The 131,451-nt window shown below is 44.8% G+C and overlaps 1 protein-coding gene and 1 pseudogene across 7 annotated transcripts; one reads left to right on the top strand and one right to left on the bottom strand.

Moving 5' to 3' along the window:
- The first annotated feature begins 19,069 nt into the window (after positions 1-19,069).
- SPSB4 (splA/ryanodine receptor domain and SOCS box containing 4) lies at positions 19,070-131,234 on the top strand. 7 transcript variants are annotated; one of them, XM_054700772.1, is made up of 6 exons: positions 19,070-19,219; positions 27,513-27,635; positions 47,348-47,427; positions 63,409-63,440; positions 65,684-66,530; positions 131,087-131,234. In XM_054700772.1, the coding sequence occupies exons 5-6, from the start codon at positions 65,837-65,839 to the stop codon at positions 131,212-131,214; spliced, it is 822 nt and encodes a 273-aa protein (XP_054556747.1). In that variant the 5' UTR covers positions 19,070-19,219; positions 27,513-27,635; positions 47,348-47,427; positions 63,409-63,440; positions 65,684-65,836; the 3' UTR covers positions 131,215-131,234. The 7 variants fall into 7 exon arrangements, with proteins under 7 accessions (XP_054556747.1, XP_054556746.1, XP_054556750.1 ...); XM_054700771.1 differs by lacking the exon at positions 63,409-63,440 and adding an exon at positions 41,792-41,841; XM_054700775.1 differs by lacking the exon at positions 63,409-63,440 and adding an exon at positions 130,374-130,469 and having other exon boundaries at positions 131,087-131,117.
- LOC119257718 (40S ribosomal protein S6-like) lies at positions 68,042-68,715 on the bottom strand (annotated as a pseudogene).
- Positions 131,235-131,451: the final 217 nt, after the last annotated feature.

Here is a 131,451-nt window from a genome sequence, read left to right as displayed (position 1 = left end):
AAAAGATGAACTTTTGAATTATTTCCAAAGATCTGTATAGATTGCCTTTATTTTCTAGAGGAAATGGTAATTTTCAGTTTGGCCTTTACACATTTTTTTAAGATGTATTAGAAATATCTGGAGCAGTTATAAACTTTGTAGAAGAGGGGCCCTAAGCTATCTGAACAGGTTGTGATCCTCATTGACTTAGGGCTTTATAAATGAATAAATTGCCTTTGACAAGAAATTTATTCTGTCCTAATTTCTTGAATGGTAGATCATAGGTTGACGTTGATTCAGATAAGTGTGCTAACAGGAGATCACTTTTACAATACGCTGTTGAGTTCAACTGCACCTTTTAATACTTTCAATGTATTATATGTATGGCCCTCATGAAGACGTTTGCTGTAATTCTGTTAAGAGACTTTTCCTTATGAATGTTGCTATACTGGTATATAAAACCTCTATAATTAAACTCCAGTGTGGTACTCATTTTGTATACATGAACTGCATATTTTGTGCAGTGGCTTTATCTTAATGACTCTTAGTGAATGCACTTTGTGGCCTTTTTTTAGGGGGAGGGAAGGGTGAGAGTAGGAGAGAATTTCATGTTAAGAATTTAAAAAAAAAAAATTGGTCATGTATTAGGCAGAAACAGTGTTCATGACATCTTTCTAGGCTTTAGGTATGTTTTGGAGATCTTCAGTATAAATGTTTCACGTGTTCTGTGTATACTGTCATGCCCCTAACATAGAAAATTGTGGAGTGTCATTTGGAAGCTTTCCTTATTGTCACCAATGAAACAGAGTCCTTTAAATTCTTCCGCCTTCTTAACTTCCTTGTAATCAACAGTAACTGGATGTTTTTGAGGTGCTTTGATTGGAATTAAATATATTCCAATCTGTTTGGAGACCAAAGGCAAATACAGTTCATTACCTTTGGGATTATTCAAACCCTCTGTGGTGAATTTCAGCTTTGACATTTATTTTGAGGAACATGCCAAAAAAAAAAAACCAGTAACGGGTTTTTAATTTAAATCTGTAGAGAAAGTCTCAAATCTATAGTGTTTACCTTTTCAGGTGCCACTTACACTGCCTAATACAGTGCCATTTGCCTTGTGATGATCTGTAAACACGAGTTGTATTGAATGAAGGACAGAGATTCTCCCTAATCCTAATGATCTCAGTGCCCCACATTGATTAAGAATGATTTGAAAACCAGCAGCTAAGGAACATCTTATGTTTAGTTGTCGCAAATTTCTAACAAGTGTCCTTCAAGGATGAACATGTATTCTGTTCCTGTATGTTAATTTTAGCAAGTAAAATTTCTGTTGACCTTTAGTGCATTATATTCAGCTTTTAAAAGTATGTACTGGAAGGAAAAAGATCTTAGGATCCTAGATTTTGTTTCTTTGTGCAACAACTGGAAAGGAACAAGTTGCTTTTTCCCCTCAAAGCAGTCTGTGATAGTTTACTTCAAGTGCGATATCAATAATTAAAACAACAACAAACTATATGTAAAAGTTGTATATAAAGTTTCTCCTTGAAATAGTTCTTTGGAGATTTTTTTTCAATTGACAGATGTTTTCAAAGAAAAACATACTCTTTAAAAAACATTACTCTTTAAAAAAATTTTTTTTAATCTGCTTTCTGTCAGGTAACTTTTTATTTCTAAAGTAAAGGTGGTCACTTTTCAGAAGGTTGTGTGTTTTTATTAGAAAATTTTCTCAGAAAATGGAAGTGAACTTATTCAGGTTAAAGCAGTACATATTGAAAGCGCGTGTGGTCATGGAGTAGCAGATAGCACTCTGGGACCTACAGCTCTGAGAAACAGTTTCCTTCATTTCAAAGTCCAAATTGTGATTTACCAACCCTCTGATTCTGGGGTACCATGCAGTGCTTTTAAATCTAGGGGAAAAAATTATCACCAAAGCTTTGTCTTAGTTTTCACCATGTATGTAACTTTGTGGAACCAACCTTACTAGATCTGGGGGCCATAATAATTGATTTGTAACTTTGAAACCAAGATAGAATATCATTAGGTTATTTAATCCAGCCTTTTATCTATTAAAACATAATGCCCATTGTGTGTAGCTTTATTATATTAGGACCAGCAGGCTTTGCATGGTTAGAAAAATGAGTGTTTACTCTTGTACTGCTGGAGTATGGTATTTCATCTTTTTTAGATTTGTTTGAAGTCACTAAAAAACTGATTTGAACCCAAAGGACTTAGAAGTTCACCTGTTATTTACTCTTAGAGCATTTTTCCTAAACATGTTTACATGCTCTTCTGCCCAAACTGTTAGTACTGGAGGGACCCCCTTGGGGCTGATAAATACAAATTCAGCCTTCCTTAATATTGATCATGACTTTAACATTCCTGAGAATATGCATATTTCTGGAAGATTTAAATTGGAAGAGATTTTAATTATGTAAAAGGACTTAACATACTTTCTGCCCAAATGTCTTTTCCATCATGCCCTTACAGTTCTTGCTAATCTAAACTGATTTTTATGCTCCTCCTAGAAACTGAAAGTTCTAGTTTCACTCAGCTTTTGTGTTGATAAATATTTTGAATGTGTACCCCTGTATATGTGAACATTTAATTATGACCTGTCAGTCATAGCTAAGTAATCAGCTTCAAAAGAGTTGATATCTTTTGAACATTTATGTGTTCAAAATAGGTTATGTGTTCAAAATAGGTTTGCTATTGCATTTCTGTACATGGCTGTAAATTATGTGCATTTACTCTGTATTTATGTTAACTAGCTGAATTTGAATTGTCAAAATTCAAAAAATTAAAATATGCTTATAAAAATATATGGTGGGTTTTTTCTATCATGTATCTCAATACTTTGGTATGATGAGAATGATAGCACACTTGGATTATATCTGTATAACAATGCATTTCCTCTTTCAAGTTAATTGTTAGGTTCATTGACTTATTTAGCAAAGCTTTTCTTGAACACATCTGCTAGAACTAATGATATCTCTAGGAATCAAGATCAAATAACATTCTGTAAGAAATTTGTGTTTTTCCATAGTTTGCACAGGTTTATTGATCTTTCATGTATCATTCATTTGCAGAGAACATCTGAAAAATTAGAGCCTGATTATTTGCTTCATGCCTTCCTAGGTTCTGTTTTTTTGTTTGAATTTTGTCAGGAGCTGTGCTAGAAAAAGGAATTTGTGAGTTTGATTTCTTGAGATTCAAATGTGACATCTATACAAATTAAAAAATTCAAGTAAGCAGTGTAGTTGAATTTCCTTTATTGCCTTTTTGTACTGCACTGTCAGTTGACTACCTTAATATATAATTTGAGTTCAATATAGTAATTTAAATTGTTAGCATGCTGTGTTTAAACAGTGATTTCTTGTGTTTTCCCAACAGCCTTTGTTTCACAAGTGGCATTTACAGGGATACTAGTCACAAGTGGGCTTTTTTCATTTGGGTGTTCTGAATCTTAGTCCTGTGTTTCTTTACTGCACTAAGTCATCAGCTATTGGGATGAAGCTGGAATAACTAAAGCAAAACTCTCAAAGGAAAGATCTGTGTGGCTCAGAATGAAACAATGGGGAATAATGAGAAATGGTGCTAAATATGTTAATTGGAAAAGTAGGAGCTGTCTTGTTCTCAGAGTGTAAAGTGACAGCAACTTTGAAATGATGGTTTCTGAGATTTTAACCTGTATTCACTCTACAAGTCATAATTACTGCGGTGCTCAAGAGAAAGTATCTAATTGCTCATGGCATCTCTAACAGTGGTCATCAAGAGCAGGTCTACTAGTATATTGATGTGGAGGAGTGCTACATGGCAAGCAAAATACCAACCATGAATTATGACACATGCAATAACATAGATGAGTATTAAATACACATTAGATGAGAGAAATCTGGCAAGAATAATACATACTCAATTCAGACAAAGCTAGTTAGTGTGACCAGTCAAATTAGTACTTATCTGGAGGTAGGGAAGAGTAAGGGACTAGTAAGGGACTTGTGTACTTATCTGGGATGGTGGAGATTTCCTACATATTGACACAGGTAATGGCTGAACCGGTGTATACAGTGTATGTAAATGTATTCACTGCACATTAACCATTTGTTCATTTTGTTTTTAAAAACCTAATGCAAAATGAAAACATACAGGAGGAAAAGAGTAAATTTGAATGAAAGCTACAAGGTGAGACAAAGATTTTGCATACTGAAATTATCATAGCATAGTTAATGAACTGTTTTAAGAAATAAAATGGAGAGTCTTTAAATAATTAATATCATGAATAATCAGGACCTCTGACAAACTCACCTGCTCCACCTCAGCTAGATCTCAGAATGTACATTTTGAAGTACTGCTCAAAGAACCCTAACCCTGATGACTCTTCTTTTTACCTTATCAAAACCTGAGCTGAAAACCAGCAGATGATGACAGCAGAGGTTGGCAGGGCTGAAGACCCAATATTCATTTCTCAGGCTATTAGAGCATAAAATGTGGCTCAAAAACTAAACTAGGGAGGTCAGGGATTTGCCAACATTTCCTAATGGCTTCTGGCCAAAGCAAGAAGTGTCATGGCAAGTGTTGCATGATGATGGTGCCCTTGAGAAGGAGGAGGAAGTAAGGCAATCCATGCCATAAAGTTGGGCAGAGGAGGGAAATTTCAGAGAAAGCCCCAAATTCCTCACCATTGCAGAGGGTTACATCTATGCTTTCACCAAATGGTGGTAGTGGAGAATGGGGAAATGACAGTGACTCAGAAGAGGGGACTCATTTAAAGACAAAGAAATTAGGGGGTGGAGACAAAAAGCACCCCCCAACACACAGCAGTAGTCCTACAAGCTGTGGCCTGAGACCTTCATGTCTACACTTAAGTCACCCCAAGCTGTTGCAAGGAGGGAGGGAAGCAGGGGGAAGAGAGGAGAGGGTAGAGACCACAGGCTGGGAAACAAGCAACAAAGAGGTTGTGTGATCTGTCTTCACAGTTGCCATCTTCATCCTTCCTCCATGTCCCCTAACTTTTCTTTCATATAGTCTTTCTGTCTTCTGGATAAATTTAGATGGAACTTTAAATTAAACTCACTTAAATCTAGTCCATTTTTTATTGCTTCTTTGAGTTCTTGGTCCCAGAAGCTCAATTATGTAGACAATGATTATAATTGATAGGATGAGTTGTTACTGCACAACTTAAATATTTCAAATATTTACAGTTTTTTTAAGATAAATTGCCTTTGAATGGAAGCTTCCTTTCCAGTACTTTGAGGCCCATAGACATATTTATGAAATGTACAACTGTGGAAAATGAAGTCTGCTTAAATCAAATGGGGAGAGGAGATGCTGTGGTTTTTCTTGGTGATTAATTGCTGTGACAATGTCCTTCAGGTGACTGAGGGGGGTTCATCATTAGGTGCTGAAGTTCTTATAGCACAAACTTGATGCTATATGAATTCTTCATTTTGTTAGCACTATGATGGCTTTTGGGTCCACCACTGCATTAGAACCTTTGACCCCATTCATACTAATTGTTGTTATGAAACTTACAAAGGGGCTGTTTTTTGGTTTTTAGGTTCACATTCTATTTTAAGAGTGTATATTCAGTTTTCATAAAATGTGTGAGCTCCTATAATGCTGACATCTTGCATTACTGTCTTAAACATCTGAAAAATACCAAAAGTTAAAACCTACGACATAATTAAGAACCTAGAAAGTTAAGTGAGCACTCCACGGCATTTAGATCCTACAACATTTGCTAATTAAACTATAATGATGGGGCCTCCCTGGTGGCACAGCAGTTGAGTGCTGTGCTGCGATGCTGCCCCCAGCCTCTGCAGCACCAGTTTGATCCCCCACTGCTGGCAAGGGTCCCACATGGTGCGCAGACCTCTCCTGCTGCGCCCTCTGCTCCTCTCAGCAGTGTACTTCGTTAGTCTGCCTGTTCTGCTCCCCACTCTGGCTCTGGTGAATTCTCTCACCCTCCCGCGCTTCTGACTATACCCAGTGCTTGTATAAACAAATAAATAAATAAATCTTAAAAAAAAAAAACTTACAGAAAAAAATAAAATAAACTATAATGACAGATTTTCAGGACAAGGGAGAACAAAGTCAATGACTAGACCACACATAGACTGAGGAATCTGGTAGACCCTTTCTAGTAAGTTTGGGTCCAGAAGTAAAGTTGAATTCTTTCTTCCACTCCCATGGGAGTAGAGAAACTTTCTTTGGTCCTGAGCAGAACAGAGGAGAAGAAAAAAAAATCAAAGAAAATGAACCCATTCCAGAGACTATATTAATCTTGATTTACCTGTCCTTGAGCAGAATTAAAGTCCAAATTTTCATTGCTAGAGCTGGGAGAGAGACCTTCGGTCATAAATTAAAGTTTCAGACATAGAATCTCAAGTGCACGATAGAAGCAAATCCCATTAGCTTATAGAGAAAGCAATCCTCATCCTCGGTTGTAGAAAACTCACATTAATTTTCAAGGACTGTGAGAAACACAGTCAATAATAAGCTCACAAAGAAACTGCTCCACTGGTGACAACTGTCAGAAATAAAAGCAGAAACAGCCCACTCTCAAAAATAACAGATTCTGGGACTATCACATATAGGTCATAAAATGCAAATTAGTACATTTTTTAAAATGTGGCATGCTTGTAAATAAGAGAATGGGACACTAAAAAAAGGTAGAGCAGATTTGGAAACCAAATATAACTTCTAGAAATGAAAAATGAAATTTTAAATGCAGTTGGATAAAGCTGAAGAAAATAATTTAACTGAAGATGGAGCAGAAGAAATGAAGAATACAGCACTGATTACCACATGAGAATAAGAAAAAAAGCTTTGTTTCACCAAAGAGATGATTTAACTTTTCCCACACCTAATAAAATTTCCTCTTGTATAGAGCCAAACTTGAAGAAACACAAGTACCAGACAAATCCACAATAGTGGGAGATTTTAGCAAACATCTCTTAAAAATAGAACAAGCAAATAAAAGTAGCAAATATTCAATATAGCAACAATATAGTCCACAACTGTGAAATGTATAGAACACAGTATTCAACATCTGTGGATTCAGTATGCTTTTTCAAGCACACAAAGAATATTTCTAAAAATTGACCTCAGAAACCAAATTAAATTTCAAAATATTGAAATCACTCAGATGCTATTCCCTGAGCAAAATACAGCTAAACTGGAAATCAACATGAAGGTACAGGTCATAAAATGCAAATTTGTACATTTTTAAAAATACGGCCTACTTATAAATAGCTAGGAGAATGGGACACTAAAAAAAGGTAGGGGTATTGGTCTGTAGTTTTCTTATGGTGTCCTTATCTGGGTTTGGTATCAGGGTAATGCTGGCCTTGAAAATGAGTTGGGAGTGTTTCCTCTTCTTAATTTTTTGGCAAATTTTGAGGAGAATTGGCATTAATTCTTCTTTAAGTGTTTGGTAGAATTAACCAGTGGAACCATCTGGTTCTGGTGTTTGTTGGGAGATTTTTAAAATAACTGATTTAACTCCTTTTTGGTTATTGGTCTGTTCAGATTTTCTATTTTTCATGAATCAGTCTTAGTAAGTGGCATGTTTCTAGGAATGCATCCATTTCTTCTAGGTGATACAGTCTGTTGGCATAAAATTGTTCATAGTAAGTATGGTCCTAGAATTTGCATTTCTGACAGGTTGCTAAGTGCTGCAGGTGCTGTTGTTCCAAGACCATATTGTGAGTACCACTGAACTCTGAGTTATCTGTATCCAAGTCGCCTGGATGAAAGAATGGGGTGTGAAAGAATACCCATGTCTGCTCTGAAGGGAGTCTGGGATACAGAGAGCAGTTGTTATTCCTGGAAGAAAAGGAAACATTTTTGTGAAGGGCTCTATAACAGTATATTTCACAATAAATTAGAAAAAGAATAGAATAAACCTACATGATTAAAGAATAAAATAATTAAGAATAGGACTTGATGTACTATAATTTTAACAGATAATAGAAAATCAACACAGCCAAATATTTGTTCTCTAGGAAGACTAATAACAATGATATTTTAGCACACTGTAAATCATAGCATAGTAGCTAAAAATAAATGAAACAAAGAGATATAGCTAATAACCCAGTGGTGTAGATAAAATGAAACACTAAAATACACTAAGTCCAAAGTAAGCTAGGAAAGAAGGGGCAAAAAATAGAACAAAAGAGAGAAACGGAAAACAAATAGCAGCATGAGATATATAAAACTAACCACAATAATAAGGACATTACATATCAGTGATCTGAACAATTGGTAAAAGAGATTGTTAGACTGGAAAACAATGAAAAAGGAACTATGTGTTTTCTGTTTTTAATTTTATTTTTTTAAATCTTTAAATTTTGAAATTAAAAATTCTCTAGGAAACATTGGTTCCTTTTACTGGGGGATTATGCTTATAAAAAGTTTGCAAAAATAAAATAGTTTCCATATACTTTCACCCATCATTTCCAAAAGTTAACATATTGTACAGATATTAAAACTGGGCAGTTAACATGAAACAACACTTTTAACTAATTTATAAACCCTGTTCAAGGTTTAGACATTATCCCACTGTTATTTTTCTGGCCCAATCTAGGAATCCACATTGCATTTAGGTACAATTAGTCTCAATTGCCGCCAGTTGGAGCTGGTCTTTAAGTCTTTCTTTTCATTCGTGACTTTGACTTTTTTTTTTTTAATTTATTTATTTATGCATACAAGAGCTGGGGTACAGGCCAGAGGTGTGGGGGGGTGAGAGGATTCACCAGAGATAGAGTGGGGAACAGAACAGGCAAATTGACTGAAATACACTGCTGAGAGGAGCAGCGGGCGAGTCAGGAGAGGTCTGCTGCGCCATGTGGGTTGCTCCCTGACCGGCCGGTTATCGAACTCGTGCTGCAGTGGCTGCGGATTGCTTCATAGGTTGTGTCTTAACCTCTTGCGCCACCAGGGAAACCTGACTTTGACGTTTTTAATGAGTTGTCCAGTCATTTTATAGACTGCCTCTAAGTTTTAGGCTTTTCCGATACTTCTTCACATTTGATTAGGTTTATATTTAATGTAATTAAGTGTATATTTAGTTACTTTTGATAAAAATAATGTTTTGTCTTTCTCAATTCTTCATTTCAGGACGTATTTAATGTCAATATGTTTCATTAACAGTGATATTAATGCTGACCACATGATTAGCTTGGTCTCCTACAGGATTTCTCCCTCTGTAATGAGTAAGTAAAGTCACTATTTTTTTTTTTTTTTTTTTTTTTTTTGCTTTTGAGGAGATACTTTGGGAGAAAGAGAATAATCCTTGTCACCACACTTGTGCCCACTCAGTATCCTTTAATGATTGTGGCACGAAACAATACTTTTCTGTGTTCCAAATGATGGCTATTTCCGTTATTTTGTCTACATTCATTCACTAAAATTCCACTGAAAAGAATAAGGAGTAATTGTGTCTTTGACCAATTCATTTATTCAGTTATTTATTTATATAGTGGTTATTTGCTTTATTTTATAGGCTAAAATCCATTAATCATACTTACTTCTTGCTTAAATTGTTCCAGATTTAACCACTGGGAGCTCTTCTGGTTTTGTTCTGTGTCCTCTTTACATGCCTCCATCTGTTTCTGCACTTTCTTACTTTCTGACGCCATGAGCTGCTTCACACTCATCTTGTACATTCCCCATTTCAGCCATGGACTCAGTCATTTCTCTAAGGAATTCTGGTTCCTTTACTGGGGGACACTATTTAGGAATAAGTTCTGGGCACCATATTCATTATTAATGGAATATTATGTCTTTTATGCCCTCCCGGCAATACAACTAGTATCTATATACACATACATGCACACATCAATTTCTATATCTCTATATCTCTGTTTACTATTTATCACCATTAGTTCATTAGTTTTATTCTAAACCAATATCTTAATGTACTTTCTAGTAGTCTCCTTTTCTTTATTTGTAACTCCTTTCTGACAGTGGGAAACCTGGTTTCATCACCCAAAATGAGTTCTAGAATACATAGAAACAAGTTTCAGAATTGTTAACTATACTCTCGTGAAAAACAAATGTACTAAGTAAAATACAGTTTATAGTCAAGATACTGTTTTCCAAAGTTAGGTTTGGCCTTCTTTTTCTATCCCTTTCAGCTTAGTTACATCAAGAAAATTCTTTTAAACATTAAGACATAAATAGATTAGAAATAAAAGGTGGGAAAAGCTATACTATGCAAACACTAATTATAAGAAAGCTAAGGGCCTCCCTGCCCAGAAAGCCCTCTCTGGTGGTGCAGGGGTTAAAGTCTCAGTGCTATCAAGCTATCACCAGCCTCTGCAGCAAGAGTTCCATCCCCTGCCAGGGAGCTAACCCACATGGCACAGTAGACCTTTTCTGTCTCACCCGCTGCTCCCCTCAGCAGTATATTTCAGTAGATCTGCCTGTGCTGCTCCCCACTTTCTCTGGTGAATCCTCTCACCGCTTGAATCTCTGGCCTACACCCCAGTTCTTGTATGCGTAAGTAAATAAAATAAATCTTTAAAAAAAAAAAAAGAAAGTTGAGTGTTTTTTTTTTTTAATATAACACAAATGGACACCTAATAATAGGAACAAGCCTGACAATAAAATATAGAAACAGACAAATCTATTGTTGGGGATTTCAACACACAACTGATTTTTTTTAAGTAGGCAGGAAAACTGTAAGGATGTAGAAATAGCAAAAAATATTTTTTAATGTGTGTAGTACACTCATCAAGACAGACCATATGTGCGGGGATAAAAGAATAAATGTAAAATAAATTTATAAGGATTTTAATTGTACAGCGTATGCTCTTTATCCAAAATGGAATTAAAATTTAAAAATAGCATAAAGATCCCTGGAATATTTCCCCATATGTCTGGAAATTCAACAACATACTTATAAATAGCCCATGAGTCATAGGAAAAACCAAAAGGTGTATCAAAATATTTTGAAATGAAAATATTTCACCATATTAGGAAAGATTTTAAACTAAATGGTAATGAAAACATCATAGCAAAATTTGTAGGCTACAGATCAAGATGTGCTTTAAAGGGAAATCAGTAGCTTCAATGATTAAAATAGAAAAGAAAGACACAAAATTAAAGATCTAAGCCTCTACCTTAAAAAACTAGAAAAAGAAGAGCAAATTAATTCCTCTGTTGAAGAAAGAAAATAGTAAAGAAATCAATGAACTAGAAAATGGGAAAATCAATGAAATAGAAAGTGAGTTCCATCCATGACAACAAAAGCTGTTTATTTGAAAGATCACAACAATACATAAAACTATCTAGACTATTAAAAAGAATGACACAGGGCCTCCCTGCTGGTACAAGGGGTTGAGTCTCAGCACTATGAAGCTATTCGCAGCCACTGCAGCACAAGTTAGATCCTTGGCCAGGTAGGTGACCCAGATGGCACAGCAGACCTCTCCTGACTCACCCTTCAGCAGTGTATTTCAGCAGATCTGCCTGTTCTGCTCCCCACTCTGTCTCTGGTGAATCCTCTCACCCCCTCCCTCCCAACACCTCTGGCCTACACCCGAGCTCTTGTGTGCATAAATAAATAAATCTTTTAAAAAAAAAACAAAACACAAAAACAGTATCAGAAATAAAGTAGAGATATCCTACAAGCGCAAAAGTTATTGAAAGCATAGGTAAGAAAATAAAAAAATTTATATGCCAATAAATGCAACAACTTCAATGAAATGAATAAATGCCTTGAAATGGGAACTTGCGTGTTACATTGCCCTGTCCATTACTCCACCACCACTCGGATCCACCTCTTTCTACCAGTTCTGAATGCAGCTCCAGAATTCCACTGGGCTGCTCTCCCTGGGGAAAATTTAAGAGAAAGGTTAGTGAGGTAAATTACAGACCCCCGCGCTGTGGTTGGTCTTGGAGCTGCTACTGATACTCATTGTTCCCCTGTTCCACTCTCCTGTCTAGATTTCCTTCACTCTCAATTTACGCTTACCTGGTCTCGGTAGCTCCATCTGGTGTCATGACCCAGACTCTCATCTCTGACAGGTGTGGTCACTACACCCCCTTTGGAACACGACTGGAGCACTTGTCCAGTTACCATCGAGATGGAGCAAGGGAGGGGTGCCTGGCCGCAGTTGAAAGCGCGTGTGGCTGTTTATTCCCCCTTGTCTTTGTCTTGTCCCAAGGGGAGTGGGTGCAGGGTGGGGTGTGAAGGACACGGTCCACAGTAGGGCATTAAGAGGACATGCTGGCTGTGATGTGCTAGTGCAGGCTGCCACTTGCAACTCACTTCTTCCCCAAATCAGCAATTTTATTTGATTTATAAGGAAATTAATTTGAATCTCTGTATAAAAACAATTAATGAAGAACTACTTCAATGTCCTCCATCTCAGTGCTCTGACAGAAAATCATAAAATTTATTGTTTCTATTGATTCGATGGATAGAACCTTTAACCTGCAGTTTAAGAAGTGTGAAGGAACATCTTGGTCCTTCAAAGAAAAGTAGTCATTGAAAATTGATTTTTTTTTTTTTGGACTTAGCATCTACAGAAATAATGAACCAAATAATTTCCTCTCAATCTATTTCTGACCTCAGCCAAGGACAGTTCTGGCAAAGTCGTATTTGTATGTAATCGAGGGTTCACGTTTCCAGAGATGTGGCTTTTGTTGGAGCAGCTGTGATATATGTGATACTGGCAAAAAACGCGGTGTGTTCACCCCGACATGTACTATGATAACATTTCTTAGATCAGCATCTGCGCCGGACTTAGGACCCATTTATGACTGTAGGTGGGCCTGTCCCTCAGCAACTAGCTTGTAATTGATTTCTCTCCTGCAATATAAGCACAAGGGCGTGGGTTCCAGCCCAGTAGAGTCTGGCTGAGGTGACCAATGACCAGGAGTTACTGGACCATTGGTTAAGATGTCTGCTGTTACTCAGGCACATAATTATATCTTTTTTAGATAATAATAAAAAATATATTATCTTTTTACTTGCCAAGGCAAATGCAAACAAGCTCTGTTCCATAGAGATTACATTCAACTTTTTTTTTTTTAAAGTTTTATTTTTTATTTTTTTTTAAGATTTATTTATTTATTTATACATGCACTGGGTACAGTCAGAAGCGCGGGAGGGTGAGAGAATTCACCAGAGCCAGAGCGGGGAGCAGAGCAGGCAGAAGGACCGAAGTACACTGCTGAGGGGAGCAGCGGGCGGCAGGAGAGGTCTGCGCGTCGTGTGGGACCCTCCTCCGGTGGCCGGGGAGCAGCCGGGGAGTGAACCCGCACTGCAGAGGCTGTGGGCAGCTTCGCAACCCAGCGCTCAACCGCTCTGCCACCGGGGAGGCCCAACATTCAACTTTTTATTGTCAATTGTTATTTCATCTTTTCTTTTCCACCACCATCCTTCATACCCCATTGGACCCTTCGCCCTTCTCCCTCCCTTTTCCTCAGAAGCTTCCTTCATTTATTAGCGTACTTACAAGTACTTTGCTTTGTCAAATTGTTATGTAAACGGCCAGTATTTGTCTTTGTCATTCCGACTTGCTTTACTACACATATTTCCTCTAACTCCTTCCATTCTTGGTAAATGACAACATTTTGTCTTTCCTTATGGCTGAGTAGTGTTTCATTGTGTAAAATATATTACATCTTCTTGATCCAATCCTCTATCAGTAGGCACTTGGCTTCCATGATTTGGCTATTGTAAATAATGCTGTAATAAATACTGTAGAAAACACTTTTTAAAAAGAGAGAGAGAAAGAGGGGCCTCTCTGGTGGCACAGGGGTATCAAGATAGTGCATAGCAGTACTATGAAGCTATGGCCAGCCACTGCAGAATGAATTTGATCCCTGGCCAGGGAGCTACCCACATGGTGCAGCAGACCTCTCGTCTCACCTGTTGCTCCCCTCGGCAGTGTATTTCAGTCAGTCTGCCTGTTCTGCTCCTCACTCTCTGTGGTGAATCCTTTCACCCCCCCACCCCTGCCCCTGCACCTCTGGCTTACACCCCAGTTCTTGTATGCATAAATAAATAAATCTTTTTTAAAAATGGGCTTTTTCTGTATATGGTGATAGAAATGTTTCTCCCTTTGGGAATCACAATCTCTAAATTTGTAGAGTCCAGAGTTATGAGATGATGAAACTCACTAGCTAAGAGTGATGTTAAGGGTGGTATGGCACAGCTATGACCCATGCCTTCAGCAGGCCACCATAATACTCTAGTAGGACAGAAGCATATGGTCCTGCATATGGTACAACCAGTAAATCCCACTATCATGAACCTACACCTCCTTCCCTGGTCTGACATAACCTGGGAATCCTGGTGAAGTTCTGGAGGTAAGAAAGGGAAATCATCCTCTGAAATATGTGTTTAGACCTGGCAGAAGAAATTGCTGGTGTTTCTAAATGCAACTATACTCAATTTTCCACTTAATGGCTGTGCGGTCCCCTCAGGGAATGTTACCAAGCTAGGTGCACAACAGTGTTCTCTGTTGCTAGAAGGTTGACATCTGGTGGCAGCAATACCTAGATCCACCTGGATAAGAGGGAGTCCAGTCAGAGCCTCCATTTCTGCCACTGTGGTTATTTTGCTATTGTGCCCTCTGCCGGCTTTAGAGTATGAATTTAAGGTCTTTTCGACCATGAACCCAGATAACCCTAATACATGTATCAAGATCTTGTTCTTTTCCATAGTCCTGACCTGAACATTGCAGATCTGCCTTGATTGGAGGTTTAATTTTGGGAGCTTGACTACTCTGATGAGTAAGAGTTCTTTGTGTGCTCCCAAGGAAGAACACTGGCTTTCAACTGCATGTTAATCATGCTCAGCCTTATATTAACTTATTTTTTTCAGGACTTGCAATAGAGTTGAGTAATAGCCATCCAACCTTTTTCTTTCTTGTGGTTAGTTGCCACATATTTTAAAAATGCATTGACATATTACACCACCAACTGCATGCACTTCCATAGTGCTGACAAAGGAATGGAAGCCTTGTAACAGGTGTCTGTCTCTGTATGTACCAGGTCTTATTCCATCAGCTTTATGTTCTCGCTTCCTCCTGCCTGAGATTAACTTATTTGTGACAAGGCCATTACAACCTAACAGTACATGACTAAGCAGAAAGGCAAAGGAACCTGGGTCCCAGATGGCAGCCAAAACACTTCGGCCAAGCAACCTTTGATTTTATAATCACACAAGAAAAACAAAACTTGTGTAAGTCACTAGATTTTGCATTTCTGTTACAGACAAATGCAATTCTTAACTGTATAATTAGAACTTATTATGCTAATGAATTTACAAATTTAGATGAAATGAGCATATTTAATAAACAGTGCTTACCAAAGCTATTAAAACTGAGTTATGAAAAGAAATTTATTCTGTAGTTTAAACATTTTTCACAGCACACATCACAAATCCTAGAAGATAATAACATTCAAATGTTATCAACCACTTAAGGAATAATTTCAAATTTTCCAGGGGAAAAAAAATAAAAGTATATGATTTTAATTTGGTTTTTGAGTTAGTGTAACTTGATTGCAAAAGCAGACAAGAATACAGCAGGAAAAATTGCAGGCCATGGATTTAATGAAATTCAAACTGAATTAATCAAAAGTATTTTTTAATAGTAGGTGAAGACCAAATTGAGCTAATCCCAAAAATACAAGATTAGTTTAATATTGAAAAATATATTAATGTATTACACTAGTAAATTAGTGAAGAAAAATCACATGATCATCACAGATGTGGAAAGACATCCTCAGAAATTTTAATATTCATTCATGATGAAAACTTATCACAAAGTAGGACTAGAAGGAGAATTCTTAACTTGTTAAAAAGTATCTTCAATAAACCTATAGTGAACATCATACCTAAAAGTGAAATGGTGCAGTAGTTCCTTTAAAATCAAGAACAAGGGGCCTCCCTGGTGGCGCAAGGGGTTAAGTGTCAGCACTATGAAGCTATCCACAGCCACTATAGCACGAGTTTGATCCCCAGCCAGGGAGGTGACCCATATGGTACAGCAGACCTCTCCTGTCTCACCCGCTGCTCCCCTCAGCAGTGTATTTCAATCAATTCGCCTGTTCTGCTCCCCACTTTGTCTCTGCTGAATCCTCTCACTCTCATGCCCCCACCTCTGGCCTGTATCCCAGTTCTTATACACATAAATAAATTTAAAAAATAAATAAAGTCAAGAATAAGAATGCCTACGATTAACACTTTTATTTAACACTGTACTTAAGATATGAGTCAGAAAATGACTAAAAGGGAAGAAATTAAACTCTTATGATCATCTATATAGAAAACTCAAAAGAACATGTAGATAAATTATTAGAGTAATAAATGCTGGATATATGTAAATCATTGTGTTTTACAGCCACAATAAGCAAGCACAACAAACGTTTTAAATAGTGCCATTTACAACAGAAACAGTGAAAAATGAGATAGCTGGACATAGAAGTCAGAAAATATTTGAAGAAAATGATAGAACTGTTCAGGAAAACTACTTAAAAATTCCCAGGTAATTGGAGAGATACAACATACCATGAGAAGAAAAACTCAGTATTAGAACAATAGCAATTGTCTCCAGTAGACCTACTGATTTTATCCAATTTAATCTCAATAACATTGTTCTTAGAATTTAATTAAATTATTGCAAAGTGTTCATAGTAAAACAAGGGACCAGAATAGCCTAGACACTTCTAAATAAGAAAGAGAAGGTAACGTTATTATTACAAAGTTAGGATAGTTAAGATGTACAGTGTTGATAACAAGTTTGTACAAGTAGAACAGTGGAAGAGAAGACAGTCCAGAAATAGACACATCACTTATAGAGAAACTTGATTGTGCTGACTCAGGTTTATCTATTATGAAATTCGTGAAAGAATCCATTTTAGATGTAATAGGTAAATTAGATGTAAATATGAACGACCAAACTTTTATAACTTTTAGAAGAAAATACAAAAGAAAGTCTTTACATACTGGTGGGGGTAAGCAAGATATAAAAAATACACATTACAGGGCCTCTCCGGTGATGCAGCGGTTGAGTGCTGGGTTGCGAAGCTGCCCGCAGCCTCTGTGGCGCCGGTTCGATCCCCGGCTGCTCCCCGGCCACCGGAGGAGGGTCCCACATGGCGCGCAGACCTCTTCTGCCGCCCGCTGCTCCCCTCAGCAGTGTACTTCGGTCCTTCTGCCTGCTCTGCTCCCCGCTCTGGCTCTGGTGAATTCTCTCACCCTCCAGCGCTTCTGACTGTACCCAGTGCTTGTATAAATAAATAAATAAATAAATCTTTAAAAAAATTATATTAAAAAATGCACATTACAAGGGAAGTGATTAATAAATTAGGCTACATTACTTATAACTTCTTTTCCTAAAAACACTTCAAAAAGAATAAAAAGATAATCTAAAAACTATAGTATTTGCAACACAGAACTGACAATGTGTACATTCAGTAAATAAAGAACATTGTATACAGTCAGAAAATAAATAAATAAATAAATAAGGAACTCCTGTAAATTAGTCAAGGCAAACTAATGAAAATCTGGACAAAAATCATGGATAAGCATTCCAAGGAGAATAAAACCTTTCATATGTAATTAACATATGAAAAATGTTCATCTTAGTAGTAATTAGGGAACTGCAAATTAAAATCATGAGATGTCATTTTACAATCATCAAAAAGGCAAAAATGAATAAATCAAACACTCTCAAACAGATTTAGAACAAAGGCATTCTTGTGCCTCCAGTTGGGAGTGTAAAGTGGATAATCATTTTGTAAAAAAAATGTGCATTATAATTATACAGTTGAAGATGCTTATACCATCCAAGCTGGCACTTCCACTCACGGGTGTATGCCCCAGAGAAGGCCTGGCTCACATATCCTAGAAGTCATGCACAAGAATGTTCATAGCAGCCGCCGTTGCAATAGCAAAATACTGAAAACATTCTAAGTGTCCAAGGACAGAAGAATGGAGAAATTCACATCAGTGAAAATGAATGAACCACATGATCTACATGGTTCAATCTCTTGCTTAATTTTGAATAAGAAAAGCAAAACACAGGAGCATATATGTAGTGCAATTCTGGTTATATGTAGTTCAAAAACGTGCAAATAGCAACAATGTTTTGTTTAGGCAAGCATTCATGTGTGTTTAAAAGATAAAGAAAGGCAATGGAATGACAAACACAAAATTCTGAACGATGGTTACCTGTGGCAGAGAAAGGGGCTAGGGAGGGATGGAGAAAAGGCACACGAGGCTTTGAAGGAGCCAGTGCTCTATTTCTTTAAGCAGCTGGTGGTCAAGCGGTATTTTAAAATTTTTCTTATCTACCACTGCTTAACAAATTACCCCAAAACCTAATAACAAATATGTCATCAACAAATATGTATTATTTCACAATTTCTGCGGATCTAAGTCTTCCATCTCAGGAACTTTCAGTGGTTGCAAGGTGTCAGCTGGAGCTGGAACCACCTCAAGGCTTCACTGGGGAAGGACCTGCTTCCATGTTCTCTCATATGATTGTTTGCAGGATTCAATTCCTCAGAATTGGACAGAGGATTTCAGATCCGTGGCCAAAGACTGCCCCTAGCTCCTTGACACGCGGGTCTCTGCATAAGGTGCTTCTCTGTGTCAGGTTAATTTTACTGCATGCAAATCCCATGTAAGCAGTTTTGCTGCAAACATTTTCTCTGAATAATTAATTTGGAGAAATTAATTAATTATTTGTCCATAAGGAAATTTTGCATGAAAGGGTAATAACCAAAAAATAATAGAGCGACATTCAAAAGGATGTAAGGAAATGGCTTTTATCATGTGTGATTCATATCAGTACTGTACAAAGAACAAAGAACTGATTTTCTTTTACAGACTGTACCCAAGCGGTATCTTCCAAGTCTTTCATTCATTCATAGTATACTTTTCATGGCATTTTTTGGTGATCAAACCTAGCGGACGTGTGAAATCAGAGTGGAAAGCCAGATCTTCAACACCAAAAATGACAATACATCATTTGGCGAAGAGTTGGTTCCTTATTTCATCAATGGAGAGATGAAACAGAAACTAATTTAGTTTTTTTTCTCTTTTGCAGCAAAATTGCCTTACAGCCAATTGGTTAAGCCACCCAGTGTTTATGGCGAAACTGCTTGTAGCGAATATACTTGCTGGGAAGAAGCTTGTGGTGCAACTACCTCGAAGTCCAGTTCTCAACATGGCGGCTGGCTTCGTTGGCGTGAGTGACTGGACGCAAAAGAGGTGAGAAAAGGGAAGCCAGAGTCTTTATAGATTAATCTCGAAAGTGACAGCCCATTGCTTTTACTATACTTTATTTATTTGAAGATTTATTTATTTATACAAGAACTGGGGTACAGGTCAGAGGCACGGGAGGGTGAGAGATCACCAGAGAGAGAGAGGGGAGCAGAACAGGGAGACCGGACCAAAGACACTGCTGAGGGGAGCAGCGAGCAAGGCAGGAGAGGTCTGCCACCCTAACCCCCTGTGCCACCGGGGAGGCCCGCATTTACCATACTTTATTACTTAGAAGCAATTCACAGGGGTCTTTCCATGCCCAAAGGAAGGAGGGTACGGCCATTTTAAAAAATGCCTATCACCAGGGAGGGGTGGAGGAGGGGAGTTTCTCTATAAAATACTCCATAATAAATCCTCCCTGTGGGGGCTTTCAGGAACTTCAGGATCATAATTCCCTTACAGAGTGATCCCATGCGAAAAAACCCTTCTCTCTCCTTCCAACCTCCCATCCCTCCCCTCAGAATGATTGAATAGAGTTTCTCCAATGGCTCCCAGCAATCCAGCCACCAAACATTTCCCCACACTGTTCCACAGTCTGTCCTCTCCCCATTGATCTCCATTCCCTGTTAACATGCATTACCTTTCACCAAAGCAGCTCTCTGTCCTCATTCCTTACTCTCAGCGTGGTTGGTTCTGCTGGTATCACAGCAGTTTGGGCCTTTGCTTCACTTGACTCTGGGTTCCCTGAGGTAGATTCCTGCCTCCAAGGATTTAGTCCAGAGCCTATCATATAAGGCCATAGCAGGTGAAACTGCACACAAAGTGAAGGGACTCTGGTGGTCAACAAGGGTAAATAGGCCTGGGAAGAACCTCCTAACAGTTTTAGTGGGACTTTGTTGCCAGAGGAATTATGAAAAATTCAATTTTCAGCATATCTGATGTTCAGATAAGAGATTGTGGATTTGTGGTTGCTTGAAATATCCAACATATAGCAAGGTGTGTGTTTTTTAATTCAGTTTTTTGTTTTGAAAAAATTTCAGACCCACAAAAAGTTGCAAGAAAACTATTATAGTTAGCTTACATATACTCTTCATTAATTGTTAACCGATTACCATCTAAACCCATTTGCTTTCCTTCTCTCATTTTGTGTATATGTGCATGTGTGTCAGAATAATGGCCCCCAAAGATGTTTGCATTCAAATTCTCTGGAGCTTGTGAAAATATTGTTACAGGGCAAAGGAGAATTGAAGTTGCAGGTGAAATTAGGCTGCAAATCAACTACTTTTACGTAAAGATATTATCAGATCATCCATGTGTTCCACTGTAGTTAGAAGAGTCTTTATAAATGGGGGAGGGGATGACAGAAGAGTTAAAACTGGAGGAATAGATTCCTGACACACTTAGCTAGCCATCCTGGGCTTCAAAGATGGAAATGTTACTGGGAATAGGCCTGGGTTCTGCTGCCTGTCACTACCAAAAAGCCAATAAGCAGAGACAGGAATTAAATCTATAAGTGATTTTATTTTTCAGATCACTGACTGTTGATCTGAGAGAACGGAGGTCATAGCACCATGAAGAGATCATTCTACCATAGGTCTGAGAGATTGGAGAGACTGTTTTCCCATCTCATCTTGAGCTGACCTTTTTATAATGAGTTAAACATAAACAGTTAGTCAGAAGCAAACAGCTTATGACTTTTCATCACATTTAGCCCCCAGAGTTTGTTATGGGCCTCCCAGTTACCTTGACCTTGGTACATCCTGGCCCACTTGGTTATTTTCTGATGGCATCATTTGGTATCCTCAGGGCAGGAATCTCAGTTCAAAGCAGGAGTTTTAAAGAAAGTGGATTATTAGTCATATAGTGCATACGTGCAGCCCATGCTAGGTGTGTGCAGATTCCTTAACTAGATATAGTACCCTCCTCTTTCCCCCTACCCGCTATCAGAAGGTCACCAGGAGCCAAGAAATGTGTGAGATATTCCCCCCTAGGTCTTCCAGGTAGGAATGCAGCCCTGAAGATACTTTGATTTTAGCACAGTAAGACCCATGTCCAGACTTCTGACTTCCAGAACTATAAGATACTAAGTTTGTGTTGTTTAAAGCCATTAAGCTTGTGCTGATTTGTTAAAGCAATAATAGGAAACTAATACAATGTGCATCTCATGTACACATTCTCATTCAACTTTTTTTCAGCTCTTTTCAGTTAAGAGTATGTTTCAGACATCAAAGACCTCCTTTTGTATAACTGTAGTATAATTATCAAATTCATGAGAATTAATAGTATTATTATATAATATACTGTTATCTAATATGTGAATATACAATGCATATTCACATATTGCTAGTAAAAAAAAATCCAGAGCATAATCACACATTGCATTTAGTTGTCATACCTCTTTAGTCTCCTTCATTCTGGAGCAATTCTCAGCTTTTCATTTTCATAAACTGTTGTTTTTCAAAGTACAAACCAATTCCTTTGCAGAATGTTTGGCAATTTGGGTTTGTCTTATTTTATCCTTACAATTAGACTGAGGATATGTGTTTCAGGAAGGAAGACCACAAGAGTGGCACTGCTGTTGCAAGGTGCTTAAAGAGATGTTCATTCTATGCAAGAAACAACTAGAAAATGATTACCAATGCAACCCAATTTTCAACTTACATGAAAAAGTTTAGAAAAAATTCCATCCTAGCATTTTTTTGAATCCTAACATGTCCTAATTGGAAAGACTTCGGGATAGACTAAGCTTAAGATCTAAATAGAAGTAAGGTGTCTTGTTCCTTCAGAAGCCCTAGAGGGCGCCAGGCAGCTGCTGTAGGGCTTGCAGTCAATTTGGTCTCAGAGTTCTGCAGCTGGATCTTCCCCTCTGAGCCTAGGAGCTGTCATTAGAACCCTCAGCACCTGATAACAGTATCTATCTACAGAGGAAGATCCCCCAGAGTTCATTATATTAACATTTTAGGAAAATTTGTGAGATGCTAAAGGGCCTGATAAATTGCAGACATTAAAAATGGAGAGTTATAAAGAATGATTTCATAGTCTTTTGTGATGATAGAGAGTAAATTAAATGTAATCTGAATAAATATATTCATCATTAGATACCTGTCCTTTAAGATACTATTTGGTACTGCTGCATATGTCCAAATGTGGGCTACTTATTAATAACCTTATGATTTAATGGTGTAATTTAACTAGAATGAAATTATGAAGTTGAAAACAGTAGCGGGCTACTTACAGATGCCCCAACCCATAGGGGAACAATCTGCAAAATATTAACATTGTATCTTTAAAACAATTTGATTCTGATTATAACTGAAGTAGTGATAAATGTCCTCTTTTTAATCTCCCTCTAGCCTTGCTACTTTTGGGGGGATAGGATTTCATGCTGACTGGAGTGGGCATTTGAGTAAATACTTTGCTGTGTTATACAGGAAATCGAGGATTTAAAGTAGTATTGTGTTTATTGGTGCAATTTCCTCTTTGTTCCCAAAAGGTTTCACTTTAAAGCAGGTGGGAAGAGGAGAAGAGCCAATGACTGCAGTAGGCCTGTTCCAGTCGCTCCCTCAGCCCTCATCACTGGGAATGTATGCTCAGTCTATGGAAGCTCAGAATACATTCATCAGTTTTCTTGTTTATTCGTTTATTCATATTCAGCAAATGTTTACTGAGTTATAGAGATCCTGGCAGAGCTCGCTGGAATTTAAAACTTCCTTCAATAGTTTTTCATTGTTTATAGTGAAAGACCAACATAATTGTACTCAGTTATATTTGTGAGAGAGACAGACTTGACGGAAAGAGAACTGCTTTCCAAAGGAGTGAGGAGGTAAAATTTGCATTTACAATTGGGCCCCCCACGGCAGTTTTTAGATTTGGGGATTGAGACAGATTCCAAGGCAAGAAGGGCCAGCTTACTGTGCCACAGTGGTACCAGTGGCAGTGAGCATCCTGACCCATATAAGGGGGAGAGGAGGGTATATGTGTGCAAACGGGTGTGATAAAATCACCACAGTTTCCTAGTTCACACAGATCTGGGTTTGAATCTTGAGTGTGGCACCTGCTCTGGGAACTTGAACAAGTCATCCGTTCTTTTTTTTCCCCATCTATAATTCCCATCTATAATTATACCTACTCTAACAAGGCTGCTTTGCACGTTAAACTTGGTAAACATCTGTGAGAGGCCTGCTACATGAAAGGTCAATGTGTGCAGTATCCTTTGGGGCTGTCCCTTTGGCCCAGTCAGAGGAAAAAACTAACTGCATTTTTTAAAAAGGGTTTATTTATTTATGCATACAAGAACTGGGGTACAGGGCAGAGGTATGGGGTGGGGTAAGAGGATTCACCAGAGCCAGAGTGGGGAACAGAACAGGCAGATTGACTGAAATACACTGCTGAGGGGAGCAGTGGGCGAGTCAGGAGAGGTCTGCTGTGCCATGTGGGTAGCTCCCTGGCCGGGGATCGAACTCGGACTGCAGTGGCTGTGGACAGCTTCACAGCTTCATAGGTTGTGTCTTAACCCCTTGCGCCACCAGGGAGGCCCCGCTAACTGCATTTTTGTTAAAACTCTTTACCTAACCTATGCTGAGAGAAACTTCTGCCAGCATCAGTCTTTGTTGCCTCATGAAAAAGGCTGTCAATGACTTAAATTCCAAATTCTGTAAGAGATCTACTAAAGAATAAGAAGTATAGCCATAACACAACTGTTTTATATAGAAACACCTACCTAATCGTGCTCATTTTTTTGGCAACCCACAAGTTAACTTGGGTTGGCTGATTAATTCTGGGATGAGATGAACTGATAATCAACAAATATAAACAAACAAGCAAAATGTTTTGCCTGCACCATATGGATAGAGCGAAAGGCCTTTGTGGCAGAATTCTGCTAACAGCCACTAACCCTGAAATACGACATGGATGAGCAAGGACTCTGTTTAGACGCAGCTCCACAGCAAGCCGGTGGCAGATTCTCAGCTGTGGAAAGAACTTATTATGGGAGTTCCTAACAGTGGCATGAGAGCAATCAATATGAAATGCTCAAAATTTCATATTTCTTCTACCAAAAAACCCCCAAAAGCCTGATCAACTTTTTCATCGTTCACTACCAAGTTGGCTTTGCAGAATGCCGGGCATGGTCAGCTTACATTGTGATTTCTTTTTTTCCTATATAGACACTGGATAAACACACAAATAACTGACATGGCCCTCATAGTTTTCATATATATTTTTCATTTTAAAATGAAAATGTTGGTGTCCGCCTGTTCCCCATATTGTATCTAGTGTTCTAAACCAATGTTACCACAATAACAAAAAAATAAAATGCTCCCTTTACCCAGTTCTTTCTTTTGGAACACATTTTGGCCTTTTTTGTGAAAAAAAAAAAAAAAATGTTTACAAATTGCTTTTTTTCCCATTACCTTTTTTAGTATTACATTTTCAGGAAGAGGTTGATAGTTGCCAAACTAGGATCTCACCAAAGATCCAGAATTCTGCACTGCTGCTTTTTTTTTTTTTTTTTTACTGGGATAATTTTATTTATTTATTTTTTGATGATTTTTTTTATTTAAATATTTTATTTTATATAATTCTTACATCTTTTTTCATCTTTGCACAATGTATGCATTTTCATTTTGGTTATATTCCCCATACAATTGCACCTCCCCCCTTATTTTGACTCTAGTCCTTCCTTTCCCCGCCCCTCCCCCCCCCAAGTGTGTCTCTGGTTTATAGTTGCTTGTTGATTTTGATTTTTACTTTGTATTGATTAGTCTTTTTACTGGTCTCTTATTTAGGTTTTCTAAATTCCTGCTATGAGTGAGACCATCCAGTATTTTTATTTTTCTTTCTGGCTTATTTCACTGAGCATGATCCCTTCCAGCGCCATCCATGTTGCTGCAAACTGCATGTGTTCATCTTTTTTGATTGCTGAGTAATATTCCATGATGTATATGTACCACATCTTCTTGATCCAGTCATCTATTTTTGGGCATTTGGGTTGCTTCCATAGCTTAGCTATTGTAAATAGTGCTGCTATAAATATAGGGGTGCAGGTGCCCTTTGGAATTACTGTTTCTGTGTCATTTGGGTAAATACCTAGGAGTGGAATTGCTGGATCATATGGAAGCTCTATGTTTAGTAGTTCAAGAAATCTCCACACAGCTCTCTATAGTGGTTGGATCAGTTTGCACTCCCACCAGCTGCACTGCTGCTTTTTAATGTTGTTTACCTCTGTTTGGATTAGGCTTATCTTCTCAAAATACCCCAATAAAAGGCTTAGCTAAAACAGAGGTCTGTCTCTGTCCCAAAAATGAAATCCAAAGGTAGGTTTTAAGGAAAAAAAAAATCATGACACTTGTTAATGGTGATTATTTATTTTCATTATTACGTAATTAAGGGGGGGCTATTACAGTGGGATTTTCCACTAGAGGAGATATCAGGCTCAACTCTGAAAACAATAAAGACAAGTGAGAGTTGATATGCAAGGAGCAGGTTGAGAGTGAGTGGATGGAAACTTAAGAGCAAAAATCAGGGGTAAGGGAAGATTCCTAATGGGAATCTTCCTGAAGGGAAGATCCTGACCTAACAGGATCCTTGCTGAAGGCAGGCCAGTGTGATCAGACATCACCTGGAGGATAGTGGAGGGTGAGGAAGCTGATCAGATTTCAGTGGTGATCAGATATAGAGGGGAGTGGTCTCACCGAAAGTGCTTAACAGGACTCAGCTAAAATTGAACAAGGCAGATCTCAAGTGCAGAAGCTTTAAAGTCAGACCTAGTTGAAAAAAGAGTTCAGGGGAACCTGATTTAGAGTTTGACAAAGGAAAGAATCTTTGTCATAGGCAGTCCACAATTTCTCCCTCAGAGATCCAAGGCCAATTTATCTTTGTGTTCCCAATCCTTAATGCCAGGCTTCCACTTTCAAAGTTGTTTTATGATCCAGGATAACATTGGAGTTCTAGCCATTTGGCTGTAATGTAAATAGGAAGCTAGGGATGAGAAAAGGGCACTGGGGAACTCTGTGGCTGGCAGTCTTATAAAAATAATATACCCAGAAATCTCTTCCATTAACTTCTGTTTAAGTCTTAATGGCTGCCACTAACTGCCAGGGAGACTGAGAGATGTAGTTTTTCAGTTGTGTATGTTCTCCCGAATAAAATCAGAATTTTGATGATAAGAAAGAAAGGGAGACTGGCTTTTGGGGCGGTATTCAGTAATTCCATTTGCTGCTGCTACCCATGTTTTTAATATTGGAAGTGTACCTCCCTCCTCAGGAGTTCATTATAATGAAATCCAGGAGACTATCAGATTGTTGCCGGCCGCTTACTTTGTGGTGACCTTAGTCAAATGATTAAACTTATCTGAGCCTCATTTTCCTCATCTGTACAGTGGAAATAAAAAAAGGTATTTAAATCCTAAGTAGTTGTGACGTTTAAATAGTACCTCCTTAGGTGGTTCTGAGGTTTAAATTCTTTGTAAAGGCCCTACCAAATCACTTAGAACATTCTTTTCTTTTCCTCTCCCACTCACAACTACACACATAGCATTAGCACCGCTGGGTCTGCTGTGAGGAAGCCTGGCACAGGCTTCAGATATCAGCTTGGTGAGCAGGGGAAGCAGGTCTCCAGGAAAACACCCGCTTCACACCTGTCAGCTCTTGGCCAGTTGCTCTGCGGGAAGGATGCAAAGACAGCTGGGTTTGGTTTTTCTGGGCTTTTCTCCATGGTCCTTTCCGGCAGGGGCAGCCAGAGGCCAAAATTGTGAATGCGGTGAGGTTCCTTTGCAGCATCTGTCTCCCCTGGCCGCACCAGAAAAGATCTGATCAGGGTTGTGGAAAATGCTTGTCTGTTTCACTTCCACCCGGGAAGAGTTCTTAAAATGGTTGTGTTCTTTTAAGCACCATTTACCACCAAAAAGAACCAGGACTCCTTGGAGAAATTACTGACTCCAGGACTGGGACAGGAAATGTACAAAATAAGCATGGAACATCTTGTATCAGAAAGCAAGGAAACTAGCAGGAGTACCTGGTCCTGGGAAAAGACATCTAGGGCTCTCAGGGGTCAAAGATGAACAGTTTGAGTATCCAGGGAATTAGGATTATAATTCATTGAAACATCGTAAGTATTTTAAATCTTCTTTAGATACTCATTAAAATTTTACGGCTTTTTTTTTTTAGGTTTAGTAGATTATAATAATTTACTCTGGAAACAGAGCAACAGAAGAAAGAAACAAGCATTTATACTCTTTTTACTGGGTGGACTGTATTTTAGAGTAACCAGATAGTTGATGGGGAGAAATTTATCTTTACAGAAGAATCCTGGCTAATAAAAGCAAGAAACCTGATTGAATTAGAAGACCACCCTTTTGCAACTCTTATGGAATTAATGGATCCAGACCACAATCATCAGTGCTGCTGAAACCACTATGTGGAAGGTGAGGGCACTTTATGATGGATATGTCAGGTGGATACATGAACCCCAGATCAATTTTAATATTGCCTGAAGTGCAGCACCCAGCAGTGATGTGCCTCTTGGTATGACACCATAGAAAATACATAGCACAATAGCAAGAATTCTCCCCTCCCCCCAACAAATTGAACTGAAACTACCTACTCCTATACTATTTTTCAGAAAATACAAGGGGGGCCTCCCTGGTGGCGCAAGGGGTTAAGACCCAGCACTATGACTATATCTGCAGCCATTGCAGCATGAGTTCAATCCCCAGCCAGGCAGGTGACCCACTTGGTGCAACAGACCTCTCGTGTCTCGCCCACTGCTCCCCTCAGCAGTGTATTTCAGTTAGTCTGCCTGTTCTGTTCCCCACTCTGTCTCTGGTGAATCCTCTCAAATACCCCCCTCCCCGCACCTCTGGCCTGTACCCCAGTTGTAAATAAATCTTTAAAAAAAAACAGAAGATACAAGGGATGGAGGACAATATTAAGAAACTGTGATGATACTATCTACCAAGACCAGAATGTCCAAATTTCTACAATATAAATGTTTGTCCAATAAATTATGTGGCATAAACAATGAACGTGGGTAATGTTTGTGGATTAAAATGATCTTAAAAGATGTTAAGGCACATAGCTATATATAAAAGGAACATAATTGGATTCTGATTTGTCCAAATCAACTACAAAAGACATTTTAAGACAACTGGGGAGATACAAACATGGATTGGATATTGTGATTTAAGAATTTACTATAACTTTTTTTGGGTGTGATAAAATAAGATGTCAGGGTTTACTTTAGAATGATCCAGAGGAAAAAAGGTGAAGGGAGCACAGATGGAACAGATGAGAGGAGAATGGCTAGACCTCTACTTACAGCAAGGGAGTCTTCCTATGTGCCCATCCTCTGCCTCCAAAGGCCTTCCAGTGACAAAGAATAGTGGGTCATGACTGTGGGATGTGATTAACCTCATCATTTGCGCTATGGAATTAAAGGAAACTCAGTGGAAAAAGAAAACCAATTTTCCTGCCATTCCAGTGGAGACAGGACTTCTCCCTCCCAGAGTTCAGCAGAAGCCCTAAGACTGAATCGCCTTTGCTGACTTGAGTCCCCTGCATACCTCACATCTATCACTGCGTAGCAGTGGTGGTAAGGGACCTGGCTGAGTCAGGAGCCCATCCTGGGAGGCAGGTAGTCTCTCCTGAATCACAGCAGACCATGAAAGGGGCAAAGGGAAATTGGCTTGCTGGTGCCGGAAGGGAGACTCAATCTTTGACAGAGAAGACACAGAGATATCCCTTTGTGACTTATCTCTAGACTCCACTTCCTCACTTGTAAAATGATGCAACCTACTTGAGTCAGTGAGCTCTGTCAGATCCTGGCACTCAGTAGAATGACAAAGGTCACTGTCCTTACCTCCACTCTCCCTGATGGCACTTGTGCTACAGGCGTACCTTGAGCAAAGTGGCACTAAGCAGCCCTGGAACTGGCAAAACTCCTGGTGGGGAGGGCTACATGGCAATGGGTTAGGCCACCTCTTGATGTTTGCAAAATGTGTTTAGTGGAGCCAGCCAGCCAGCGGTGGTTCAGATTGGTTATGCTTCAGCACAACTGTGTGTGGTCAGAAACTCCTTTTTTAAAGAATTATTTTAAACATCTGAAAATACATTTTATTGTGATATGAGTATCTCTAGCCAAGAAACTTGGCAACTTGATTCATTTGTCCCCATTGAGAATTCGGATATTTCCTGGCTTTTAATAATACAGGTTGAGGCATTTTTAGTGTTTTGTCATTCTGGACTTGGATAGAAGTCATGTAGAAGAGGCCAAAACGTCAGTATTTACCATATAGAAAGAATTGGTAAAGTAGATAGAGGCTTTAGACACAGTCTACATGGTTTAAATCCTTATGTCTGATCTTGGATAAAGCATTTCTTAGACCCAGTTTCCTTCTCTAAAACAGAAGTTAGAATTTACTGTGAAGTTTAAATGCCTATCCCGCCTCACAGTAGGCAATGCAAGTGGTCACTCTCTTTTCTCCTCTGCTACACTTGTCTGCGTTGCTTTGTGCATTTGAGGCAGCAGGTCCGGGCTGACCTGGTACCTTTGCCCCCTTTGTTCGCCATCTGTCTGGCCCCGGATGCCACCTGCCAGCTGAGTCCAGCCTGCTTCCCTCCCCCAGCCTCAGGGCTGCCCGGGGTCTCCTCAAAACAATGCAGGGATGCCTTCTGGGGCCTGGGTTAGTTCTTTGCTTTGTGTCTGCCCCAGGGCCTCTCTCCTTACAGCCAAGCCCAGATGGGCCTGAAGGTCCTTGTGGAGGATGTTGAAAGGGTAGCTTTGTGGGCAAGAATGCAGGGAACAGAAGGACAGGGATGGGTACGGGGAAGTGCAGCCTCCCTCTCTCTCACTGTCCATCCCAGACCTTGAGACACTCACTTCAACAGGGATGCTTTTTATTTACGTGGAGACTGATGAGGCCTGTGAACAAAACAAGTGGATTTATGAGAACTTAGGGAAGTTAATTCTGTCTCCTGAGAACATTCTTCTTCCTCTTTTTTGGATATCAGCCCACACCGTGTGTTAAGGTGGCATTCATTAAGGAAGTCCTTTCCTTCATATAATTTTCTTGCAATGACTTCAGATTTTTGTCCTTTTTTAAAGCTTTATTGAGATATTATTGACGTACAACATGCATGTTAAGGTGTCCAATGCAGTGATTTCATGCACATACATATTTCAAAATGATTACCGCAATGAAGTTGGTGATACCTCCCTCACCTTACACAATCACCTTCATGTGTGTGTGGTGATAACATTTAAGATCTACTCTCTTAACGACTGTCAAGTATATAATACAGTATTGTAATGCTGTACATTTGATCCCCAGAACTTACTCTTCTTATAACTGGGATTTTTTATCCTTGAATCAATATTTCCCCACCTCCCAGTTTGTGGCAACTACCATTCTACTCCCTATTCCTGTGAGTACAGATTTTTAAGATTTTACAAATAGTTAAAAACTTTGTCTTTTTCTGTGTTAAGCCCTCACCGTCTGTGTTGTTGCAAAAGGCAAGATTTTCTTCATTTTTATGACTGAGTAGTGTTCCATATACACATATATAGGCACGCATCTGTATGTATACCATGTCTTATCTGTCCACCCATCTATGGACGCAGGTTATTTCCAAATCTTAGCTAAATAATGCTGTCATGAACCTGGGGGATAGGTATTTCTTCAAGATAGTGGTTGTGTTTCCTTCGGATGTATTTCCAGAAGTGGGATTCCTGGGCCATGTGGTAATTCTATTTTTAATTTTTTAAGGAACCTCCGTCTTGTACCCATAGTGGTTACGCCACTTTACATTCCCACCAATAGTGTGCAAGGGTTCCCTTCTCTTCTGTGGGTTTTTTCAGTTGGACTCAAGCACAGGAAGAACTCATAGAATGAGGGTGTGTGATTATGTGTGTAGAACCAGGAGGAGGGAATAGAGGAAGGGAAGCAGGAAAAATGGAGACTTTAAAGAAAAGCTTCAAATAATTGAGGGAAAATTGTCCATTTTTATTTATATATTTAACATGAGGCTTCAAATATTTAGGTTCTTATATTTTAAAATAAAATGAATTAGGAAAGACAAAGAAAAATCACAAGCAGATTTTTCTTCACAGAGAAAGAAATCAAATGAGTTCCTTATAGAAGAATTTTACCTTTACTGTGCATTTGATCATCACTAGTAACCTTGGGAGGCAGGTAGTATTAACTCATAGTGAAGCACAGGAATTAGAACCTCACAGAAGTTAAGTGACTTGCCTGTGGTAACACAGCTGTCAAATGACAGAGGCCCACTCAGACCAGGGTTTCTTGAATCCAATGTCTGCAACACCTTTCAGGAGTTTTTCTGTTAAGTTTCATGCTTTTATGTCTCCTACATTAACTCTGATACATTTTGCATTAATTTCTGTATATGGTGCAAGTTAAAGATCAGGGTGGTTTTGGGGTGGATGGGGAAGACTTTTCTCTATTGAAAGACCTTAACCCCTTTGTTGAAAAAAGGACAGTTTGAGACATTTCCCTTTGTTCCCTTCTTTTCAATTGCTGAGTTTTTTTTTTTTAATTTTATTATTATTTTTAATATATATAATTTACATCATTCTCCCTTTTTGTACATTGCATGCTTTCTCCTCTAAGGTGTAGTCACCGCAAAATTCCTACCACCAATACACCCATGCACCATCACCATAGTCCCTTGTGTAAGAACATATTCCTCCCCTTGTTTTGACCCCTCTCCTTTCCCCTTCCCTGTAGAGTGTCTCTGATTAACAGTTGCCTTTGTTTTTAAATGTATTATAGTTTTTTTTTTTTCCTAATCCCTTATTTGGTTCCCCTACATTCCTCCTATAAATGAAACCACCCGATCTTTTTCTTTGTCTTTCTGGCTTATTTCACTGAGCATAATCCCTTCCAACTCCATCCATGTTGCTGTGAATGGCATGAGTTTATTTTTTTTGATTGCTGAGTAATATTCCATGGTGTATATGTACCACATCTTCTTGATCCAGTCATCTATTTTTGGGCATTTGGATTGTTTCCATATCTGACCTATTGTAAATAGTGCTGCAGTAAACATAAGCATGCAGCTATCCTTTTGAATTAATGTTTTTGTGTCCTTTGGGTAGATTCCTAGGAGGGGAATTGCTGGGTCTTATGGTAGCTCCATTTTTAGTAGTTTGAGGACCCTCCACACAGCTTTCCACAGTGGTTAGACCAGTTTGCATTCCGCCTGCAGTGTACGAGAGTTTCTTTTTTTCCACATCCTCATCAACATTTGTTGTTTCCTGCTTTTTTAAATATATGCCATTCTCACTGGTGTAAGGTGGTATCTTATTGTGGGTTTGATTTGCATTTCCTGGATAACAAGTGATGTTGAACATTTTTTTCATATACCTGTTGGCAATTTGCAAAATTGGACTGCTGCATGCAAAAAAATTAAGCTAGACTACTACCTCACCTCATGCACAAAAAACAACTCAAAATGGGTAAAAGACTTGGACATAAGACCTGAAACTGTAAAATATATAGAAGAAAATATAGGCAAAACACTATATGACATACATCTTGGTAACATCTTTTAAAGACACATCCCCCAAAGCAAAGAAAGTGAAGGAGAAGATGAACAGATAGGACTACATCAAATTAAAAAGCTTCTGTGCAGCAAAAGAGACATTAACCAAAACAAAGAGACGCCCTACTGATGGGGAAAAAAATTTGCACACAATGCTACTGATAAGGGTACTCAACAGAAACAAAAATAAACAATCCAGTCAAAAAATGGGCAGATTAACTAAAAAGACACTTCTCCAAAGGAAAATTCTGAGAGTTTTTATCATAAATGAGAATTTTGTTAAGAGTGTTTTTGGCATCTGTTTAGATGATTGCATAGTTTTCTTTTTCAGTCTCTTGATATTGTGAATTATATTGATTGATTTTTAAATGTTGAAATAATACTGAATTCCTGGGATAAACTCTACTTGGTCATGAGTATTATATTGCTTAACATATTGTTGGATTAGACTTTCCATATTTTTTCCTAAGATTTATTTTTATTCATTTATGCATACAAGAACTGGGATGTAAGCCAGAGGTGTGGGGGGCGAGAGGATTCACCAGCAACAGTGGGGAACAGAACAGGCAGAGCTACTGAAATACACTGCTGAGGGGAGCAGTGAGCCAGACAGGAGAGGTTTGCTGTGCCATGTGGGTCACCTCCTTGGCTGAGGATTGAACTCATGCTGCAGTGGCTGGCAATAGCTTGATCACGCTATGCCTTTAACCCCTGTGCCACAAGAGAGGTCCTAGATTTTCTATATTTTTAAAGGAGTGTTTTCATCTATGTTCATATTGGTCTGTGGTTTTCTTTTCTTGTCATGCCTTTGACCTTGGCATCAGGGTAATGCTGGCTTTGCAGAATAAATTGTGACATCTTTTCTTCATCTATTATAATTTGTGTAGAATTATAATATAAAATTATATTAGCGGTCTTAAAATCCTTGTGTGGTCATTTGAATATCTAAGAAGTTATTTCAAGATTGGTCTGTATTTATTTCCTTTTTTATTTTTTGATAATGAATGAAATTTTCCTGATCTTCAATGTCAAATATTTTTGGATTGTATCCCCAACTTTGTGACTATTATGTGGTAGAGACTTGAGATTCTGCTAAGAAGCAGACAATTCCTTTGTTGAATTCCAACTGAAAATTCTATCTCATGGTTGACAGGTCAAATCTCAGTTCACTTTTTTCCTCTTATAGTCTGCCCCAGGCAGGCATGGTTCAGTGGTTACACAAGATTTGAGTAGAGATTTTGCACAGGATTTAGAACTTTTCTCTGGCTTTCTCCTTAATGTGATCCCGTTCACATTTCAGTGGCTATAATTGCCCTGAACTCTGTCCTGTACTTTTTAAGGCCAGAAAGTACAGGATTTCTAGCAGAGGCTGAGCTGATCTGTGTGATGCTGACTTATGTTCAGCTGAAGGCTAAAAGCCTGAATTATGAGTAACTCACTATGTGCCATTCATTTTTCCACGTCTAGACTCCTATCTAGAACCTGTGTGCTTGTGTTCATTCTTGTGTCTTCAGGTTGGTTGGTTGTTTATTCTGGTAAGTGTATCCAAAACTTACATTGTTTTCTCTGTGAGAGTCACATGCGCTGACCATGTTAGCAGTGATTCTTCTTTTACCTTTGTTTGTCTCTATAATTGCTGTTTTAAAATGTATGTTAGATCTGTTTGGCATATGTGTGACAAAATATTGTCTAACACAAAATGGACCTTTATTTTTTGACTTCTAGCAACCACAGCATGAACAGATATCTAAGATTATTAAGTGAGCCTATTGACAACACTTTTAGTTCTCTGTGAAAAGATGTTATTTTAAGTGCCCTAACAGCTCTTTGCAAGAGTACTTCTCCATGGTAAAAGCAAAGTCACTACCACATGTTATCTGGCAGTTTAGTGGGAAGAACTTGAAAGGGGCCATGCTGGACAAACAGCATCCTGCCCTTCCATGATCAGAGACTTCTCTGCTTCTTTACTAGGTGGTGTGTTTACTAATTAAATATTTACTGAGCACCTACTATGTGTCAGACAAGGTGCTGGATGGCTGGCATAGGATTATCAACAATTTACTAAGGAACCAAACTTGAAACAACACCCCACAGGTATACTATTAAACTGATTATTGCTGAGCATTAATCACAAAGATGTCATGAGAGAGCGTTATGGGGAACTTGAGCCAGTCTGAGAGAACAGGGAAGGGGCCAGAAATCATCTGTTAGAAGCAAAAGTTAACTGCAGGTGTGCTAGTGGGATGAGCCCTGGGAAAAGCATATGCGAGACACACGGAGGGAGAATTAAAAATTTGAAGAACTGAGAGCACACCATTGAGGTCAGGCATGGAGAACAGTGAAGCACTTAGCACAAGACATGAGCAGTGTCCTGATCATGCAGATTTTGCAGTCCAGTTTAGGAATTTGCATCTCCTTCCCCTGCCCTCTGCCCATCCCCCCCTCTTCATCTCCCTTTGTTAAATTTCATGAAAACAACTCATGAATTAATTTTTAAGATTTTATACAAGTGCTGGGGTAAAGGCCAGAGGCACGGGAGGGTGAGAGGATTCACCAGAGACAGAGCGGGAAACAGAACAGGCAGACTGACTGAAATACACTGCTGAGGGGAGCAGCAGGTCAGACAGGAGAGGTCTGCTGTGCCATGTGGGTAGCTCCCTGGCTGGCCGGGAATCAAACCCGTGCTGCAGAGGCTGTGGATAGCTTCACAGCACTGTGCTCAACCCGCTGTGCCACCAGGGAGGCCCCCAACTCATGAATTTTATTCAAAGAAAACTCCTTGTCCTCCCCTATTCCTGTCCCACTCTGTAGAGATAACCTCCATCAAGGTTTCTCTTATAAACTTCCAAAACTATTTTACAAAAACACATATGAAAGAATATAAAGAATATATAGCTTCTAAAAAAAGACTAGTGTGTGAAAGAAGGAGGTTGGGGTTCTGTAATGATGGTTTGCATGTTCATTTCACTTGACAATATACATGGAGACGTTGTGACATGAGCACTTGCTGTTGGACCTCAGCAGGTTTTTCAAGCTTTCACAGCACTCCAGGAGTGTGTACATGTGCCATGACATAGCTACTCGACCCCTGCTTGGTGGGTATTTTAAGTTCCTTCGATTCTTTGTTGTTACAAACAGTATGGCCACAAATACTCTTGTAAAGACATATTTGGGCACATACGTGAATAAATGTGTAGGTTAAATTCACGTCAGTGGAATTTCTTGAAAAGAAATACGCATGATTTTGCCTAATGGTCCTCCAGAGAGGTTGGTCGCGGACTCTTTCAGCATTAAAATGCTCTGTGAACATAGCTTCTCTTCAGGGGTCTAGGAAAATGTTTGGGCACTGAACAGTATGTGTTATGTTCCTGACACAAAGGGGAACTGCAAATTCTACGTCAATAAATATTTAATTAAATATTTCTACAATGTATTATTCCTAATGTTACTATTCATAAAAAGTTCATTATATTTTAAAACAATTTGCAGGTTATATCTTTTGCTCATTTTGCAAACGTGTATAATGACTGCTAAGAAATAAGACTATTGTAAATTAAATAGCCTATCATAAGAATTACTTACAGCCAAGTAATTTTGGAAGCAAAATTATAAAAACCCTTCAATATTTCAGTATCAGCAAAATGATGCTTACTATAGGCTGCATGTGACTTTTTATATATATGTTTAATATATTTCGTATGATGTAGGAAATGGCTCCAAAAGTAAGAGTGCCTAAGAGCTGTAAAGGTCTTAAAATTTTAATGACCTTATTCTACAAACCCTGTACATGACCGTATCCTTTAACATTATCAACATTGTAGAGTTCTAAAACTTTTAATCTATGCCAACAAGCAGGCAGCTTTTTTGTTTCTTAGTTTTCATATTGATTAGGAACAGTGGAGCACCTTTTTGGTATGTATTTATATTCCATTTCCCTTTTATTGAACACTGAATTTTTGTGTCCTCTGTTTTGCCATTGATGTTGATCATTTTCTTGTTGATTTGTTAGATCTTTTTATATAAATGAGGACTATAACTCTGTCACTCACGTGATGCTGCAAATATTTCCCTGTCGTTTATTTGTAGGCAGCTTGTTTTATGGTAATTTATATGTATTCTTTGTTGCCTCGGAGTGTTACATGTATTTTTCTTCATCAAATTTACATTTTTTTCTTTATGGCTTCCTGAAGGAAGTCTACGAACCAAAAGAAACCTTCAGTGGTTTTCAGCATGGAATATTTGATTTATGTTGTAAAGGTGGCTGCAGTGTGGAGAACTAGAGGCAGAGTCTCAGGAGGACAAGATTAAACACAGGGAGAGCAGTTAGAAGGTGAGAGGAGCTGGGACCAGTGGCAGAGAGGTCAGGAAGCAAAATCAGTAGAGCTGGTAGAGCTGGTGATGAAGAAGAAGACTTCCAGATTCTCTGATTTTGATAAAATGTAACAAAGTAGCCAGTCTCTGATGTGGCAAACATTGGAGGAGGACTAGGGTATTTATAATGTTTGTTTGTATGGTGATTGGGGCTCAAGGAAGTGAAAATGTGAGTTAGGTTAGGACATGCTGAGTTGCAGTTCCTCTGAGAAATCCAGTGGAAAAAGAGTGAAAGTGTTGGATGGATCCATGGCAGCCCAGCACAGAGGCCAGTCACTTTGATATATGTGTTTCCACTTTATGAATCTTGGTTTCCACATGGAGGATCAAAGCTCAACAGACCCCTTCATGATCTTGACTCACAGTATTTCACTCAGAAAGCTCAACTTAGGTCCAGAGGTTGGCACAGATTTAAGGAATTGCTAAGTGATTTTCCTGCTGAGAAAAAGAACTTTTGGTTTAAGCACAAATACACACCCGTTTCAACCATTAATTTATGACCCTAAATTTTTTTCTTTTAATTTAAAAATGATGATAATAGAAAAGTTGCAAAAAGAGCACAAAGAATGTCCTTCATATCAGTCACCTAGTGTTAAATATCTATTTTTGAATAAAAATCTACCCCAAAACCTCATGGCTAAAAGCAAAAACTATTATGTGTCAAGAATTTGGGCAGAGCTCAGTTGGGTAATTTCTGTTCCATGTGGTATTGACAGAGGTCATGAAATGGCATTCAGCTAGTGGATGGATGGATTTGGAGAATCCAAGATAGTTTCATTTACATGTCTGGTACCTGGTAAAGATGGCTGGAAGGCTGAGCACAGCTGGAAGTAGCCATAGCATCGCTTTCCAAGGTCTCTTGATGATTGTGGATCAGCATGATGGTCTCAGGGAAGTGGGCATCTTGTCGCATCTCAAGGCCACAGGAGAAAATGTCTCCAGAGGTCCAGGTCAAAGGACTGTCATTATCTCATCTATAGTTCATATTCCAATTTCCAAATAATATTATTGAAAGCAATTTTTTTCTGGTCCAGGATCTGATCCAGGGTTGTATGTTACTATTATTTATCAAGTCCCTTTGGGCTCCTTTAACCTGAAATAATTCCTCATCCTTTCCCTTTCTTTCATAACTTGGACATTTTAAAGAATACAGTATACTAATTGCTTTCTAAAATGTCCCTCCGTTTGAGTTTGTCTGTTATTCATTAGTTTTCGGTTATGAACTTTAGGCTAGACTATCACATAAGTGAACCTGTCTCCTGTGTACTTTTGGTGTATTCCTGTTATTTCTTACTTTCTTTCATTGTAGGATGTGCCAGACTCATTTTGTACTTTCCGTGACCAGTCCTAGAATCAGTCATTTCTTCAAGTATCCCCAATTGCTTTTAGCAAAGATTGCTTTTGAGTACATGGTACCAAGCGCTATGTACTAGAGCGCTCATTGCTTCTGTGTCCTTTCACTGGACAAAGCTGCAAATACTGATATTTCTAATTACAAATCAACTCTGCAGGGCTTTGCTCCATTTCATAGTTGTAATCTCCTTTCTTCCACAGTGAGAACCCTGACCGCTGACAATCCCAGTTTATTCACATACTTGTTCAGATATGAAAACATAGAATAATTTCTTATTAGTACTCAGATTACTGCCGAAAACTAAATCTATTAAGTAAAACACAAAATTCATTGATAGGTGGGTGCAATTATTATTATTTTTTTTTGGTGGGACCCTCGCCGGCGACCAGAGATCAAACCAGCGCTGCAGAGGCTGCGGGCAGCCTCGCAGCCCAGCGCTCAACCACTGTGCCACCAGGGGAGGCCCAGGGTGCAATGATTTTTGTGTGTAAGCTGAAGCTTGAAATATATTGTGCTTAAAAATTACTTAAATTAGTAATTATTTTCCCTACATATTTGCATCTTTTGACTACAGTTGGGTTAACTCACTTCTATATTCTATTTTAGATTCAAAATATAGATATTAACCAATATATTTGTTTAAATTGAGTATGTAAAACACTGTATCCTTCCAAAATCCAAAACTTTGCAAAACTCAAGTGAAGTATTCAATTCAAAGTGAAGTTGTTAAACTCAAGTGAAGTGTTACCCCTTCTCCCCCATCCTTTTATTTCTGTTCTCACTCACTTGAGTAAGTAGCCAATTTCAATTACTTCTAGTTCTCATTCCCTTATTTCTGGTTTTTTAGATCGTGTTAGAATTTATCCCTGAGGCTAGGTATATTGCTACTGGTCTGAAGCAATCTTTTGTTCGAGCAAAGGGCATGAGAGAGGCTTTTCAGTGAGAAACCAACCATGATTGTCACAGTCACTCTGGGAAGTATTTGGAGAACATTGTGGGAAGGGAGCAAGGTAAGGGAGAAATGATAAAGGCCTGTACAGGGAACCCTACTAAAGGCATATTGCTCATGAAATCAGCTGAACCTTTCTTGAATCTTACACACCCTAGTCTGTACCAACTCCAAGGATATTAAATCTCAAATATTTACCCTCCAGTGTCAGGAGAATACTAGCTGTGTGACCTGGAGCAAATTACTAACCTCTCTGAGCTCCCAAAGGTCATTTCCATTCCAGAAAAGAAAGATGTGAGCTTGTCCATGATGTAACTCAGAAAATTTTTCCAAATTTACTTCTAATCAATGGTTTTAGCCGAGAGCATGCTTTTCTTTAATTGGCAATTATATATTCCTTTTAACGCTACAGGAATCCCAGATCCTTTTAATAGATGGCATTGTAATTGCAGTTTTCATCTTAAACCACTTTATTTTCGGAGGGAATGAGAGAGTATGTCAAGGACATAATGAGATAATTCAATGAAAAAGATGAAATGCTTGACTACCACACAGGTAATAGCTGACAAAAAAGTCTCAAGTGGCAAATAGATCAGGTAATGTGGAGTGGAGAACTTTCTGTTGTGTGGGTGGAATATATTCTGTTATTAATTCCCATGCACACACAACCAGCCATTCTCAATGATGGCTTGACCTGGGCTGCTTCTTAACAGAGTGGGTGCTGTGCAGATCAGTTGTGGGGTGCAATGGCAATAACCAGGGCTTTGGAGTCAGCCAGATCTGTATTCAAATTCCAGCTCAGTTATTTATTGCTGTATGCTGCTGGGCTGTTATATGTGGGTAAGAAATCCTGACCTCGTAAGACATTAGGTGCCTCTGATGGGATAATAAAATGATGAAAGCCAACTACACAATAAGTGTGAGTTCCCTCTGCAACTTTCATGAATTTACTTCTGTGCCCTGACAAAGCTGTATTTATCTATATATCCTCTCAGCTATACGGTAGCCTGACCTAATACAGCTGTGAGGTTTAGAAAAGCAGAGGAATGAGAGCCAAGAGAAACAGTACTTCTTCTGACACCACGCCCAGTATTTCTTTCAGGATTCTAGGAACACTAAGTCACCTGCTTCTCTCTTTATAAAGAAAAATTAATATATGTATAAGACATCTATCCAACATTTAGCCTGTGTATTGGATTTTGTTGGTGATAAAAATAAATATAAGATGTAGACACTACCTTCCAGGAAGGTTCCTGGACGGTTCCTGCTAAGAACCCAAAATAAGCATCATGCAAAGCAGATAGACCTGAGTTGAAAGCCCAACCCAGTCTCTTGCTAACTATGTGACTTCGAACAGTCACTTAACCTCTCTGCACCTCTATCCTCACCAGTAAAACAGAGCCGCTAGTGCCTACATCAGGACAGTATGACATTTTGAAAAGCCACTGCATCTAAGGAATTTGGCACAGAGTTGGACTTGGAAAATCTGAGTTCCTTGATCCTCATTCCAAATAATAGTTAAATAATGTAATCAAAGATTTGTTATAAGGTAGTCTTTATTCACTACCAATTGATATGCCCTGTACTAAAGGCTCTTGGAGTTTAGTGAAGGGCAGAACTATTCAGACTAAGACAGGTGGGGTAGATTTCTGGATGAGCAAGGCAAGTAACCATCATTGTCCAGGAGTGGGGTGATTTTCTCAGGTGTACCCTGGAAGCTTTAGCCTCAATCCCTTACTTTCTACTCCAGTGATAAGGAACAAAGACTTGGGTACCCAAGATAGAAGTGGTACATTGACAACAGAAGGAAATCATTCAGTTATCCACCCAGCACCCAGACTGTTGTTTACCCTCAAGCTGCCAGTTCTATCTATCTGTCCTAAGTGGTCTTTCAGTCCCCTGGGAATAATAGTCCCTCCTCCTGCTACTAGTGATAAGAATCCACTGGGCAATAATAAACCAAGTGGAAGTCAGATGCATGACTGGGATAAAGAAAATACTGTCAACAGAGATATGTTCACCCCAATATGTCCAACAAGGTATTGCTTCAAATAAAGTGTACAAGGAAATTTACTTGCAGAAGAGGCTGTTAACACCAATCAACAGTTGTGTAAATTATGTTACTGTTCTCAGTTATCAGCTCCCTCTTCAGTAAGAGAATCATACTTCCCTACTCTGCCAGGACTCTCTGTGGGTGAAGTACAGTGGTATCCCATCCATTTTCAGGATGGCCATGTGATCTCTCTTGGTCAATGAAATATGAGAGGATGCAATAGACTACATCAGAGCTGAAACATTAAATGCATTTCAGTGGCTTATTTGGCCTCATGTTTTTGTCTTCTGAGATGATGCTACTGTCATCCTGGTTCCAGAATGAGAAAGCCTTATGCTCAAGGTGAGTCAAACACAGCTGAACCATGACAGAAAGAGTCAAGCAGGTCAATAGATCAACACCCATGAGCTAGAAATGTTTGTTATGGTAATACACCAAGGTGTGGAAGTAGTAACATTCATAAACAAGGACGTTTTTAAAAATACTATGGCTGTTTTCCATATGTTCCGATACTAAAGACATTGAAGCTATACAGAAGGCTCAAGTAGAATTTCTAGATATAAAATCTAGTGTCTGAAATGAAAATGCATTGGATGGGATTAATAGAGACTAGACACAGTAGAAAGAAGGTTTAGTGAACTCTTGAAGGCATAAAAAGAGTTGTTGAAAATGACGCCCAAAATTAAAAACAAATGAATAAATGAAACAAAATAACAGTGAGTTGTAAGACCTTGGGTGCCTATATATTTGTAATTGGAATTTTTGAAGGAAATAGAAAGGACAGAAAAAATACTTTAGAAATAATGGCCAAAAATTTCTCAGTAATGAGAATTGTAAATCCACAGATCTAAAAAGCTCAATGAATCTCAAACAAGAAACACAAAATTATACCACAACACATCATAATAAAGTTTATTAAAACCGCTGATAAATATTGTTAAAAGTAGCCTGAGAGAAGGAAGGAGCACATTACATACAAAGGGAGGATGACGGTGTATTTTTTTTTTGTCAGAAGCAATTTAGACTAAAAGACAATAAAGCAAATCTGTAAAGTACTGAAAGACAAAAAAGAAATCCATCAACCTAGACTTCTTGACAAAGAGAAAACAGCTTCCAAAAATGAAGGCAAATAAGACTTTTTCAGACATACAAACGCTAAAAGAACTCATCACCATCAAAACTTCACTAAGAGAAATGTTACAAGGAAATCCTTCAGACAAAAGGGAAATTATACTGATGGAAATATATATCTTTACAAAGGGATGAAAGATATTTGAAGTGGTAGCCATATGGGTACAAATAATGAATTTAAAGTTATTAAATCTTGGGCATCCCCTGGTGGCACAGGTGGTTGAACGCCACGCTGTGAAGCTGTCCGCAGCCTCTGCAATACTCTCACCTTCCCATGCCTCTGGCCTGTACCCTGGTTCTTGCATAAATAAATAAATAAATCTTTTTTTAAAAGTTATTAAATCTCTTTAAATGATAATCAATGGGTTAGAGCAAAAATAACAATGTCAAGGGGTTTATAAGATATATAGGAGTAAAATGTATAACAACTATACCCAAAGGTAAAGAGGGGAGATAGGGAAATACACTTTTCTTGTATATTCTGTAAAGTTCTAATCCTATACATGAAATATATAGTACATACATTGATAGTAGATAGTGAAAAGTTAAACATGAATGCCATAAGCCCTAAAGCAACTACTAAATAACATAAAATAACTTATAGGTAATAAACCAACAAGGAAAATATAGTGAATTTATAACAAATAACCCAAAAAAGATAGAAAAAGAGGGAATAAGAACAATGGGACAAATATAAAACAAATAAGCAATCTGATAGATTTAAATCTAACCATATCAATAATCATATTAATGCAGTAGTCTGAATACCCCAGTCAAAAAGGAGATTATCCAATCAAATAATAGAATTAAGTCACACCTACACACTACCTATAAGAAATCCATTTTCAATTGGATGACTTATATAGGTTAACAGCAAAAGGATGTGAAAGATACACCATGCTAACACTAAAATGAAACTAGTGCGGATATAGTAATATCAGACAAAACAGAGTTCAAAGCAGCAAGTATTAATCGACCCAAAGGTTTATTTCATAAAGGGACATAATACACATAGGTGTATGCACCTAAAACAAAAGCTTCAAAACACATAAAATAAAACCTGATAGAACTGCAAGCAGCAGCAGACAAATTCACAAGAATAGGCATAGATTCCAACATCCTCCCCTTAGTAATTGACAGTACAGGTAAACAGAAAATCAGTAAGGATACAGACAACTTGATTAGTACAATCAGCTTGACCTCATAACTATTTCCAGAACACTCCACCCAACAACCGCAGAATACACATTCTTTTCAAGTGTACCCCAAACATTTATAAAGATTGATTATATTCGGAGTAAAAAACTAAGTTTCAATAAATTTAAAACTATTCAAATGATACAAAGAATGTTCTCTGATCACAATAGAATTAAATCTGAAATCAGTTCAGTATGATGTCTGGAAAATCTTCAAATATTTAGAAAAAAAGTAATACAAATCTAAGTACCCTGAGTAGAAGAAGAATTTTTTGAAGTTAGTATATTTTGAGTTGAATGAAAATGGTCATGACAAAATTTGTAGAATGCATCTGAAACAGCACTTAAAAGAAATGGGTAGCATTAAACAGCTATATGAGACAAGAAAAATGGTTTCAAATCAATGCTCTCAGTTTTTACCTCAAGAAACTAGAAAAAGAAGAGCAAGTGGATCTCAAAGTTAGTAGAATAAATGAAATAAGGAAGATCAGAGCAAAAATCAATGAAATAGAAAACAGAGAAAATAAATGAAACCAAAAGCTGGTTCTTTGAGAAGGTCGATAAAATTGGTAAGCTGCTAGCCAGAATGAAAACTCAGATTTTAAAAAGAGAGATTCAAATTACCAAATTATCAATTTCAGAAATAAGGGAGGTGATATCCCTACAAATAAAACTTGTATTAAAAGTCTAATATATTCAATAATTAGATGAGATGTAAAAATGTCTAGAAAGATATACATTACCATAGCTTATTTAAAAAGAAACAACTAGAATATCTTTCTACGTATTAAAGAAATAATCTATTTCCAAATCTCTCACAAAGAAAGCTCTAGGGACACATCACTGGTAAATTCTCTGAAACATTTAAGGAGGAAATAATACCAAATTCTATAAAAACTCCTCTAGAAAATAGAAGGAAAGGAACATTTCTTAACTCATTCTTGAAGAGCAGCATTATTAATTTGATGCCAAAGTCAGGCAAAGATATTACAAGGGGAAAAAAAGCAGAGACCAATAGCCCTTGCGTACATAGGTACAAATGGAACCATTAACAATACATTAAAATGTTAATACATCATGACCAGGTAGACTTTATCCCAGGAATGCAAAGTTAGTTCCATATTCAAAATTCAATCAATGCAATTCATTGTAAGAACACACTCAAAAAGAAAGAAAATTGGGAAATCACAGGATGACTGGGAAGCTTGGAGAACTAGATCCAGAAAGAATCAGGGAGAAACAATGACGACAACAACAAAATCAACAGCAAATGTAGGGCAGCAGAACCACAACTGGAATCATGCCCCAAACTCAATTCTGTGGAGACCTTGCTGCCACTCCCAGTACTGACGCCCAGCACAGTGTGAACACCGCAGCTAATGCGCTCCCTGGGTCTGGATGTTGCTGCTGCCAACCCTGCCCTCATCAAAAGGGATTCTCCATCATCCTTGCTTTTTAAAAAAAGATTTTTTTTTTTTAATACATACAAGAACTGGGATACAGGCCAGAGGTGCGGAGACGGGGTAAGAGTATTCACCGGAGACAGAGTGGGGACCAGAACAGGCAGACTGACTGAAATACACTGCTGAGGGGAGCAATGGGCAAGACAGGAGAGGTCAGGGGATCTAGCTCCCTGGCAGGGCAGGCTGGGTATCAAACTCGTGCTGCAGAGGCTGCAGATAGTTTCACAGTGCTGTGCTTAACCCCTTGTGCCACCAGGGAGGCCCTGTCATCCTTGCTTTTATGAGTGACTGGTTCCAGGTTTAAAGACCTAAGAGGGAAGTTCTGATTGGCCAAACTGTCAGGAAACCTGGAAAAGGGAAGGTAATAGATAGTGTTCTTTGTTGCCAACAATAGAATCCACTTCATCTACTCCAGCAGGAGATTTAGTGAGACAGATACTACTGAGTCACTGAGATTGTTGAAAATGTTGGGCCCAAAGACAGGCTGCCCCAGGACGTATCTGAGTGGCATACTGATTATGAGACGGAGGTCCAAGAATGCTTATTTTGCCTAATTATCGCCCTAAAACCAGGAAATCTCAGATGGTCCAGAAGGTTGGGACAACCGTCCAGCCTTATCTCCCATGGCTAAGACTTGCATGGTCTGATTTTTGATGTATGTGTAGATAAGCCCTGCAAAATTCTTTTTTATTTAAATTGAAAAGTTCTTTTTTCCATTTTGCCCTCCTGATTCTGCTGCTCCCTTTCTAGAGATGGTATAACTTCCCTGGAATAACCAGAAGGCAATGTCTTTTTCCTTGCTTATTTCTCTGATGCCAATTTATTTATTTTCCAGCCCAAGGATCTACAAGGGTAGAGGATGATTAGCTTCCTCCTCAACAAAATCTAGGCTCTGGATTGAGATTTCAGGAAAATCCCTGTGAATATACTGCAGAAGCAACCTGGCAAGAGAGTTTATGCCACAGTGAAATCAGAAAGCTGCCACTAATGCAGGAAAGAGCTGTCCCTACTTCCCTAGAAGTGCCAGCCTAAATGGACACCCTCATTCTAGAGAGTTTCCTCATGTAGCTTGCTTTAAAAAAAAAAAAAAGATTTATTTATTTATACAAGCACTGGGTACAGTCAGAAGGGCGGGAGGGTGAGAGACTTCACCAGAGCCAGAGCGGGGAGCGGGGAGCAGAGCAGGCAGGACTGAAGTACACTGCGGAGGGGAGCAGTGGGCGGCAGGAGAAGTCTGCGTGCCATGCGGGATCCTCCTCCAGTGGCCTCCAGTGGCCTCCAGTGGCCTGGGAGGACCCTCCTCCAGTGGCCGGGGAGCAGCCGGGGATCGAACGGATCGAACCGGCGCTGTAGAGGCTGCGGGCAGCTTTGCAACCCAACGCTCAACCGCTGCGCCACCGGGGAGGCCCTGTAGCTTGCTTCTTAATCAGGCTGATGTGTCTGGCAGAGTCAGGATCACATCTGTATCCAGTGGCAAGGAAAGCTAGGGAATGAAGGAGGAGTTGTTCAACTTTACCAAGAACAAAATATGAAGAGGATTTACATGAAATTTGGGAGCCATGACTAAGAACTGGACTTTATGTCCACCAGTAGAAAGTAACTCTGTTGCCTATCCAGGTTCATGTGGTGGGGATTTCCTCAAGCTGATACTGTCTCCTTAGTTTTGCCTTTTCTAGAATGTCCTATCATTGGAATCATATGGTTTGCAGCCTTTTCAGTTTGGCCTCTTTCACTAAGTAATATGTATTTATGTTTCCTCCATGTCTTTCCATACCTTGATAGCTCACTTGTTTTTAGCACTGAATAATATCTCAATGTATGGATGTACCACAGTTTATTCCTTCGCCTACTTGGTTGCTTCAAAATTTGGGCAATATTGAATAAAGCTGCCGTAAACATCTATATGTAGGTTTTTGTGTGGACTTAAATTTTCAGCTCCTCTGGGTAAATATAACCAAGAAGCACCATTGCTGAATCATATGATAAAAGAGTATTTCAGTTTTGTTAAACTGCCAAGCTGTCTTCCAAAGTAGTAATACACTTTTGCATTCCTAGCAGCAATGAATGAAAATTCCTGGTTCCACATCTGCATCAGCACTGAGTGCTGTTGAAGTTCTGGATTTTGGCCATTCTAATAGGTATGTAGTATTATCTCATTATCGTTTTAATTTGCATTCCCTCATGACATATGATGTAGAGGATCAAGTTTTTAGCATTTCATTCTGATGGACCAACCAATGATAGACAGTGAATCAACAATCTCACTCCTAAGAATAGGCCCAAGAAAATAAGGGAATGAGCACAGATGTACTAGTGACCTGTTCAAAAATGTTTGTAGCATTACTGTTCATAATAGTCCCCAACTAGTATCAGTCCAAACATCCCCTGAAAAGAGCAGGAAAATAAATTGCTGACAGAGATTTTTTCCTTTGACTAAACTTAATCAGGCTCCTCTGCTCAGCTTGCTCTGACTTTAGACCTCCCATCCTTGTGGAATCCAGTTTCAGAGATAATCTTGCTATGTAAATTTAGGGACAACCCCCCAAAGGGCTAAACTGAGTTAGCTTCTAACCACTCTTGATATCTCATCAAAGTCCACATCCCTCACCTTAACCAGCCTTCAGCAAGAACCCTGTTGAATTAGTCTAGCAAGAATCTTTTTTACCCAGATGTTTTCTCTTAGTAATTTTCCAACTACTGACCCCTGCCCTGCTCCCTAGGTATAAATTCCCAGTGCCCTTGTTATCTGTTCTGTTCTGGGTACAGTGATCCAAAAATGTGTAAGGTATACAGATACTCGCCCTCAGGAGGCTAATAGTCCTCGGAGGGAGACAGACATGCAAATTATGACAAAACAGTAGTGTAAGTGCAGCGCTTGGTCAGTGCCCCCTTTTGTCACCCCACGATGGCTTCCCTGGTTCAGGAAGGGTTATCTTTTGCTTGGGCAATTTCTGTTGCTTCCACTGTGGTTTTCTCCACCCATCCATTGCTTTGCTGCTGAGATATCTTCTTAGATGTATGTCTGACAAAGGCATTATCCTGGTTTAAGATCTACCCAACTGAATTTATGGTGAGGCCAAATTCTTTGGAGTGCTCTCACGATGGTAGCCCTTATTCCTCCAGCTCCATCTACCATCTCCTGAAAGTTCACCCGCCAGACATATCATAGGCTCTGCACCCAGGGGTCTAGCCTGTCCTCCTGCGTCTCATCCATGCAGCCGTCTCCTCAGGGAAGCATTTTCAGATGGCGCTTCCACGTCTGGGAAAGGAACCTCCATCAAACCATCTCTTCCTGGGTTGGGTTGTCTTGTCTGTGTCCCCGGTGAAATGGGGGTTCTGCATCTCTGCTCTTTTGCCTGGTGTCAACCAGAGAAGCCAACTCAGGGAGCAAAGACAAGGGCACCCAGGGCAGGAACTTTCAATTTCCCCGAGGAAGCACGGACGCGAGAACCGGGCTCTCAGCCTCGGCTCTGGCCACGCCCTCCTCCTGCTCTCCGGGCTCAATGAAGCTGCTCGCGGCGCGGCTAGTCAGCGGGAAGGAGAGACAGGCCTGCCCGCGGCCCGGGTGGGCGGGGAAGGACGCGTGAAGCAGGTGCGGTATGAAATTGGACTTCGAAAGATGAGTTGGAGCCTGATCCTCAGAAATGAAGTGTGGCCTGGTGCGTGTGTGCGGAAGCGGGTGTTGGCCCATCCTCTTTCCCAGGCTGCTTTTTCGCACGTGCGCTGGGGAAAGACACCGAAGCTGCCGAGTGACAGCGGCTCTCTCCTCCCCGCAGGGGCCCCCGCCCGGGCGCTCCCCGCGCGCTTGAATGGACGGGGGAGGCCCGCGCGCATGAATGAGCGCGTGAGGGAGGGAGGGAGCGCTCGGCGGGCGGGCGGGCGGGCGGGCGGGTGAATGGCGACCGCGCGGCGACTCCGCAGAGGGGAGCGGGCGCGGGCTCCACTTCTCTCTCCCGCCAGCTGGTGGCCTCGGGAAGGTGGCGGCGCCGGCAGCCGCCGGAGCTGGGACGGGCCGGGGCGCGGGATGGTGGGGGAAGGGGCGTTCCCGGCGGCCGCGCCTTCCGCGGCTATTGGATTAGTGGCCTTCAGGGATGAGCTCAGCCGGATCGGCTTTCAGCTGCAGCCTCCCGGCCGGCGGGGAAGGCGGGGAGCGGGCAGCGGAGGAGGAGGAGGGGAGGCGGCGACGGCTGCAGCATCCAGAGCTGGCCCTGGCGGCCGGCGCGCCCGGCGCACAAAGGCGCCCAGCCCCTGGGGAGGGAGATGAGCGCACGGCAGCCCCGGCCCGGGCCCCCGCTCCAGCCTCCGCTGCGCGCGCCCAGGACTCTGGGGAAGACGCAGGGCGCACCAGGGGCCGGCGACCGAGGCGCGGCCCGCGAGCCCTGAGCGCTGGACTCGTCGCCCTTCGGGTCCGGCACTGAGCTTCCAAGAGGCTAGAGCGCGGGCCGCGGCGCGCCCCCGCGGTCGGCTCAGGAAGGCTCTTCCCCGCTGGGATCCGATCTCCGGCGCCGGAGCGCCAACTTCCCCAAGAACGCTCCAACTCCAGGCCATCCAGCTGGGCAGAGGGGGCGCTGCATCTGGGTACTAGCCGCGAGGACGTGCCCCTTGCCCCGAGGAGCAAGCCCGCATCTGCGGGGTCCCTCGGGCGCCCCTGAGTGGGCGGCGGCGGCAGACGTCTGTCCCCGGAGCCCAGGACTTCCCAGCGCTGGCGAGTCTACCAGGGCAGGCTCCTGCCCTCTCTTTTATGGTGAGTACTCTCCAGCATCTGGGCAGGGGCGCGCGGGAGCTCGGAGTCGAGATCCGGCCACAAGGACCTCGTGCGGGCGGGCGCTCGCCACGGTCCGCGCTCGGGTCTCCATCCCTGGGAATGCGCGTCTGCGGTTTGTGGCAGCTGGAGCTGTTAGGCTTGCGCTCAGTTTGGGGGCGTTTGGGGCCGTCACTTAAAACCATAGATTCCAAGCCCGCTGCTTCTCTGCGTAAAGGAGACGCATAAAAAACTGCCTCTCGAGTCACTCTGCCTGGGTTTGGGTCCAAGACCGGTCGTCGCTCACTGGCTGGTGACCTTGGGCAAGGGGCCGAACCTCGGTTTCCTCATCCGTAGGATGGGGATGGCAGCGATTCCCATTTTAGAGGGTTATTGGTAGGATCTGTGGGGTGGAATTTGTAACGTGTGTGCTGTAGATCTGTGCGGGACACGAAGGAAGCACCGAACCAAATATTAGCTAGCCGTACTATTAGTCGTGTGAGCCCCAGCTTGTCATCTAACTTTCCGGAACAGCAGCAGCTTCTTCGACTGTATAATAGGGAAAATCATTTCTAGGGATCTATTCGTTGCGGGGAGGCAATCATTCAGGACGAATGAAGTCGAGTGCATGGCACACGGTGGGCGCTGGTAAAGTGGTGGCTGTTGTTAACATTTACTGTTGAAGCTGGGACGGTGAGACTGGTCGCCCCGGGAGCACTGCTGGGGGCCAGTTCCTGGCCTAGCTTGGAGACAAAGTTGGCAATGCTCAGGAAGGGAGGGGGTCTCGGAGTCCACGAGTCCGGGGCCGGGGGTGGGGTCTGGGAAGGAGGGAGGAGGCGAGCCTGGAGTGCTGCAAATGTGTTCGCTGGGGTAGCGCAGGACGCGCCACCGGCTAGGAGCCAGACGGGGACGCCAGGCCCAGAACTGCTCGGGCTCCCGGCAGGAGAGAAGGCGGGTGGAGGGAGTGTAGAGCAGCGGCTGCTAGGGCTTCCCTGCTGGCGGATAATGGGCTGTTGTAGACGGGGAGGGGAAGAAGGGCACTTGTGTACTGCTGTGGTGTGGAGGTGCAGAGCTTTGCTCTAGAGTCAGTCTTGAGTTCGAATTCCGCCAGCCCTCTGGGTGACCTTGGACAAGTACTCTGATGTCTCCAGGCTCACTTATTTACCTCATCTTCCTTCACAGTGCGTTTGAGGGTGAAGGTAATTTTCTCCAGGAATCTGAGCCTCCCCAAACCCAATCCTTCCACCCACCTTTTGCCCCCCTGCAATTTGATGAGTCTAAATCAGAAGATGCAAAAAGTTATGCCAATTAAAAGGAGAACCCAGGATCTGCCTTCTCTCAGCTCCACCCTGCACAGGAGGAAGAGATCGGTGCACTAGATTTCTGTGGCTCTCTCTTGGTGTCTCTCTCTCTCTGTCTCTCTGTCTGTCTCTCTCTCTCTCCCCCTCACACTCTGTTTCCCTCCAACCAAAATCCTGCAGCTTACGTCACCCTGTCTGGTCCCAGATCCTTCCTTATCCCCCAATACTTTTATTTATTAAACACTGCTGATTAATCCATTTGGTTACAAAGGCATGACATAAACATGCCTTCCACAGGGGCATATTCCTTGGAGACACTTACCCTCTGATAAATTCCATTTTTAAAAACTTGGTTTGAAAGTGGTAGTAAAGGGAATTTAAGCCACCTCTGGCTAACATCAAACGAAATCTGACTTGCTGACTGTGCCACTCAAATCTCTCTCCAGTTTATATTTCTACTTTATTTCAAAGACTGATAAATTACTTAAAAAGAAAATCTGCAGGGAAAAGAAATCACCACAGTCAAAAGGCATATGACAGACTGGAGAAAGCATTGTCATTCCTATCACAAAGGGTTCATCTCTTTAATGTGTAAGAAGTTGCTCAAGTCAGCCAACAAAAAACCAAAAGGGGACAAAAATTATAAACAGTTTATACACACAAAATAAAATTGTGATAACACTCAAACAAAATAATCTGCTTTATTTCACTCAATAAGAAAAAAATGCAGGTTAAAACTACAGTAAGTTTTTTTTTTTGCGTCAGATAGTAATAATTATGCATTGATCAGAAACATCCTTTTAAAATGTAAATAGATCAAATCCTTCCCTACCTTAGAACCATCTCATTGCTGCCAGAGAGTGAAGTCTGGATGCCCTGCAGGTTTGGGTCCTGACCCCTCCAACCCTTTCTCTCCATCTTCCTTGCATTACCCTACACTTCCTGGCATGTTTGGTTTTTGCTCGAATACTCCAAGAATTTTTTTTCATTTGCTGTTTCCCCTACCTAGTCTACTATTCCCCTTGATTTTTCTTAAGACTGTCTTCTTCCCCTCGTTTTGGCAGGCCTGTTCTTGGGGGTTTTATTCCTATCCCAGAAGGTGACCAAGGCCTGGGCCAGTGCAAAGCTCCTCTGGGAAAAGACCTAGCACAACTCACCACACAGGGACTACTCAGTTTTCCCTCACTTGCCTGGCCTATTGTCACATAGCTAGGCTCTTGAAAGATCCCTTCTCTGTTGGTACAGGAAAAATGGGTCTCTGGCGGTCCACCAGCTAGGACAGGCCACTCAATATTGAAAATCAGGTGGGTGGTGGAACCAGGAACAAAATTATCAGAAATCTGATTCATAGTTACTTAAAAAAAAAAAGCACATAAATACATGCACTTATGTGACTATACTGCAAATATTAGGCCAAAAATGATCAACAAAAAAAAAATAGCAACGCATTTTTAATAAAACATAGTCCCTAGATAGTCTGTTTTTCCACTGCTGCCTGGCTCAAGAAATAAGGATCTGTTCTGAGACTGTAGGAAAAAAAAATTGTCAATACTAAACCCTTTGGGAAAGAGGAAGGTGAATTCATATCAGGTCTCGTGAACCTCATGGACCTTCAGAAGGACTTTGCAGGGCAGTGTTGACTGATATGACTTTTCACTTCACACATTGAGTTTAGGACTTAATAATCATCAAGTGAGATGTGTACTTTAATTATGAAAAAAAAGTTTGTTGCTACAAATGCAAATTGTACAGGAGGTGTAGCGAGAGTATTCCTCTGCAGTCTGCCAAGTGCTGTTGAGTTTAGACAGAGGTGGCAAGGGTTGTGCCGAAGGGTTGTGCTGGTGCTGCTGAGGCAGAGGTTAGTTGGGCCAGGGCTGGTGCTCCCAGCAAGAAAGAAGCTTGTGGCACAGAAGACAGACGCAGGAATCTGCTGACAAGACGAGGATGTATGGCAATGGCTGCCGCCACGGAGGATGCCTGTTGCTTGGGGCTGGGGCAGGGTGAGTGAGTGTCACTAGGCCAGGGGAGATGCAAGTCTTCCAGGACACTGAGGTCTGGGCAGGATGTGGTACCTGAGGGGAGTCTGGTGTGACCAGACTGGTGGCCATGCTGGGAGACAGGGATGAGAGAAATAAGCAAGAGCAGGCCTTACAGATTCTGTGAGCTGAGCCAGGGGATGCAACTTCTCTCTGGAGAAGCCACACGAAGTGTTGAAAGAGCAGATGAGTAGGCAGCTTGTTCACATCTACACCTTGGCAGCGTGGAGGGTGGGTTGGGGAGTGCAGACTGGAGTCAGGGAGCCCTGTTAGAAGACTGTTGCAGTCACCTAGATAAGGGAAAACTGAAGATGCTGAGTGAGGGAGACCAAGAGACAGGCGGATGCAGAGAAACCTGGTATTTGGGAGAAGGAAGGAGTCAACTGGAGTGTGTGGATTCTATAGCATCATGAGTCCCCAGATGTCTGACACCTAGAGGGGGGACGTGACCATGGGGAGGGGTTATGGTGGAACAGGCAGATGGTTTTACAAGGCTGTTTGAAGGAGCATCTAGTCTGGGGTGACTGGAAACTTCCAGCTAAGGATTCTCGTCACAGGAGGAAATGGAGAGAGAGAGAAAGAGAAAGAAAGAGAGCGGTGACCAAGATGGTCCCATTTGTGGTACAGGCAAGGTTGTCCCTGGCACTAGGAGGCAGCAGGAAGTTGTCCTGAGAACCACTGTTTGCTGTCGCATGCAGAGGCTGAGGCCCAGAACAACTCCAACATCCCCACCTGTGACTTGTCATTTAGTGCTGTGACGTGTCATTCATGGTGACCCCAGAGATCTGCTTCTCAGGTGGAAAGGCCAGGCCAGATCATGGAGGTGTCTCACCTGTCAGCCACCATTCACAATTTCCTGGGTTCTGATTGTCTGGATCTCCCTGGACTCGTCATGATCTTCCCTCAGGTGTCCCTCCAGCCCACCAATATCTCAAAGGTGCTTTCAGAAATGTCTCAGATTTAACAGCAGGACCTTCAGAAATCCTAGCAGGTCCCTGTTAGGATTTCTTCAATCAAGTCTGAGGCATGAGTACTTTTGATTTCTTTTGAGCATCCTGAATTTTCAGATAACCAGTTACACCAAGTTCAGGCTGGGAGGAATATAGGGGCAAGATGCTTATTGTGCCTGTGGTACTGTGAGATTATTGCATTTTCTTTATAGATGTTTTCCCCAGAGGGTCCCATTATGTGCACCTGCTCCCACCCCCTGTCTGGGAGCTTGGCTCCGACCTGAGTCACGCAGGGCCTCCCAGAGGCCAGCTGTCCTGCAGACCAACCCACGCGTGTCTGGGCAGCCCTCTGGGCACAGGGACAGCTGCCGCAGCAGGAGGCTGCCAGGGCTGCACGTGGGCGTAAGGCCTCTGGTCTCGCTGTCTCTTAGGTGCGTCTCTTTCAAATGACCTTGCAAAGCACACTGGCCCTGTCACTGCCCAGCAGACCTTCATCCCATCTGCTAATCTCCTTGCTGGCTGGCCGCCAAAGCTTCTGCTATGGGGGCTCCTGGCTAAGTCACGCGTGGGAGGATTCCCATGGAAACCCCACAAGAAGGAGAGACGGGGAAAGCCTCATTGATTCACACTCCAGGAAGAGAGGCGTGAGACCGTTCCACCTGGAACTGGACAGATGGCTCTCTTTGTGAGCTCTGGGGAAGAAAAAACTGGCCCAGCCCATAGTAGCTTATGTGAGTATACAGTATCAGGAGCTTATGTGAGTATACAGAGGAGAGGAGTTAATGGTTGCCGATTCACAAAATCTTAGGGGGTTCTTTCCTTTATTCACCATTAGCAGGTTCATTTTGACTGAGCATCTTTTATGAAACAACCCCCTTCCCCTTCATATTTGTACTAAGAAAATATTTAAAATAACCCAGCTGAACCGGGCCCAGCTAGGCATCACTGGTGCCATTGTCCAAAGACAAAAATGGAGGCATGAAGATGTTACACGCATTGCCCCAGCTCACGTTGCTCTGCACTCCGGTTCCTTTCTACGGGGAGGGTCCTCTGAGGCAGCAGGTGCTTTATTCATTTGCTTGAACTTGTGCATTGTGTCAACATTCACCCACCACTTTCTCTGAGCCAGAGCCGTGCAGTCGTGGGGACTCCAGTGAGGAGACCCCATGCCTGCTTTTAAGCTGTCTCCCATCTGGTGGGAAGGAGACATTATGGCCCTTTGTAATAAGTCGTGGTGGAGACAGGTACAGGGCCACTGAGAGCACAGGAAATGGGGGGAGAGTTCCCCCAGAGGCGTTGCGTTGATACCTGTGAATGAATTATCCAGATGTGTGTGTGTGGGGGGGAAGTTCATGCAGGGAGAGGGAAATGACCCTGGCAGCAGCAAGTCAGCACATGAATGTGCGGACCTGTATGTGTCTTAGGGACATTCAGGCAGGTGGGGATGCCATTACCCCGGAAGTCCTGTAGAGCCTTTTGGGAGGGTTAGGGTAAGGAGTCTAAACTTTATCCCAAAAGCCACAGAGCATGATTGGATCAGCTTTGTGTTCTACAAGTTCTGTAATGTATTTCTGAAAGCAGTATGCAGTCTATTAAAGAAATTCAAGTGGCATCAAGCTGCATACCTTTCACAGTCTTTGCAGTTATTTAGACCCATCACTGGGTCTGACCCCTTTGGTGTGAGCTCTCCCTGGAGGGAAGTGATGGATCTTCGACTTTCTGGTAGCCTCAGATCCCTGGGAAGCATCATTACTTCTGGTTAAGAGAAGGAATGCAATTCGCCCCACCCCCTGTCCCCCCCCCCACCCCCAACTGAAGCCAGAAGCTACATTGACAGGGAGTGCATTCACCAGTCGTTACCAGTTCCAGAGGCAGTCATGTCCCCTGGCCCCGTGCCTGGATGAGCCAGCCAGCCAGGCCTCCGAGACTGGATTCTGAGTCTTGGGCCTCTGAAGACTGAGTGTCACATTCTGCAAACTGCAGAGGCTCCTTAAGCAGTGTGACATCAATGCTTTGTGTCTCCTTATTTCCCTGTCGAGTTGCAACATCCACCAGGGTTTTGGGAAGGGCAATTGGCAATTTAAGTTTTTGTTTTCTTGCTCAGCCATCATTGAAGCCCTGGGGCAGATCCTTCCGCATAATGTCATTAAGTATCCCCATCCAAGCATGGCTTAAGAAATTAAGTTTGGTTTGGGGGGAATGTGATGCAGGCACACTTAGGCATTGTTTAGTATGACCTCTGCTTACTAGGTTGAGAGTCAATGTTATTCCTATCAGGAAGTTAGCTTCATAGCTCCTGTGCGCCTTGCTCAGTGCCACCTGTTGTGATGGAGATGAGAAGAAAAATGTGACAGGCATGCATTCCCTCTGGCTGGAAAGAGAGGGCAGGGATTGAGCCTCACTTGGCCACTGCTGTATCCCTAGTTCTCAGCTGCACAGAGTCTGGCACATGGCAGATACCCACTAAGTGTTTGTTGAATGACTACTGAGAACTAGAAGCAGGAAGGGTACACAGATTGAAGACAGCAAGAATCAGCTGCTCAGAGGTAGTGACATTGTTAGTGAGAGAAGAAGGCCCATGTTTCCATCTCCTGACTCCAGCTTTAGCCTTTCCCTTAAAAATAAATCTGCATCCTTGGGCCTCCCCGGTGGCGCAGCGGTTGAGCGCTGGGTTGCGAAGCTGCCCGCGGCCTCTGCGGCGCCAGTTCGATCCCCGGCTGCTCCTCGGCCACTGGAGGAGGGTCCCGCATGGCGCGCAGACCTCTCCTGCCGCCCGCTGCTCCCCTCAGCAGTGTACTTCGGTCCTTCTGCCTGCTCTGCTCCCCGCTCTGGCTCTGGTGAATTCTCTCACCCTCCCGCGCTTCTGACTGTACCCAGTGCTTGTATAAATAAATAAATAAATCTTAAAAAAAAAAAAAAAAAAAATCTGCATCCTTAAAAAAAAAAAAAAAAGAAAAAGAAAAACCAGAAAGTAAGAGCTTGCTTTCTGAGAACTCCAGCATTTCTTCCCCATACCCATATGTGCACTCTGCCTTGTCTTCAAAGCACTGTGCCAGTGCCTGTGCATGGGGTGACAAAGAAGCCCGGGTGAAAGCTACTTGTCCTCAAAGGAATGCCCATCAAGGTAGGAAAAGTAGATCAGCAGGATCAGAAAATGTTGGCTGGCTCATGGCACTCCAGGAGATTCAGGGAAGAGCCCTGATTAAAATCAGCTTCCTGGAGTGGGTGGGGCTCTCAGGCAGGATTAGGAGGGTGAGAAAAGAAGGACTTGATCTTCCCCAGAGACCTAGACCAAGACATGAAGACTTACTTTTGCATTAGTAAGCCATCTCCCTGCTCCAGCTTGGGCCTGTCTTAAGCTGATCATTCTATTCCTCCATCTTGATCACTGCCTTTGATGGTTTCTGTGGGACTAAACCCAAGTCACTTAGCTGCTTTTTTATTCATTCCTTTTTTTTTTTTAAGATTTATTTATTTAGGGTCTCCCTGGTGGCACAGCGGTTGAGCACTGGGTTGCAAAGCTGCCCGAAGCCTCTGCAGCACTGGTTCGATCCCCGGCCACCGGGTGAGGGTCCCATATGGCGCGCAGACCTCTCCTGCTGCCCGCTGCTCCCCTCAGCAGTGTACTTCATCAGTCGGCCTGCTCTGCTCTCCGCTCTGGCTCTGGTGAATTCTCTCACCCTCCCGCACTTCTGACTGTACCCAGTGCTTGTATGTATAAATAAATAAATGAATAAATAAATAAATCTTTAAAAAAAATTTATTTATTTATACAAGACCCAGGGTACAGGCCAGATGCATGGGAGGGTGAGAGGATTCACCAGAGACAGAGCGGGGAGCAGAGCAGGCAGACTGATGAAATACACTGCTGAGGGGAGCAGTGGATGAAACAGGAGAGGTCTGCTGCACCATGTGGGATTTTCCCTGGCCGGCCAGGATTGAATCCGCACTACAGAGGCTGCGGACAGCTTCACAGTGCAACACTCAGCCACCTGCACCACCGGGGAGGCCCTCCTTTATTCATTCTTTCATTCAGTCCCCAGTTGCAGGAGAGTGAAGGAGCTAGAACGTCTCTAGATCAGAATTATAGAGACTTTGGGTCCTGGTTGGGCACAGGGGAGGACAGAATAGAGCCTGCACTGCAGGCCAGGATCTGGCCTAGAAACACAGAGAATAAGACATAGGTCCCTATTACTGAACATTTACTGTGATCTCCATTCTTTGCTGTTAGAAATGACTCTGCCCTTGACTTCTTCACAGAATCCCAATTCACACCCATGGTGGTGTTCTTAGGATGCTTTTGGGTTGTGAAATGGCAATATTGGAGTACAGACACAGTTGGAGTACACACCCAGGGTTCCTCCTGGGTGCGCTGTGCCATGCCAGATCTATCCTGATTTTTGCAAAGGCAAGCAAGGTCAGCACACTGTTAGCACTTTTCTGATTATTCTCTGAGCAGTTCAGTCCTTGTTTAGGGCGCCATGAACTGGCTGGGATTTGAACCCTGTCCTTCATTGTCAGCATCGGCACTGTCATTGGCTATCCTGAGTGGCTGACTGCTATTGGATGTAAGCACTCATGCTGCATCCTGTACTGGGGGGTACAGCAAAGGGAATGTCTGTTATATGTTCACCTTGCCACACTCCCAGTGTGGACAGCCTTGGGGATCCTTGCCTGCCACTCGTGAGGATGGAAACCTTGAGACTCTGAGATGCAGCTAGCGGGAAGGGGGAGCTCCTGGCCCTCACTGGTCCAGTATAGGGCTTCTCTGGACTGCTCCCTGGCTGTTGCTTTCAAACACATTAAAGATGTCTCTTTGACACCATTTCCAAAGTTGGTACAGTGGTGTTCAAGCATAAAGCTTAGAAATTTCCTGTGTGGGACACATACAGCTGATCAGAACCAGCACCAGGGAGAGGCTCTGTTCTAAACAGTGTGGAAGAGGGGACAGAATAGGCCTGTCCCACTGTGACTCTGGGGACCATCCCAGCCCTGCCATTTGCTGACTGTGTGACCCCCTAGAACCAATCTGAACCTGTTTCCTCTTTTGAAAAAAGGATGAAGCAGTTGTTACACCTCCTGGCACACAGCAAATACAGAGATTTAAGGTAAGTGATGGAGGAAGCACAGGGGAAAGGAAGCAGAGGAGATTTTGGGTGGAACTAGCTCTGCTATCTTTTAGCTATGTAACTTTGGTGGGGCCTTTTCCCCTGAGTCTCAGTTTCCTGGCCTGTTAGAATGGACACATAGGGTGCCTTTAAGTGAATTGCAGAAGCAGCAGGTTTCAATCCCCCTCCCGCCTGCAGCTGGATATCCTGTACAGACTTCCAGGACAGCCCCCCGAGAGTTCCAGTCTCTTGATTCAATCCTCACTTTATGCCCTGTACCTCTCACATGTTATACTTTTTTTTTTTTTAATAGAGGCATGTTTTATTTATTTGTTTGTTTGTTTGTTTGTTTTGTTTATACATGCACTGGGTACAGTCAGAAGCGCGGGAGGGTGAGAGAATTCACCAGAGCCAGAGCAGGGAGCAGAGAAGGCAGAAGGACCTAAGTACACTGCTGAGGGGAGCAGCGGGCGGCAGGAGAGGTCTGCGCACCATGTGGGACCCTCCTCCGGTGGCCGGGGAGCAGCCGGGGATCGAACCGGCGCCGCAGAGGCCGCGGGCAGCTTCGCAACCCAGCGCTCAACCGCTGCGCCACCGGGGAGGCCCTCACATCTTATACTTATTTCTTTTTTTTTCCTTTTTTTTTTAAAGATTTTTTTATTTACTTATACAAGCACTGGGTACAGTCAGAAGCGCGGGAGGGTGAGAGAATTCACCAGAGCCAGAGCGGGGAGCAGAGCAGGCAGAACCACCGAAGTACACTGCTGAGGGGAGCAGCGGGCTGCAGGAGAGGTCTGTGCGCCATGTGGGACCCTCTTCCAGTAGCCGGGGAGCAGCCGGGGATCGAACCGGCGCTGCAGAGGCTGTGGGGCAGCTTCGCAACCCAGTGTTCAACCCCTGTCTCATGACCTTTTGAGGCCTGGTAAAGGTTGGTGTGAAGCTCTGTGGTGACTAAAGAAGAGCAGTTGTCTTGTAAAACTAAACTGGAGTGTTGAGTTTTGTCACAGACTCAACTGATCCTTTGTTCTATTTGGGCCCTTCAGGTTCAATTCCCCACTCCTCCTTTTCTTCCATCTCCCTTCTTGTCCTTCTCCTCTCTCTGTCCCTCCACAGTAATAGAAGCATTGTATGCATATTGTTCTGCACCTTGTTTAACTCCATCTCTGTTGGATCTTCCATTTTGGTACATTCTTTTCTCCAGCTGCATAGAATTCCATTATATGAGCCTACCAGCATTTATTGCCTTGCCATATACAGTCTTCAATTCAATAAAAGCAGAACCTATTGCAAAAAAAATTATTCTGTCTTCAGTTTGGGTTTTTCCTAATATTTTGCTGTTATAAACAATACTGCATATGTACGTAATATATACTTTATATAAACACATATACATATTATGTATTATATAACCTCTACACAATACATGTTATATATATTATATGTATATTGTGCACTCTATTCTATTATGTATGTTATATATTTTATATATAATTTTGCACATTTGAGAACATACCTGAACTACTGGATGTGGAACTACGAAGTCAAATGTGTATTTGCAACCCTGAGAGACGGTACTGACTTGCCATGTGCTGAGGTCACACCATTTTACCTCTAATAACAGTGTTTGAGCCTGTCTGCCTCTCTAAGAAGGTGTTATCCAACCTTTTGATCTTCACTATTCTGAGATACCAACACATTTCCTTTGAGCTCTAACTTGTTTCTCTTTAGCAGAACTTCTTTTTAGAGGAGCTTTTTGTTTTTCTTTTTGTGTTAGGGTTGGTTGCTTACTCATTTATAGGAGCTTGTCATATATTTATTTGTAATTTGTGTTGCAAATATTTCCCCATGTTCAAACAACAAACACGTTTAATTTCTTTTATGAGTACTTTTTGTGACACCATTAGGCTATTTGCAATTCTTATTTTCTTATTTGCATATTTTCATTTCTTATTTACAAATTTTTGTCTTCTTCCCCCACAGGCCCTCGCCCCCATTTTAAATGATTAGTTATAAATGGTTTATATCTTTTATTTTCTTAGTCATTGAAGTCATACATTTAAAGTATATTGAATAATATGTGAAAATGTTCATTGTTTAATTTTCAGTGAAATAACTTCAAAATCCATGATACCAGTCTTAGAAAAGAAAATTCACTAATATTTGTAGACCAAAAAAAAAATAATAAAATGAAGTATTTCTAAATGTTAACAATGCTTATATCTGGTTAATGAGAGAAGAGGTGATTTTAGTTGTACAGTTTTTCAGTTTTCTAATGTTTAGAAAGTGATTTAATATCTTTAATTAACTAGATTTTTAGAATAGTTTTTGATATACAGAAAACTGAGCAGATAGTGCAGAGTTCTCATATACTTGCACCCAGTTTCGCTATTATTTACATCTCATATTAATAAGGTGTATTTATCACAGCTAATGAACCAACATTGATATGTGGTTACAAAAGGCCATGTTTGATTCAGATTTCCTTAGTTTTAATATCCCAGGATCCCCTCCCGGACACCATGTTACATTTAGCAGTGAAGTGTCCTGGGGCTCCGTTTGCTGTGACCAGTCTCTTAGACTTTCCTTGTCTTTGATGGTGCTAACGATTTTGAGGAGTACTGGTCAGATACTTTGTTGATGCTCCTCAATTGGCATTTGTCCTGTGTTTTCCTCATGATTAGGCTAAAGTTATGGGTTTTGGAGAGGAAGGCTGTGATATCAAGGATATATGCTATCAATGTGGTAGATTAATAGAAGTAATATGATTAATAACAATATAATCAATTAAATAGTTGAATTAAATGATTTATATGTTTTACTGGTTTTTGGGGGTTTTACCCTCCACAAAACTCAGATTTTTCAATTAGTTCATTTGTTTTCTATTTATTATGTATAATATGCATACTTTTTTTTATTTATTAATATAAGTACACCAGTCATGATTTCCTTAACTTTAGTGGGATTCCACAGGTTCTGATATGTAGAATGTGTTTTGTTATTCTTATTTTCTAGGTATTCTGCAATTTCCAAATAAATCTTTCTTGATCTGGGTTGTTTAAAAGAGCGATTTGAAAAATGTGCACGTGGTAGAGTTTTGTAAGCCATTATTTGATTAATGTTTAGTTTTGCTTCTGTTATCAGATTCTGTATTATTTCTACTTTTTGGGTGAGATTTTGTTTGCTGTCTAATATATGGTAATTTTTTTGAAATATACATCAATTATGTCTATCTTATTAACTATGCAACTTTGTCTTTACCTAATTTGGTCCACTGATCTGTTCCTTCAAAGATTATTTAAAATCATCTGCCTCTACTGAGTATCTGTCTATACTTCCTTGTATTCCTTTGACTTTTGCTCTGAATTTTAGGGCTGTTCCTCAATGTGTTAGATCTTCGATTGGGGGTCATATTCTTTTATTGTTGTAGTGTTCTCATTTAAAATCATTTGCCCTGAACTCAGCCTTTCATACTAGTATTAAGGTTATGGTGCCTGGTTGGTTTGAGGAAGCACCAATCTGGTATATGCTTGCTCTTCCTTTATTGTCAACACTGTTGCTTTATTCTGGATCTTGATATGTAGCATTCTATCTTGAAAGATTTTCTTTTTAGCAGTTTGTTATAGTCATAGACAGTATTCTGGTCTTAGTTTTACTATCCTGTTTTATGTCTGTCTTTTTTGCTTCTGTTACTTTCTGAAACAAAATCTTAAGTTTTTGGTCTGTGTTGTTTTGAATAGTGTTCTTTCTGACAATTCAAACATACATGTTTTTGGTTCTTCTGGAGGTCGTCATTAAAACTAAGTCAAATACACTTAATCTTTTCTTTTTTTAGATTATACTTGTCTCTTCTGAAATAAGTGATTATGAAGTTAGTTAACAAATCTGGTAACAATTTTTATCTGCTTTATATAGCCTTCTTTCTGGTGAGTTTTCTTGGTTGCCATATTTTTTCTTATTCTTTTTCTCCTTTGTTTTTCCTCCAGCATCTTTGACAACATCAGCATCTTTCAAAGAGGTGAGCTTTCTTACATCAGTATTTTGCAGGGGATGCCTAGAGATGGAAGTACCTTAGGAGAGCAAACTTGCTCCTTGGTTCACAGTAATTTTGTTTCCAGGACTCTGCAGTGTTTTCTTTTAGCCTTACTTCTACCCAGTCAGCAGAGCTCTGCAGCTGTGGGCTTCCCTAGTGTGGGGCTTTCTTTTACTCTGCCTCACCAACATACTGCTTCCTGCAAAGATGGCATGCCTATGTTTTTCTTGATTAGTCTCATCCTCCTCTTGCCTCAGGGTGTCAGAGATAACTCCCATTGCCAGACCACATACTCTGCCCCTATTGTTTCTGATTAGGAATCCTTGTTTTATTCCTTCATTAGTCTTGTCCTCCTCTTGCCTCAGGGTGTCAGAGATAACTCCCATTGCCAGACCACATACTCTGTCCCTATTGTTTCTGATTAGGAATCCTTGTTTTTTTCCTTCAGGAAGTGCCAGCTACTAGACAGCTCTGCCAGCTTTATCTGAGCTCTGCAGCCACAGTTGTTTTCTGTAGGTGCTTTCGCACACCCCACTGGATCTTTGCTGCTTTTGGCAGCTCCTTACCAATGTTGGCAACCTTTCCCTATAAGTGGTGGATCAGTTACAGATGCGTTCTGGTATTGTAAAAATAGACTTTGTATGTCTCTTTCTCCTGTATTTTGGGTGATTTGGAATATGAAAAGAAATAACTTTATTCTGCTATCTTAGAATGATCTAGTGTTGCCGCATCCTGTGTTCTGGTATTTTCCCAGATTAAACATGAGCCTAAGCTCTTTGGATAGGGTCAGCATAAGCTAAACCTTGGGTTTGACAGTAGAAAGGGAAAAAATGGGAGTTGAAAATAAATGAGGAGAGTTTAAAAATATAGCTGCCTGGGCTGTATGACAGCCAGGTTCTTTCCTTCTCCACCTGCACAGTGACTGTGAGTATGCCACTGTTGGGTTGGGAGGACATGGATGGGCAGGGCAGGGCATAAAAAATGCCTGTCTCCTAGATTATCTTGGGAGGTTTTTCTGACCCTTGCGGTTGTCAGGGCGGGGAGGGAAGGGCTAGTGCCTGTGCTTTGAATGGACTGCAGGACTCAGCTTTCCATCCCTCCCCGCTCCCAGGGCCTGTGCAAGCACCCTATGTTCTGACTGTTCTCTAAGTGATGGTTGCTACTTCCTTCTTTCTGGAAACCATAGTGCTGCCTCAAAGGAGGTTGTCTGGGATCAATGCAATTTATGGTGTGTAAATACCCAAACGAAAAGTTTGCCCATTCAAAAGGAAGGGGTATATGTGGGATGCCCAAAGTGTAGAACCCAAGAGGAAAACCTGCCCACAGAGCCTCAGGCCTGCCCCTCCATGCTGTTGTCTCTCATATTGTCATATTGAAACTGTAGCCTTTGAGAGGCTGAGAGACTTGCTTGTGAACACACAGCTGGGAGATAGAAGGGAGGGTTTGGATTTGCTGACTCTAAAGCCTGGATACCAGATGCCTAGTTCCCTGCCTCCCACTCACCTTCCCTGGGAGACCCCACTCCATCCTCAGATCTTTGCCATGTGTTCATGTCCTGGTGATCTGTGGATCCTCAGGTTATGTCTTAGGTTTCAAGTCTGGCTGCACTTTAAATGCCCTTTAAGATCCCTAGGGCAGCCAAGGACAGGAGCCCTGGGCTACACTGGATGCTTCTGTGGCCCCCATGTCTTGGGCACTGTGTTTCCCTAGGCAGGTCTTGTACCCCTAGAATCAGATGCACCTGGGTTCTTCTGCAGGAGCTGTGATCTTGGGCAAATCACTTAACTTCTCTGGACTCAAACTTATTTCTAAAATTAAATTGCCAAAAATAACCTAAAAAATAAAAAGTAAAAATAAATAAAGCAAAATAAAATAGCCTATGATTACTCTAAGTGCAGACCATGGATTCTGAAGCCAGATGACCTTGGCTTGAATTTTGACCTAGCCCCTTATTTGTTGTGGAACTTTGGTTAATTACTTAATTTTTTTTGCTCTTTAGTTTTCTCATCTGAAAAATGCCTCCTCTATGTCTTATAGGGAGATCCTAAAAATTACATGGATTAATAAACATAAATCTTTTAGGACAGTGCCTGGAATATGGCAAATACTGGATGAAATATTATTATTAATAATTATTATGACTAATGCATGCAAATGGCTCAGCCAAGGCCTGGGCATAAATGCTGTTGATGCTGCTGTTATAACTCATGCCCTTTGCTTCCTTCCAGGAGCTTGGGCCCCTGCCCCAGCCCAGTAGAGGCTGTGGAACTGTACAGCCCCGAAGCCTGGTTCTCAGCCCAGTGGCCCCTCCCTGGCTGCGGGAAGTGGAAACTCCCACGAGGTAGCAGAGGCCTGCAGCGGTCCCCTCCCTGCTCTGAACCATGGGCCAGAAGCTCTCTGGAAGCCTCAAGTCGGTGGAGGTGCGAGAGCCAGCGCTGCGGCCAGCCAAGAGGGAGCTGCGGGGTGTGGAACCCGGGAGGCCTGCGCGGCTGGACCAGCTGTTGGACATGCCGGCGGCGGGGCTAGCAGTGCAGCTGCGGCACGCGTGGAACCCCGAGGACCGCTCACTCAATGTCTTTGTCAAGGATGATGACCGGCTCACCTTCCACCGGCACCCAGTAGCTCAGAGCACTGACGGCATCCGAGGCAAAGTGGGCCATGCCCGTGGCCTACATGCTTGGCAGATCCACTGGCCTGCGCGGCAGCGTGGCACCCATGCCGTAGTTGGCGTGGCCACGGCTCGGGCACCCCTGCATTCGGTGGGCTACACGGCACTGGTGGGCAGTGACTCCGAGTCATGGGGCTGGGACCTGGGCCGCAGTCGCCTCTACCACGATGGCAAGAACCGACCTGGAGTGGCCTACCCAGCCTTTCTGGGGCCAGAGGAGGCCTTCTCGCTGCCTGACTCGCTGCTGGTGGTGCTGGACATGGATGAGGGCACACTTAGCTTTGTGGTGGACGGCCAGTACCTGGGTGTGGCCTTTCGTGGTCTCAAAGGCAAGAAGTTGTACCCGGTGGTGAGTGCGGTATGGGGCCACTGTGAAGTCACCATGCGCTACATCAATGGCCTTGACCGTAAGTGCTTCCGTGTATGGGAAAGAGGGGGAGCGCAGAAGGTTTCAGATGCTGCCTGTCCCTAGGGGAGTGGAGCAGGGTGGCCTCACTGTCTATCATCCATGCTAATCTAGCAGCGTGGAGTCTTGAGTGGAACGTGAACTCCATTAACTCAGTTTCCATGCGTCTTGGGTTTGAATCAAGACTCTCCTTTGACCTGTTTCCCTGTCTGCAAATTGGAACAATGATAGTCGATCGCTATCTAGTTCAAGGTTTTGTGAGGATGGAATAAGCTAATATAGGGGTCATCTCTGGTTTTATTACTGCCTCATGGAAACAAAAGCCACAAGGTGTGGGATCTTCTGATGTTTTCCAAGAGGATTCAGAAATCTAGACTTTATGTCTCAATTTTAAAGTTGGCAGCTGCTAAAAAATACTTCTGAGCAAACAAAACTCCACTGCAGGCTGCAGATAAGCCCACAGGCTGTTGGGTTTGACCCCAACAGCTCTAGACCTCTCCTCATTTAATATGCAGTCATCCCTTAAGGTGGCTTAAAAAATCACAGTAACAAACCATCACTGGTTTTAAGAGAGAGTTACTCTAGGAGGTAGGGTGCCTCTGGACAGAGAAAAATGCAGCAGCCTATTCTGCACTGAACCCCAGCAGAGTGGGGCCTGAAATCAGGCACTGGTGGACTCACACATTCTCAGGCCGAACAGACTTCCTGCCATACCCTGATGGTGTTCACAGAGGCAGGTGCTTAAAGCCAGAATTCCAGTTTACTCATTTCAGAGATGAGAAACTGAAGAGCAGTTTCAGAGAGCTAGAACCACGGTCTACACAGGTCTCTCAGCCTCCAAGCTCCCCACTTTAGTTAAGGGACTAAGTGTAACACCCAGAAAAGAAGTCAGAGCGAGATTTTACTCAAATAAAATTCACATTTACTTGGTTGTAAGCTCAGCTCTGGTATAATCATCGATGTTCTTGCTCATATTTCGTTTTCACAGCTGTTGGCCTTTCACTGGCAGTATATTCTGCTTTTCCTGATTAACTGGTTAAATCTAGGAGTAGATGAGTGTGCCCCTAGCTGGGCTGGTTTAGTCATCCCAGTGTGGTGAATGCCTGGACCCTTCCTAGACATGATGACCAGGCAAACTCCAGTGCTGAATTGGTTTTTTAATGGAATTGGAAAATTTAATTGCGGGAAGTGATCACCACACTAGAAGGGTGGACTTGGTGTGCCAGGCTCTGGAATCTGATGTGCTTTTTTCCAGTTGCATCTCCAAGGCTCAGTGGTTTTATTTTTGGTGAGTCACTCGTGAGTAAACCTCACTTTACTCATCTGTAAAATGGGACAGTATCAGGTCCCTTTCACAGCTGCTGTGAGGTCTTGTATGGTGTCACAATAATAAAAGAAGGATTAAAGGCTTACGTTGGTAACCGAGCTAACAGTTGGGCCCTGAGGCGGATTTTCTCTTGGATTTTCTTTTTTTTTTTAATGTCTTATATGGTATTTTTAGAACATCTCATTTTTGACTGGATTCAGACGGAAGCTCTCAAAGAAGACAGCCTCCATCTTTTGGCAGTCTTGTTTGGCCTTCATTTTCTTGGCCAAAAGTTTAGTGTAGTCTATGGCTTCTTCCTTACTTTTCTTACTACACTGTTTCTTCAGAGTGATACGCTGATGTTTTTGTTGGAAAAACATGGAGTTACAAGATGCTGGATCTTGGGTGCTTTGATCCTGGATTTCTTACCTTCTTGTTCAGGGGCTTTCTCACAACAGATTGGAGGACACCATCCTCTTTAGAGAGATTGAAGTTCACAGATTTGGCTAGCTTTCTTGGGCCCCAGGCAGCGAGGCATAGTAATGTCAGTGAGTCCAAGAATGTCCTTCTCTTCCTTTTTTACAATGACCAAGTTGAGAACGCTCAGCTTGTTTTGCCTTTTCTTTCACCAGTCTTCCTTGGTCTATAACAGGAATGCCCCATACTCAGCAGCAGGTAAACCCAACATTGAGTCAAGACTCCTGCTTTGTGGGGAAACTTTGTCATTACTGCCACTGATTCAGACCGCATAAGCCTTCCATTTCCAAAGCAGCAACCTTGTGGCCATAGGTGTCTCATAAAAGATAAGAAGCTTATGTTTCTCGTCTACTTCAATGAGTTTCTGGTAGCCAGTAACTAGGAAAAAGATGTTCAGCTTCATTAGAAGTAGCCTACTACTTCTCAGGTGCAACAAAAAAAGAGCACCTCTTGGGTTGATTTATACTTGGGTTTTATTTGTTTCTTGGTTTTCAGGTACAAACGTAAGATGCTAACAAGATTGCAGGGACTCCACCATGTGTGATAGACCCGGAGAAGTCAAGCCATGGTGACCTCCTTGGTGTGCTTCCGGAGAGGGGGTGTTGGGTGGGAAAGGACAGTTGTGTTCAGGGCATTTTGAATTCTTGGATCCTCTGAATGTCTGGAGAAACTTTGTGGGACTGAAACTTGAGGTGCTCCGTGCTCTTCCCTACTGGCAGTGATTTTCAGATGGACTGAAGCTGGAGGCCCAAGTCCGGAAAGCAAGGGGAGGCCAGAGTGCCATGTGATGTAAACTTGTGGCATCTTCCATTCGATGACAGGATAGGCTTACCTGCTTTTGCTCTAGTGCTGACTGTTCTCCAGACAAGGAGTCATGTTCTCAGTTTCATCCAGGGTGTGATTGCAGGAAGGGGAAGCTGCTCTTCTGTGGATGGCCCAGGCAAGTCCTGATGCAGGGTGGACACAGCCACATCATTGGCACCTTTTTGACCCTAGGGAGTTCCTGGGCGGGAAGACACTAAGGAAGGGTTCTGTGTGTGAGAAGACTTTTGAGCTAGAGTTGGTTGTGGAAATGATGGCTGGTCTCCACACTCAGCCCCCACTGACTTGTGGGGAGTGTCAGAGAGAGGCTCTGAACACAAAGGTGGGTCCTCTCTCTGTTGCTTCCCCACAAGATCTTGGAGGAGAGAACTGCCCAGGACCCCAACAGACCTGGTTAGACTCTGGCCTCAGGAGACCATGAACAGCAATTGCTTCCTCTCTCTGCTTCCCAGTGTCCTCCTGTGTAAAATGGGAATGATAAAACTTGCTGACGCGGGACAGACACACAGCAATTGGTGTTCACCACTCCGATCAAGCTAAGTGACTAGGTCCAAGTCCTGGGGTTCACCTGTGGATTAAAACAAAGTGGACTTAGTAGGGCCTCCCTGGTGACGCAGGGGTTAAAGACAGCGCTATTAAGGTACTGCCAGCCACTGCAGCATGAGTTCGATCCCGTCAGCCCAGGAGTAACCCACATGGCACAGCAGACCTCTGTTGTCTTGCCCACTGCTCCCCTCAGCAGTGTATTTCAGTCAGTCTGTCTGTTCTGTTCCCCGCTCTGTCTCTGGTGAATCTTCTCACCCTCGCACTGCTGGCTTACACAAACCCAGTTCTTGTACGCATAAATAAATAAATCTTTAAAAAAAAAATAAAGTGACCTTAGTAGAAGCTTTTCCTCTGATGTGACAAAAGTAAGTTAATGGATATCATTTTTTCAATTTGTGAATTTTTATGACCCTAAAAAGCAAGACTTAGCAGGGCCTAACCACATTTAACTCTGAAGCATGTATTTGATGAGGGTAATAATTCCTGGAAGTCATTTTTCTATTGTAAATGTATTCTTCATCTACACCATGGAGTGAAAGCCCAGTTTCTTGGGGTTTATTGCAAAGAGCTGCAGGACGCCCAGGGCTCTGCCACGTGAGTGAGCTGAGCGAGTGGGACCTAGGCCAGGCAGATGACCAAGCTATCTCCAGATGATTGGATTCCAGGCCCCCATAATAACAGCAATAACGGTAACACCATAGCTAACATACATTATCACATGTTGCTTAACAACAAGCTATATATATATAGTCTGAGAGATGTATTGTTAGGCTATTTCATTGTTGTTGGAAATGTCATGGAGTAATTACAGAAATCTAGGCATTATCGCCTATACCCATCTGGGCTACGTGATCTGGCTGATTTGGAGACTACAGTCATACATGGGGTCCAGTGCTGACTGAAACATCATTAGGCGACACGTGATTATTTAGTGCTTAGCCTGTGTTATGTTCTAGTCTAAGAACTTGACGATTCTTAACTCATTTAATCTTGTGATCCCACTTTGTACTATAACACCCGTGTTATCACCTTCATTCTATGATGAAGAAATTGAGGCACAGAGAGCTTGCCCAAGGTCACACAGCAAGTAGCTAGGGGAACTGATTCGGGGGACATGTGCCAATAAGGGGGGAGAAGGAACAGGAGAGAGACTGCTCCACACAGCTAGTGACCGTGCAGCAGGGGGCGGGACCTTGGCCTTCATTGGAGATTTGGGGTGAGGCCCTGAGAAGCGGGCTCTGTCGTTTTCCTCCTCCCAGCTGCTTCATCTCCAGTCCTCAAAGCTCTTGGCTCAGCACTGAGCTCTGCAGGGTGTTCTGAAAAGCTCATTGCATAAAGACAGCCCAGCAGTGGCTGTGAATCAGGCAAGCTTTGGTCGCTAATGGGAGAATGTCACTGAAAATGCCCCAACTGCTGTGAGGCTCAACCCCTGGGTTGGACCAGGCTTTGGAGTCTGCTCCAGGCTGTTTTTTGAAACTGCTTCACCACTCCCGCCTTCTCTTTCCACATGCTGGTGGCCGGGAGGACTGACAGAATAGCTGTCTTCTGTCCTGGAGTTCCTGGGTGATGAGTGGTGAGAAGTGACGCAGGCAATTGGAGGTGCAGAGGAGAAGCCAGACAGAAAGACAAATGGGCTAGAGTCCTGGGCAGCTTTGATTTTGAGATAATAATTATACTTTTTTAAAAAAATACCACCTATGTTCTGTGTCCTGGACTAATTATTTGCTTATTTGATCCACACAGCATACCTTAAGGGAATGTTACTTTTATTATCCCCATTTTATAGAAGAAGATATTGAAAAGGGGAAGCACTTGCCCAGGTTCACATAGCAAGCAGGTGGCAGAGCTGTGCTTGAGCCAGATCATAGCAACTCCTATGCCCTGCTTCCAGGCTGCCCACCGGACAGGGCCTCATCACAGAGCAGGTGTCCATGCCCAGGGTGCGTTTCCAGAGGGTGAGAAGTGGGAATCATAGAATCTCAGGGCTAACTGGCAGAGAGGGCTTGTCCACCTGCATCGAGCTGGGGAAACTGTATTTCCAGACATCGTTCCTAGATGGTTTAATTGATCTGCCAACAAGTATTTATTGGCACAACAGCTCAGCAGAGGAAGCTGGCGGCCAGCCAAGGCTGCTGATATTGATGAAGACCACAGAGAATTTTCTACCAGGATGACCGCAAGGGCACCGTCCCCTTGCCAGAGCCCTCCTGGCCATCTGCACTGAACTCATGACCTTCCTGCTCCACTCCCATATTTCTCTCTGGTGGTGCATTCCTCCCAGCCTCCCTAGCATCTGAACTCAGCTCTTCTTTTCTCCTGACCCAGGTCCAAGCCTGGCCTCCCCTTCTACCACCCCTGCCCTATTGTTCTGCCCTGATCAGCCCAGGGCTCTGTCCCCTGCACCCTCAATTCAACACAGCTCTTCCCCCACCCAACCCACACCCCCATTGTCCACCCCAGGCACTCTTTTCCACATATGTATGTTTACTTTCCCCAGGTGGATATAAAATTCCTCAGGGCAGAGATGGTGACCCAGGAGGCATGTGTGGGGTGCTGGGTAGAGTAGAGACTTAGACATATTTATGCATTTACTTTTGAAAGGTAAATTGGGCTTGTGACAATACATTTAAGTACCACAAATGGTGTCAGGTGAAATACCACCACCTTTTAGCTCCCCAGCGCCTCTTCCTGTTGGCCGCCACCACTAGCAATTTCTTGTGTATCCTTCCAGAATTTTACAGAACTTTTACACAAATGTGATCCTACTGTCCACTGCTCTGCATCTCATTTTCCCCTTAGTAGATCTTAGTGGTAGTTTAATATGATGAATCTAGAGCCGCCTCATTCTTTATTAATAGCTACATGGGCTTCCATGGTATGATTTATCACAATTTCATTATTTAGACCCCTAATTTTGAACACTTAGGCAGTTTTTAATCTTTGAGAATAAACTCTTGATCCCGATGAATTCCATTTCTCTCCTCTTCTAGCTGATTAATATTCTCAGCCTTAGTTTTCCCATCTGTGCAATGGTAATAATTATGTGTACCTTGCAGAGTTGCTGTGAGTACTAGAAACAATGCAGAAATGAGGCATAGTCGGGCATGTGGCTCCCAGCAAGTACATGTTGGGGGGAATCATTGCTATCACTGTGTCTGTGCCCAGCCAGGGGCTCAAGTTGGGAACTTCATGAATATTTATTTGTGAATGGTCTGGTTTCTAGATAAAATACAGTAAAATTACATGAACTTGTGATTAAGGAGGCTCCAAACACATTGTTGGATTAAGATCCTTTGAGTTTTACAGCTGACCCTTACACAGCACAGGTCCACTTATTTGTGGATTTCTTTTCTATCCTTGGCTTCTGCATTTACTGATCAACCAACTGTGGATGGTGGAGGGCCGCTCGAATGGAGGAGGAGGCCACCCTAAGTTACATGTGGATTTTAGCCTGCTCAGAGACCGTCACTCCTCAGTCCTAAGTTGTTCAAGGATTAACAGTATAATCTAGTCAGTCCTTAAGTAGGGCATGCATCGGCACCTTACTGGCCTGATTTGCACAGAGTGGGTCCATAATAAGTGTGACTTGCTGTTCTGTTATTGCTGCTGCTACTACTGCTGAAAGTAGTAGTTCTTTAAGGTAGTAATAACATCTTAGTCTTCCCAGCCATCTGCCATTAGCACCCTTAGGAACAGAGAACTTAGTGGGTGCTCAATAGATGCATGTTAATGTACTGGCTTCCTGACACCTGCATAGATTTTTTCCTCCACTGCAGACTCGAGTCACATTTGGCTGAATCAGAGAGAGACTGGCTGTGTGCCGCTGCCCCCTGGAAGCCTGACCCCCGAGTGACCCATTCCCACCTCTCATTGTGTGGCGTGCACAGCACATCTGTCCCCACATTCAGGCCAAGTGGAGGCTGCATGACAGCCGGGCAATTCAATTCAGGTTCTTTACACCCAGAAGCCGGCCCCTATCCTTTGTTTTCTACAAAAAGGAACGGACTTTTTGGTTGCAAAGGGTTTTGCTTCGACATCGTAGCCCTGCTTTGAGGGTTTTTTCACATTTAACATAGTCATGAATAGGTTCCATTCAGGACGTCCTGCCTGCAGGAAGGGGTCTTGGAGACATAGACCTGGTTGAGACAAGTGTCATAGTAGGTCACAGCAGAGCTTTGTAGAGGGTCACATGTGGTGTTGTGGGAAGAGGGCAGGGATTTTCGGGGTCAGTAATGATTTGGCTACTAATTAACTGTGGCCCTGAGCCAGTCACTTCACCCCTGAGCCTCAGTTTCCTTATCTGTAATAGTAATAGAAATTTCCTTTTTTACAAAGTATCCGAATTGTGGATGAAATACAGAAAGTGAGTGGGCTAGTGCCTGGCACATAGTAAGGACTGAAAAAACTAGAACAGCCAGTTATGACTATTACAATTACCATAAAACTACTTAACATTATTAAAGGTGGAAATAAAAATTATGACTAGATGTTGGTCGATGTTGTGAATCTGAGAGATTTCATACCAGGTTTGGGGAGGTATTTGCCTGTTTTCTTTAAGACACATGATGGAAATGCCACCTGAGGTTCCAAGGCCACCATGAGTTTGTCACAAGTGAGCTGGGGCCTACCCTGTGAGTGGTTTCTAAGGCTGACAGCTAATGGTCTGGTTCAAGTGTTTTGTAGCTCCTTGTAGTGACTTGCCTAATAAGCGTGTGTTTAGCAAGGATGCCCAGAGAATGTGGTGTCCTCACCAGCTGTGCCCACATGTATATCTACAGGGATGAGCTGCCAAGATGGTGGGCCTGAGGGGGACCTCTGCCTCTGGATAGAGACCAGGCCAGCTGGGGGCTAGCTGCTACTGGACCTTTGTGGGACAGGGAAGGAGGACAAGGGGCCAGTATCCACTTCTCAGGGACTGGCAGAAGGGTGAAAACAGGCCCGATAAATTAGGTCTAGAACAGATGGCATCTGGCAGCCACATTTATAGGTGAGAACTGTAAATAAACCAGAGAGCTAAAAGGACTTGCCCAAGGTTGCCTGCTAATAGCAGCAAAACCAGAACTAAAACCCAAAATGTTCTCAAAAATGTTCCCCTTCAGAAACAAGACAGTGAGAATTCGATGCATTTAATGAGTCTGTACTAGAAAGATCCGACATAGATGATGGAGGACGTAGGTGTTCAGGAAAATGATAGTGCAGGGGCCTGAAGGGCTTTCGAAGAAGTAGCTGTAGTGTTTGGTTCGGAGTTTAGATAGGGCTTCCCCCCAGACGCGCCTGAAGACCCTTCCCAGTGCATCCCGCATAAAGCATGGAAGACATGGCAGAGACCCTGTTCCCACCCCTGCTCAGACCATGAACCAGGGGGTTCAGCACAGTCAGAGACCATCGATGACTGGTGTCTGTGTACTGCCTGGATGACCAGGGCATTGATTCCTAACTTCTTAGTTCCTCAGTATCCGCCTCCATAATATGGGTTTAATGTAGTGAGGGTTTCACCCCAAAGAGCTGTTGTCAGCAGTTCTTCTCAGGCCTTAATATGCATTCAAGTCAATCTGGATCTTCTTAAATGCGGATTTGACTTAGTAGGTTTGGGTATGGGTAGGGCCCAAGATTCTGCATTTCTGACAAGCTCTCTAGTGATGCCAATGCTGTTCATGTTGAGGGCAGGACACAAGGCAGAGCCACAAGCATGGCTTGTCCCTCCTCCCCACTCCCCAAAACCTCCTTTTATCCCAGAGCCAAGCTCATCTGCTTATTCCTCCAGGCTTTAGTCTATGCTGACCTTTGTGGGAAGTGGCCTAAGTCCCGACCCCGCCAGCCCCTGCCCCAACTCCGGCAAGTCCAACTTGGCCTTCAGTGTCCCCTCCCTTTCTTATCCTGCCCTTCCCTCTTCTCGCCCTCCCCAGCCACTGCATAACTCAGTTTATGCGTCCTGGAACCCAAATTTTCAGTTGCCAGTCAGGTATACACCAGTAAATCCACACTATTATCCATAAATTTCCTGAGAGGGTGACTTTGTTTGGGAAGGGATTACTGCAAATAGAAACAGCTCTTTGTTAAACAGTCATTGATCAAGTACTTAAAAAAAGAAAAACAAATACTGCTTAACACTGCTTGGCCCTTATCTTATTTAAAGCTCCACAGCCCCACACAAATGCTACTTAGCACCTAGCTCACCTTAGCTCACATAATCCTCTTTTCACACATGGGGATCTGAGGCTGAGGGGGAATGAAGAGGCCGCTCTTGGCACATGCTGGACAGGCAGGATTTGAACTCCAGTGCTCACGCCATAACCTCCATGTCACATGGGTCACATTGAGTCTGCAGCTTTGTCAATGGTCCTGGGTCTTGGCTTTAGGGTGCTTGGCCGAGGGTTTTAGCAAAACTGGCGCGGGGCTCCACCTATTTGAACACCCTTAAACCCAAAACAGCCCTGTGATTTGAGGGGGCGCTGTGGGAAAGCAATGATAAGAATAAGCACATTTGCAGGAGGGTGTTGAAAGGGCCAGGAGAGTGGAGGGCCTGAGAGGCAGGCAGCAGCGTGTGTCTCGCCGCGGTCAGGGAGCCAGCTGATCCTCCCAGTCTTGTCCTTTGGTTAAGGCACGGGGGTGGTTAGTGTGAGTTACGGCCTAGCCCAGACACTAATAAGGCTGCTTGTCTGAGGCCTCCATAATTCAAGTTAAGGCTGTGCATTTAATGGCCCTTCTTCATCAGATCTTCCAGGACTCAGTGCCTCCTTAATGATTTATTTGCTTGTGATGAAATTAAGCCGAGACAGCGTGAGCTTGGAAAATACTGCCATGCTGGTTCTCCCCAGTTCCTCATCCTTTGTGGCATCGGCTTCTGTAAATAGATCTGCGAGCCCTGCTTCGTGAGCTGCCCACTGGGAACCCCGACAGGCACAGGCTGCCCTGTCACGGAATCATGGAACCCTCGCTTGATGGGGTAGCATCTCTCTCATCTCCAAGGCTGGTGACCCCACTAGAGAGTAGCAAGGGATTGCAGCTGCCAGCAAGGAGTCCTTGTCTGACTCTAGTCATTAAGTAGACACATTTGAGTTGAGCCATTTGGAGCCACCACGGTGTTCCAGATTTTGCCCTATTTGTTTATGTTTCTTCCTTAAAATGCATTTCACGAGGGTGAGAGGGAGTTTGTGTCTAGTGTTTAGTGAAGTGGATGACAGCTCTCTGCCTGATGTCTGGGCCTTGTAGGAGAGAGGGCTCTTACTCGCCTTTACTAGGGTGGGGGCCGGAGCCCCAGCCAGGGCCACTCACAGAGCTCAGCTGGAGGCCAGGTGCCAAGAATGGGAGCCGGACAATTAGTCCCAGCTCCTTGGGAAGTCCAGAAGAGCCGAGTAGCCTCAAGAAAAGGGCGAGTAGGAGGTTGGATGAGGACTGGGTGAGCCCAGGAGAGGGCACCCCCATTGCTGCCTCCGTTGCATGACTGCCCTCCCTCCTACCTGTTCCCCACCCTCCTGTATCTTTTCTGTTCTTCATAATTTGGGTGCATTTGGTGTTGCTCACTGTTCCCTGGCTTTGCTCCTGCCAGTTCCACCTTACTGTTAGCTGGCACATTATTTTCTTGGGTTTTGGTTTAAAGTCCTGAGAGTCTCACAGGCGTCTCCTCAAATGCAGGCAGAAGTCCCAGCAGCCTCCTGATTAGCTGCCTCTGGGTCAGGTCCTTCCTGCTGTTCATTAGCTGTGGGGAATCCCCACCACTGGTCACCCTGGAGCTGTTGTCTGGGCAGCAGCATCCCTCAGGGAGAGTGTGAAAAGCACATTTTTTAGCTGTCTCTCACCTATGAATTAGTGGACCCTGGAGTGGTATGTGTCTGAGAGAGAGAGACAAGCTTCCTAGCTGATTATGCCATCAATCCATCAACCCAGCACTGGCCAGAAGTCAGCTGCTTAGGATGCTGATGGAGGCTGCTGGGGTGAGTGGGGGTGCAGAGTCGTATATCTGTGTGTGGGAGGTGGTGCTTGGGGGGGAGGGCAAGGTGGGAAAGCAATGCCATCCCAGATTTATATGAACTGGTTCTCAGGAATTCTGGTCCAGGCCAGAAGCAAGGGTCAGGCTTCCAATCATGACTGGAGTGGGTCTGGGGAACCTGAAGATCATTCTCGTTAGTTCCAGGACCAAAGAAATGAATGTTTAGCCCATGTGATCAACATGTCCATGTTCGATGACCTCGTTTGGAAAGGATGCTTTCCACTGCTTGTTTCTTCCTTCCTGGGCATTCCAAGGGCATCAGCATTGATTGCTGTGCTACAGAGAAGCCCTGGCAAGCTCTCTCCACTGAGCTCCTAGGAGGTGTGGTGTTCTTGTGTGTCCACTTCTGCTCTCCTGAGATGGCATATAGGTACAAATGAGAGTCCCCCAAATCACTACATTTCTTCCCACCAGCAAGGACTAGGCTGCCCCATTTGTCCTGTGTCCCTAGCACCTAGCACGTGGTGGTTTCAATCAGCACTGCTGAATGAATGGGGGGTTATTGGGAGTCCACATTGCAGGAAGAAAATGCCCTGTTTGAGGTGAGGCCCCAAACAAGCCCACCCTTTTTCCACAGCAGCTGCACAAAGCAGAGTATACAAGCCCTTACTGAAACTTCAGGAAAGGGGATCCTGAGACATTTCCAACCGGCTAGGAATAGGACATTGAAATTAGTGCACCCTGCTCCTGGCCACTAATTTGTTCTGGGTATAGAAAATCCACCGCTCTGTCCTCAACCATACATGATCCTGCATAGGTCAGTCTGCCCTGTCACCAGGGGCGGGACAGTGACACTAGTCATTTATCCTATGCCAGGTGTTTGTGTGGGGCCTGCCCCATGTTGGGCCAGGGCTGGGCTGCTGTGGTGAGTGAGCTAGGCACTGCTGGGCAGCCTGTCACATAGGGAGGCTTTTTGTCAGTCAGGCAATCATTTGATGACTAGTTTTTAAACATCTATTATGTGTCAGGGACACTGTGATGACAATTAGGAGGGAGAGATAGAAACAGAAAAAAAAAAAATGAACTAAATGCTAGAATAAATCTAGATATAGGTTAATGTGATCAAGAGAACAAAATTGGAAAAGATAATAGGGGAATATTCCAAGCTGCTTCCTTGCCTCTTTCTGAGAAGAGCGAGTCGGTGGAGACCTGTCAGGGAGACTGGCCACCAGGACAGCCTGCAGGATCACAGGGGAGAGCAGGGCCATGAGGCTCAGGGGGCGGAGGTCCTGGGCGCGGGGCCTGTAGGCCTAGCATTTCCTTCCATCCTTCAGACTGTTCCACAGTTCTTTAAAACGTCATTAGCCTCATTTTAAAGAAGCAATATTTAAAGCTTCTTCTCTTCTGGGACCTGTCTCCTAGTTCTATGAAATGATACGTTGTTGGAAGTTTGATGGGGGCAGACCTAGGTTGAGGTGGATATTATCTGGTCCATTTTACAGATGAGTCACTTCAGACCCAGAGAGCTCTGGAGCTCAGGGTCGCGCTTTGGGAGAGCTGATTTGAACCCTGTCTTTGATTTTTCTACCTCACCGCTGCTCCAGAAACTGAACTCTAAGTGGGTTTGTGTTGTTGTTTTAAGAATAGAGTTCCATAGGTTTACTAACATCCATTTGTCAGTCCAGCGAAGAGAAAGGGTATGCTCAGCATGGATGCCCAGTAGGCCTCATGCTGTCGTTTTGTTCTTTCAGGCTTCTGTGCCTGGAGAGCGGTGAGGTGACTGGGGAATTGGGGGTCACAGTCTTCCCTATCTGGGTGGTGATCAGATGACCCAGAGTTTGGAGTCCATTCTACCCTGTGGCCAAGGCCTGGTCACCCATTGTCCACGGTGCTTTGGCTTCCCCTCCCTCGGCCACCAGTGCTGGTGTCTTTCCTGTCCCCTGGGATGGCATTGCTCCAAGGCTCTGACAGGCATCTGCCAGCCTGGGTACATCTCACCTCCAGGCTGGAAAAGCCCCTTTGGGAAGAAATGGCAGATTGAAAACCTTCATTTATTTTTTTGGCTGATGTAGGCAATCTTAGTGGGTTATTCAAGGTGTCTTGCCAGAATAGATTGTTCAGAAGTGTGAGAATTGAAAAAAGCATTCCTGACCTGAATTAACTTGATTTACCCAGAGTCGGGCTGGGTGAAATAGCAGGGGGAGGCAAAAGAAGAAATCCTAGAAAGAGCACTGAACTCGATTCCATTTTGGCCAGCAACCATGTGTCCTTGGGTAAGTCACCTCCCCTCTCTGTGTCCCCATTTCTTCACCACAGGAAGGAGAGGATTGGTCTAGATGACTTCAAAGGATCTCCATAATGTTGTGATATCTAATATCAAGAGCATATCTGTGTAACAAGTACTTTACACTATTGTGCTATCCAATACAATAGGCACTAGGCACCTGTGACTATTTACATTTAAGTTTAGGTTAATCAAAATTAAATTAAAAAATTCAATTCCTGGGTCACACTGGTCCCATTCAAGTGCTCCAGAGCCACATGTGGCTGGTGGAATGGCATAGGCCACTGTGCTGAGGTGGGACATTTCCAGCATCTAACAAATTCCAGTAGACGGCTCTGTGGTAGAGCCACAGAGAAATGGAGAGGGCTAGGGCCATTGTTTCCATTGTTTCCGAGGTCAACACCCCAAGAAGACTCAACTCTCCCCTGAGTTATTCTAGGCCCAGGTCTCAACTTGAGTGGGGGTGGGTAGGGTGCAGAGAGAATATCCAGCAGAGATGCCTGTCTAGGAGTCTGTCAGAGGGCCTGGGTGGGGAGGGCCAGAAGGGGGCAAAGGCCTGAGGTATGCCAGGAATTCCAGGAGGAGGGCCTGGGGAAGGCTGGGGCCTGTGGGGGAGGGGTAGCTGCTTTCCAAAAGCTGCAGTGCCCTTGCTATGCCTGTGTCTTTGAGCCATTCCCCCAGCCCAGTGAACCGCCATCTCCTTAAGGGCAAAAGGGGAAGAATAAGAAAGAGGGTCGTTAAGGAGATGAAATAAAATCAGACCCTCAAAAGCTCTTTGTAAATGGTACACCAGATTGTGTTAGAGGCTTTGAACAGCATGGTGATTTTCATTCTCACTTGTAATCACAGACTGGTCTCCATTGTGATTTTAAGGTTCTGGGGTGTCTATCAATCTTTCCAACTGGGTAGCAGGTTCTTTGAAGAAGGGGGCTAACTTGTTCTTTAAGGGGCTAGCTGCTTCTTTCTGCGTCCGTCCTAACTCCATCCTTGCTGTCCAGCGGCAGTGCTGGTGGCCTCCTAGGCGGGGCACGCTGGCTCTCTCTCCTTCCTCCTGACCTCACCACATTTCACCAGCACCGAGTCATGCTCTGGGAGAGGTTGAAAACTAGCCTTGTCCCTGACACATGTGTGCATCTGGCTGGGTCTGGTTTCATTTTCTGAACCCATGGCCCATCCCAGGCTCTGACCCCAGCCCCACCATGTGCAAACAAATCAAGGGCAGAGGTCAAAGGCCAGAGCTGGGCTTTGGCAGCATCTCACACTGGCTGTGCTTGGCAGGAAGTGACTGGGTGTTTAGTTTCACCAGGCAAGCCCCCTCTCCTGGTGAAAGAGCCTTTCATCTGCATTTCTAGCTGGGAGGTGACATTTCTGCTGTCTGGCTGATGATGGAGGGCCTGCTGCACACCAGCCCTGGATGGGTTCATTGCTCAGGTCTGGCTCTGGCTTTTCATGAAGTGCCCGCCACAGCCGTGCCGAACCCAGAGAGGGGAGCTTGAATGCTGCCAGTCACCTTTCCCGCCACAGCCTTGGCTTGCTTCCCCACCAAAAAGGCGCTGAAGACGAGTCAGAGTAACCTCTGATGAACATCTGCCCCGGATTGAGTGCTTTATCGCTGAGCTATATAACACCAAGTACGCACTGAGGGTGTGGGTTGTCTTCACATCTTCCCTTTATGGATGAGGAAACAGACTGGAAAGGTGAACAGGTTGTTGGCCCAGAACTAGAATTTAGACCTAGTCTTTCTGATTCCCAGGCCCAGAGGCTCCCTCTAGGATGACCTGAGTTCTCTTTTCTTGCTCCGGCATCTTCCCTATGACCACTAGGAGCCACAACACGGTTTTGATGCACCTCCAGTGCACTGTGGCACCCCTGCTTTCCTTGTAAGCCTCAGTGTGACAATCTGAACTTCTTTAGATGTGGGCTCAAGACCAGCTTGTGCTGAGCTAGGTGACTAAATAGTGGGACACCTTAATATGCAAGGAGCTGGAGGGGTGGAGTGCCCTTTACATGGCATCCTCGGCTGGTTTGGAAGGTCCGTGGGAACTGTGCTCGATGCTTTCTCAGAGGAGATGATCACTATTGTCCCCAGACTCCCATCCCCCAACCCCATAGGGCCACGGGTAGGCATCCTTGGTCCTAGGATGTATCCATCAGTCCCTCTTGGCCCCATGTTCTCAGCCTCCTGCTAGGAGGGAGGCCACTGTTGGCTCTGCCCTGGGAAGGAGCGGCCTGTTCTTAACTGCTCTGCTTTCTCTAGGCATAACCATAGAGGTGTGCTCTGTGTGTGGTCTCCCTCACCACAGCCCACATTTTCAGAAGGCCTGTCACAGGAGTGCAGCTCCCAGCATCCGTAGCTCACCAGGTAGACTTCACCTTCACACTTTGCTTGTGCTGTGCCCCCTGTCTGAATGCCAGCCTTTCTTCTCCATCTGCCTAAAGCTATCTGTTCTTAAGTCTCAGAGAAATGCCAACTTTGTTTTTAAAGTCCTCATGAATGATCTCAGCCCATATTGACCATTTTGTCCTGTGCTGCTACAGCACTTTTGGGGTAGATGAAGGGCATCTGCAGGGGCTTTAACACACAGAAAAGATGAGGCCTGCCCACCTTAGTCACCAATCTTGGCAAGTCTTTCTCCTAGTTGGACTGTAGCCTCTGCTTACCTCTCGCTCCCTCAACTCCAGAGCCTTTTGGGGTGTCTAGGACAGAAAGGAGAGGCTCTAAAGTCTGGCAGAAAGCCCAGGTTTTAATGCTAGCTTTGCCACTCAGGACTGTGGGACTCCACTTTTGCTTTGGTGTCCTCTGTAAAATGCGACCAATAATGGCTGTGTTGGAAGGTGGCAGAGAGAGGTCAATGAATCCATCAATATGAAAAGTTTTGCATAGCACTCAGGGCCATATGGTCATTGGCTGGAGCTCACCTGGATTTGTTTCTTCTCCCAGATGATAACAGCCTATGATATAGCCCCAGGTAGACAGTGGGTGCATAATAAAGACTTCTTGGGCTTTTCAATACTTTCTTTTGCATGTTTCTCTATTAAAAGTCACTTGAGTCACCAGAGGCCAAGAGAAGCCTTGTGCTTGCTCTGAGGGGGCCCTGCCTGGGCCTTCCTTCCTCCACCCCCACACCCCTGCTCTGGCCTCTCTGTGCCCTCCCCCTATGCCGCCTGGGCAGCTGCACTGGTCTATAAATCAAACCTGTCCCTGGAGACCTCTGACCCAAACCAGATGGCTACACAACGCCAGCGCTCAGTAAGCTCAGCTTGCAACAATGCTTGACCCCGCCCCACCCCTCCCAACCAAGGGTCTGGAGCTCCTTTAGGCAGCTGCCCTGTCAATCATTGCCACTTGGTGATCCAGGCATTGGCAGCAGCTAGGGGGCATGACCTTTCAGAGACTCATAGGGACTGTCTTGGAGCCATTCCATTAAGCCATATAAAGATCTCTTGAGGGTTTGTGGTGTCTGTTTCCAATGCCACAGGCAGTAACCTGGCTCAGTGCTCTACCCCTCCTCCTCCAGAAAGCCTTCCCTGGCTACAGCAGCTGCTGGAACTTCTGTCGCATAGAATGCCTGACCCCTCCAGGTACCCATTCATATATTGCTCACTCCTTCTAGATACTCACTATGCTTGCTGTGCCTGGGCTCATGGGAAAGCTTGGACACTGCCCTTGCTAGCAGGGGCTCCATTCCAATATAGAAAATTACAGGACAAGGTGATGGGGTTTGAGCTAATAAGCAGGAGGCCCAGAACACTGGGAGCATGCAGGGATGGTTGCATTATAACCTTAGAATCCAGGGCAGCTTCCTAGGGAGGAGCTCGGGAGCTGAGTCTTGAAGGATGAAGGATGAGTGATACCTGTCAACTAGTTGTGGGGGATGTATATGCTGGGGGGTGGTGTCAGATAGAAGAATAGCATGTGACAGGTATAAACTTAAGGTGCGAAACAATTTGATAGGTTCAGGGGTCTGCAAATTAGAGAGCACTCTAGAGGTGCAGCTGGGGGAGTGAAATAGGTTTAGAGGTGTATCATGAAGAGTTAGGTCTGGTTTTATGCAACCAAAAAGCTCTAATAATACAGGCTTACACAATAATAGAGGTTAATTGCTCTCTCATTTAAGACAGTCTGGAAGCAGATAGTCTGAGGATGCTGTGGGACTCTGTTAGTGATCAGTGTTCTGGCCTCCTTCTGTCTGCTGCTCTGCCTTACTAGCTTGTGACTTTCATCCCCAAAGATATTTCATGATGCAAAGTAGCTACTAGAGCATCAGCCTTTGCACACACATTCCAGGCAGTGGGGTGGAAGAAGTAAAAGAGGGCACACTCCCTCCCTTTAAAAAGATATCTCAGAAATACCATGCTATGCGTCTGCTTATAGCTCCATGGTCAGATTATCATATGCCGCTCTTAGCTGCAAGAACACTGGGAAATGTAGTTCTGATGTACGCACTGCCTGGAACATTACTCTCCAAAAATGATCCTGAGGCCCTCCTCTTGCCTCTATGGGAGAGAACACTGTGCTCAATTAATGATGCCTCCTTTTGGTGTGGGCGTGGAGCCAACTGCATGCATCCTTGTATTTGTCTTGCTGGTCTCCTGCCAGAGATCCCCTCCCCAGGGACTCCCAAGGTGTTTGGTGCAGTTCCTGCTAACCAGAGTTGGGCACGTGGCCAGCTAATTCAGCACCCCAAAGCTGAGCAGAATTCTAGGCAAAGGGTTCCTCGCTTCTCTGCAGTCTGACTGTTTCTGATCCTCAGCCTCTGGAAGGCATCCACTGCCCTTTAGCAAGGCTGGAGTCTGCAGAATGGTGTGTGCAGTTAGACTCGGAGGGCAAAAGAGAAATATGATGTCACTGATGTAGCTGCAGCCTCTTCCCCTGGTGAGAGGTTTTCCAGAAAGTAATAATGCAGAAAAAACATTGAGGAAAGTCATGAGCTATCGGCTTTTTATACCTGGAAATGCATTGTCTCCTGGTTTCGATTTCTGCCTGCTGTGTGTCAAAGTCCCCGTTTCCTTAGCTGTGAAATGGGGCTAATGCTACCTGTCTTGAAGGATTGTTGGGAGGATCATGTGAAGTAAAAGGGTAAAGAAGGGAAGAAACACAAAGAGGAGCAGTTAGAACCACAGGCTTGGTCCCAAACTGCCTAGTTCCAATTCCTGGTTTGTAGCTGGCTGCTGTGTGACCTTGTATATGCTTCTCAGCCTCTCTGGGCTTTGGTTTCCTTATCCGTGCAATGAGGATGATAATAATAGTGCTTTTGGGGGCCTCATACATATGATAATATATGTAAAGGCACATAATAATTGTGTGCAAACCGTAATGACTCTAAAGAGCCTTTGGTGCCAGGCAGGCCTGGGCTATGATTCTAGGTAAATTACTCCGTTGATCCCTAGTTTCCTCATTTGTAAAAAGGACAATAATTTGACTTTGTTGCAAGAATGAGGATTAGTGACAGAATAAAGTGAGCTAGGACACACCCATTCAGTCAGAATTATGGTGAAGATTATAATAATGTTCTTGGCTCTCTTAACAATGTATTACCTCCTTTACCTCATAAAAAGACTGAAGAGGTAGGTTCTACTAACATTCCTCCTGGGGAAACTGAGGCATAGGAACTTGCTCAAGGATACACAGCTGGTAAGAAACAGCTGAGATTTGATTTCCTAGGTCAGCCAACCAGACCTGGTGGTGTTCTGCTTGGGGGTGTCGGTGCTGAAGAGAAGCAGGGGTAAAGAGGGAGGGCTGGAGTGGAGGGCCAGCTGCCCTGAGTCAATGCACAGCACAGAAGACCAAGGCTTCCGAGCCCATGTAGTCAGATTTGCATGAGGGACCCCCACCCTTGCTCGGAGGATGAGCCCTCTGGTCCTCTCTCGAAGACTCATGGGACTCAAGTGGCAGCCAGTGTGGACAGTGGTGTGACTGTTCAGCAGGTAACAGGCATGACAGTGCATGCAGCCAGGATGAGACTACCTGGAGCTCTCAGCTGTTTTTGGACATCAGCTTGGAGGCAGTGGGAGCCGTAGAGGAGCATGATGAAAGCCAGGTTCCAGAGGATTCCCTGAGCAGAGGGGTGGGAGGCACCATGGACTTTATGAAGATAAGGTTGGAGAAGAGGGTGAAGGGAGGCAGACCCTGTAGGGAAGGTGAAGTAAGCCAGGAGGAGGGACCCATCAGGGGATGAAAAGTCCTGGGTGTGCTGGCAGCGCTCTAGTTTTGGGGTCCCAACAATGTCAGACACCATGGCAGCTGCTTTACATCCATCCTGTTTGAGCCTCAGATAGACGTGAAGAATGGCTGGGAAGTTCCCACCTTCCAGGTGAGGAAACAGTGGCTTTGAAGTAAGATGGTTGCCTGAGGTTGCCCGGTCAGGATGCAGCAGAGCTGGACCTGGCCCAGAGCCAAGGACCAAGCTGCAGAGCCCTGCACTCCCCCATGTCCACCAACACCATCAGGGTGGAGGGAGAGGCAGTGGGGGGGGGGATGGTGAGGGTCCCCAGCAACCTACTTGACCACCTACTTGAGGAGTCATTGACTTGTCTGCCATGGGAGGCGATGGGGGGCGGGGCACTTCTGGGCTTACACAACCTTAAAGGATGGACTTTTTTTTTAGGAAGGAAAAGTTTGGTTGTGCTCAGTGAGCAGGAAAATGGAAGTGACCCTGGAGCAGAGATTTAAAGTCCTGCTGGCCATTTAGGCAGCCCCGTGTTTTGTAGCTGGGACCACAGTGTTGGAGTGATAAACCCATGATTTTATCTGTGTGGGGCGGGGAACTGGCCCACTTGGGGTCTCCCCGCTCTTGGACTTCCATCTGGACCTGAAACTCCTTCCCGAACTCATCAGAGCAGCAGCTCTCCCCCACACCCCCAGTGCCCAGAGGTGGTCAGCACCCACTTTAAGGGAAGGCCTAGCTGGTATTACCCTCGGACACACAAAAAGCATTCAAAATTCTATGTACTGCAGAGATCTATACTAGAAATAATAATGCTAGAAGGCTGTACTCCAATCAAGTTATCAAAGGTGTTTCTCAGAAGCAGGGGAAGAGGTGAATTTACCTCTTTGTCCTTAATGTCCTTTCCAAATCAACAAACAGAAAGGACTTTCCCTTTATATTCTTGGGGTGTCCAAAACCTCACCTCCTTAGGCCACTTGGTTTCAGAACCTTGTGGTGGGAAACTGGGTCCTGCTGGCTGGCACCACACAGCTTCCATTCACTCTGACTCCTGAGCTGCCGGAGACCACTCCGCCAGATACAGATAAAATTGAGCCTACCCTTGGGATGTCCCTCAACCACGGAGGGGGCGGGCATGAGTGCCCAGGCTTCCGTGGTGCAGCTCTGTGTTCTCTTCTACACAGCCACTCAGCCTCCTGAACCAGTGAGCCTCAGATGCCCCTCGAAGTGTCGACTCATCAACACACCCTTCCTTGTCTTCCCATCTGTCCCTTTTGCCCTCCTCCTCCCTCGTTTTTGTTTCCTGAGAACATCTTGCCCCCAGGCTACCTGCAGCCAAAGCCTCGTCTCAGGGGAATCCCAACCAAGAGGCACTTCCTGACCGGTGTAGTGCACAGCTTAGGTGTTCTCGGCACACACAGCACATCTGTATCAGGATGGAAATGCCGAGCTGTGCACATGCACGAATGGGGACACGCTGCACCCCATGGTGCACTTCGCTTCCTTCAGGACTGAATGAAACAATGATGAGTAATCTCGGGAGCTGGTCAGCATAGTTGGGAGCCCTTCCTAGCAGCTTTGCTCCTGCTTAAGGGGGGGACCCACGCCCCCCAAAGTTGGGACCAACCCCAACTAGATGTTATTGGTTCTCAATGAAGGGGAAAATGTGGCAGGTCCTCGTCTTCATCGCCGTCCTTGTCCAGGGGGTCAGCGTTCATGTCCAAACACCACAGAACCTTCTCTCCAGAAGGTCAGACCCGGGCAAGCTTTGCAGCTGCAGGATCGGCCAACATGGTCCAAGCCACATGTCCAATAACCCACTAAGGGTTCCCACAGACCTCAGAAAGGGGATGAAGGGCACTGAGGGGACAGATACTGGATCAAGGAGGCTCTGCAGAGGAAAGGACCTCAGAGTGCTGACATCTAGGTGTCTGCCTAGCGGGACTGAGCCTGGAGGAGCAGGCCATCCAAGGAGACAGCTTGAGCAGAGGTTTGGGGGCCGAGAGAGGGTGAGGAGCGGGCATGTAGCGAGCAGACGTGGTGTTTCTAATGACTCAACCTATCATTTTCCTTCCATGGCAATGAATTCTTTTATCACAGACTTTCACAAGCAGGCTTGTGTCTACCCGCAGCCTCGGGGTCAGGAACCAGATGAGGTGATGGACGCGTTTTGGACAGAAGCCCTTACCTTATTCTTTGGGAAATTTGTCAAAAGCCAGTTATCTTTGAAAAACCAATTTTCAGGGATTTCACAGAAATCTTTCCAGAATTTGTGGGTGTTGACAGCTCTGCCATTAATCAACTGGGTGACCTTGGCAAAGTCACTTTAGAGTCTGCTTTGGAATTGTTCTTTTTGCTTTTTTGAAAGCAGCTCGTCAATTCTGAGTATATCCATTTGTGTGTGTTTGGGGGGGCATTCATGAATACTTATCTTATACCCCTTTTCCTTGATCATGCTCCATTCCCAAGCTGTTTATAAGTCAAAGGAAATACTAAACTGAATAGTTCTCCTCTTTCTCCCTCTCTCCTCTCCCCCTCCCCACCCTCTCCTCTTGCCTCCAGATTAGGGATATATATCAGAGTCAGTTTAGAGCTTAAACCCTGTCTTTACCAATCAACAGAACTGGGAAAGTTGGTTTTTAAAAATTCATTTTTTTGCACACATTAGCTGAGTGTCCTATGTGTGCCAAACACTGTTTCCAGCACTGGAGATGAAAAAAAGCAGGGACAAGCAAAAAGTCCTGTGTATAGTTTAGTAGGTGGAACTAGACAGTTCGCCAATAAATGGTAGTAAATGTTAGCTAGTAATAGGTGCTGGGGAGAACAGTAGTGTAGGGAAGGGACTAGAGTGTGTTGGAGGAAGCAGGAATTTGCAAGTTTAAATGAGGTGGTAGAGGAGAGCTTCCTTGAGAAAGTGACATTGTGCCAAGAACTTGAAAGGGGAGAGGGAATGAGCATGTGGGTCTATCTGGGAAGGATCATCCAGGCAGAAGTAGTGGCAAGTGCAAAGGCCCAGAGGCACATGTGCTGTGAAGGGAAGAGGCCAGGGGATGAAGCCAGAGAGGAACAGGGCATGGGGGCAGGCAGATCAAGTATGATATTTGGCTTTTTCTCTTGAGTGAAATGAGGAAGAGGAATGACATGATTTGCCTTAAGTTTTAATGGGATTACTTTAACTGTGTTCTGAGATTGATTGTAAGGGGACAGGGTAGTTGCCAGAGGCTACAGAGGCTATTTCAGTGTGGGTGAGAGATACTGGTACCTTGGATCAAGATGGTAGCAGCAGAGGTGAGGAGAAGTACCTGGATGCTGTATATATTTTAAAAGTGGGACCAACAGGATTTTCTACAGTGGGTGAGAGGAGCAGGCTGAAGGAGCCACAATGATCCTCAGGTTTTGGACCTAAATCAACTGGAGGATGTAAGTGCATTATCCAAGATGGGGATGGTGGCATGTGGTCAGGAGCTTGACTTGGGCAATTGAGGGTCGAGATGACCATCAGGCATTTAAGTGAAGGCGCTGCATAGCAATGGGTTGTGAGTATAGGTTGTGGCCCAGCATGCACATGGTTTTCATAGCCATGACACAGGGTGAAATGCCCTGGAGAATGAGTGTGGCTATCAAAGAAAAGAGGTCCCGGGACCATACCCTGGAGCACTTAATGCTTAGAAACCAGGCCTCAGTTTCTCCATCTTTGAAATGGGGGGTAAAGACGATAATGACCTCATCAGGGCTGTTGTGGACGTGCGACAATACATGGGATGGATTTAATGATCAAGGGCCTGGGGTCTCACTACCACGAGCACAAGTTGTTATTAATGATAGAAATGATTACCTCAACAAGCATAATGCCTCTCACAAGGACTTCTCAACTTTTAACCCACTTTTTGTTATTTTTGATTATCACAAATGCCCTGTACAATAATACAGGATGTAGTCATCCTCATCTGGCAAGTGTGAAACCCGGGGTTCAAAGATGTTAAGGGGATTCAAAGACATTAAGCCTGGCTCCCCACCCCTCCTCAGCTATGATCTTCCTGCCACAGCCTGTTACCTTGACAAATAATTACCTACAGCAGATGCTCCTGGCCTGGGCAGTGTGGATGCCAGCTTTGCTTGGGACAAGCGCATAGAGCAGTGCCCACTGTAGGTGGGCCCAAGGGCCCAGGTTCATGCTCCATGGCCAGGGGACACAGGCTGAAACCTGTGGAGATGGTGGCAGGGCAGGGCAGCCTCCTTTGGCCCAACAACTTCCTTTTTAAAAGCAGATGCGAAGGTAGAGTTCTTTCACATGCTATTTTATTCAGTTAAATCTGCATTAACTGGGGCCAGCCTAACCCAGTGCCACTTTCTTAGCAGTCAGGGTATTGTCCAATGCAGCTGCACACAAACTCTGGAAGAAGCTCTGAACCCAGCACTAGCAGGGTGGGGTGGGAAGGCCTGGATTGGCCTTCACTGGACCTGAGCTGGCCCACATCTCAGCTTACTCCCATGGGGAGACCTTCCACCTCTTGGGGAGCTTCAGCTTTCTCTTCTGAAAGCAGGGGGATGACCCTTGGTTCTCAGCATCATTTATGGACTCGAAATAACATATGTGAAGTGGGAGGCACAGAGAAACTTATAAATAGTAAATGATACAATTACAAGCATTAATAGCAAACAAGAGGAAGGTGTCCAGAGCAAAATCAACCTACATTGATTTTCTTCTGCTATGGGTTTTGCAGCATCTCCAAGGACCTCCCAAGCTTGTCAACTGCACCAGAGTGGGCCCCAGTTCTTGGTATCCTGGAACAAACAGGAAGAGCAGGGAGGGAAACTGAGTGAGCAGGCTGGGCACAGCCCCAAGCAGGAAGAGAGAGAAAGTAATGCCCTCTTGGGTGGCAATGTACATTTGCTTTCCTGTTGACTCCCTCAGCCTGCTCTACTGCAGAGGGGAGCTGCTCTTCCCTTTTTTAAGAGGCTCAGAAATATATAGCAACTTGCCCAAGGTCACACAGCTTTTTCCAGGCCAGTCTGGTGCTCACACTTGTGCCCTTTTTCCTGTGTCTCTCTCCCTCCCTGGACCCTACTCAGAAGGGAATGTGAGCAGCTTTCACTGTGGCTACCAGCTTTCAGGGCATCCTTCCGAGAAGGGCTCTGGGCGGGAATGGTATGGGGGTAGCAGGGCTGAGTTTGATCTGCCAGGAGATAAAAGGTGCCAGCAGCCCCACTCAGGGAGAAGAGAAGGCAGAGGTGGGGCTGCCCTGGTAATGTGAGAACATTTGCAGAGGTCATACAAGGAGATGAAGCTATTCCCTTTCATAATTAGAATCTGGAGGGAGAAATCAAGGCTTTTGGAACTTAATCCTAAAAATTCCAGCTGGACATGATGACAACAGCAACAATAAAAGAACGTATAGTCATGCCATACATCGTGGTAGGCACTTTTCACATTATAAATCTTCCCAGCCAATCTGCCAAGCAGACATTACCTTCTCTTCTACTTTGTAGATGAGGTAATTGGGACTCAAAGAGGTTACTTAACTCGCCCAAGGTCACCCAGCTAATAAGTGGCTGAGCCAGGATCCCAAACCGGGTCTGTCTCATTCCAGAAACATGCTCATTCTGCTAAACTAACTGAGTTGTAATTTAATTCATCAGAACATCCGATCTTAGGTGACAAAGAGGAGGCCCAGAGAGGTTAAGCTGGGCTCGGGGCCCATAGTGGATTAGTCACAGCTGGGGAATCTTCCGGATCTCCAGAGCCACCTTACCACACAGCACTGCTGGAGAAGGGCTGTGTGCCAGCTGCCAGGCCCCACTGTGCTGTCCCTTCCTCCTTCCTCCCACGCGTGTATTTATCATATGCATATATTTCCCTTTCTCAGACACTGTAAGAGGCTTGCACCAGAAGCCTGGGTCCTCCCAGTGCCCTCTCCTCAGCCATCTGCAGCCCGAGCCACACCTTTGTGAACTCCGGCCAAATGATCCCCTCTCCTAACACCCCATAAACCTCTTGTGTGACCTTGTGTAAGTTTCCCGCTTGGTTCTGGAGCTCAGTTTCCTCTTTAGGGCAGTGGGGTCGAGCAGCATCTCCCTCCCACGATAGCCTGGGCTCTGGTGTGATGGTGTCTAAGAAAAGCCACCAGGTTGACGTTTAGTAAATGCCACCCTGGCCTGGTCTGGTTCCCTTCAGTTATTGGTAACTAGAATAGCATTTGTGGCCTGAGGCTGGTTGGAGAACAGTGGTTACCTTCTGTGGCTTATGGCGCTCCTATCACTCTTCCTCCTCCTCTGACTTCTGCCTTCCCCTTCCCCACTGACTGGGCATTTCTATCCTCCTCTTTCTACCTGGAGGCCAGCACAAAGGAGTGCTGGGAACTTTGTAGATCATTGAAATTGTAGTCTGGCTCAGCAGACATCTGTGCTGGTTACTACGGGGTGTTGAGGAATGACGCCGCCATGGCAGGAGTGGGCAGTTCCCACACTCACTGCAGGGGCGGGGTGGGGGTGATGCTATGTCCCTTCCACACACTTCTGTGCTGTGAGCTCAGAGAACAAGTAGAACAGGGAAGGCCTCTCAGGAGAAGCAGTTTTGAGTCCAGGTCTGAAGAGAACACAGGTCGGAATCTGTATTTTCTTGTGACCCCAAAGTCCTCTAACAAAAGGCTTTCCAGTGGGAACAACTTCACTGCACCCCAAGGAGGAAGCTGGCCCTCTGCTAGGACTGCAACTCTACTTGAGGCCCCTTCATTCTCAGGGACCTGGGTAGTAAGGCCTGATGTCAGTATACTCATTAGCATTGCTTGACCTGAGATTGCCTCTTGTTGTGACACCGAGTGTCCCTAGGAGCAGCCCTCAGTCCCTGTCTGGAGGTTGGTGCATAAACCCCTCAGCTGCCTCACTCAGTGCGGTCACTCCGAGTGTGACTTCTGGTCCTGGGGGTTACACCCCAGTTGCTCACTGCAGAAGCTTGCTGAAGTGACATGCTTCCCAATGTTACTTCCTCACCCTCTGCTTGTGACACCTGACACATTTTCTCTGTGGCTGTACTTTCCATCTCCAAGAACATGGAGGAGTTAGAAGTGCCGTCTGTGAAGCATTTTATGAGAAAAGGTGTCAAATAAAGTCTTGACTATCTGTCGGTGTATTCTGCTCCCCAACAGGGCGTAACTAGTCTGTCCCACTGGAAGAATGCTCACGGCCCTCCTCTTGGGCCTGCTTCCAGGGGACAGTGGGGCAGGGAGGCCCAGGTGAGCATGGGGCATGGGTACTACACAGAAATGTGCCAGGTGCTAGGTGTGAGGGGATGCCACAGCCCCCTGCAGTGCCTAGGAGTGGACTGCTCTGGGGCTAGCGAGACTGCAGAGGGCATGTTCAGGAAGGGATTTCCGGGCTACTCTGAGGCGGAAAATTTGAGACTGTAAGCTCCTCAACAGCTGTGTCCTCTGTATTGTTTGGGCCGCTGCCTGGAGCGCCATGGCTACAGGACGAATACAAATGCATAATGGAAGAGGCTGTCCTGGGGCTCAGAACACTTATTCATTCCTCACTCCCCCACCTGCTCCCATCCCGGCTCCCCTGAGACTCTGCTGGGACTTGATGTTGTCAAAACTTGTCTAAATCCCACTGTCATCTGGCTCTGTTGCCTGCTAGGCCCCAGACATCAGGAGAAGGAGGGAATTTTCACTTTTCTCCGTAGGTCAGGGGAAAGGATGAACTTCCTGGGAAGCAGCTGGGACCTGGAACATGGAGATGGCTCAGGACTGTATGCCCTGTCTCTCTGGAAAGTTTTAGGTAATGTGCCCCAGTGCTTTCTGCTTAGGAGGCTTGGCATGGGGGCTAGCCAATGGGGAGCTGGCACGATCCTCCAGGCCTGAGGGCCCTCCCACAATGAGGGAGGAGCAGTGAGTAGATGTGGCATTACTGGAGATAGGTTCTAAACCGCTGGGCATCCAGGAGACTCCTGTGAGCAAGTCTGGGCTGGGTGTCCAGGTCTGGGTTTGGGATGCCATACAGTGTAACAGGGTAGAAATAACACTCAAGAGAGAACTGAAGAAACCTGCTTCAGTGAGAATCACGTATGTTTCCCTCTGAAAGAGAGGCTGAAGACCAACCAAAGCTGGAGTCTGGTTACTGCCCAGGTTCACAGGCAAAAGCAGCTAAATAGCTTAATAAGACAGCAAGTGAGTTTAGTGACCAAAGGAGAATAGTCAGGGCCTCTCCAACATAGGTTATAGTGGGACCTCACCTCCTTTCATCTGTATCTTATACTTCTTTTGATGCAGTCTCTATTGGTCTTAGGAAATTGAGCAGCCAGCTCACATTATCCAGGGAGCTTAAGACTCTTTCACAGAATCTGCTGCCAGGCCAGCTCTTCCTATCCTGCCAGCTGGATTTATTTCTAAGGCACAAAAGCAGAATTTTAGAGGAACCCCTGATGCGTTCCATCTTATTGCACTGTGCCAAATTTCCTAGATTATGGAGACCATTTGGGTTTCTAATTCCATACTTGTATTATCTGTCCTTTCCAGCTTGTGCTGCTTACACATTTGGTAACATAGTAACATATTTGTTACTAATGTGTTACTAACAAATATGTTAAAATACACAACATCCTACAGAGAATATAATGAAAGTGTAATAACTTGGAGGTGAGTTGTGTTGAATTGCATTTGACTTCTTGACATAATAAATACTTAATGTGTATTAATTTTAAGTTTGCAACTTTATTTCAATAGTCTTTCAACCAATAATTTCACCCCAGGTTTCGCACAATTTTTTAGATTCTGGGAAAATATGTAGCCCAGAGCCCTGTGTCTGGAGTACCCCATAGTTGAAACAGGCACATAACTTTCACCCCTCTCTCTTGATAACAGTATCAGCATCCTGGCTAACTTTCCTTTCTCTGGGCCCCCCAAACTCAACCTGTATTTTTTGTTTATGGCTTTCAGATTTATTACCCTGAAATACCATTCCTCTTGGCTATCTGTGTTAGTGGCCAGAGCCAGGCCAGGTCACTAGGCCTGAATGGGGGCTCTCATCATTGGCCCCCAGTCCCCTTGTGAGCCAGTGCCCCTCTGCCCTAACACAGCAATCCCAGCCCTCAGACCAGAGCCTCCGCTGGTCCCTGGGCTCACCATGCTGATTCCTTCCTGCGCCTCTTCCCTGCTGTTACCCAGCCTAGGAAGGGCAATGACAAAGGCTTTAGAACACAGACGCTATGATTCTTAGACTCCCCACTTTTCTCTTCAAAGACTCGCTTCATCCTTTCTTGGGAATGTGTCCGCTGGCCTCTTCACTTGGACTTGCTGCTTGTCTCCCTTGGATTCTGATCTCCCCTCTTCTTAAGTGAGGAGGGGAGGTGATTAGGGGTTCCTGGACCCAGTTACACCATGGGTGTGTGTGGAGGCTTTCCTTCACCAACACGCAGCAGGATGGGTGGAAATTCAGTTCAGTTCAGCTCAATTCTGACACCGTCTCCCATGAAACAGCATTAGATTCCACAGGAAGAGGGGTCAGTCTCCCCAGAGGGCCCTCCTCTTCAATCGCCAGTTACACACCGGGGTTGTTACCTACACTTCTGACCGGTTGGCTATAAATCAGAGTGTCTCACGACCCCCACCTCAGGTTCAATTAATTTGCTAGGGCAGCTTGCAGAACTCAGAAAACCCATTTACTCATTAGATACTGATTTATTACAAAGGAGATTATTCAGAAAAGCCAGGTGGAAGAAATGCACAGGGCAAGGTATAGGGAAAGGGCATGGAGCTTCCATGCCCTCTCATGTATGACGCTCTCCCCAAGTCTTTACTTGTTCACCAACCTGAAAGCTTTCTGAATCCCCTCCTGTTGGGTTTTATGGAGACTTCATTATCTAGGAGGGATTGATTAAATCACTGACCATTGGCTATTGACCTCAATCTCAGCCCCTCTTTTGTCCCCAGAGGTCTGGAGGTTGAACTGAAAGTTCCAGCTCTCTGATTATTTGGTTGGTTCTCTAGGCAGCCAACCCCCATCCTAAGGTGCTTGCTGAAGTCATCCATTCACATAACAAAAGACAACTTTATCATTCTCAGCTCTTAGGAAATCCCAAGGGTTTATGGAACTGTGAGCTATGGATGAAGACCACATATGTATGAGAAGTATATTTTGGTCATATACACATATACATGTGTATATAGAGATTTATAAATCACAGTGTTGCAGAAAGGTTCAGGGATCCAAAGGTAGCTTTGCTTTAGAGGAAGAGGTAGGTGGGGAGCTGGGATGTAGCTGGTGCCACAGGATAGAAAGCAAGTGAGCCTCTGACCGGGTGGCAATGTGGTAATAGTCAAAAGTTAAATTCAATAATTAGAAATAATTTTTAAAAAATCAATAGTTAAAACAATTTTAAAATAAAAATAATAACTTTTTGATAATAACAGTGACCTTTCACTGAGTATCCACTACATTTGAGACCCTATTCTGAACAGTTCATGCACATTAAGTTACTTAATTCTCACAGCACTCACATGAAACTAAAACAGGCAGAGAGCAGATTCCACCGGCGTCCAAGGCCACACAGGCTGGGAGCACAGCCCGCGTCTGTCTGGTTCTTAAATCCATGCCCTTTCTTTTCCACCAGACCATTTTCGCACCAGCCAGCAGGTATTTGTTGATTCTTGGAGAAATGCAGCATTCCACTGATTCATCTGTCTAGACCTTCGCCAGTACCAAGTGGTTTTAACTATGGTCGTGTTACGATTAAAGACCTGTCTTCAGAGTCGGCATGGCTTTATTTTTAGTCCATTTCTGTTTCTTTTTCTGTGTTTATTTTTTTCAGATAAGCTTTAATCATTTAGGGAGTCCCCCCTCCTACATCCTCCCGGTGGTGTAATTGAGATCATACTGCATTTGTAGATTATTTTAGGAGATTTTTGAGTTATGGAGTACTGTAATCCAAGTATAAAATGTCTGTCCATTTATTCAAGTTTTCTGTTGTGGTCTTTAGTAAGATTGAAATTTTTACTCTTACAAGCCTTATGCATTTCTTGTCATGTTTATCCCTAGGTACTTCATCTTTTTTTGTTGCTGTTATGAAAGGAACTCCATCTGCCATGTAATTTCCTAACTTCTTGTATATCTGAGGGAAGCTGTTGATTTTTGATTATCAGTGATTTTCTGCCTCACTGAATTCATTTCTCATTTCTCAAGAAGACTCTCTTTTAGTTCTCTCGGGTGTTCTAGATATACAAACATAAGTCTGCCTTTTTTTCCTCTTACCTAGTACTTTCAGAACAGTGCTATGCAGTGGTGCTATTGGTGGGATACTATTTTTAATAACTATATGTCATCATTTGGTTTGTCATAAATTAACTGTCCTCTATTTTGTACATTTAGGTTGTTTCCAATTTTTCCCGTTTATAAATAATGTTGCGGTGACTATTTTTGTTTTTACTTCCTGTCCTTTTATTTTTATATCAGCATGGTAGATTGTTAGGAGTAAAAATAATAGGTTAAGGATTATGAACTGCTATGAGCTTGCTCATACTGAGTGCCCACTGCTTTCCCAGAAAAGTTTCCTCTACTAATTAAACTGCCATGTATATTTAAAAGCTTCCAACACGGGTTAGTGCCTTGCAAAATCTGAGAATTGGGGGATAAGACTAACAACAGCGTGGAAGGTGTCATAAATGCTGCATGATTTGTAATTAAATAAAAGAAAAGAAGTACTGGAATTTGTAGGACACGTCAGTCTTCTGACTCTTCTTTATCAGAAGTGTCCTGGCTCTTCGAGGCAGTGTACTCCTATATAGACACATTTAGAATGATTTTGGGAAGTGCCATTAAAAATTTAGTACACTGGAATTTTGATTTGAGTTTTATTGGATCTAGCCATCTTTATGATATTAAGACTTCCTCTCCATGAATGCTGTATATTTCTAACCACATCCTGTGACTTGAAATTATTAAAAAAAAAAATTCACAGTGACAAAGTGAAGGAACAAGAGAACACCCAGCAGAGCGAGCTGTCTAAGGGCCCCAGGGCAGGAAAGGGCAGGTCATATGGGGAAAAAGAGAACTAACAACAATTTGGATGTTAGTCTTGTCAAGAAGGTATTTTATTGTGAGCTCAGGTTTAGTTAAGAACAAGAGATTTTGACATCAGAATGGATCGGTGCTGGGGCCTCTTGGGGTTTCCTGAACTGAAGTCCAGCATAACATATGTTTCCCTTCTTCTGAGAACCACATTAGGGAGTGCTGTAAAACACACACCCACCAGCACCAGTGTTGTTACAACTGATCTTGTGCCAACTGGAGAAGCCACAAGTTTGTGGCAGTGATTATTGTCACCCACACAGCAGCCATGTGGCCTCTTGCCCCCATGCCTCCGCACCCCAAATCCATATTGCCTTTGACCATATATCCCACACTTTTTTGGGTGGCTCTTCAGTGATATCTGTGGAGGTCTTGTCAACCCAGCTATACTATAGTCAACCTGGGCTATGTCTTCTTCTTCCCTACTAGCTTTTGTTTCCTCTTGCATAAAGTAAATAGCATAAAGTAAATATGGGTTGTGTCCCCCTAAAATTCACATGTTGAAGTCCTAACCCCCAGGGCCTCAGAATGTGACTTTACTTGGAAATAAGATTCAGTGAGATGTAATAAGTTAAGATGAGATCATTAGAGCAGGCCCTAATCCAGTATGACTGGTGTCCTTATAAAAAGGGGAGATTTGGACGCAGAGAGCCAGGCTCTGGGAATATGAAGGCAAAGATCTGGTGAGACATCTACCAGCCAGTGACCACCCGAAACTGCCAACAAGCCACCAGAAGCTTGGGGAAAGTTATGGACCAGATTCTCTCGCAGAAAGAAAAGGAATCAACCCTATCAAAACCTTGATCTTGGATTTCTTTCGTCCAGAACTGTGAGACAATAAATTTCTGTTGTTTAAGCCACACAGTCTGTAGCACTTTGTTACAGCAGCCCGAGCAAACTGATACACAAGGTAAAGGCCCATCTGCTCAACTATTTCAGACAAAAGTCTCTAAGAGCTCAGACATGGTGCATCAAGGTTTGACCAAGTGATGCACCAAGGTGATGAGGGGAGTAAGGGAATCAGAGCCTGCAGAGGCGGGCACTCCAGGTTCCAGTTGGGCTGGGGCCTAGAGAGAGAAGGCAGGGGTGCCCTTGGCAGCCACAAAATAGCTGTCTGGTAAATGCTTATTGCATAAATGGAACCCAGAGCCCCTGTGAAGTGATCAGAGGCCCCCTTTGCCAGGCCCAAGCCAGGAAGCTGTTTCTCTGGGGGTAGAGATACATGGTGACTATTCGGGGAATGAAACTTTTAGGGTGCAGGGGACTCATAAGACCTGCCCTTCCACGAATGTGGAAAGACAGGGCATGGGTGGCCTGGGTGAGTAGCACTGGTCCTAAAAATGCCACCGAGACCTCCCAACACTAGCAGTAGAGGAGGTCCCTGTGCAGAGGGTGGGGTATCTTAGAGCTCAACTACTGTCCCCTTGGGGACTGCCACCTTCCCCAGTAGGCTGACCCCACACAGTGTAGGGCCCTCGTCCCCATGACCTGAGGGCCCTCTCTTCCCTTTCTCTACTGTAGACTTCAGTCTGGGAGCTGGGGAAGATCTGATTTAAGCCTCAGGGAAACAGACTTGGTCATACACGAGACTGGGAACCTGTTTCCATACCAGCACTTCATCCTGGGAGCCCCTCCCCAACCCCTCACTCAAGTCCAGGTGCCAGGTGGAAAGCCTGGCTCTGCCACAGCTAGTTTTATAATCTTGACCAAGATACTCAACCTTTGTGTGAATAAAATGGAGGTTAACTCACCTGTCAAAGTTCTGTCCAAGAGAATTAGATGATACAGTGGATAGAAAGTGCCCAGCATGGTGTTGGCACATGGGAGAGAGCACCGCTAGGTCTCTCTTACTATTACCTGCATAATATTCCCCAAATGATGTCCACCTAGGTTTTTCCAGCATGAACATTTTTCCCTTCCCGTAGCTGAACAGCAGACAGCATGCTAACTACAAGATGCTTCGGTGACGCATGCCCATCTTAAATTAATCATAATAGGTTCAACTGCACTATTCATTTCCACTCACCAGCCCTTGCTCACCGGAGACTTTTTAGGATTTCCCGAAAGCATTTTAGAGAGATGCTTGTAAACTCATTGAGCTTTGTTGCAGGCAATGCTCCTACTCAAGGGCCTTTTCCTCTGTGGATGTGCCTGTAGCCACATGCTCAGTGCCTTCCCTGGAGTGCTGTGGGGCTTCATTATTCTCACACAAGGCATCTGAGATTCTAATAGATTGTGCATTTGTTCGTGCTTTCATTGATTCATCCATTCCTTCATCGTTAAACAGGAATTATTTAGGCAAAAACGATGTATCCAGGCAGAAAAAGCAAGCGGTCAGAGTTGTGGGAGGGTCTGGGGTCTGGGACAGCTCAGCATGGCTAGAGTTGGAGTGAAAGTTATGGCGATTGACTAAGTTAATAAACAGTTGCTGACCAGGTGTAATGTGCCAGGCACTGTGCAAGGTGCTGAAGATGAGGCCTCAGGGACTCCACCCCATGGAAGTTAGAACTCAACAAGGAGATGTATCACAGCCAGTTGCAGAAATTTTCCTGTGCTGTGTGACAGAGTTGCAGCAGGTCTTGGGAGAGTCCATGAGAGGGGCCTGGTCTGTCCTTGGGAGTCAGAGAACGCCAATCTAGTGCAGGCTAGAGGAGCCTTAGCAGAGGAATTAACTAGCAAAGTATCACCTGTGGAGTAGGAGTGAAAAAAAGGTATTCTCGGCAGAAGGAACAGCATGTACAAAGGTCCTGAGGTGAGAAGGGGTCCGGGAAATAAAGCTGAGGAGACAGGCAGGGTCTCACAAAGATTAAAGGAAGCAAGCAGGAAGTAAAACTGCCTGTGACTGTTTGGAGTGGGCAGGAGAACAAACAAACAGGTCAGGCCAGGTGGTCAGAGTGACCGGCTGAGGAAAGCATCACTTGGCGGGCAGGGCAGCAGGGCTACCCTGCCTGTGCCTCCACCTACTGCCCAGGCTTCAGGGGCCTCCTGGGCCCTTTCCTGCCCACCGTTCCTGACTGGCCATGTCATTACTGTGCCCAGCCCCGCTCTTTGCTTGGGCCCTACCCCATTCACAGACCCTAAAAGATTGTGTGCTGTCAGCTGAAAGGAACCATGCCAGCTGAAACCTGCTGTGGTAACTTCTAAGAAATGAAATGTTTCTGAAGTTAAAGTTGTTTGACGTCTCTGTTTTACCAAGAACCAGAGGTCACATACAGTGTTGGCCATAAGGCTCTAGAAATTCCCACCTGTCCCAAAGGACAGGTACAACCTCTGGAGCCAGCAGCCACTATCTGCCACTGACCTGAGCTGCAGCGCCTCTGAGCCATGATGAGCCTGAGCAGACCCCAATTTCAGGCCAACACATCCTTTCGATTCATTCTCAAGCAAGATGTTGCCAAAGCATCAGCTGGGTCTAATTCTGGATCAGGCATGGTGTGGGCACGGTGGGGCCTACTCATCACCCCCTGGAAACACCTTACTCAGAAACAGCTTCCTTGTTTGGCCTTCTCATTTCTACACACATCCACCCCCGGGAATGAACCGAGGATCCACCCTGGGCCTTGGAAGATCCTTGGAAGGAACCTGATTTCTGTTTTGAAGTTGAGAAAAGCTCTCCTCAGATCCCATTTGCTATTCCTTGACACCCACTTGCATTAGCTCTGGGTCATCTGCCTTTATTCCCTTTGCAGAATAGAAATAGCACATGGGGGTGTTGGGGTGGGGCAGGCTAGGTGAGACCAGAGGCAGGCATGCCAGCCACCACCCCACAACACGGACCACCTACCCACATGGAGGGACACAGAAGGCCATTCAGCAGAGGGGCACACAGCCCCCACCTCAGGAGCTGAGTCGAACAAGGTCAGGGTGCCAAAAGTGGTGTTTTATGAATCCTCATAAATAGATCTTGTTCTGTTAGGGGTGATTGGTTTGAGAAAAAGACATAATATCTTGCAGTGTGTACATACATCAAATTATGTTAGATCCCTTAAACTTATACAATGTTCTATGTGAATTATATTCAGTAAAGCTGGGGGGAAAAAAAGATGAAGGTATAATGCATTTTAGAAAAGTTTCCACCCAAAGAGATAAAACTAAAAGTAGGTTGGTACTTAAAAGGATAGTTTATCAGAAAAAATCACTGATGTTGACAAAGCTTTTTCTCTAAGTTTTAAATAAATAAAGTGTCAGTGAAATAAATAATTCCAGCATTAAATAATAAAGGCACCCAAGAAGGGTGTGATTAATTATCTAATGAGTGGCCCAGCGTTATGTGCTGTCAAGAGTGTGGAAAGGAACCATGCCAGGGGGTGCAAAATTATGGGAGGGGTGGGTCAGGGCTGGGAAGGGGTAGGAATGGGCTCATGGAGAGACATCCTGGGCCGGGGGAATGGCAAGAACAAAGGCATAGAGGCCAGTCAGCACTTGCGTCGTGGGTAGACTCCTCAAGGGGACCCTCTTGGAACCAGACTGTGACCTGGACACACTGCAGACACCTCCTGGGTGGCTGCTGCTGACCAGCCCCCTGAAACTTCTTTGAGGGCCTCCCAGGCAGCCTCTGAGAATCCCCTCTGCAGCGTTGATGCTCAGGGTTGTTTTTGGCAGCTCATTTTCTAGAAGCATGTGGGAGGAGATGGCCTGGTGGGACTGAGAGGCTGCCAGGCCGCGTGGCCTGCACACAGGTGGCCGGTGTCAGGCGGGCAGTGGTGTCTGCGGATCTCAGTGCCCAGACCTGGGCAGGGCGCTCATCACAAGTGAGCCTTTGTAGCCCCGGTTTACGAAACCAGCCAAATATTTTCCCTGTCGCTTTATGAGGTGCTAACTCTGCCCATTCAAGCTGGGAAAAATAAAGCGTCACATAATTTGCCCCTTTAGAGTTGAGGAGGTTTGAAGTTAACAGAATTCTGTGCCTCTAGGAAGGCCTGTCAGCCCAGGACCTATGTTCCCAGGACCTCACCTCTGGAGGGGATGTGGGCAGCATCCAAGCCAGCTACAGGTTTTTGAAGATGAGGAAAATTAGACCTGAACCAGGGAAGTTAGCCTATGAGACAGTGTTAGATGAGCAGGCCCAGTTCCCAGAAAATCTTCTTTAGCATCATGCTTTCAAGGACGGGTTAGCCCCTTATTCATAGGTGAGACTAGGATCACAGAGAAGGACAAATAGGAATCCTGCCAAACTTCCACACAAGGCAGAGAAGATTCTAGAAGCATTTCAGAGGCGGGGGGTGAGGGGGATATGTTCTATGTTGAGGTTGAAAAGCCTCAGCCTTATGCTGTGAAGGGGCGGTCGCAGACACTGATTTCTGGTATCCTAGTGAATTCCTGCATCCTCTACATGACCCCCCTTTCTTACTGCTCATTGCCTATAATTTCATTGGTAGACCTCCTTCATTTTTGTCTCTAGTAATAAGTGTCATTTATTGACTACTTACTGTATTGTGCAAAGCACTTCAATAGGTGTCTCATTCATTGCTTCAATTCATATTTATTGAACTAGTATATGTAAGATCCTGAGGACACACCAATGAAAAATTCTCCCTCACAACAGCCCTATGTAGAGTAGCAGTGAACCATTTGTTACAGAGGAATAAACTGAGCCCCTAGAGAAGTGACTGACCAAAGATATGCAGCTAATACATGGCAGAGTTGGGTTTCAAAGTGAGAGCAGTCTGACCTCAAAGCCCGGCTTCTCCACTTCCTCACTGTAGACAAGTAATACATACACACAAGAGACAAGTAATACATACACACAAAACAACTTGTGTAACCCCAATTAGAACTCGTCGGTTTGTCCTCTAACTTATATTCAAATTAATTATAGTTTTATGTGGTTCTTATCTCAAGATAAATAAAGTTACATTTTCTTAAAAGCAAATCCATGATGGCCACTTACCTTATTTCCAGAGTATGTGGTGACTCTACGTCGCCACCTGGTGGCAAGTCTGTTGCACAGCAGGGGAGAGATTTAGAAGAGCAAAGATTTAACTATCAATAGACAACAGCTGTAAATCCCTGGCAGGGACTTCATCTTGGAAGTGAAAATTCCTGGTGTCTACATGTGTTCTGGCCATGTTGACACTGAGCAACAGATTGAGCAGAAGATCCTCGATTCTGAAACTCTTGCATGGACTAGTATTCCCGGAGATCCCTTCTAACTTGGACATTGTCTAACTCTTGTCTTTCCTATATTGCACTGAACTTGAGGGGAAATTGCTCAGGTGAATTTTGAGGCACCAGTGGGGGAAGCGATATTGGACAAGGAGGACTTTCCAAAGCCCAGGAGGGCTGCACCTCCTCCTGCAAGTGTGTGACTTGGCCCACCGAGGGTTCTCGCCTCTCCAGACCCTCTTTGACTGCAGGTTCTAAAGGTCAGTCCTCACCCTAGGCCTTTCTTCACTAATCCAGAGATCCCCTTCCACACACTGGGTTGACTCCATCAGGACTTACCGTTGATCATATTTTAAGGACTCGAGTTCAGGGTCTGGAGAAGGCCTCTCACAGTGGGGGGCGGGGGTGTATTACTTATATTCTCTTGTAAGGAAGAGAAAAGCTGACTGAAGCTGCTTTCAGTTATCAAGGGAATCACTTTTATCACTAGTCCTGGCTGCTCTTCACGGCCTCATTCTCAGGATTAGAAAGAGGCAAGTAATTAATATAACAGGTGATCTATATAACCCCATTTAGAATTCTTTCATTTGTCTTCTAATTTATATTCAAGTTAACTATAGCTTTATATGCTAATTATCTCTTGACATGAATAAAAATACATTTTTCGGCCTCACCTATATCCAGGTTTCAAACACCCTAGATCTGGGTTCTGTCTCTCCATGTTTTCTTTCTTCCTGTTCAGCAGGGCTTTAGGGATGTCTTCAGGGGTGTTAGGTCCCCCTGCTCTCAACCTGCATGAAATGACACAATCTAAGTAAAGACACCAACTCCACACCAGCTCTCCTGTCCCACAGAGCACCATCCTAAGCCCCTCTTGCGCACACATTTTGATGGAGGCTGCTGGCAGAGTCTTCCGCTTTCTCAGCTCCCAATTGATTGCAAGGAACTCCTGGGGCCAACTGTTCCTTACTTATTCAGCATGTTTATACCATGCCTTGCCAGTCCTGGAATGCATTCTGATGCCCCCCCACCCCCACCACTCCCCTTTGGGTCACATGCCACTCCTGAGCCAGTCACTGTGGCCACTGGATTAGAATGTGCTGATTGACTCAGCCCTACAGGCTCCACCCTGAAGCTGGGATGGGGCTGTCTTGAGAACAAGCACATGCCCCCAAGGGAAATCTCAGGCTCTTTTACTAAAAGAGAAGGAAAAGGATGCTGGAGGCAAAACCACCAGAAGTCCATTAGTAAATAACATAAGTTAGTGGAGTGATAAGCCTATTCTATGAAATGAATAGAAGCATTGCTTCTTTCACTCTGGAAAGTGTCATTCAGCAGCAGAAACAGGAGCTCAGCATCATCAGTGTCCTGTTCTCCCCACACTGCCATCCAGAGTGGGCGATCAGTGCAGACACAGTGGATGGTGACTGTAATTCAAGAACCTGAAAGTTGGGCAGCATTTCCTTATGTTTTTGAATAAGCTCAAGGGAGTGTGTCTCATCCTGTAACTACTGGGACAGCTTTGTATCCTCTCCTCTAGTCTCTGATGTTTACTCAGTGATTTTATTTATCAAGTGGGCTTCTCTCATTGTTCTGCCAATCACGGCTGTGTTTAAAACTCCAGTTACACTGTTTAAATAGACAGAGACTTAAGGACCATTGTCCAGACCCGTGTGGATAGGGACTAGGAGGGGTCAGGGCCTGGCTAAGGTCACCCAGCCAGTTAAATTGCAGGGCCTCATTTCTGTAGGATTCCCAAGCAGGCAGGCAGGGAGGCAGTTGAGGTGAAGATCCAGATGATGCCTCTGTGTGACTAGTCTACAAAATCAATTACCCACAGTCAGAGCAGGGGTCAGGCCCCTCAGGTGTGCATTACTGCTGCCATTCCTTCCTGCCGCAGGGCATGTCTTCCTAATTGCGTTTCTCAGGCTAATGTTAAAAATTAACTTTCCCAGAACATTAAAATGAGAAGGAAGGAGGAGGGGATATGAAAGCAGAGAGATCTTCCGCAGATAAACCCACAAGGAATCATCTGGAATGAGGTTGTGTGTGTGATCTTTCAGAGGTGCAGCACATTGTTCTGAGCAGCACTCTGTGAGGGGGCCTTGAATATACCCTCGAATCAGACCTGGACCCTGCTTCAAAGAGCTCCTATTTTTTGTGGGGGAGAGGGCGCAGAGATACAAATAATGATCATTTGATAAAGTAAACATTAATAAAGGGCCCTAGGAAGTACAATAGAAAGACTCACAGGTGCTTGGGGGCAGACAAGGTCTCAAGGAAGTGCTGAGAAGAGTGATATTGGAGCTGAGGTTTGGAAGTGGGGAAAGGCTGAGAAAGACATTTCAGGGATGTGTACAGCATGTGCAAAGGCCCTGAGACTTTAAAAATGCAGAGCTGTGTTCAGGAGACTGCAAAATGTCCAAAGAGCAAGCAAGAGAGTGGTCAACACAGAATCCAGTTCATTGGTCTAGTTGGTCCTTTAGTCTTCAAACCTGCATATTTAGAAGTTCAGTATTTTTTAATTTTGATTTTATTTCTATTGAATACATACATACAGTTTGATTTAAGCATGACAATGTGCCTTTTCGGTGCTCTCCATCTGTCAGCAGGCTCCATGGCCCTTCTGACCTCCTCCTGACACAACTGGGCCCTTTGTAGTCCTGCCTGTGGGGACATTTGGCCCCAGCTGTCACTTGCATCAGGAACCAGAGTCCTCCAGCGGCCGATTGTCTCTGGCCAACTCCATCACCGACCTCCCACTGCTTGTCCCTGTCTCTCCATCAAAGCCAGAGTGGATGATGGACATGATGATTGAACACACCCAAGTGGACATTCACCCTTCCCACCAATACCTCTTGGTTCATAGGGAGTGTAAGAGGCAGGAACTGGACACGGTGCAGGTTTCCTTATCCAGCAGACCGGGTAAAGGAGGAGTCAGAGTCCTCAGTGGTTTTGCAGGTTTTTATTGGGATTACCAGGTACACGGCAGGCAGGGGTGCTGGGGGGCCGGGAGGCTGGCAGTCCTCCAGCCCCCAGCAAGTCTTCATTCTGGGCTCTCTGGCCTTCTCTGCTTCTGCTTCTTTGCTTCTCTCTCGGCTTCTCTTCGGCTTCTGCTGGCGTCCCCATGACACCGCCCTTAAAAAGCACAGTCTTAGCCCAGGTGAATCCCATCTACCTATGCCCACACCCTACTCCAGGTGCCCGCCATCAGGTATGCATTCAGGACCGCAAGGATCCATCATCTATCCTGATGGCGGGAGGGCAGAAAAGCCTGACATTTTTCCTTACCCTGCAGTCCACCCCCTCAGGGTTTTCTGCCATATAGTCTTTATATATACAATTTTCTTAGCAAACATAAACAATGCAGCCATGGCCCACAAAAGCAAATACATCAAATATAACAAAATACAACAGAACACAAATAAGTCCAGGCAGGGCCCCAACCTAGTGGCAAAAGACAATTATTGGTAACAGCAGATGAGCCACCAAATCTGCTGCCGAAGGCACTGCTCATACGAGGGACGGGAACCACTCACAGCATCTACTGTAACACGCCACGAGCCGTCAGGCTTCCTGGCCTTCTCTGGCTGTAGTCTCGGCTACAAGCCACACATCGCATCCACCCCCAGGATGCACTCACTCTGGGATTGGCGATTCTATTCTGCTGGGGGTAATCACCAACCCTTAGGGTTTCTGTCTGCAGTCGCTCCAACATTCGGCCTCCATAGCCACCCATGCGACTCGCAGACCCCTGCACTCAGGCCAACCCACTGCACAAGCACCTGGGTTGGGGATCCAAACTCTACATGCGACTTGGGCTCCACCCCAAGCCACGTTCCCCACCCGTCCCCCAAGGACAGGTTCCTCAGCTCCTCACCCTCACTCCAGAATGAGCAGGGCATCACCCACAGGTGATTTTACGAGACTCACAGGGCTTCAGCATACACAGGCTGCTTAACAGCCGCTCAAGGCTTCTCAAACTTAGCATCAGTACCAGCTTTTGCCTTCTCAGTTGGCTTTTCTCCTCTGCCTGGCTGCTGGGCATGCATAGGCTGCTTTTGGCCATGAAGGCCCACTGGCCACCCCCAGATTCCCAAAAAAACATAACCTGCCAAGGTCCTCCGCCTTCTGGCTGGATTGTCAGTCTAAGCTCATCAGTCCAAGTCCATTAGGCCTTTCCATCAGCACTGGCGAGCTCCAAATCGCAGTCCTCTCTTCCCTGACTATTCTTGCTGCCTTGGGGGTCGTTGGCTGGTCCTCTAGGGTGTCTCCTTCACGCCAGGTCTCGTACTGTAGCTCCTGGACCTTGTCCATCTCCTGTGCCGCCATGACGCCTCCAGCGTCGTCACAGGCAAACAGTCTGTTACTCCTTAGTCCCTCCGGGTCTTCGGAGGGCTCCAATACCCGTCTGCATGGATCATCTTGCCGACTTAACGCCAATTGTAAGGGGCAGGAACTGGACACGGTGCAGGTTTTCTGATCCAGCAGACCGGGTAAAGGAGGAGTCAGAGTCCTCAGTGGTTTTTCAGTTTTTTATTGGGATTATGTAGGGCAAGGAAAAATGTCAGGCTTTTCTGCCCTCCTGCCATCAGGATAGATGATGGATCCTTGTGGTCCTGAATGCATGCCTGATGGCGGGCACCTGGAATAGGGTGTGGGCAGATGTAGATAGGGTTCACCTGGGCTGAGACTGTACTTTTTTTAAGGGCAGCGTCACGGGGACGCCAGAAGAAGCTGATGAAGAAGCCAAGAAGCTGAGAATGAACAGAAGCCGAGAGAGAAGCAGAGAAGGCCAGAGAGCCCAGCTAGAGTAAAGACTTGCTGGGGGCTGGGAGGCCTGCCAGCCTCCCGGCCCCCCAGCACCCTGCCTGCTGTGTACCGGGTAAATCCCAAGAAAAAGACCTGCAAAAAGCCACTAAGGATTCTGACTCCTCCTTCACCCGGTCTGCATGGGATCAGAAAACCTGCTCAGTGGTCATTCCTGCCTCTACAGATTACCAGGTACACAGCAGGCAGGGGTGCTGGGGGGCCAGGAGGCTGGCAGTCCTCCCAGCCCCCAGCAAATCTTCACTCTGTCTGGGCTCTCTGGCGTTCTCTGCTTCTGCTTCTTTGCTTCTGCTTCTTTGCTTCTCTCTCTCGGCTTCTCTTCGGCTTCTGCTGGCGTCCCCATGACGCCACGCTTAAAAGCACAGTCTTCACCCCTGGTGGCGCAGCGGTTGAGCGCTGGGCTCTGAAGCTGCCTGCAGCCTCTGCAGCGCCGGTTCGATCCCCGGCCACCGGCGAGGGTCCCACATAGTGCGCAGACCTCTCCTGCCGCCCACTGCTCCTCTCAGCAGTGTATTTCGTCAGTCTGCCTGCTCTGTTCCCTGCTCTGGCTCAGGTGAATTCTCTCATCCTCCCGCGCTTCTGACTGTACCCAGTGCTTGTATAAATAAATAAATTAAAAAAAAAAGCACAGGCTTAGCCCAGGTGAATCCCATCTACCTATGCCCACACCCTACTCCAGGTGCCCGCCATCAGGCATGCATTCAGGACTGCAAGGATCCATCATCTATCCTAATGGCGGGAGGGCAGAAAAGCCTGACATTTTTCCTTACCCTACAGGGAGTTTACTCAAAGAGGCAACCAATGTTATCAGAGTCTTGTGTTTTCGTCTAGATAATTTCTGCAAACATACAAGTAGCTGCCTTTCTCTCACGTCCACTTTGCTTTCTTCACTTCATGTAACGGGGAGGTGACTCAGCATGCGGCGGGCTTATTCTTTCTTCTTGACAGTGGTGGGAGTCCACTTAGAGTTCAGCTGTACTTTAAGCTGTACGTTCAGCTGAACGTTGAGGCCTTCTCCTGGAACCCCTCATTTTACAGTAGAAAAAACAGAAGGCCCAGAGAAGCTGAGAGTCTTCCCTTGGACTCCCAGCTCTTGAGTATCTATCCCAGGCTCATCTCCAATCTTCTACCTTTCTTATCTACCCAAGCCCAGCCAGGCCCACTTCCTCCCCTCCTGGTCCTAAGGCCAGCAGCTGTAAAGCCGATGGGAGGGGTTGCCATTTTTTGTGCTATTATAGCTGCAGGCTGATGGCTCTCTGGCTTCTCCTTGTTGACTCCAGACTCCCATAGTAACCTTTATCAACACTACCCCCTCTCCTACTCTCTCCTTTTTCTCCTCCTCAGCTTTCTCTCCTCCACATTTGCCTCAGAAGCACCATGCCAAGCCAGCACCCCATCCCCAGCCGAGCGCTGGTCACTATGACAACCAAGGCCTTCCATCAAAAAGTGGCCTTTCAGGTATTTTATTTTGAGCCCCAATTAAGCAGGGCAGGCTGCAGGCTGGGAGCAGCGCAGGGAAGTGTGTTTTATGGCCTGTGAGAGAGCCCAGGTGCTATTTATAGCTCCTTAATCGGTGTTGCTAAATGGGGTCTTAATGCAAGTCCCGTGGCAACTGCACATTTTCATCACAGGGAATCTCCTCCAGCAGCCTCGCTCCCTCCATCTGTCGGCCTGAGCAGGCTCCCCCTGGCAGTTCCTCCACAGGGGAAGTGTGCCTCCTCGGTGCTCTGCAGCTGTCGGCAGGCTCCGTGGCCCCTCTGACCTCCTCCTGACACAACTGGGCCCTTTGTAGTCCTGCCTGTGGGGATATTTGGTCCCAGCTGTCACTTGCATCAGGAACCAGAGTCCTCCAGCGGCCGATTGTCTCTGGCCAACTCCATCACCGACCTCCCACTGCTTGTCCCTGTCTCTCCATCAAAGCCAGAGTGGATGATGGACATGATGACTGAACACCCAAGTGGACATTCACTCTTCCCACCAGTACCTCTTGGTTAATAGGGAGTTTACTCATTCAAGCAGAGCAAGTTAACTATTACCCTATTCCTTACATCTGAGGGAATTCAGGCTGAGAATGGGAGAGTCATGAATGTCCAAGGCCAGGCGCCGTCTTGGAGCTTTATGTGGGCCACCTCACTAGGCCTTCACACAACCTGTTTTATAGAGAAGGATCTTGTGTCAGTCAAGGTTCACTGCAGTGACAAACAACCCTCAAATCGCAATGATCAAACCCAAAAGGCCGGGTTTTGCCTTTGCCAGGTGCCCATCGCTAGTCAGCTGGAGGCTCCGCTCCATAAGATGCATGTCCTTGCTCTGGGTCCAGGGTAGGAGGAGCCCCCCCCCCACACACACACACAACTGTCCCTCACAGAAAAGAGAAGGCACAGTGCCCATACTGACATCCACAGCTGCCCAGGGAGGTGACAGGTGGGCACTTCCACTGGCAAAAGCAAGTCTACAACTGCATCTCACTTCTGGCTGGCCCTGTGTCTGGAGCAGGGAGCTGACATTTTTGAGGTGAGCACTCACAACCGCCACAGAAACCGAGGGTCCCAGATCCCATAGCTCCTTCGAAGCAGAAAAGGAAGCTCACCATTTAGCTGTTGCCCCAAGAAATCTGGGCTTCCCCCCCCGAGTGGGTGTAGATATGAGTCAGACTTCTGGCACAAAATCTGTCTCCAGTATTCACCAGCTGTGTTACCCTGGCTGGGTAAGTCACTTAACCTCTCAGAGCCTCATTTGTTCATAAAATGAAGATACTAGTGCCAGATTGTGTTCTGAAAAATCAAAATTTTATTTCTAACTTTGGGGTGAATTCATTTGACAGCCAGACTCAACCTGACCTGGTGTGGGCTAATTCATAGTGCTTCCTTATTTCATGCAGCATGAATGTTCAGTTTTGCTGTAGAAATATTGATGTGTTTGACATCCAGACCACTGGGATGTTATGCAATACACAGTGCATGCAACCTCATTACTAAAATCTGGAACTCTCTGAATTTGCGTGTGGCCCCCAGGATTTTGGATAAGAAACAGTGGATCTGTAGCATCTCCCTTATGGGGTTAGAAAAAGGATTAAGGGAGAGGATGTGTCAAAAATTCTTAGCCCAGGGCCTGGTATATAGTAAGTACTCAATAACTAGTGGTTATTCTGAGTCCAAGATTGGACTGATGAGGCGGGAAAGAGGCATGGGCTGTGAGAGATTGCCACAAGAGCAGAACCCGAAGCGAGAACCAAGTAGGAAGGCTCCAGTTTGCACATAATTGAAATCAGCAGATCTTCCCATTTCTGAGTAAATAGAGGTTCTTTAGGGCCTCATTAATCCTTGAGTGTGTTTTTTGGAATGATTCACTCTGACAGCAAATAGGGTGTTTGTGAAGGTCCTCGGAAAAGATAGCATGCTTTATAAGTGTAATATTTTGTTCTCACACTTATTAAGTTTAAAAGCAAAAAAGTGTGTCCTTTTTAGTCATCTGATCATTCACTTCCAGAATCATGGACCTTGTAAGGGTGTCCCAAAACCCTGTTCCCCTGAAGTCCTCCAGGATGACCTTGAGATTAAAACCCAAGACCCCACCCTCTACCCGGAGCATCTGCCCTTCTGTCTGCTAACAGATGGTGATTCTATATACATTTTCTTTTGTCAAAAAGGTCCTGCTACTTTGTCAAAGTGACCTGCCCTTTCCCCTCACATGGCTGAGAACCACAGCCCAGAGAGGGGTGGTGTAAGATGCTTAAGACCTGGGTTAACACAGCCTGGGCTGGAATCCCAACTTACCTGCTGTGGGACTTTGGGTGAATGAATGGTAGGCCCCTGTGCCTCAGTTTCCTCTTTGGTAAAGAAAGATATTGATGGTTGTTGTGAGGATGAAATGAGTTAATTCATGGAAGTTCTTAAAAACAATGCCTGGTGTAGTAGACACACTAGAAAATTCTAGTTGTTGATAATATTGTCTCACATGAATTTGTGGCAGAGCTGGGATGTGGGTCTCTGTCTCTCACTTCAGGAATCTGCCCAACTATTTGAAAACAAGTGTTGGCAAGGTTATAGAGAAATTGCTACTGGCAAAATTCAAATGGTAATGCAGTCACTGTGGAAAAAGTTTGGTGGCTTCTCAGAAAGTTAGACATAGAATCAACATATGACCCTGCATTTCCACTGCTTGATCAATACCTGTGAGAAAAGTAAACACTGTCACATGAATACTCATGGAAGCATTATTCACAATAGCCAAAATGTGGAAACCCGAAATGTCCATTAGTGGATGAATGAACAGCTAAGATATGGCCTATCAACACAATGGAATATTATTTAGTCATGAAAAGGAACAAAGTTCTGATACATAAATGGAGCTCAAATGTGGTGCTAAGTGAAAGAAACCAGATACACAAGGTCACATATTTTGTGATTTCATTATGGGATATCCAAAGTAGGTAAATTCATAAAATAGAATGTCAATGAGTGATTGCCAGGACCAGAGGAAAAATGAATGGGAGTAATGCTTAATGGAAATAGGATTCCTTTGGTGGGGGTGGTATGAGAATGATTTGGAACTTGATAAAGGTGGTTATTGCACATATGTGCCACTGAATTATATGTTTAAAATGGTTAATTTTATGTTGTGTAAGCTTTACTTTAATTAAAGAAGAAATAAATTCAGTGCAAGGAAGTTGTTACCCAACCTAAGTCAGTAGGGCTGAAAATACTCATGTAGAAAATACCTGAGGGGTGAATTCAGTCTCTCTGAGCCTGGCACTGGGGGAGCATCCTTCACTTCCCCAAGGTCTCCAGGAATCTGTGTGCTCTCCAAATTGAGGACATCTGACTTACTTCCAACTCCCCAGCACATGGGGGATCCTGAAGAAACATGGGACTCCTGGGGGTAACTGAAGAATATCTTAGTGAGTGTACCTCAGTCTGTCCTCTCTGCAGGCTCTGCAACTTCATGCCAGCAGCTCGAGCTGCTTTCCCTCACTATGAAATCTAAATAGTACAGATGATGGTGCTGTGTCTGAATTTGTTGTGCCCGTTCAGCGAGATGATGTATATAAATCCTGGGAGGCCTAGTTGGGCCCAGGGCTGGCTCAGCAGAGGGCAGCTGCTTCTGGTCTTAATTTATTATTGGGGAGGATATCTTTTTTCCAGCTTCACTGAGATATTATTGACTTACAACCTGTGTAAGTCTAAGGTGTATGACTCTAGCTATAATATCTGCAGCGATATCTGTAACGATGTTGAAAAAAATAGAATATACAAACTCTATGAAATTACTACCTGTTGTTTCAATATATGGCTATATTGCAAAATACCCCATAGCACTGGCCTCCATTCCATCACATAATTGCCATTTCTTTTTTTGTTATGAGACATTTAAGATCTTTACTCTTAGCAAGTTGCAAGTAGAGAAGGCAGTTGTAAAGTAAATGAAGATTGCTCAGGGTTTTGCGCCGCTGGCCTCTATGGCTATCACCTGTGGCCTTGAATGCAGGAGGCGCTTGAGAGCATGGGCTTGAGGTACGCATTCCTGATGGTGGAGTATGGCGTGGGCATGTGTAAGTGGGTACTCCTGAGCCTGGAGGCTAAGCATATAAGGACAGCAGCAAAGGACAGTCCAGCAGAGGATGGTTTGGCGGAGAACAGCTAAGAGAGGAAAAGACCACGAGAGAACGCCAGAGAGAGTAAAGGTTCACTGGGGAATAGGAGGCCTACCAGCCTCCCAGCACCCCCAGCACCTCTGCCTGCCCTGCACCTGGTTGCCTCATTGCAAATAAAGAGATCATGAAAACTCTGAAAAAGACAAGAGGGCTCCACACCTCTCCTTCCACAACTCTCCTTTACCCATCTGCCCTGATCCATAGAGAACCTGTCCCATGCCTTGCTAATGCAGCAACAATATTATTAGGTTATTATTGTTTTTTGCTTTGTGTTTTTAAGATTTATTTATGCATACAAGAACTAAGGTGTAGGCCAGAGGTGTGAGGAGTCGGGGGGGAGTGAAAGGATTCACCAGAGACACAGTGGGGAACAGAATAGGCAGACTGACTGAAATACACTGCTAAGGGGAGCAGTGGGTGAGATAAGAGAGGTCTGCTGCACCATGTGGGTCACCTCCCTGGCCGGGGATCGAACTCGTGCTGCAGTAGCTGCGGATAGCTTCATAGTGCTGACACTTAACCTCTTGCGCCACCAGGGAGGCCCTAAGTTATTATCATTATCCAAGGTTAAGAAGAGGATTTTCGATCTTTAGGAAACTAGTTTTGACACACCCTGAGCTTAGGTATTTTTCTGTTTTTTCCCCAACTCACACATCCAAAAAAAAGTAAATTTTATCATTTTTCTTTCTGAATATTTAATTGTCCATAAACCTCTACTGTCTGCTACCCTTTGTCTGAGTAGCACCTTGGGAGGAACGTGGACTCTGGGGCCATATACTCTGGGTAACCTTGCTGCAACCTTGCTGTGATTGAGTCATTTCCTCTCTGAAATGCGGCTAAACGTGGTACCAGCCTCTAGTGTGTTTGAGGACTGAATGAGTTACCTCATGTCCGGTTCCAGAACTCTCTATTAGCAATTATTAGTATAGGGGGAAGTGGTGATGTTCTCACTACGACTCTATGATGGTCCTTGTAGCACCTCCCCGCCCCAGGCATTCTGTCCCCTGCGTGCTAATTGCACATGTTACCAACCTGCTGCTTTGCCCCTCCCCCCACCAAGGAAAAGTGGGTGTGAAAGAGCGGGTGTTTGGTGACTGGATGAGTGAGATTTCCCAATCTGATGTTCAGAATCCACCCTGAGAGATTGTGGAGAGAGAAAACAGGGTGTGTGTGAAGTTCTCTTCTCCACATGTCGTTGTGGGTGTTGTAGCTACAGTTGTCCACAGCACAGAAGAACAGGGAGCAAATTCCTAGATCCTGTGGCCTCTGTGGTTGTGCTTCTGTGGTTGAATCAGACTTTCTGGCAGTTTATGAGGAGTTGGGTAGCTGGTGCTGAAGTCTGACGAACGTGGTGCATGAGCTTCACTCTGCCATAGAAGTGACACTGGCAGCCCAGGGCTGTTTGGGCATAGAAATATTTTGTTCAGCCATATTAATTTTAAATTATCCAGAGATGATATGTAAATATCTGGATACCTAGCTTTTCTGAAAGAGGGGGAAATCCAGTGACAGCCCACATTCCTGCTGGGAACTGAGGCTGGAACCCCAGTTTCCATGAGCCCCAACTTTCCCCATGCCTGCCCTGCAGGTTACCTGCCTGGCCCCTAGGGATGGGAGTTGTGATACTATATATAAGTGGTTTTTATTCATGTACTGATTGTTAACTTTTCAAAAAGTTACCTAAAGCAAGAAATCATTTGCCTTGAAATTTGAAGAAACAGCATTATTTCCAAATGTTCTAGCTTTATTCTGTATTTGAGCTCTTTACACACTAAAAATATTTATTTGCAGACCTCATCATTCACCAATTCTAAAACACAGTTTTCCTCTACCAGAGATCCCATAAAGATGGGGTTCCTCTAGAGCCTAACTGGATCCTTTAACTAAAGTATGGGGGCAGGGGTGGCTAGGGTGAGAAAACTTGGCGGACCCCATCCAAGAATTCAGTTTACTCATCAGTTTTCCTCAACTCAAGAAAAACAAGCTTCCACCATCCTCCGCTGGGCCTCTTTCTGAGCTCACACTTGGAAAGGTCAAATAAACACAATAAATCCATTAGAAGGCCTTCATATTAAACCCCTGGGGCTTATGCTGTTTAGCAAGAGGCTAAAGTGATGACGTTTCCCAAGTGGAAGGAAGTTTGCCTGACCTTGGCTATTTGCTAGAAAACACGAGTCAACTGTGCCAGTTAACCCCAATGGTTGGGGGGGAGCCCATCCCTGGCTGCTTCATGAAGGTGTTGATGAAGTCTGTGATGTTAGGCCTGAAGAGAAGGAAGACCTGGGCTGTCTGCACTGGCTTCCTTCTCTCTGAATTCTCCAGGCCAAATCCCAGATGGAACCAGGTGGATTGGACACCGCCTTAGTAAAGTGTTCCCCACTAGACAGGATCCTCATTTTGGCCACCTCACAGCTTAGTTGGCATCTTGTGGTGGGGTATGTTGGGTGAGGCCCAGTCCCATTGAATTGAGATCCATTCAGGGGCCTCCAGTGCACAGAAAACAAACCAGTGTCACCTCTTAGGGCATTGTCACCACTTATTAACTGTGGCTTTAAGTGAGTGGCTTCCTGTGCCTCAGTTTCCTCAGTCTGTCAAAGAGCATTCACAACAGTAGCTACCTCATTGGATCAGTGCTTGGAATCTATCAGGACATAGGAAGTGCCATGGAAGTCCTTGCTATGATTGTTCACGTTAGTCGTTGTCATCACTGTCATCACTGGCAGCGCAGCGGTGGTGCCCAGCACCATGGACTTTAAAAGTATGTAAGCTCTCCTGGGTTTCTTCATGCCTCTTCTGATGGAAACATTGTTAGGAACATTCATATGTAGAAGAGGCTGTTGGCAAGGGCTGGAGGCTGGTCCTGCTGAGCTGGATCGGGACCCAGTCCGGCCTGCCCTGTTCTCTGACTGGCATCATCTATAGTCGTGGACAGAGGTGGCCCCTGCTGGTGTCATGTCCTAACTGCCACTTTCTTACTTTGTCCTCACCTGCTCTGAAATAATAATAAGTCTCAATTATTAATTGCCCACATGGTGCCTATTGAGTGCCCCTCAGATTATTCTCCCCATGCTCCCTGTGAGTCCGGGGGAGCAGCCTGCCATATAAAGCCAGAACTCCACTCTGGTCTTCTCACTTCGGGCCAGGGCTGCTGCATCCAGTGTCGCCTTTCCCTAGCAGCCACAGTCTCAGCAGGCAGGAGGGACTCTGTTATCACTCACTCACTGGCATGGAGCTGTGATTCAGCTTTTGGCCAACCTCTTGTTTGAGCCAGATTCAAGCCAGTCATAACTTTTTTTTGTTTGTTTTTGAGTGAAGCTGATACACAGACTGGATTAAAGAAACCTCACCTGAGTACATGCTGGTCATTGCTCCCTGCACAGTCCTCTTTCATTCCACCTGAGTTACATGCCTGCTTCTTTGTAATTTAGAGTTTCCAGGAATCCATCCTCCTAGGACCAGCTGATTGACAAGCGGGTGCCTCTGTGGCATTCCCTGCCTCCCCGCTGCCAGCTCCTGCCCCTGCCGCAGGCAGCCACACCTTCGAGTTCTGTGTTTACTGCCCCTTACAGATTTTTCACACACAGATGTGCCTAAACAATGTCTTATTTAGTTTTTGTTGTTCTTGGACTTTCCAATATTTCTCTGCCTTGTCAGTACCACTCTGTGTTCATTGCCATGGCTTTAAGTAAGCCCTACTCTCTGGAAAGCAAGTCCTACACTCCTTATTCTGCTTCTTTAGAAGGAATGGAGGTCCCCTCCCTTTGGGCCCTGCCCCTGCCCTGGGTGGGGTGAGCACCCGTCTCTGAAGGGCCATTTCCCTACCCAGTCCAGTCTCCCCGTGTGGGACAGGCTTCCTTCAGGTCTATAGGGTAGCCAGGTTGCTCCTGGAGATGTTGGGAGGATCTGGTGCAGGGTGCCTGCCAGCCAGGGGCCTCCCTCCCTGAGGCTCCCCCACGTGACCCGGGCTGTACTTATCTGAAGCCAGGATGTCCACTGGGGCGGGCTTCAAGCTGAAAACAGTCAGATTTTCTGGGAAGTTTTTCAGCTGAGTCAGGAGCATCCGCCACCAGACCAAGGAACGAGCGCAGTGTGTTACTAATTCTGTCTGCCCGAGGGACCTTCTTTAGTCGACTTTGGCACTATGAAAGGGCTGCTTTTAAGTCATCCCCTTCCCCAGAAGAGCTGGCCCACAGTTTTCCTGTAGAGATGGGTTTCCCTCTTTGCAGCTGCCTCCCCCTCCCAGACACTAGCCTGCTTATCCTTACTGAGCAAATGCCCGAGATGCCCAAGGCCGGGCACAAAGGTAAAGAGCCAACCCCTCAATCTAGGGGCAGAGACAGCGCCAACAGGAGATGTTTCTGGAGCACCTCTGGGATCTATTGTAGATGGAGGGCAGCAAGACCACATTTCTCAACCACCAAGTTAGACAATGATGTTTGGCAACAGAACAGAACATTTGAAACTGGGCTGCCCCATCAAATCCTAGGTCTGTCACCACAAAGATGAGTGACAGTCTTTGCTGAGGAGAGGTCTCTGGAGGTAAGAGGAAGGCTCACCAGCAGAGGGCAGAGCTATGCTGGATGGGGCAAGGGAGAGGTGGGAGGTTCTGGGGAGGCTGTTCTTTACAGTGGGTCAGAAAGTGACCAGGGCTGGTCATGGAGATAGGAACAGAACTACTATCAAGAAGGTGGACACGGAAGGACTTAGAGGTAGGGTGAACTTGAAGACACAGTGGGTATGTCTGAAGTCTGGGTTTGGGAACCTGGACATGGGAGGTGGTCCCCAGGAAGGGTCCCCAGGAAGGATAGTGGTGAGGAGGCGGGGCAGCGACTGGTTTCATTGCAGGGTATCTGAGGGTTAATTCCACGCAGTGAGACTGCGCGCCTGTGTGTCAGAATTACTGGGGGATCTCATGAAAATGCTGGTTCTCAGGTGCTCCGTTTGGGTGAGCCAGAGGCAGTGCGTTCCTAGCAGTCTCCCAGATGAGGCCTCCCAGGTGAGTGCTGCCAGTCCCCTCAGGCTGTAGTAGGCACTGAGGGTTCACTAAATGTAGTCTCCCCTCCACAGTAAGTGTGCCAAGCTTCAGGAATACTAAGATTGTTCATCCTGGTCAGAAATAAGAGATGTGAAAATGGAAAGGGAGATGTGTCCTTTCAGAAATATTTTCATTTGACAAGAGATGCACATGATTTCAGGTACCACACAGGCCGTCACATGGTTGGATTCATCCCCAGGACACTCCCGCCACCCACACGGCGCTCCACTAAGATACCTGCGGTACAGTGTCTGTTCCCAGTGTGAGGGCGACTCTGACTTTTTTTCCTTGAAAGATTGGATTTTTCTCCAATAATCGATTGTTGTTTCCTTAAAGTGTCATCTGAGAAAACTATCAGCTTTTCCCAGTATTACACAAAAGATTTTTTAAAATGCCTTAGAAATGTGCCTTCATCACCAATAAATACCCATCTTAACCTGCAGAAGAGCTAACTTTTACTCACATTCCAAAATGTCTCTTAGTTACGGCCTCCTCCAGGAAGCCATCCTAGACCTCCCAAGGCTGGGTTACTTGCCCTTCTTCCTGGCTCTCTCTCACAGCTGCTTCTGCAATTCCTTCTCTTAAACATAGATCCCTAGGGGACCGCCACTGTTAACATAGGCCTCTCTATACTGTCTGGAGCCCCCTGAGGCTCTGTGTCCAGTTTCCTGCCCAGGTCCTGCAAAGCAAGTTTCTAAGTAAAAGTTTGCATGCATGTGTGAAAAGACTTTATCCTAAAGTCCATAAAATAATATTGGAATTCTGGTATCCTGTTTAACCCTTCTTGAGAAGCCTTTAATTAAAGCAGTGACATTCTTCATGCCTTGATTTCTCCACCTGCAGAATGGGCCAGTGAAGATACCTGGCATTGCTCACTTCTGAAAGAGGCTGGTCTTAGCTTTGTGCTAGGCTTTATACTAGGGTGGAGGCCGGGCAAATATTGGACCTTCTTCCCATCTCCCCACTCCTTCCCTTACCCAAACACCCCAGGCTGCATCTGCTTAGAGATTGAGAAGACCCAGCAGGGACTAAGGCTGACTCCCCAAGAGCCCCTGAACCCTTTATGTTTGGAGCCATCATCCTTCCTCACATCTGGGAGAGGACAATAACCAACACCCTCCTGGCTTCAGCTAGGGCGGGCAGCAGAGCAAGCAGACAGCAGCTCCTGCCCTGCTAAGATCTTGGTCAGGAGGACAGAAAGTGCTGTAAACTAAAGTCCTCAGATGAGGGAGTCCAGTTCCAGACCCCGCATTTCTTTGCCAATGTGAGCATGAACCTGTGGTTAAGGTGAGCCTCATCTGGTAAGTCTGATGCAGCCTCTGAGCAGCCAGCCTTGTCCTTGAAAATAACAGCGGGTAGTAACCAGCCTTCTTGGACCTGGCTCAGCATCACCTCCCCCAGGAAGCTGGCATGGCTGGTGCCAGCTGTTGGCAACCCCAGTCCTGGGTTTCTGAGGTTTATCTTACATTTATCTCAGAGGCACCACTGGCCTTGCCACTCACTTTTGTTCATGTATATTGGAACCTCATTTAATTGGATAAGAAATCCTTCCACCCCCGGACTATATATGACTTCTTTTCCACCAAGAATCATGTGGAAAGGACCCTGAGCCCTCTTGCCAAGTCACTTGCTGTACTGCCAGCCCTGAGACCCCGAGAAAGGAGACAAGGCCACTCTGCCAACTGGTGACTGAGGCCAACCGGCTCCTGTGGCTCCCAGCTGCCCGGCCGCTTCCACTCAGCTGTGGGGCAGTGCCAGGGAAAGGAGACCAAGTCCATCCCAGACCCTGAGTGGAGCTAAACAGAGATGACCTGAACTCAGGATGCTAAAGATGCTCCCACTTTGTTTTCTAGTGCCCAGCCCTATGCTTCCCACAGCCACTCATGCCTGGTCATCCCATCATGCCTGCCTGCCCCATCCCCGCTGTCCCCAGGAGTGGTCACTGTGCAGCTGGGTGAAAAGGGAGGTGAAGAAAAGGAACGCTAGTGGATTGAGCCCAAAGAGTTTGTGAGGAAATAATGGTGACAGCGGGGATGGCTGACCCAGTGGTCAGGGGCAGGATTGAGGCTAGGGGAGATGCTGAGGCCCCTGTGGGGCCTAGGGGGTGGTGTAGAAGAGAGTGGCGCCTGAGTGATGGGAGGGCTGTCTTTGTGGGGGATTCTGTCATCACGGTGGGTGAAGAAGGGATGTAGGAGGCCAGGCTGGAGACCTGACGAGAGAAGCCAGAGGGCAGTAGATGACAGCAGCTAGGAATAGGTGCAGACTGAGCCAGGAGGTGTGAACCACAGAGGATCCAGGAGTTCTCACAGTCGGATGGAGCATGCACAGCTTTGTATGTGCAAAAGCGAGTTAAATAGGAATCTTTTTTTAAATTTTTTTATTTAAATTTTATTTTTATATTCCCCATACAATTGCAACCCCCTTATTTTGACCCCAGTCCCTCCTTTCCCCGCCCCCTACCCCCCATAGAGTGTCTCTGGTTCATAGTTGTTTGTTGATTTTGATATTTTCTTTCTTATAGTTATTCTTTTTCCTGGTCCCTTATTTAAGTTTTCTAGATTCCTGCTATGAGTGAGACCATCCGGTATTTTTCTTTTTCTTTCTGGCTTATTTCGCTGAGCATGATCCCTTCCAGCGCCATCCATGTTGCTGCAAATTGCATGTGTTTATCTTTTTTGGATGCTGAGTAATATTCCATGGTGTATATGTACCACATATTCTTGATCCAGTCATCTATTTTTGGGCATTTGGGCTGTTTCCAAAGCTTAGCTATTGTAAACAGTGCTGCTATAAACATAGGGGTGCAGGTGCTCTTTGGAATTGATGTTTCTGTGTCCTTTGGGTAAATACCTAGGAGTGGAATTGCTGGATCATATGGAAGCTCTATGTTTAGTAGGTCCAGAAATCTCCACACAGCTCTCCATAGTGGTTGGACCAGTTTGCACTCCCACCAACAGTGCAGGAGAGTTCCTTTTTCTCCACATCCTCGCCAACATTTGCTGTTGCTAGTTTTTTTAATATGTGCCATTCTCACTGGTGTAAGATGGTATCTCATGGTAGTTTTGATTTGCATTTCCCTGATTACAAGTGATGTTGAACATTTTTTCATATGCCCTATCACTGTGCCCGCAAGGACAAGTGGCCCCACAGAAGGCTGAAGCACGGTAACGTCCTGGGGAGAAGGCTGAGTTGCCTAAGGTGGGAGGTGGAAGGAGCTCTTGGAGAAGCTAGAACAGTAATGTGGAACAGTAATGGGAGATTTGAGTGGTGGTGAAGCTGCGGGCTAGGGTCAAAGGTGATGAGACACGGGTTTATGGGGAGATGACCTGATAGAGAAACACCAGTTACTGGAAGGCGGTTTTTCTCAGCATCACCATCTAATGCAGCTCCGTATCATTCATTTGACCTTCCTTCACCTCTGGGTTCCATTTACTCTACTCTTTTCCTGGAAGCTCATGTGAGTTTGTTTCTTAAATTCCTTTTTTATTTTGTTGGAGTGCCTCCTTGAGTATCTTTCAGATTGAGTGGGTAGAGGTTCTTCTTTCAGAGCCATTGAACACGTGAAAATGTAGCTGCTATTTGTTCTGCTGTAGCTACCCTTTGCCTGGGAGCACTGTGGAGTCTTTGGGGAAGAACATTTTGCTGGGCATACTTTCCTGTTGGTACTAGGTCAGGGAACCCAGACCCTCAGGCAATTCAGCATGGCGGAAGGCAGAAGTGTCTTCCTGTTCCCAGCATCCATTGCAGCCAACTCTGCTGCGGAGAAAGGCTCACTCATGCTCCATTTGGTTTCCCTATTGGACCTCAGCACTGGCCAGGAGTCTCCCCAGGACTGCTCCCCTCCTTTAATGAGCAGGCCAGCTTCAGGGGGAGCATAAAAGGGAATACAGCTGCCCCACCACGGGGCTCACAGTTCTTTAAGGAATTATCTCCATGTTCGCTCCCTGTTCAGTCTTTCCCTTCTTGATGGACTGGGGTTTCTCCAAGTCTGCTTTGGTGAGAGCCACACTCTCCTGGTGTTTAGGGCTGGCAGTTCTCAGCTATATTCTCCACCATCCTATTACACCTGCTTTCTCTTTTCTTGCATTTAGCCCTAATGTCAAGCGTGCTGACTGCCTTTCTTGTTTCCCAGTACTGTTATCAGAACGAAGATAAACACACATGCACACTTGTGCTCGTCTTTGTTGTCATTTCAGGGAGACATGAGGTGGGAATCATACCGTCTGTGGGCTTAGGCTGCCCCCTTGATCATAGCCCACGTGGTTCAGGTTACATTTTCCAGTACTACCTGTGCTGGCTTCTCCTCACTGGAGATTTTCATGGCCCTGCTCTGGGGTGTTGCCAGGGAAGCCCAAGCATTATTTAGGACTGTTTCATGCTGCAGCCCTCTCTTCTTCCCTGCACACATGTAGTGACTGGCGAGCAGTCTCTTCAGGGAAAACTGAGGGCCCGCCTGTGCCACTGACACTGACTAGCACAGGGTTCATCTGAATATGCTACTTATGCCCTGCCTACAGTCACAACCCTTTGTGCTTGGGAAATAGTGACACTTGTCAAGAGCAAACCCCAGATCCCAAATGCCTTCTAGATGTGAACAGAGGTCTCTGTTGACCAGCGTAGGGCCAGTTGATTCAAGGATACAGCATGTTCAAAGTGAGCTGGTACTGAGCCATTTCTCCTTTGTGTAATGAACTAAGCGAATTGTTACCTAACAGGTTCAGACCCAGAGGGTGGAGGAGCCAAGTCATTGGGAAGGAGCTCACCTTAATTTGAGTCTTGAAAGAGGAGGCAGACTCCTAGCAGGAAGTACAAGGAAGGGTATTCCAGCCAAAGGAATAGCATGAGTAGAGGCTCAGTTCATTGACTCCCAAAACTAGGCATGCATAAATCATTAAAACAGTGTCTGACACAGACAGTTTATGATCTCCCATGTGTCTGTCTTCTCATTTCCTGAAAACAAACAAATGAAGCCCAGGTCTATTTAAGTTCAGAATGCCAGCCAGACATTCCCCCACCTGCTGATCATTGTCTAAAACAAATGTTGGGCCTCCCTGGTGGTGCAAGATGTTAAGCACCACACTATGAAGCAATCCGCAGCCTCTGCAGCACAAGTTCGGTCCCCGGCTGGCCAGGGAGAAACCCACATGGCGAGGCAGACCTCTCCTGTCTCGCCCCTGCTGCTCCCCTCAGCAGTGTGTTTCAGTCAGTCTGCCTGTTCTGTTCCCCACTCTGTCTCTGGTGAACCCTCTCACCCCCCACATCTCTGGCCTGTACCCCAGCTCTTGTATGCATAAATAGATCTTAAAAAAAAAAATAAATAAATAATAAAACAAATGTTACCTCTTAACCTTAAAACTATGATCTCTTTTCAAGATACATGCGCAGAGATGCATGTGTTGGTGTCTCCCCATGGCAGGCAGAGGAAATTTCAAGGAGCCCTAGGGAAGCAGCTTAAGCCACTAACCCTGGCATCCAGATCTCCACCCATTTCCATCATATAGACCGGCATAACCAATGGGCTGCTGCCCCCATTTTATTGCCAGAGAAACAGAGTCCCTAGGAAGTTCCGTGACTTACTCAGGATCATGCAGGGGGTTAGTGATGGGGAATTATGCAGATCACTAGAGAACTTTGGAAATGACTGCCTTGCAATATTTTTAGCACAAAACCAGACATCCAGCCTGGGTCCAATAAATCTTCATCAAGAGCAGAGCATTGCTGTCAGTTAGGATGATGTACTGAGGCATTTTTAGAACCACCATAAGTAAATTATTCTATTTTTAAAGTTACCTCTTGGGTTGTTGGCCTGAGATGAGACAGACTGTAGAGAGAATGCCCTTGAGGCAAGGGGCGTGTTGTGACACACCATCATCAAGACGCATGGATGGAGGTAATGGTGGGCCCGTTTTATAGATGAGGAAAATGTGGCTCCAAGAAAATGGCAGCAGAAGCTGGGATTGCAAGTCAGCTCTATGCCTTTTTTATCCCATTAGTCAGTGACTTTTTAAAATGTGAATTTATTCTTAAAGTATTACAAGTATGCGAAAGCATGCACATCTGAAGGGACTAAACTCAACGATTTTACAAACGGAACAAACTGGGATAGCGAGAACTAAAAACCAATGAACCAAAAGGGATTCTGACCCCCAGGAGCATCACATCACTGTCCCCCCAGTGTCACCCCTAAATTCCTCATTCTGTTTTTGAGAGCTTGTAAGTAGATTCTAGCAGGGGAGCACAGCTGCTCGATACCCTTGACTGAAGAACAGTTGGTATGTACTCGGGGAGGGCATTTCTCTTCGATGGAGCGCGCAGCTTCTGGAGGGAAGCTAGCCAGGCAGCCAGATCAGCCGAATCAACCCTGGCAATCCCTGGGTGACAGATGTCACAGCCAGATCACCCGCACATCTGTTTTTGAACTCTGTATAGTCATACAAAACTATGTTTGAGTGATTCATCCACTTTTTGCATATAAACTGTGGTTCCTTATTCCCACAGCAGATTACTCCTCCATTACATGAAGACACACTGTACATCCCCCTGTATTGGGCAGAACTGCTTCCATTTTGATGCTGTTGCATATATGCTTCCTGAGCATTCACACACGAGCATTTTGATGAACATATGCCCAGGAGTAAAACTTCAGGCCGTGGGTTCAGCTTTAGTAGATGCGCCCAGTTTTCAAAGGGATGGTGCCAGTTTCCTCACCCAACGGCATCATTGTGGGAGTTCCAGCTGCTTCATGCCCTCGCCAGCTCTTGCTCTTGTCTCATTTTCATCTTAGCCATTAGGGATTGGCATATAACAGATAAATTATGGTCTTCATCTCCCCTTCCCTGATGATTCCTGAAGTTGTGCATTTTTCCATATATTTTTTTGGCCATTTGAATATTCACTATTGTAAATAATGATTCCCTTTAAATTTTATCTTCAGTTGGAAAATATTTCTGAGACTGCTTTGTATGCAGGAAAATTCTGTTTGCCTTCCCACCTGGGTTTTATCATTTCTACATCAGGACATCTGGCATTTCTAAAGAGGGCTCCAAAGTGAAGGGGGGTAAGAAAAAGGAATGGGTAGTGTGACTCCAGCCATCACCTGGCATTCTCTGAGCTTTGGAAATTACCCAGCGAGGCAGAGGCTCCAGGGCTTTCTCTGTGCACTTTGTGATTGACATGCAATCATCAGAAATTAGGAGAGATGATTTATATATCACATTGAGAGCTGACCTCTAGCCCCCTTACTCTCTTCCTTTGGAGTTTGGGCTATAGATTGATTTCAATGACTACTGAGAAATGAAGATAAACGGATTTCTTTCCTTCTCTTCTTTAACTCATAATTAGGCAGGGAACACACAGGGAGCTGGATTTGCTAACAAGGCTAAGCCTTTTGTGCATCGAGGACCTAGTGTATGCCTGGGGTATTAAAGTGATTAAGAAAGTGCTTAAGCTCTGCAACGATTTTCAAACTTTAACAGATCAAAGTTTTCCTGGTGCAAAATGGAAGCCCATCTCCCTGCACTCAGCGGAGAAACTACTGACCTCCTGGCCCCAGCCTAGCCTGCTCACTATCTTCCCAGTTTATCTCACAAGGGGCTATCAAACAAATACCTGGAGGGGAAGGAAGTACTTGGGAGTGGTGTTCCCTTGAACATCTCCTGTGTGCCATCTCCTTACCTCAGGCTTCTTGTCAAGACCTGCCCTATTTTCAGGGGGTTTACAGGAGAGTAGGGAGCTAGGAAAGAAATGTTACCGGGTCAGAGCCATGTGTTTCAATAACAAAACAGCTACAGAGGAGATAACCGGAAGCAGCCTTCTTTTAACACGTGATTTCTGAGACAGGCCCAGGCGGGGGTTCCTAAGGCAGGTGAATCTAGGTCATGTCCTTTGGGAACTTCACAGTCTCTTTGTAATTGAGTCATTGTTAAGTGATGGAAACTGAAAATGCCTGCTGGGTTTGTTAGAGAAAGAGGGCACTTCCAGTCGTGGTGGCCCAGGTCATGCCTCCAACACTCCGTGAGCAGGACCAGTATTGCCTAAGTCCCCAGTATAGACAGGATGGGCAAGGCGCTGTGCACCTGTCATTCCCTGGAATCCTCTCTGTAGATCTGGCATTTTTGCCCTACTTCTCAGATGAAGAAACAAGGGCTCGGAATAATATTCACGAAGACATAAATTTAGAGTTGGCAGAATTGGATCTCAAAATTAGGGACTCCCAAGTCCTAGAGAATCTGTTATAGGACAGGGAGAGGGGCAGCCCAAGCCCCGCAAACCTGCCCATTCTAAATGGGTTCTGCCATCCGCCGCATCAACACAAAACACATGAGACTTTAATGGGAAGGATCTTTAATAAAACTAGGAAACAATACAGGTAAGGCAAAGAGTCCAGTTTCTAAATGAAGCACCCAAAGTTACCCGTCCCCTCGTGGGTAAAACTCCATCCATATGGGATCGGCCCAGAGCAAGGCCCCAAAGCCTGCCACAAGTCTAAAGCATCTTCCAGTGGGGACCCACAGAAAAGAGTCAGAAACAACCAAACAAGCCCGGAAGGAAAAGAGCAAAATCAACATCAAGATAAAAGCTGCCATGGTCACCTCCCCACGGGTCTCACCCACATCTGTGTCACCCAGTCCACGACCAAAAGACAAGCGCAGTTTCTTCACGTGTCTCTAGGCTCCATGCGCCTCCTCCAGGTCTCCTTCTGGCTCCATCCTGCTTCCTTCCTCAGTCTCTTCTGCAGCTTCTCCTCTTCCTGCTCAGCTCCACCCTCCCTTGGGAGGGGCAGGGAACCTCCCCCTTTCTTGGGGACCACCCTGTTACAAAACCTCCAGGCATCTGTGCTGGGGGATGGGAACATGAGGATGGGCATGTGGCTGGCAGGGGTCCACATTGGAATGGTGAGTGTGAGGGCAGGAAAAAGCCATTTTGGTGGCAGCCCATTTAGGTAGGTGTAGACTTCATGGTGGAAGAAGTGGGCAACCGTGCTCTGGAACGTGGTCAGAGCCCAAGAGTAAGAGCCTCTGGACTGGGTCACAGTGAGCCTGGGAGAGAGGTGATGCTTGCCTTTACTTCTCACCTCGAAGTGAGCTTTTAACAGTGTGTGATGTTTAAGGGAGGCAGCCTGCAGCTTCAAATACAGGGTGATGGTTTGTGTGATTCTATACAAGCCTCTTCACCTCTCTGAGCCTCAACTTTCTTTCCGCTAGAGTATGCACAGTCGCCTTTAAATGAGATAAACCTAGCATAGCAAAATGGACAGTCAGATGGTCAAAACATGTGGTTAAGATTTAAGGCAGCTGTCAACTTCCAGGTGTCTTTGCCACTTACCAACTGTGTGTTCTTGGGCAAGTGACATACCCTCCCTGTGTTTTTGTTTTGTTCCTTATAGTAGGGATAATGGTAATAATTCCTTTCGGAAGAGGTTGTTATGAGTGTAATACATACATTCACATGAGTTGATACAAATAAAGCCTGCATAGCATAGCATCTGGCCATATAATAAGTTCAATAAATAGTAACTACAATTATGTTCTCCTCACATTGTCTGGTAAGTAGTAGTTGCTCATTAAATAAGGACTTATTAGTTTTCTTTATCCCAAATGTCCAGTGGCACAGGCAGCAGCATTGGCATTACAGGAATTAAAAGGAGATTGGGGAAATTTGCAACAGGGAGGTTGGCTTTCAGCAAGATGCTGAAAATGAGAAGATTCGGTCCAGGTAGTCTGTCAAGGTGTGATGGGCCGGGGAGCAGTGCAAGGCTTAGACCATGCAAGGCTTGGATCAGAAGCAGGTGGGGGCCAGGAGAGCTGGATGCTGGTGTACTGCTAGAGGAGAAATGAGGAGGCCTTGAGGGGGATGTCAAGAATTGGCTTGGGTGTGTCTGGGGCAGATGGTCTGCCTTCTGGGCCTGGAATAGAGAACATATCTGTTCTGGCCAACTGTGAGTGCATATGAGGATCAAAAAAAGATTAGGCAGTGAAAGTGTTTAAAGCTACAAACACTCCATGCACCACATGATCTAATCCAAGTGAAAGAGAGTTGGATACACTGTGCATGGCTTCTAACACATCAGCCAAGTCCTGTTTCATTTTTAATGGCTCTCCTTATTAACACTGCAGCTCTAATAAATGAAAATTCCTACAAAACAGTCTCTTGGCCATCTTCCTGTCCTTGATGATAGTATTCCAATCATAACTCTTGTGTTAGGATTTACCACTTACAGTTTTATCAAATCCTTTTAAAATATCACTTGTTCAGTTACCCAAAAAGTGTTAAGATACAGCTTTAAGTCTAGACTTATGGGAACTAAGCCTGTACAAGCTGTGTGAGACAATATGTGACCACCTTTTCATTCCTGGCCCAGCTAATCATCATCTCTCTCCATCCAGATGTCCCAGTCCATCTTATTTTATGCCTCTGTGCCTGTGCTTGTTCCCTCTGCCAGAAACACCTTCCTCAACCTCACATCATATAAAACTCCTATTCACCCTTCAAAACTCCATTTAGATATTCCATCTGAAGCTTTCTACCAGCTTTTCAATACAGGAACTCACTGGTTTCTAGCCCCATGCATGTAGGAATTATTGCATATATTACACTCTATTTCAACTATTCACTTGTTTAAATTCCCAGATCAGGAGCCTGCCATCATTTCAAGGCCTGTGTGTGGCCTTGGCTTAGTGATCTCTAACCACAGGTTCAGAGGGCCTGAAAGAGAGTAAGAGATTTGTAAGTATGCCTGCACAAAAACTTGGTCCTATGTCCAGAGGTTCCATGTATGAATTTTTCAAAACTGAGTATTAGAAGAAATGCATCCCTCTGCTGACGGTCAGAGGAGGCTACAGGGTTAGGTTAAGGGTTCAAAGGCTTTTCAGACAGCCTGCCACAGCCCAACCTGTTTCTAAGAGGACGCCCCCTGCAGCTCCACCGCAGGTCAACAGCTTTCATTCCTACCAAAACTTGCATTAAAAAGTAATTTTTATATCGTGACATACTAAACACATACGAATCCAAACTTTCACGGAACAATGTTGACCGCTCCCTTGGGCAGGGCCCCGTTTTCTCTTTCTGCCCCTTCCTTCTCTCTCCCTCCCTCCCTCCTTCCTACTATCCTTGTTTCTTTCCTGTTGCAGGTCACAACCCAGTGACTTGCTCCCAGGGTTCTTTATTTTAATCGGTTTGAAAGACGCCAGCTAACGCTTAAGCTCATATAATAGAGATGGCTTCCCAGAGGAGGAGCCCAGGGCCCTGGGGCCGGCTGGAGGGGGAGCAGGGGCCGGCGCGGAAGGGGGCGGCTGGGGTGAGGCAGGACCCGCCCGTTCTAACCCGCTCCCCTCTCTTTGCAGCCGAGCCCCTGCCGCTCATGGACCTGTGCCGGAGATCCATCCGCCTGGCCCTGGGCCGCCAGCGCCTGCGGGACATCGGCGCCCTGCCCCTGCCTCAGTCTCTCAAGAACTATCTGCAGTACCAGTGAGCCGGGCCGGGCCTGCGGGGGGCCGGGCCGGGCCTGCGCACCTCGTCCACCGGGGCGTCCGGGGGGGTCTGCCCCCTCGCCGCGGCTCCCCGGGACTCCAGCTGTCTTCCCAACTTGGAAAACGAGACGTCTGTTGCCAACGGTGTCTTCTGCTCTGGAAGCAGCCCTCGCAGGCCAGACACCTCCCGGGAAGTCGCGCAGGGCCTGGAGCCGGCGGAGCCCCCGCCCGCCGCCCGG

The sequence above is a fragment of the Talpa occidentalis genome, unplaced genomic scaffold (assembly GCF_014898055.3).
Source record: "Talpa occidentalis isolate TD23 unplaced genomic scaffold, MPIMG_talOcc4v2.1 talOcc4.4, whole genome shotgun sequence".
NCBI classification, from domain to species: domain Eukaryota; kingdom Metazoa; phylum Chordata; class Mammalia; order Eulipotyphla; family Talpidae; genus Talpa; species Talpa occidentalis.
Note: the sequence above shows the minus strand (reverse complement) of the source record. Positions and strands in the feature narration are given on the sequence as shown.

Bases quoted from the DNA above. Each gene is read 5' to 3' on its own strand.
- SPSB4 (XM_054700773.1), top strand. From the start codon at position 65,837: ATGGGCCAGAAGCTCTCTGGAAGCCTCAAGTCGGTGGAGGTGCGAGAG. The intron at 66,531-131,086 runs GTAAGTGCTTCC...CTCTCTTTGCAG, and splicing joins CTACATCAATGGCCTTGACC to CCGAGCCCCTGCCGCTCATG.